The following is a 144179-nucleotide window of genomic DNA, read 5'->3' as shown; positions in this document are numbered from 1 at the left end:
AAGTACATTCTTTTTATGAATTCTGCATGATCACTGATCCATGATCCAAGCTGTAGAAGTCAGCCAAAACTATTACAATATTTTAAATATGTTGTACGAACTTATGTATTATTTGCTTATTAAAGAGAATAAGTGAACTTGTGTAAAAATTATATTTATTCTCAAGAAAACATCTTCTATTCCTTGCGGAGCAGGAATATTTCCATGTCTATGATGAAAATAACTCATACTTGTTAACAAGTGCATAAGAAAAATGAGGTCAGAAACTAGTTTCAACAGAATCTCCAGTAATGGTATGTTGTTGAGGCAGCATATTAGAAATAATCAGGGGCATAGCTGAAGGCTTATGGGCCGTGGTGTGAAAATTCAGTTTGCTCACAGCAACTGGACATAGCCTGACTGTAACTTTGAGCTGCATTACTTGCAATAATAGTAATCTTTATTTATATAGTGTCAACAATTCTGCAACACTTTATAAATCAGAGGGTACACGTACAGACAATATGAGATATGACATACCGTAGTAAACATATAAACAATTTGAGCAATATGGATGAGGGCCCTGCTTGTAAGAGTCTACAATCTATGAAGAAATAGGGTAGACACAAGAAGTAAAAGAGCTTGTTCAGTGATCTTTTACTCAATATGGTAGTATACAAAAAGTTGCATGAGTCAGTCATTGGCCATTATTTGTGCACATGAGCAATAGTAGTTGTACTCTAGCACCAGAGGAAAATTACGAACAATCATTTTTTAGTAGTGCATGTTTAAAAACATGATGTGAACATCTCAAAAAGCTTGTGTGCATTTTGAATCCACAGTAGATCCTTAGTACTAGCATCTTACTACATAGGTCACCAAAAAATAAATAAGAAAGCACAGTAAAGTGAATGCACTCCTCCACATCACAGAATTAGCATATGTTATTGCTTCTCTTTAAAGTCTCATGTCAGTGAAAAGCATTCACAATATTGACGATAATGGAGGAATTTCTCAAGGCATTCATTTCATACACCAGTATTATTCTTATGTGCACTAGAGTAGCATACGCCCAATTTATTATGACGAGAATGTTTCTTAGTTCTTGATAAACACATACAGGAAATAATATTACCTACAATAAGCATATGCAATATATACAAACAAATAAGTAGCATTAATTTATTACTTCACTAAATACATACTATCAGAAATGGGTTCTTCTTAAATTGTGTCTAGAAAAAAGGAGATTATTAATATTTCATCACATTATAGGAAGTTTCAAACTCATAGTAAACTGTTCCAGAGTTATACTCTGATAAGAAAGAAATGTCAAGAGGGAAATATGAAGTAAAGATGTAAATCTCAAGCTTGAATGGTATTTTGCTATCTTAAAAATGCTGATCCCAAGTGACATCAAACTCACTTTTCAGAGGATAATCTATGTTCCCCGATACATAGTTGCTTCTATTTGTCCAGATATAACGTGTCATACAGAAGAAACATCATATATTTAGAGTTACAATCTTTATTTGCATACAATATTTGTGGTAAATACATATTTCCATAGATAGGATTACAAAAAAAATTATATATTTTCTCCTGTATTATTCAATGTTCAAAACAGTTTTGACCTTAATAAAAAAAAGCAAAACAAAACAAAAAATGCAAATATAAATGATTTTGTCTTCCCTTTGTGTTTTTCTGTTCAGCAGTTTTCATAAACAGTGTCATTAAAGAGTATTTTGTTTGCTCTATGTTTGCAGCATCGTCATGTCAACAACCTGAATTAACACAAAATTTAGTCTTTGTATTATGATTTCTCAAGAGCAGACAGCCGCTAACAAAGAGAATCTCTCTCTCTCTAGACCAGACCAGCTATTACATTTTTGAGATATTATATTGTTTAGTAAACATGTAAAACATAGTATTACAGCAGGGCAAGGAATATTTCCCTTATAAAAGACAGTCAGTGCTTTATTGCTTTTAATAGGCTACTACTTTTAACCCCTTAGTGACTGGCTTTTTTGTGCATTGAAGACCAAGTGATTTTCATATAGTTTTTTTGTGGGACAAGTTGAATTTTTTTAATGGCACCACTTTATAGTACATATAATTTATTGTATAACATGTACTAATATTTGCATTGTTTACATAGTAACATAGTAACATAGTATGTAAGGCCGAATGAAGACATTGTCCATCTAGTCCAGCCTGTCTATCCTACTGTGTTGATCCAGAGGAAGGCAAAAAACCCCAAGGCCAGAAGTCAATTAGCCCTTTTGGGGGAAAAATTCCTTCCCGACTCCCTAATGGCAATCAGACTGTTCCCTGGATCAACCCCTAATAGTTCCTACCTGCCTATATACCAGGATTGACACTTAACCTAATATTTATATCCTGTAATATCCTTCTCCAGAAAGACATCAAGTCCCCTTTTAAACTCCTCTATGGATTTTGCCATCACCACTTCCTCCGGTAGAGAGTTCCACAGTCTAACTGCTCTTACAGTAAAGAACCCCTTTCTGTGTTGGTGATGAAACCTACTTTCCTCTAATCGTAGCGGATGTCCTCTTGTTACCGTCGTGGTCCTGGGTGTAAACAGATCGCAGGAGAGATCCATGTGTTGTCCCCTCATGTACTTATACATGGTTATTTGGTCGCCTCTTAACCTTCTTTTTTCTAGAGTAAATAGTCCCAATTTGGATAGCCTCTCTGGGTATTCCAGTCCTGTCATTCCATGTATTAGTTTAGTCGCTCTTCTTTGAACCCCCTCAAGCACTGTGACATCTTTCCTGAGCACCGGTGTCCAGAATTGTACGCAGTATTCCATGTGAGGTCTGACAAGTGCCTTATATAATGGAAGGATAATGTTCTCGTCCTTCGCCCTTATACCTCTTTTGATGCACCCCAAGACTTTATTTGCCTTTGCAGCGGCTGACTGGCATTGGTTACTCCAGTTTAGTCTATTATCCACTAATACCCCCAGATCCTTTTCCATATCACTTTTCCCCAGCGGTACCCCATTAAGTGAGTATTTGTGACATCCGTTCCTCTTGCCCATGTGCATAGTCTTACATTTTTCAACATTGAACTTCATTTGCCATTTTTCTGCCCAAGCCCCCAGCTTATCCAGGTCCGTTTGTAGCCGCACATTGTCTTCCGTTGCATTAATTATATTGTATAATTTTGTGTCATCTGCAAATATTGATATTTTGCTGTGCAGCCCCTCTATCAGGTCATTGATAAATATGTTGAACAGAGTGGGGCCTAATACTGAACCCTGTGGCACCCCGCTAGCGACTGTGGTCCAATCAGAGTACGAACCATTTATTACCACCCTCTGCTTTCTATCGTTGAGCCAATTTTTTACCCACTTACACACGTTTTCGCCCAGTCCGAGCTGCCTCATTTTGTATATTAGCCTATTATGTGGCACGGTGTCAAAGGCTTTAGAGAAGTCCAGATATACAAGATCAATAGATTCTCCCTGGTCCAACTTAGAGCTTACTTCATCGTAGAAACTGATCAGATTTGTCTGACATGAGCGACCCTTCATGAATCCATGCTGGTGAGGAGTTATTCCCTTAATCTCCTTGAGGTACTCATCGATGGCGTCTCTCAGAATCCCCTCAAAAATTTTTCCCGTTACTGAGGTGAGACTTACTGGCCTGTAGTTACCAGGCTCACTTTTGCTCCCTTTTTTGTAAATTGGAACCACGTTGGCAATGCGCCAGTCCAATGGTACTACTCCGGTCTTGATAGTGTCTAGAAATATTAGGTATAGTGGCCTAGCTATCTCGTCACTTAGTTCCTTTAGTATCCTTGGGTGTAATCCATCTGGGTCCGGTGATTTATCAATTTTAGTTTTCTTTAGATGCTTCCGCACCTCCTCCTGCGTTAGGTATGAGATATTTTGTGAGGGGTTCGTTTTATTCCCCTGCATCTCGTGTGGCATTTCCTTTTCTTTGGTGAACACACTTGAGAAGAAACTGTTTAGTAGATTTGCTTTCCCTTCGTCATCATCAATGATTTCTCCTGCATTGTTTTTTAAAGGGCCAGCGCTCTCCCTGCAAATCCTTTTGCTGTTTACGTAGTTGAAAAATAGCTTCGGGTTGTTTCTGCTCTCTTTTGCGATCCGTCTTTCCGCTTCCTCCTTGGCAGTTTTAATCGTATCTTTGCATATTTTGTTTTTTTCCCTGTATGATTTTAGCGCTTCTTCGCTGCCTTGTTGCTTTAGTAGTTTGAACTCTTTCTTCTTTTCGTTTATTGCCCCTCGTACCGTTTTGTCGAGCCACATTGGTTTCCTTTTAGCTGAGTTTCTTTTATTTTTAAAGGGAATGAACTGCTCACATGAGGCGATTAGGATCCTTTTGAACTTTTCCCATTTTTCCTCCGTACTGATATTTTTGAGGATGTTGTCCCAATTAATGTTACCGATAGTAGTTCTAAGCTCATCAAATTTTGCTTTACTAAAGTTTAGTTTCTTTGTCACTCCCTGATAAGGCTTCCTATTGATTGACAGCTGGAAGTTGATTATATTGTGGTCGCTGTTCCCCAAGTGCCCCTCAACCTGCACCCCCTTTATACGTTCCGGTTTGTTAGTTAGCACTAGGTCCAGAATGGCTCTCCCTCTTGTTGGTTCCTGCACAAGTTGGTTCAGGTAATTGTCTTTAATTACTCTCAAGAACTTATCACCCCTGTGAGATTTGCAGGTTTCGTTCTCCCATGTTATATCTGGGTAATTAAAGTCCCCCATGATAATTACTTCGTATCGTTTTGACACCTCTTCTATCTGCCTTAGTAGTAAGTCTTCAGTTTCTTCTGTTGCTTTTGGTGGTCGATAGAAGACCCCTATCAGGATTTTGTTATTTTTTCCTCCCTGTATTTCTACCCACAGAGATTCCACCTGTTCGTTTCCTACCCCTATATCCTCCCGTAGCCTCGGCTTCAAGTTCGATTTGACGTACAGACATACCCCTCCCCCTTTCTGGTTCCTTCGGTCTCTTCTGAAGAGATTGTACCCCTGCAAATTCACCGCCCAATCGCACTTATCATCAAGCCATGTTTCAGTAATTCCGACTATATCATAACTTTCATCAGTCATTCTTGCTTCAAGCTCGCCCACTTTACAGATCAGACTTCGTGCATTCGTGATCATACAATTTATTTCATTTTTTTTGTTTTTTTTAATTTGTTTTGTTGCTATTCGTACTTATGGATGATCTATCAGTTCTAACTGTACTAACCCCACCCCCTGCTCGTCCCCCATTCCCTTTGCTTGGACCCAGATCGCTAATTACACTGGCTACCCCACTATTTCTCATTTTACCCTCCCCCCCAGTCCCTAGTTTAAACACTCCTCCAGCCTTCTAGCCATCTTTTCCCCCAGCACAGCTGCACCCTCCCCATTTAGATGCAGCCCGTCCCTACGGTAGAGCCTGTAGCCGACCGCAAAGTCAGCCCAGTTCTCCAGGAACCCAAATCCCTCCTTCTTGCACCAACTCCGGAGCCACTTGTTTACCTCCCTAAGGTCCTGCTGCCTTTCTAGTGTGCCTTTTTAGGCATTACATGGGCATCTACATTTTTAAGTTAGCCTGCTGGCGATGTAAAAACTTGTTAATGGGCACACAAATCTAATGTTTGCATGACTGTTCAGACAGCCCTGGTCTGGCGCATATATGCCGAGGCCACAATGCCATCAGGTGGGGCAGACAGTTCAGCTCTGCTAAACTGTCTCCCCCTTCCCACCTCTCGCCATCTCTCGGCAAGAGGAGAAGGTGGGACAGAGAGGGAGCCAGTGTGCTAAGCTCCCGTACCCTCCCCCCCTTGTTGCAGCCAACAATGGCAGGGGGTGGGGCGGGGTGAAGCTTCCACCCCCTTCCCTGCTCCTCTCCACCACTCAATTGCAAACAGCTGGCAAGGGGTGGAGAGGAGCAGGGAGGGGGGTGGAAGTTTAGCAGTCATGCTGTTAAACTCCCTCCCACCTCCCTTCCCTGGCAGCTGTCATAGGCTCCCATAGAAGTCTATGCAGCCACCACCGGTGTAAAAGCACCCGGACGAAATGCACTATCTTGGCTAGCAGGGTGCTTTTACGCTGTGGAAATATGCCCATGTGCACAGATGCATTGTAAACCAATGCATCAGAGAGGCAGCGTATATCAGCCGGGCGTGAGAACCCAGGCAATATACGCACGTGTGAATCCAGCCTCATACTGTAGATCTCTATAATGCTTTCATCTTGGCTTAGTAGAACCACAATCAGGCTGGGACACTCGTTCATATTACTGGCGAACGACTGAACAAGTAATACACTCCTTTGAAAGTGACCTTATGCAACATATTGCCAAATGTTAGTGCATATCCCTTCTAATTAGTGAGTTTAGGTGTTTCAGCTACACCATTTAAAAGAAGCGAATAAAAACAAGCAATCTACAAAGACAAACAGTGGTAATAATATGAATGAATACTAAAAACAGTGTTTTTAAACTTGGAACTTGCACAGTAACTAAGCAGAAGTCAGTTTGTGAACTTTCTGATTTGTAAGATCTGCCCCAGTAAGTCCTGTAAGAATATTTTCACACATATAAGGTTTCTTCAAATCTACCGCTAAATCCTCTACAAAATTGTGCAAAATCAGGATGTCGTTCATTGCTGCGGATTTCACACAGATTTCACGCTACCTTTTGGAAAGAATGAAATCTACACTGCATGTAAATTTCCATATGAATTTTGTACTGTATCAGGTGGATGAGATTTGTAAAAGGGCTCATTCAGATAAGCATATGCAGCGTACTGACAAAAAATATGCTGCTGCTTAGAAATCCCTCAGTTGGCAGAAATCATCGGAGTGATTTCTAATTATTAAATACAGCCAGCTGTGTTCTTTTCCTAGCACTGGATGCAGCTAAACTCCCTCTCCTTTCCTTTTTTTCAGCTCCCACGGTCACCACTGTTCTGTTTTTGACAGCGCAATTTTTTTACACGCCTGAAAATCGCTCACATGAATGAATGCATTGGAATCAATAAAGTTTATCATTTTAGGAATTGTCTGTGAATAGGGCTTAAATATGTACTGAATCTTCTGTCTCAGTGATTTGCAATTTTCTATGTGAATCTGATGTGATTTGTGAGAAAACCAGATTACGTCATTAAACATGCGAAAATCGGGAAAACAGGTAAAATTAAAAATTGATTTTTATCTCACCCATTGGAAATAATAGGTTGGATTTCTGTAGACTCGCAGAAAAATATATCACGCAGCGATTTTTTAATCTTGCAATATCACTGCGAGAGAGAAAAAAAATCACGTGTAAGTTGCCCCATAGAAAACAATGGAGTCTATTTCTGTGCAAGTTTAGTGCGTATCGCACCGCAGAAAACTTGTACAGGAATCTTGCCATATAAATATACCCTTAGGCCTTGTTCAGATGAGCTTTTATTTTTGCGCACAAATAGCTGCGCAAATAGATTGCCACTCGCATGTGAAAAATCACGTGAGCAAAGCAGAAAGCGTGATCTACATTCACGCATAATTTGCTCATTTACGCGATCCATGGTGCATGCTGTGTTTTAATCCAGCTCCCATAGGAGCGCCAAAGAGAGGTCAGGTCCTATCTTTTCTTGCAGCAAGCACCTTAGATGCGTGCATTGTAGCCACACATATCCTATCTTTTGCAGGTGCAAGTATTTTGCATGTCTAAAAATCGGTCATGTGAACGCTTCACTAGGAAACCATTGGTTCTAATAGACGCGATCTTTTTGCATGGCTATTACACTCGTCTGAACGAAGCCTTAAAGAACTTACTTTGTATACTCTGCAAGAAAGAAAGGGAAATGGGAGACATGATTGAAACATTTATATATATTGAATGTATAAGTAAGATTAAGGATAGAGATGAGCGAGCACCAAAATGCTTGAGTGCTCGTTACTCGAGTCGAACTTTCAGTGATGCTCGAGAGTTTGTTTCGAGTAACGAACCCTATTGAAGTCAATGGGCGACTCGAGCATTTTTGTATATGACTGGTGCTCCGCTAAGGTTTTCATTTGTGAAAATCTTAGCAAATCTCCAAAGTCATGTAAAAAACACAGAAATGGATAGGGCAGGCGAGGAGCAACATGCAGGGCTGCATTTCGGGCTCCGAGGTCTCACTACCAAGCCACAATAGTGGCAAGAGTGAGACCCCCCCCCCCCCGCACTGTCAGCATAATGATTGTTCTCCTCTGCCACAGCTTTACAGATGTGGCAGAGAAGAACGATGTTAGCCCATTGAATTCAATGGAGCCGGCAATACAGCCGGCTCCATTGAAAGCAATGGGCTGCCGGCGAGCGCGGGATGAATTTTCGGGAAGGGCTTAAAAATATAAGCCCTTCCCTGAAAATCATCCAAAACTGTGTAAAAATAAAAAAAATATATATACTCACCTACTCAGACGGAGTTCAGCCGCGGCCGGCCGGCAGTTCTCCTGAACTGCTGTGAGTAGTATTCAGCAGCCGAGGATTTAAAATCCCCGCCTGCTGAATGAGCTGCCTCTGATTGGTCACAGCCTCACCAATCAGAGGCAGCTCTCACTCACACCCATTCATGAGTGAGTGAGTGCTGCCTCTGATTGGCTCAGCGCAGGGACCAATCAGGGGCAGCTCTCAGCTGTCATTCAGCTGAGAGCTGCCCCTGATTGGTCCCTGCCCTTCCCGAAAATTCATTGTGCGATCGCCGGCAGCCCATTGCTTTCAATGGAGCCGGCTGTATTGACGGCTCCATTGAATTCAATGGGCTAACATCGTTGCCGGGACAAGGAGAGTACATATTTTTTTTTTTACTTTTTACACATTTTAGGATGATTTTCAGGTAAGGGCTTATATTTTTAAGCCCTTCCCGAAAATTCATCCCGCGCTAGCCGGCAGCCCATTGCTTTCAATGGAGCCGGCTGTATTGCCGGCTCAATTGAATTCAATGGTCAGTGCTCGTTTAATCGAGACGAGCACCGCGTGGTGCTCATCTCGAGTAACGAGCATCTCGAGCACCCTAATACTCAAACGAGCATCAAACTCGGACGAGTATGCTCGTTCATCTCTATTAAGGATGTTTCAGTGAAGCTGAACACTAGAATAAAGAGGCACAATCTGAGATTAGTGTGGAGGAAGATCAGAAGAAATGTCAGAAAATATTATTTTGTTGAAATAACTTCCAGGTCTCGTTCCCACAAAATAGTAAATATTGCAGTATTCCCTTCACTTGCCAGTGGTTAAAGTTATGGCTTTGATATATATATATATGTATGAAACATGGAACCATAGAAATTGACAAAGGAAAAGAAAAAGACCCCATGTGTCATCTAGCCTGCCCATTTATTATTTCATTTTCATGTTTAAATAATTATAAACTTCCAGCTTTTTGGCTACAGTTTGGGGAAGACCCTGTTCCATCTTAGCATGTCTGTACAACGGTTTGATGATGAGGAACTCAAATGACAGTCACATAGCAGCGCCCTGACCTCAACCCCAGCTTACATGTTTTAGATGAATAGGAATGATGATTGTGAGCCAGATCTTCTTGCCTAACATCATCCGATGACCTAAAAAAATGCTGTTTTGGCAACATAGATAACAACCAGTCGGAGGTAAGCTTTTATTTTTTCAGTGCAGTTGGGAAAATGAAAACAAACTGATCCGTTGCTCCTAGTAACAAAACTACTTTAGCACTAAGCTGATGAGTTTTGCAGCCCATACATATTATTATGCTAATGGGTTTTAAAGTAGAAAATATTCAGAAGCATTGAAGGAAATCAGTATCAGTCCATAGATCACTTATTAAATTCAGGAAATAAAAATAATTTTGCAGTTCACTTAGCACATGTTCTTCTAAGCAATAAAAAACACTTTGAGAGCATTTTTGAATCCTAATTTAGTAAAGTATGTTTGTATACACACACAAATGGAATTTTGTGAATGCAGCTTTCATCAGATTTTTAAAAGGCCTGTGGTTGCAGTTGAAGATATTCTTTACTGGCCACTCTATAACAGTAAGATTTCATCAGTAGACAAACTACATTAAAGAATATGGGCATGACATTGTGCATTTTTACACAGATCTCAGTATTGACATCTTAAATAAGCTGTTTGTATGTCATCACTTCCATCAGACATTTACAAGAGAAGTATGAATTGCAAATCATATCTTTAATTCCTTGTGGCTAGTTTTACACGTCAAATTTCTGATACATAGACAATATATCAGTTATTACTGTAGGACTTATTGCATAAGTATACATGCAGCTGTTTCACTATTGTCACCTGTGATTGTTCTCAGCAAAAGAAACCACGTAATCTTGTAGATATGATACTTTTTAATGGCTAACAAAAATAGATGATGTTATAGCGAGCTTGCAAACCTCTCGGTTTCTTCTTCAGGCTAAAATGGAATAAATGCAAAGAAGCATGAATATTTATACACACTTATGACAAGGCACGTACATGGATGTGATTGGCTTGCACTTAAAAGGAATACTGCAACAGGGACATAAACATTTTTAACTAGGCACTGATAAGGGAGTAAAAGTTTTATGGTTTCTGAATTACTGTTGGGGGGTCGTTAGGCCAGGAATGCTGCAACAGGTACTCAAACATTTTAAGCTAGACACTGACAAGGGAGTGAAAGTATTGTCACCTACATTACGGCATGATATACATTAAATGGTCACTTTTACATACCCATCTATTATCGCCTCCTTTGGTTTTCAGAATTGTCACAGTTTATTTTGGCATCCTTCCACAGATATCAGAGGACTCAGGGTGTAACAAGAAAACATTTCCTACACTGTTACTCCACTTTCACTAACCTGAATTGTTGACACCTAACAGGAAGGGTTCATCAATTCATGCTGTTTGCACCAGATTCTGACCCTCTCCTGTCAGCATGGTGCAACTGAAATCTGAATTCTTCTGACCAGAAAATTTTTCTCTATTGCTTATTAACCCATTTTTTGCACTCTTTTGCCTAGAGTCCTGCCTTTCTGTTTCTTTTGAAATCAATGGCAATGCTAAAGACTGATGAGTTGTTCATCCAGACATATTAGAGCACCAGCATTGTATTTTGCTGCAGTTTGCTTGACTCTGCACCACCTGTTCATCACTATAATCCCTGACACCCTGCTCTGACCCTTTTCAATGACTAGACATCCAAAGGAACCCCTTTCTCCTGTTTTTCCTTGAATGGGTTTTCCGGAGAAATACTATTGATGATCTATCAACAGGATAGGTCATCAAAAGTTGATTGGTTTGAGTCTATCACTCAGGACCCCGACCGATCAGCTGAGCACGTCAACAGTAGTTTGTGGCTGGTTTGGGGGGGAGGAGAGAGAAAGAGAGAAAAAAAAAGCTCGGAAGCTGGCGGGTCCCATACAAAAATGCTCGAGTCTCCCATTGAAGTCAATGGGGTTCGTTACTCGAATAGAGCTCTCGAATTTTACGAAACGCTCGACTCGGATAACGAGGACCCGAGCATTTGCATACTCACTCATCTCTACTCTTGACATCATTGCAAAAGAAAACCCCACAAGGATGGCAGTTTTTGAAATACTGGGTCCTGCTTAATCTAGAATCAATGCCCACATCTCGTTCAAGGTTCAGATCACTCAATTTTTCCATTCTAATGTCAATTCTTGCTGAAACTGATACAGTGAGAAACCTAGTAAATTGATTTAATGCTATACTTTGGGTTTATATGTCTAATTACCCAACAGGGAAGCTCCAGTCGTGAAGAGGCTGGTGTCTCTAATAAAGTGTGTATAAACATTACTGATTACCTTGACAGGTTATTTCCCAAGAGCTGTTGTATAGAGCCATTCAGAATTGCATTTACCTATTTGCACAGTAAGCTGGTTTGTTATTTTCACTCGCAGGGCTTATTCACTTTGCCTGCATGAACTTACATATGGTGTCCCAACTGAACATAAATGAACAAAACTTGGATATACAAAATACATGATAACTTTTTTAGACAAGTATGAAATACAAATACTTTGGCAAACCAACAACATGGAAACATCTGTCCCTGGTCTACACCAAGAGGGAAAAATTACCTATGAGCAGAGTAATCATCCCCACATCAGGAACCGAGGGCCAAACTCACTCTCCCTAAAAACGTAGCAGGAAGCAGTGGTACAGATGAGACATCATACAAACTCCAGCAAATAGAAGAACATGAACAATGATGATTATCCATTCAGTTGCATCCGACCTCCAGTCACTTTATGGATTAATGTTCTCCATGCATTCCTAGACGCATTTGGTTTTAATCCATAAAGTATTTTGGCAGTGGTAGTGGAGTAGTTTGTCATTGTTTTCCCCACCACTCTCCATTTATCCAGGCTTGGAATCGGCGTGCAGGTGTTGTCAACAATAAAGCTGGGTTCAAACAACATGGCTGGGTTCAACATGAACAAGAAACACAGGACACCCTCACCCCCCCAGGACCAGGCAACAGCTCCAAGGTCAGATAGCTTAGACATGGGTGTCCGCATACCAATAAACGGAAGAGAATTCAGGTGGCTGCACATCTATGGATGGAGGAGTATCCAGGCATCCTCACACCTAAGGACAGAGGGAATTCAAACATAAACCAAATAGGACATATTTCAAACCAGGCAGCTGCACTCCTGCAGACAGAGGATAATTTAGGCGTCCTCACACCTAAGGATGGAGGGGATTCGGGCATCTCCTCACCTACGAATGGAAAAAGAATACAAACAGACCACATACATGTAGAACGCAAACCAGGTAAACAGAGCTTGACACCAATGAGCACACAGAGATCTGTACAGCATGCATCCTATCACCAGTGTTCAGTTAGGAGATGATGAGGTATAATGACCAGCACCCTCTAGCAAGAGGCGTGGGTATTTATATGTACAAACCCCAGTGATTGGTTGGCAGGAGTAATCCACCCAACAGCCAGTGAAATCAGCCCACAACTGCATTTATGCAAGAATAGACTATACATTGTTTTTTTATCTGTAAACTATATGTAAGAATATGTTAATTAGCTACTCAAGGTGTTTTCAGAGGGAGGGAAAGAGGAAAGCACTAGAGATAGGAAGCACAAGGTTCTGCTTTACTTTGTTTCCTGTTTAGTAAAATTAAATAATTATCTTTATTGCTCAAAAATAAAAATTGTGTTACCCACATTCTAGAAACATAGTTTATCATGAGAATACTATTGTACTGAGATAATTTAGAAAAGTATTTTAAATAAAGTTTTATATTTAAAGGGGCATTCACTTTTCAGACAAATTATGCTCATCTACTAGCTTGTTTTAGTCTCATGATTTCTTTAATATGCATGCAATAAAAATGTTATTGCTTTACAACTGTAAATCACATTTTAAATGGCTGTCTCTCTTGCTATCACATCACATGGGAGTGTGTCTGTGTGCACACATTACACACACATGCACAAACAAACACACATTATAGTGGCTTTACTAACTATTTGTAAATAATGTATTTAAATACCTGATTACCCTGAGACAACAGAGAGGTGGGTATTCAGATACTGCTTTCCTGCTGATTGGACCAGGGACAGTGCAATTCAGTAATGGGAATAAGGGGAAGTAAGTCAGGACAGTGAACTGCTGTCAGAATGCTAGGCTCGCTACATGTCCCTCCTCTGAAAATGCATTTCAAACAGCAGAAAAATGTGAAAGAACACCTGAAAATCAGAACTTACATTCTTGAAACAGGGTGCAAAAGCAGCAAATGAAAGAGTATTTTAGAGAACTTGTTGAAAACTTCCTTTTACTGCTGTACAGATGGCAGGAGATTCACATAGCTTTGAATATAAATGTACTTGAACTGCTGTAGTGCTTTTACAAGTATGAGGCACATAATAGAATATATTTTTTTATTCTCCCCACTTTTGAGTCAATAGTGGTGAATTATAAATACAAATATTAGTTTCTTTTAAAGCAAAACATGTATTAGCATGTGATGTGTGGCATTCTACATTGCTGAGAAAAATGCACTATAAAAATGTAAAAGTTTAATTGTGCAATAATTCCTCATAAACATCTGTTGGCTAAACCTGTGTTTAAAAAAAAATGACATTGCAACATGAGTTGGATCTCTTTTAACACATTTAGAACCAAATGCTAGTTGTTCCTTGGCTTTAAGACCATCCAATAGTAAAAATATGGTGTGGATTTATTGCCCTCATGCGTGAACGAACATGCACATGCATTCCCATGGAACTGTGCCCGAGCTATCAAAGATTTCTGATACCGCAGAGGTTTGGGAACCATCAGGACCAAACAGCCTCTGATCTTCTGACAGGATGGCAGCACTTGGGTGTGGTGGTTGCCTGGACAGCAGTTTCTATGTGACTGCATTGTCTCAACAGTGAAGATTGAAGGGAGGTTCTGTTATGATGTGGGGGTGTTACTGGTGGGAATGAATGGGGCCATTGGTTATAGAGAAGTCCACCCTCAATGCCAATGGATGCAGAGACATTCTGGACAATGTGGCATTACCTACCCTGTGGGAATACTTTCATAAAGCCCAGAGTCTTCACAAACATAACCAAACACCATTTCATAGAGTACACACTATAGAACTTTGGTTTGAGGAGCATTAAATCTGCAAACTTCATTACTAGAGATGAGCGAACGTACTCGTCCGAGCTTGATACTCGTTCGAGTATTAGCGTGTTCGAGATGCTCGTTACTCGAGACGAGTACCACGCGATGTTCGAGTTACTTTCACTTTCATCTCTGAGACGTTAGCGCGCTTTTCTGGCCAATAGAAAGACAGGGAAGGCATTACAACTTCCCCCTGCGACGTTCAAGCCCTATACCACCCCCCTGCAGTGAGTGGCTGGCGAGATCAGGTGTCACCCGAGTATATAAATCGGCCCCTCCTGCGGCTCGCCACAGATGCATTCTGACAGAGATCAGGGACAGTGCTGCTGGTGCCGGAGCTGCTATAGGGAGAGCGTTAGGAGTTATTTTAGGCTTCAAGAACCCCAACGGTCCTTCTTAGGGCCACATCTAACCGTGTGCAGTAGTGTGGAGGCTGCTTTTTGCAGTGTTGCGCTTTTTTTTTTTTTGTATATCGGCCGTGCAGAGCATTGCGTCCTGCAGTAATTTTACATTGTCCAGGGCCAGTAGTGGTGAGGCAGGGACAGAAGACATATTTAGTGTATATAGGCAGTGGGCCTTTCCAAAAACATTTGGGAAAAAAAATCTATTTGGGCTGCCTGTGACCGTCCTCAGTGTACTGGGTCTCTGTTGGGGGTAGTTGTCCTAATTCATACGCAGCCAGCTAAGTGTTACAGCAGCCTTGCGCAAAATTCTTTTCTGCCTCTGTGTTGCCTCTTACATCACCGCTGTATTCCTGTCCACAAGTGTACTGGGTCTCTGCTGGGGGTAGTTGTCCTAATTCATACGCAGCTAGCTAAGTGTTACAGCAGGCTTGCGCAAAATTCTTTTCTGCCTCTGTGTTGCCTCTTACATCACCGCTGTATTCCTGTCCACAAGTGTACTGGGTCTCTGCTGGGGGTAGTTGTCCTAATTCATACGCAGCTAGCTAAGTGTTACAGCAGGCTTGCGCAAAATTCTTTTCTGCCTCTGTGTTGCCTCTTACATCACCGCTGTATTCCTGTCCACAAGTGTACTGGGTCTCTGCTGGGGGTAGTTGTCCTAATTCATACGCAGCTAGCTAAGTGTTACAGCAGGCTTGCGCAAAATTCTTTTCTGCCTCTGTGTTGCCTCTTACATCACCGCTGTATTCCTGTCCACAAGTGTACTGGGTCTCTGCTGGGGGTAGTTGTCCTAATTCATATGCAGCCAGCTAAGTGTTACAGCAGGCTTGCACAAAATTATTTTCTGCCTCTGTGTTGCCCCTTACATCACCGCTGTATTCCTGTCCACAAGTGTACTGGGTCTCTGCTGGGGGTAGTTGTCCTAATTCATACGCAGCCAGCTAAGTGTTACAGCAGGCTTGCGCAAAATTCTTTTCTGCCTCTGTGTTGCCTCTTACATCACCGCTGTATTCCTGTCCACAAGTGTACTGGGTCTCTGCTGGGGGTAGTTGTCCTAATTCATACGCAGCCAGCTAAGTGTTACAGCAGGCTTGCGCAAAACTCTTTCCTGCCTCTGCTGTGCGTTCCGTAAGCGAAGTCAGCCTCCAACCACAGGCCAATAAGCAGCACATTTAATTACAGCGTTGTGTCTCTGCACTACTGGTAATACAGCATGCTTAGGGGTAGGAGTAGGCCTAGAGGACGTGGACGCGGGCGAGGACGCGGAGGCCCAAGTCAGGGTGTGGGAAGAGGCCGAGCCAGTGCGGTGGCCAGGGGTAGAGGCAGGGCCAGACCGAATAATCCACCAACTGTTTCCCAAAGTGCCCCTTTGCGCCATGCCACCCTGCAGAGGCCAAGGTGCTCTAAGGTGTGGCAGTTTTTCACAGAGACGCCTGACGACCGACGAACAGTGGTGTGCAACTTTTGTCACGCCAAGATCAGCTGGGGAGCCACCACCACCAGCATGCGCAGGCATATGATGGCCAAGCACCCCACAAGGTGGGACGATGGCCGTTCACCGCCTCCGGTTTGCACCACTGCCTCTCCCCCTGTGCCCCAACCTGCCACTGAGATCCAACCCCCCTCTGAGGGCACAGGCATGAGTGCCTACCGGCCTGCACCCACACCCTCACCTCCGCTATCCTCCGCCCCATCCAGCAATGTCTCTCAGCGCAGCGTCCAGACGTCGCTAGCGCAACTGTTTGAGCGCAAGCGCAAGTACGCCGCCACGCACCCGCACGCTCAAGCGTTAAACATGCACATAGCCAAATTGATCAGCCTGGAGATGCTGCCGTATAGGCTTGTGGAAACGGAGGCTTTCAAAAGAATGATGGCGGCGGCAGCCCCGCGCTACTCGGTTCCCAGTCGCCACTACTTTTCCCAATGCACGACCACGTCTCCCGCAACATTGTACGCGCCCTCACCAACGCGGTTACTGCCAAGGTCCACTTAACAACGGACACGTGGACAAGCACAGGCGGGCAGGGCCACTATATCTCCCTGACGGCACATTGGGTGAATTTAGTGGAGGCTGGGACAGAGTCAGAGCCTGGGACCGCTCACATCCTAGATAGATAGATAGATAGATAGATAGATAGATAGATAGATAGATAGATAGATAGATAGATAGATAGATAGATAGATAGATAGATAGATAGATAGATAGATATAAATGAATGAATAGATAGGTAGATAGATAGATGCATAGATAGAAATATGCATAGACAGGTAGATGCATAGATAGATAAATAGAGATAGATAGCTGCATGCCTAGATAGACAGAAACATAGACAGATAGGTAGATATAGATGCGTGCATAGATAGATAGATGCATAGATAGAACAATGCATAGGCAGGTAGATGCATAGATAGATAGATAGCTGCATAGATGCATAGATAGATAGACCAACTGATGCATAGATAGACAGATGCATAGATAGATAGATAGATAGATAGATAGATAGATAGATAGATAGATAGATAGATAGATAGATAGATAGATGCATAGATAGATAGATAGATACATAGATGCATAGATAGATAGATAGATAGATAGATAGATAGATAGATAGATAGATAGATAGATAGATAGATAGATAGAACCATGCATAGATACACATATACATTCATGGATAGATGCATAGATAGACAGATGCATGGATAGATAGATAGACAGATAGATAGATAGATAGATAGATAGATAGATGCATAGATAGATAGATAGATACATAGATGCATAGATAGATAGATAGATAGATAGATAGATAGATAGATAGATAGATAGATAGATAGATAGATAGAACCATGCATAGATACACATATACATTCATGGATAGATGCATAGATAGACAGATGCATGGATAGATAGATAGACAGATAGATAGATAGATAGATAGATAGATAGATAGATAGATATGACATAAATAGAGAGATAAATAGATAGATAGATGCATCGCTAGATAGATGCATAGATAGATAGACACCTAGATGTGGGATAGATAGATAGATAGATAGATAGATAGACATAGATAGATAGACAGTTACATACATATGTAAACAAAGCAGAGCAGCTGTGTGCTTGTTTTGTGGGCGGTACCGCCCACTCCCGACACTATAAGTAGGTCATGAGATCATGGCCCTTATAAATCACTGCCCACTCAGTCAGCCCCTCTCCTCCATGTTAGCCCTGCCCCCCAGCTGTTCGATAAGCTTCTGGAGGAGTTGCGATCCAGAATTACATACATTGAAAGCAACATGCGGCAATGTATTACTCCATAGGAAAGATTTCTGGTCACCCTGAGGTAAGTTCATTGGCTGTCCTGTGTTCTAATCTATCTGTCTAGAAACGTCTTCAACATTATTCTTCGCTATTGCATTGTGTTTTATTTTTAATTAACATTTGAGCTCAAAACTTTTTGATTTGTTTTTTTTTGTGGGGGTTTCTGGCCACTGGGAATTCATATGCTGAGATGCATTTTCAGTTTCTGTTGGGCAAATCAGCAATTTATAGAATCATTAGGAAGTCCTGTGATGTGCTTTGGCACCGTTTAGTGTCTTTGGTCTCCACCCTCTCGTCAAGACTGGATGAACATTCCGGAGGGAATCCAGACTGCTGCACATTTTCCAAACTGCATTGGGGTGCTGGACAGCAAACACATCAATGTTAAAAAGCCACTGCACTCAGGGTCCTGACATTTCAATTATATGCAGTACTTCTCAGTAGTGCTGTTGGCTCTTGCTGATAGTAACTATCTATACGCATAAAGGTGAAAGCCCTCACTCACTGTCTGACTCACTGACTAACTGACTCGCTGACTGACTCACCACTAATTCTCTAACTTCCCAATGTCGTACAAACATAAAATTTGGCAGGAGCATTCTTTAGATCCTAAATGGGAAAAGTAAAGGGGTAACAACTCGAAAATTCAATGCTAAGCACAAAAGTATTGGCGCCCCTGCGTAATGTACGAAATCTGATTTTCTAGCTTCCCAATGTCGTACAAACATAATATTTGGGGTGATCATTCTTTAGGTCCTAAATAGGAAAAGTAAAGGGGTCACAACTCAAAAATGTAATGCTAAGTGCAAAAGTATTGGCGCCCCTGTGTAATGTACGAAATCTTAATCTCTAACTTCCATGATGTCGTACAAACATGAAATTTGTCATACAAACATGCAAGCTATGATGTGATTGGCTGTTATATATTATACTGCTATGGTTACATGAAAGCTGCTCTGTGAATGGTTGTTATATATTATACCGCTGAGGTAATATGAAAGCTGTGCTGTGATTGGTTGTTATATATTATACCGCTAAGGTAATATGAAAGCTGTGCTGTGATTGGTTGTTATAGATTATACCGCTGAGGTAACATGAAAGCTATACTGTGATTGGTTGTTATATATCATACTGCTGAGGTAACATGAAGGCTGTGCTGTGATTGGTTTATGTATATTAAAACGCTGAGGTTACATGAAAGCTGCTCTGTGAATGGTTGTTATATATTATACCGCTGAGGTAACATGAAGGCTGTGCTGTGATTGGTTGATATATATTATACCGTTGAGATAACATGAAAGCTGTGCTGTGATTGGTTGTTATATATTACAATGCTGAGGTAATATGACAGCTGTGCTGTGATTGGTTGATATTTATTATACCGCTGAGGTAACATGAGGGCTGCGCTGTGATTAGTTGCTATATATTACAAGGCTGAGGTAACATAAAAGCTGTGCTGTGATTGGTTGTTATATATTATTCTGCTGAGGTAACATGAAAGCTGTGCTGTGATTGGTTGTTATATATTATACCGCTGAAGTCAAAGTAACCTTGACTTCATAAAATTTTCCATGCAAACAATACATAGACACCTGTATCAAATTATTTGGACAAGGCCAGGTTGATCAGCTAGTCAATTTATAATTTTGGGCAAAATATCGTGGCCTGGACAGCGCCTCTATATGTCTTGACCTGATGGACCTATAATGCTTCACAGATGGTGATAGTTGAAGCAGTCAGAGTGGTGTAGAAAGAGGAAACCTCATCCCTTTGCAGGGACACTAGATAAGAACATGTATGGAATAAAGGCTGGGTAGCTAGGTGAGCCCCCAGAACAATTGGCAGGGAAAATGGAAAGAAAGAAAAAATCCCTGCACTCAGGGTAACCTTAAGAGAAAACACCTTGTCAAAAGGCCATACGTCGGTATGGTCAAGTGCAATAACTTAAGAAATGAGGTGAAGCGACTTGTCGGTGATGACTTGAAAAAAGTGGCGTTTTATTAAACAGGACAAAGTAGTGCAAAGTGTTTTGAAGCTCCCACGGTTCCTTTCTCAAGCACAATATGACCTGTCGGACGCTGCTCCTGTGTCAATTTATAATTGTGGATATCAGGGCCTATGGAAGTGATGGGGATGCTTGAAGTTTCATGGTTTCCAGAATGGTTCAGTAACCTATGGCAGACAGGCTGTCCCTGCCAAAATCACAGAACCCTCTTGGCTCTTTAGGTCCGCCTGCCCCATTCATCATTGTGGCATATGAGGATTTCGCCTGATGACTCATGTTCTGCGTCCCTTCACTCACGGAGACATGGACACCAGGAGGAGGGTCTTTGATTACCTACTTACACATGTCCCACAATGTTGTGGAGTGTGCCTTTGCATTCTTACCAACAAATGGAGAGTTTTTCAGAGCACACTTCAGCTGAAACTTGAGAATGTGTGTGTAGTAATTAGAGCATGTGAGGTTCTGCATACTTTTTGCCAGGACAACGATGCAGGTTGGAATGCAGAAGAGGCTGACCCTGCAACTCTCCCTTCGGAAGTTGTGGATCACCCCAGGCTGCATGGCAGCTCAGTAGCATCTGGTCACCGAGTCAGGGACATCTTCATGGACTACTTTCTGAGTCCTCAGGAAGCAGTTCTGTGGCTGCTGGACTGTGTTCAAAGAATGCGATGAACTGATGTCTCCAAACAGCATCATTTTTTTAGCTGGCTGTGCTTCCATTTTTTTGCTTTGCTAGCTACTTTTTGGCACATGTTAAGTGGCACCGTTTTTTTGGCACATGTTTAACAAGACAACAAGGACCCAAGATGTGGGTTTGCAAGTTTAAAATCATTTGGCAAAATTAATACACGTTATATTTATACTTCACAACATTTTCATTTTAGGTTGTTTTACACTGTACAGAAGCTTGCCAAATTATAAACCAATATCTCGTTATGGTTTTGTCCACCTCCCAAAAAACTGTCAATAAAAAAATTTGAAACAAGTCTATTTGTCATTTCTTTTAGAGACTACCATGTGCTTTGTGCCAAAACTTATTTCAGTAAAAATGCATCGGACAGTTGTGACAGAGACGTCAACAGCTGTGAGGCACAGTAGTGCAATACTGCAGCCCTATTGTTTGCATGTGCACTCTTACTTTTATTAATTGTGGGAAACTAAATGGTAGCACACTGTATAAAAGCAACATAATAGCATGCATCAACCATGTGTTGGTGTGTCTATATTGTGAGTAAACATACAGTGGCTTATAATGCTGCCAATGTATGATAACTGATACAAATGTTGACATTTGACAATAGCTAAACTGTAGACAGGCACCTGTTTACCATGTCACATCTAATATAAATAAGTCTACATGCTTTTTCTTGCACCGCACTCTGACCCTTTTGCTTTAACTTTGGTGTATAATGTTGGTGTCATTAGATGACACACACGCTCACTGGTGCCGTAAAATCATAAAATGTGAGTTTAATACATTCAGGGACCTGTCAGGCAGGTTGAAAGTTACAATGTTAAGTCTATGGGCATGCACTGCTGTGCTTCAGGCATGCACTGGAATGAGTGAACCGTTGCTAGGCAATGCAGCATATACTGCTAAGCTGCACCATGCACTGCCCAACCAAGAGTGATAGAGAGAGGGAGAAAGTGATAGAGAGACAGAGAGAGAGCAACAGAGAGACAGAGTGAGAGAGCGATAGAGACAGAGAGAGCGATAGAGATAGATAGAGAGACAGTGAGACAAAGAGCGATAGAGAGAGAGAGCAATAGAGAGACAGAGTGAGAGTGATAGAGACAGAGAGAGTGATAGAGAGAGACAGTGAGAGAAAGAGCAATAGAAACACAGACAGAAAGCAAAAGAGAGACAGAAAGAGAGATAGTGAGACAGACAGAGAGCAATAGAGAGACACACAGAGTGATAAAGAGACAGACAGATAGAGAGAGCAATAGAGAGACACAGAAAGAGAGCAATAGAGAAACAGACAGAAAGAGAGCAATAGAGAAACAGAGGGAGGAAGAGTGACAGAGAAACAGAGAGAGAGCAATAGAGAGACAGACAGACAGAAAGAGAGACAGAGAAACAGACAGAGAGAAAGCATAGAGACAGACATAGCAATAGACAGAGCGCGATAGAGAGATAAATAGAAAGAGATAGCAAAAGAGAGACAGACAAAGAGCAATAGAAAGACAGAGAGAGCAATAGACAGACAGAATGAGAGTGATAGACAGACAGAATGAGAGCAATAGACAGACAGAACAAGAGTGATAGAGAGACCCAGAGAAAGTGATAGAGAAATATAGAGATAGCAATAGAGAGACAGAGAGCGATAGAGACAGAAAGAGAGAGCGAGAGACAGACATAGAGTGACAGACAAAAAGAGAACGAAAGAGACAGGGTGATACCGAGTCAGAAAGAAAGAGAGACAGAGAGATAGACAGAGAGAGAGACAAACAGACAGACAATGAGAGAGACAGAAAACAGAGATAAAAGAGGCAAACCCATGGCTAGTTTTATAGGGCATGTAGCAATGGTACTGGGGTTGGGGAGGTGGTAGAGGGAAGAGTGGTTGATGATGATGATGACGTAGCTGCTGTAGAGACTTCCCCTCTGTGTCTGAGGGACTGCTCCACGAGGTGTTCTGTGCAGGAGCAATCCTAACAGCTTGGCTGGAAAGGAAAGCCTTGGTGTTTGAGGGTATGACGCTGTGTTCCAACGGTTGCTCCGTGGAATCCATGTGCTCGGGTGAGCACTCCAAAGGCAGGAGAGCTGATTTGTGAGCTTCCACCTGTGCCATCTTGATCTCATCCCAAGGACTGGGAAAATAACACATTAATGGGTTTGCTTGGAGTAATAGCTGACTACCTCCTCTGAGATATCCTGGTGGTGTAAGCAACAGGTAAGGCCAGTGTAGCTGTGTGTTTAGCCACTGTAATGTTGCTTTTGGGACCAGGTGGTTCAGGTGCTCTGCAGTAGGCAGCTATTTAGTCCAACAGCCCAGCCATGGCCCTAGAATTGTGGGTTTTTTGGCCAACCCTTCTGTAAGAATAAATTGAATAACAATCTATCATGTACCCCAAAATGGTGCCAATAGAAGCCACAGGCTATCAAAAAAAACTAAAGAAAGCAATCCTTCACACAGCTGCATCAAAGGAAAAATAAAATATATATATATGGTGGCCAGAAGATGGCCACAGAAAATATATATATATATATATATTTAAGATATTTTATTTAAAAAATAAAGTAAAAAATTGGTATTACCATAATCATACTGACCCACAGAATAAAGTTATTATGTAATATTTTGTCGCAGTGTGTTCACCGTAAAGACAAGAACCCGCTTAAAAATGTGGTGCAATCACATTTTATCCCACTTAGAGATTTTTAAACGTTTTTTCAGCACATTATGTGGTACATTAAAAAGTACCATTTAAAAATACAACTTGTCTAGCTTAGAAATACATCCTCAGCTACGTTGGTGGAAAAATTAAAAAGTTATGATTTTTTGAAAGTGAAGAGCCTAAAACAACAATGAAAATACAAAAAATGGCTGTGTCCTCAGAAGGGTCAATCCAAAGTGGCCTCACCGGCATTATACATCACTCTACTGCTCACCCCACAGGGCATTAATTGTCCACATTCACGATCCGTGTTATCAGCATTGTCCACGAGTGTGGAGGACAGCAGATTATGATCAATGCATTCAAAACTTCTCATAGCCTCTATCTCTGAGTGCTATATCATATCATTAAGCTGAAAAAACGCTTGCATGAGAGCGGCCTTAGGCTTAAAAAGGAGGTCCCTGATCTCCCACACAAGTAGTGTGTCTATTGGTTCTAGAAATGCATAGGATAACTCCAGAGGCGTAACTTGAAGTTTCTGGGCCCCAATACAAAATCAGTAACAGGGCCCCCAACTATAATGCTTTATTCAAAGTACTGGGCTCCCTATATAGAGAAGAGAGGCCTTATGGGCCCCCTAAGGCACCTGGGCCCGGCTGCAACCACATCCCCTGCATCCCCTATAGTTACGCCCCTGGATACATCTTAAATTCAACCTTCCCCAATATGGATTTTCATCTGCTATCTCATTATTACATTACACCTCAATTAACATGAGAATTTCCCTTTTTATTTTTCTTTCTAAGTGAGTAACAGGAGGTTATGCACAGGTTGCTGATAAATGCTTTATCTGATGTAATCATAGTGTTAGTTGGAAGGTGTCCTTTCTTGACACATATTTATTAATATAGATTTTGATAATGTGCACTGCAAGAATTGATTTATTTTCCACAATACTTACTTAAGTGATTAATTGGCAAGAGCAGCATTTTCTAAAGTAGAGTAAAATCTGAATGAATTGTTTTTAATGCTAAGTGACATTTTTATGTTATGAGATGTTTTCTAAATGTGAGTTATTGTGTGGAATGGTCCACAGTTATTGAGGAGCATGAGGGGTTTATTTGTTAACGATTATAAGCTAATTTTTCATGTTTTTATTATCTTTATTGATTTCAATAAATTAATGCATAGTGTATGTATCCAGTTTCTATTTACTTTTTTGAATTCCGTATCTTAGAAGCCAATTATAAAGGACCATTTTGGGTCATATATTGTTCATAAACTTGTTTTTACTTGCAATGAATACTTAAAGGCTAAGGGCAAATTTGCTGTGAAATATTTGTATTGTTCCTTTGCTCCCTAAATGCAAAATTAAGCCATAGGGGCCATGCATAGGTATATAGAGGGGAGGGAACCCAAAACTACATAGAGGGGGAAAGGGAATCTCACTCCTCAGCATCAGTCTCTACTCTCTATCAATGAGAAGAAATGCCTTGTGGGCTGTTAAAGAGGATATCGGTACAAAGAAGTCAATTAGTGCTCATACATGAGCGCTAATAAAATTAACAGCATCCATACAGAACTCACATCCAGCATGTATTATTGGGAAGTAGATGCCCATATGGGAATAGTCTGAAAGTATGAGCAGGTTACAAGCTGCAGATCAGGAGGTTTGAAACTGAATGAACGAAAACTTTGGGGGCTAAAGGGCCCACTAGGGTTAAATTGTAACCAATCCCACCACAGCCTTTGCCATAAGCTGAAACCCACAGTTGGGGTTTATTGAGATGCAATAAAATATTTAATAGTAGCAAAGAATTAAAAAGATCAGAGTCTCAATGTAGTGTGAGTGAATGTAATACAATAGACCAAAACTTATCTAAGAGAAACAATATCCTGTCTTGCTAATTATACACAAATATCAGTCACAACTAACACCTGCTGCAAATAGTGTGTGCTACCATTCAGCAGTACACTGCTATGTACTAAAGATTTGGCAGGTGATTAGATCCCTGCATGAACTTCCAGCATGTGTGATAAATGCTGCCATATGAACTAAGTCTGAGAAGAGCTTCAGCAGGATAAACTACATGAGGCTCTGTGCTAAAATACTAGCTCTCCCAACATGCTTCACCAAAACTCTGGCGTCATCAGGGGTATTTGGTATAATTTTCTCAATTATGAGTGAAAAGACAATAAAATCTCTAACGTGTCAAGAGACACTATGCTTCGGATAGCTGTTATTTGTGTTTGATCAGTGCTTTACAATGCAGTAGTTTTGACTTTGAGTAGTTTGACCCATGTATTGAAGATGGCATGGGTATTCCAAGAGATATATAATGTAGTCTGTGGTACAGTTTAGAAAAGATTTCATCGTGAAGCACTCAGCAGTACCAACAATGTTGAAGGTGGTCTGTTTGTGGCAAATTAAGTCATGGCACTCACATTTGTTTTTATGACACTTGAAGTACCCTAAAATGTTTTGGAGTGCTAAATTAGATATGGTTTGTTTGCTCACTGTTCAGGCAGCACAGCCTCCGAGAATCTTCCCAGACTGGCAATGTGCACTTTCCCTATCTGCTGGGTGAGATTATTCTCTTATATTTTGAGGTACCCCACTTCTTAAAACCCACCCACCTCATCCTGGACTTTATTGGCTAATGAGTTCTAGGTTCATTTCTACTACAAAGATATTGTAGTTCTTCTCAGTCACTGTATCATACTATCTGATATCTGAGAGGGGAATTAGCTGCATTATAAATCACTAGAATGAGCAGTCTATGTGCTATGAAGCCTAAAAGAGGTCATAAAAGTCTCTAAAATTGCCAACACTTTTCTATGAAAAATTCTTTTGTTGTGTAACTGTATTAAAAAGGAAGACAATTTGAAGATTTGGCATTGCTGTAACCGTACTGACCTATAGAATAATGTTAACATACCATTTATACAACATGGTGACAGGCACACAAAAAGCAAGACAATTACAGAGTTGTGATTTATTGTACAGATATGCTCCTAAAACTCAATAAAAAAAAAATCAAAAAGCTTTCGATACCCTAAAATAGTACTAAAATGAAAATGTCAGCTCATCCCACAAAAAATCCTTATACAGTTCTGTAGATTGAAAAATAAAAATAAAAGTTCTCTGAATATGGCAATGAAAAATACTTTCATAGAGAAAAAGTAGTTAAACGTAATAGACAACTTTATAGACTTGGTGTTGTCATAATCATAGTGACCTGTAGAATAATGGTAAAATGTCATTTATACCACATGATGAGTGCTGTAAAAATGAAACCTGTACAACAATTACCAAATTGCTGTTATTCCTATAACACTCTCCCTCTCAAAAATTAAACTTTGATGTACTTTACACAGCTTACATAGGTCCTCTCATTATATATTGATATACCAACAAAACTCCAAACAAAACTGCTACTTCTTATAATCCTAGATGAATATCCTAAAACATGTAGTTTCCAAAATAGGTGACTTTTTGGGGAATGCTACTGTACTGGATTTCTCAGAGCTTTGCAAATGCAACATGGCATATAAAAATTATTACAGCCTTTTCTTTTGAGGCCTGTCATAAACCCTAAACAACAGTTTACATTCACATATGAGATATTTTTTAATTGTTTAGCAAATTGTGGGGTGAATGTTTTCCTTTTTCCTGCCTCTTCCTCCCCCCACCGCCCCCATCAAAATGATACATTTGGGACTTAACTAGGTATTACTGTAAATATTTGTATTTTTTAATTTCCATGGCTCAGTGTTAACAAACTTCCCCAAACAACTGCAGGGTCAAATTGCTCCCTACACCCCCAGTTAAATTCCTTGAGGAATATAATTTCTAAAATTAAGTTTGTTTATGGAGTTCCCACTGTAATAGTCAGATTTGAAAAATGGGACTTAGTTAGGAAGGCCAAAACTGGCTGAATCAGGAACGGGTTGAACCAGGATTAATTTTTATCACCTATTCATAGGAGAATGGGGACCTATGTCGCCCTCATCTCGTTACTATAGGGAAGCTTCTCCTACTTGCAGTATTGTCAGATTTAAAAAGAGCAATGGCTGAACTTGGACAATTAATGCTCCATTCTTATCGATGGGGCTGATGGAAATAGCAGAGTGCTTGTACTTGGCTATCTTTAGCAGTCCCATTAAAAATTAATGGAGTGGCATTGTGCATGCATGGACATCGCTCTACTTAATCTCCTCACTGTGGGGACATGCAGTAAGCCCACAGGGAGGAGGAGGGGGGACATGAGAGACTTGTTGTCATAATCAGTCTGGGTCTCAGCAGGGAGACACCCACTAATCACACTTTATTGCTTATAATTTAATAGATGATTAAAGTTAATTGTAGTACAACCCCTTTAAATATACAGCCTCCTCAAGAGTAGCATCTATTGAACCTAAGATTATTGTCAGCATCCCAGTATCCATTTCTTCAAATGGGGGTTCAACTATACTTGCCGTGAAACTTTTAAACAATTTTAGAATGACAAACATTGGTTTACCAGAAAAATATCCTGTGAGATTATCAGAAATGTCCATGGTTTACAACTAGAGATGAGCGAGCACCAAAATGCTCGGGTGCTTGTTACTCGAGTCGAACTTTCAGTGATGCTCGAGAGTTCGTTTCGAGTAACGAACCCCATTGAAGTCAATGGGCGACTCGAGCATTTTTGTATATGACTGGTGCTCCGCTAAGGTTTTCATTTGTGCAAATCTTAGCAAATCACCAAAGTCATGTAAAAAACACAGAAATGCATAGGGCAGGCGAGGAGCAACATGCAGGGCTGCATTTCGGGCTCCGAGGTCTCACTATTAAGCCACAATAGTGGCAAGAGTGAGACCCCCCCCCCCCCCCGCACTGTCAGCATAACGATCGTTCTCCTCTGCCACAGCTGTAACAGCTGTGACAGAGAAGAACGATGTTAGCCCATTGAATTCAATGGAGCCCGCAATACAGCCGGCTCCATTGAAAGCAATGGGCTGCCGGCGAGCGCGGGATGAATTTTCGGGAAGGGCTTAAAAATATAAGCCCTTAACTGAAAAAGAAAGATTTTAGTGTAAAAAACAATAAAAATGCAGGCATTCTCTTCAATGGAGCCGCTGCTGCTGCCGGCGACTACATTGAAGACAATGGTCCGCTGGCACACCTGAATTCTTTTTCAGGGAAGGACTTTACATATAAGCCATTCCCTGGAAATGAATTAAAAGTGATTTAAAAAACAAAAAAATACATACTCACCTCCCTTCAGCTGCCGGGGCACAGCCGCGTGTTTTCCTGCTGTCCCCTGCACTGTGGTGCTGAACTGCTGTCATTCAGCTGAGAGCTGCGCTGAGCCAATCAGAGGCAACACTCACTCACCCATTCATGAATTCATGAATGGGTGTGAGTGAGATCTGCCTCTGATTGGCTCAGCGCTGAACCAATCAGGGGCATGCCTGACTCACACCCCCTTCACACCCACTGCAGGCCAGCCGTGCTGAACTATGTCTGCTGGGACAAGGTGAGTATATATATATTTTTTATTTGTACACATTTCTGGATGAATTGCAGGGAAGGGCTTATATATTTAAGCCCTTCCCGACAATTCATCCCGCGATCGCCAGCAGCCCATTGCTTTCAATGGAGCCGGCTGTATTGCCGGCTTCATTGAATTCAATGGGCTAACATCGTTCTGCCGGGACAAGGTGAGTATATTTTTTTTTTATCTTTACACATTTCTGGATGAATTGCAGGGAAGGGCTTATATATTTAAGCCCTTCCCGACAATTCATCCCGCGATCGCCGGCAGCCCATTGCTTTCAATGGAGCCGGCTGTATTGCTGGCTCCATTGAATTCAATGGTCAGTGCTCGTTTAATCGATACGAGTACCGCCTGGTGCTCGTCTCGAGTAACGAGCATCTCGAGCGCCCTAATACTCGAACGAGCATCAAGCTCGGACGAGTATGCTCGCTCATCTCTATTTGCAACACAATCATTTACAAAAAATAGATATTTAATGTATCTTTTCATTTTTATGTATGCATTTAATTACTTGGTTAGTTTTTAGAAAACTGGCAGTGTTAAACCCCTGTGTAAATTACTTTCTTGTCCTCTGTACCTAATGAAGTCATGACTGTATAATGGATCCTAGGGTATCCTGACTAATCCATTTACTTGTAATATTCCATTTGGGTTAGCCCCTGTATTGTTTTTCTTACTGTCAAAAACCTGAAAAGAGAATGTCAGCTAATTTGAACCTTATAGAGTAAGGTTATGGACTCATAGGAACTGAGATGTGGAATCCAGGGATGTGACTATTACTTACCTTCCTTAGCATTACCCTACTGTCTTCTTGCTAAGTCGTGGCTGCATGTAGATCAAAGATTACATAGATTCATATGTGTGAGCATAGAATAAGGGAACTAGTCCTTTCTTTCTGTGTACACATCTATGTTGTCTGTAGCCATGGCTTTGAAAGCAGACAGCGGGGGAACCCAGAAAGGTAAGCATAACAGTCACATCCCTGGATTCAGTGTTTCAGTTCCTGCGAGCCCATAACTTTAGTTTATGGGGCTCATAGGAGCTGGCAAATTCCCTTTAAACACAGAAAGGTTGGAAAATAAAATACCAGAATTCACAAAGCCTACATATTTACAGATTTTAAAATGCAAAACAATGCATGTAGTAATCATTACATCATGCTTCTAAAAGGAAAATTTGAGTCACAAAATACCATGTTAAGTTTACAAAGTGTACAAGACATGTTAACTAAAGAAGGTTAGTAAAAGGAAACTGTATTCTCATATATTTTTTTGTTTTATTGCATAGCCTTGAGTTGTACTTTTACAAGTTTTGTTACATGATTTACTTTATTCTCCTGTAATGACTACAATAACAACAAACAAGGGCAATATATTTCTTTATGACATATGAGCATTTACATGTTTCAGCACAGTTACTTTCTTTGTGGCAGATTAGCCTTTTAGGAAAACAGTTGCCTATTGAAATCAGTTGGATTTATTTCCTGGAGATGACAGCAAGTTAATTGAGGTCACGTTTTTAAATGTTGCTTATAAAATATGTACCGTGATTTGCAAAGAGATAAATCTATAGAGATAAATAACAGTAGCTGAGGGTTGAGGTTTAAAACAACTAAAAAATAATGGTTGTTTGGTATTATCTTTATTTATTTTTAAAGTGCCAAAAAGTGGGTTGAAGTATATAACAAAGAAAAAACAACAATAAACACAATAAGATAAATCATAGTGGTACAAGGAGGAACTAAGACGCTGCCTGTGAGGGTTTACAATCTACAATTAAAGGGGAAGTAGCCAATAGGTGATAGTAGAAGATGCTTTTATGGTAATGTAATGACAGTGGGGTTATTGTAGGTTGTAGGCTTTTCTAAAGAGGTGGGTTTTCAGGTTAGTTTTGAAGGTCTCAAAGATGGAGCAGAGCCTGATCATTTGTGGTAGTAAATTCCAGAGTATTAGGAATGCACAGGAGAAATCTTGAAGACAGTTATGTGAAACACTGACAAGAGAAGGAGGTCTTGCGAGGTCCAGAGATTACATGTGGGAAGATATCTGGAGATTAGGTCAGAGATGTATGGGAGAACATATTGTGGACAGCCTTGTATGTCATTGCTAATATTTTGAATTGAATTAGATGACAGTGGGTAGTCAGTGAAGGGATTGGCAGAAGGGAGTCACAAGAGAGTAAGAAGGGGGAAGCTGGATTAACTGGGCAGCAGGATTGAGTGTGGATTGGAGGGGCACAAGGCAAAAAGCTGCAATAGAGGATGTTTCATTAGTCTAGGTAGAAGGTTATGAGCGCATGCATTAGCATTTTTGTTGACTTGAAGTTGAGGAAGCAGCATATTTGAGAGATGATTTTGAGGTGGATGTGGAAGGAGTTGGTAATGAATTAGATGTGTGGTTTGAAACATAGAGTGCAATTAAAGCTTACCTCAAGGCAGTGGACTTGTGAGACTGAGAAAAGTTTGCTGCAGATAAGTAACATATGGACTAGAGAAGTAGATTTGAGTGTCATCAGCGTACAAGTAGTACTGAAAGTCATGTGATTCTTTGAACTTTCTTAGGCCAAAAGTATAGATGAAGAAGGCTAGAAGTCTTATATAGTAAATATTAATAACATGTATAAGTTTAGTCTACAATCAGCACCTATAGCTATGCCAAATCTAATTTAAAATAGATACATGGGAAACCTTATAGATGTCATTAACTACTTTGTGGTCTGTCAGAGTTACAGAGCTTTTGTAAGGCAAGGAAAACAGTATAAACTGCACTATTCTTGCTGTGCCTCTGCATCTATTGATCCCGTCGATCACTGGGGCAACTATCAAATGACAAAGCTGCTGGGTCTAACTTGATCCAGACAGCTCTGAGTGTAGCAGCTGTCACATTATCAGAGATGATTTCCCCAATGACTAGGGATGCCAAGAGAATGTCAGTTAGTGCATGTTCACACAGCACTTTTGTGGCAGATCCATGTTGGATTTTTCTGACATATATCTGCAGCATAATTTCTGAGAGAAATCTGAGGCTGAGCTTTGGGATTCTGCTGCAGATCTACATATGTATTTAGCTCCCTTCAATGAAGAAAATCTGTGTGTGGCCACCACATGCAGTTTCCACATGGGTAACATGTCAAGAAATGACATGTCAAATATTGTTTCTGTGATAAAAATTTCAAAATCAGCACCATATGTAGTACGGCATGAATTCCCCATTTCAATGGTATACTATCTGGGTGTATATTATGGCACTGAACCCATGATGGAATCTTTGTCCAAAAAGCATCTTATGGGTGAAATATATTGTGTAAAAATAAATAAATAAATTTCTGACCTTTTAGTGTCAAGTAATAAAATGTATTAAAGTAATAAACTGTTACTTATGCCTTATCAGCAAGTCTAACGCCTTGAGGCCTTAGTCAGACGGGCGTTTTTTCGCGCGATTTGCGCATCGCATGTCGCATGCGCATGCGCAAATCACGTGACCGGAGGCGAAAAATCGCGGAAAAAATCTGCACCTAGCCGCGTTAATTGTCGCAGCAAAACGCCCGTCTGACCGGAGAAAAATCGCCGTGCGCATCAAAATGCGCATGAAACTTCGACTGACCGGCGGAAAAAATGATTTTGGTGCGCACATAAAACGCAGAACGCAGATAGGCGCGATCTGCGATTCGTCTTGTCCTATAATTTTTCGCATATCCGCATAAAAAGCGAACATGTGACCGATACCATAGCAAACCATTGGTTCTATAAATGCGCGAATCGCATGCGCAAATCACGCGAAAAAACGCCCGTCTGACTAAGGCCTAATGCTGATGTAATTCAATTATAGATAAATGTTATCTTGACATCCCTCTATCAGATAAAATAATTGTTTAAACTTAAAAATGCATTCTTTTTACTCTTTGTCACAGTAAGAAATGTAATAATTATTATTTGTTTAATATTGTGTACAAATGATTATAAAATAGAGCCATATCTGTGCTGAAAAATAGAAATATGTGTGTAAAAACCTTGAGCCTGGGCTTCACATATAGGCGTTTTGTAGTACTTTCGCGTTTGAGAGAAAATCGCAAGATTTTGTTGCCCATGTGAAAGTGGCCTAATATGTGTTTATTTAAGTTTGTTTTATTGCAATTTACTTTTTTAAAGCTTGATGTAGATTTAAATGTAACCTAAAAAAAGTTAAAAAGGAAACTTAAAGAAAAAAAAACTATAAGTATGCTGCAAATTCAGGAAACATAGTCACTTTGAAACAGTGAAAATATAGTTGCTGTCAGGGGAAACTGAGATTTGATTCCTCCTGTAAAAAGTCAGTCTACATAAGTCCACACCAACACTGGCATTATTCTTCACTCCTGATAAAAAACATTCCATATTTATATTCAGGTGCTTGTGATGTGATATTGAGGTCTAGCATTTTAATGTCTTTATATTTAATTTTTGACAATCAATTTAATGGAACCATGGATGACTTATGCTAAGCAATATGACACCCTTCCTTAGATTTATGATATTAACCCACGACCCTCTATAGCTATTTTTATTTTGTTCAGAACATTAGCAAAGAGATGCCAGATATCCTATGCTATATATCATATCTACCTAAGGCTCATCTTACAGCAATAATCCCTTGCATCAAATTTAAAATCTTTTGCAGCAGCTTTGCAAAATGAGGCTAACAAAATATTTAAAATTACTCAATGCATTTATTTATCCACCATTGTGTTTTTTGTGAGCTTAACAATATTCTGATATAAAGTCTTGTGTTTAAATTATTAACATTCATTAAAAATATACATTTAAAATAAATGCCTTTTTGTACATTTATTTTCAGAACAAGATCCCCATCTCCACAAGTAGTTGATAGGTGATAATTTGATAAGTGTATTTGTAATAGGACAAGGCAGCTTAATTTAGTAAAGGAAAATGACAGTCCATCATTACTCTACTCTCATAGAAATAAAGGTCAGTTCATTCAGAAAATGTCAAAAGTTTATTCAGAGTCATATAGTGCCTCTTATGAGGATCACCACAGATAGGCAGATCAAGAGTTATCTATCCTGTACAGAATAAATTTATGAGAATCCTTCAAATCTGAATTTGGCTATTAAAAGCACGTAAAATTACAGACCAAAGCAGTACTCCTATAAATTCAAATAACACAAAGAATTGGTGTGTAAAAAAGTGGTTGGGATGAACTACCTACAACTATGAACCAGGTCCCCTTAGCAGTATTTCCTTTAAGCTGTGCAGTACGGAAAGGAAATAGTTAGCAATTTAGTTTTGCGGATCAATAAACCTGATAATGACTCTACTAGCTGCAGATTTTGGAACTTTTAACCCAACAACCTCAGAGCGCACAACATAGAGAACACAGTGCCCCTTACCAAGCACCTGATGTTATATTTTACATTGTTTGCCATTGTGTGCTATAACTACTTTTCTTTTCAGGTGATGTGATTATTTAACCCCTTTAAAGACACAGACTTTTTTTATTCCATATTTGCTTTTTTCTTACCTCTTTTAAAAAAGCTTTTATTTATCCGTTAACATAGATACCTGAGGGCTTGTTCTTCTGGGACGAGTTGTATTTTTTAATGATACTATTAAGTGTACCATATAATGTACTGAAACAAGCCATCTTCTGACAGCCATAACATTTTCTAATTTTCCGTTGACATAGTTGTGTGAGGGCTCATTTTTTGTGGAATGTCCTGTAGTTTCTATTGGTACCATTTTAGGGTACATATGACTTTTTGATAGTTTTCATTCCATTTTTTCTTTCAATCTCATCGTGGGTGGCAGTGCAGGACCCCTGAACATTGATTGGGGCATTTAAATGCTGCTGTCAGAATTGTTAATGGCTTTTAAGGGGCTAACCACTCCAATCAGTGGCAATGCTGATCAGAGCTGTCATTGGCAGGTGTTGATTGTAAGAAACAGCTGGCACCTGCATTGTATGGAGCAGGATTGATCTCTGATCCCACTCCATACAAACCTTAAACATTCAGGATGTAAATGTATGCTCTAGAGGATTAAGGGGTTCACAGTTTACTGCAAGTAATGTTACTGGTGCATGGTTATAGGTGGGCAGTGGGATCCCATGGTTCTATGGTTGTGGGTCCAGAAACTTAAGCCTGGCCTGGCACAGACTCCATTTAGGGGTAGGAAGCAATTATATATGGAGTTGATTCTCAAACCTCATCTGAGGTGAGATCCACTTAGCAGTGGAGAGTACTGCAAGTCAGGTGTGTCTGTGACAGCTCAACAAGAAAGACTGGAGTTCACACAGATCAAACAACCTAGTCTGTGAGAATGCTGTTGGGTCTGACTAATTAACATACTAGAGCTGTTGGTCCCATTAAATGGTGACCTGTAACTATGTTGTCTTGACCCCTGGTGGGTGAGAGCATGCTTGGGATTGCTGAACCTGAGGAGGACCCTTTGTGGATGTGTCCCGAGAGTATTGTGGCAATGCTGCACTGCTATCTGGAGTTAGAGTGTACCCTGGGCTAAGCAAAAGCCCTAGGGAATACTGCTGTTGTGATCAGATAGACTAGACTACCAATCCTCAATACCCTGGTAAGTTTAGTTAAAGTAAGTTGCTCTGTGAGTTTAACAGAGATTTAAGTTACATACTACATTTCCACTAGGAGATACTATAACCAATATGCTGTATGCCCTCTTGGAATCATTGCCATTAGTAACCACCAAGCTTTGTGCCTATTAAGCCTTCTGCTCCTGCTGGAGTAAAATTAACTCAAGTTTATTTTTGTGTGTCTAAGGAAGTAGCCAAAGACAGGGAAGCATGGTGTATGCTGATCCACAAGGAAACCAAAAGTCGTCAACGACTGAACAGATAAATCATCATCAGTTGTATGAAAGTTTATTTTTTTCTGTATATCCTGTAGTTTCTACTGGTAGCATTTTGGAGTATATTCGACTTTTGGTTCGTTTTTTATTTAATCTTTTCTTGGAGATGTGGTGACCAAAAAAGCACAATTCTGATGTGTATTTATCTTTTTATGTTCATTGTGTTGGATAAATAAGAGAGATGAGAGAGCATACTCGGCCACACCCGTTTTTCGCCCGAACGCTGCGATTTTCGAGTACTTCCGTACTCGGGCGAAAAGATTCGGGGGGCGCCGTGGGTGAGTGGGGGGTTGCAGCGGGGAGTGGGGGGAGAGGGAGAGAGAAAGGGCTCCCCCCTGTTCCCCGCTGCTATCCCCCGCTCCGCCACGCCTCTCCCTGCCCCCTGGCGCCCCCCGAATCTTTTCACCCGAGTACGGAAGTACTCGAAAATCGCGGTGCTCGATCGAGTAATTACTCGAAACGAGTAGGTTCGCTCATCTCTAATAAATAATTAATTACATTGATTGATAAGACTTTTACAAACACAGCCATACTAAATGTTTTTTTTATTTGGAAAGTGTATTGTGAAGAAAAAAAAGAGAGATGAACATCAGATTACGAGTGATGCTAGGCCAGTAACTGTACAACCTTTAAGATTGACCAGTGTGAACATGAAAAAAGATAGTAAAAAAAGACTGGTGAAATGTCGTGATCCTTTAGATAAGTGTGCACATGGTACAATAGATAGCGAAGTTTATTCAATAAAAAACAGCTAAAAGGCTATGTGTTTCGAGGCAGCAAATGTCTCTTCCTTAGTTGTGGAGGAGACACACTGAGCATAATGTACATACAAAATAGTACAATTATAATAGAAAATAACGTGGGTGTATATGGTTAAAAGGCAAAGGGAATAAAGTGAAATGTTTTAGTTTTGGGAAAAGGGTTTTAATTTTAACTTTTAGTACCTTTTATTTTTTCCAATAATTAATAAAACTTTTTAAAACTAATTTTAACTTTTTCTATAGTCCCCATAGGGGGCTTGAACTTGTGATCATTTGATTGCTCATAAAGTATAATGCGATACCATGGAATTGCATTATACCACGTTCTAACAGGCAATCTATCAAACCACACCACAGGCATGGCTTGATAAGCAATCAACCATGGCAGCCCTGGGACCTTCAGAAGACTCCATGCTGCCATGGCAACTGAACAGCATCTCATGATTTCATAACGATGTCTCCACTGTGTAAGAACCTGTGGATCAAAAATAGGTCTCTATAGTCAACTACGGATCCACCTCAAAGACTTCATACTAAGTGCCGTAACACTTAGTCAAGCAATTATGCTTGACCACAAGTTTTAGCCTATGATGTATGATTATCATTGTGCATCTAAGTGCTATTTAGGCAATACCAGGGAACTTCAACTTCTGTTCATTCTACTGTTTGTACAATACACACAGTACACACAGTACTTTTAACTTGGTGCTACTAAACCCTGCCACAGTCCCCAGGGCTCTTGGGATATTGAAAGTGGCTTACTGTTACCATGCAGGGCGGCGCAGGGTCCCGCGGTCGGTGCGCACCGCTCCGGCATCGGCTCCGGCGTCCTGGAGCTCTGGGGTCGGGGCTCTCCCGGTGACGTGGGGCGGCCGGTGTGCGGCGGCGTGGACGTGTCCGCCCGTAGGGTGCTGCCCGCACTCCTCCACCCTTCTTATGCAGCAGTGGGGGAGTTGGCTCCTCCCACTCTCTGCCTCCGGGCGGAGTCTTGTAGTTATAAGGCTGGCAGTGACCTGAGCTCACTGCCAGTTATTGGTTCTGTCTGCTGCTAGTCTGTCCTGTCTGTTGGTTCTCCTCAGTCAGCTCGCTAGGTTGCTAGTCAGTTTCCTTCCCAAGCTTTGTCTTAGCTCACAGTTTCTGTTTGGTAACTCCATCTGCCTCCTTTGTCGGCACTCTGTCCCCTGTTAGGTAGTTTCATCTTTGGTAGTCGCCAGGTTCCTAGCCAGTGGAGGGACCGCCATCCAGTTGTCCGCCTGGGGTTAGCCAGGGTCGTGGCAAGTAGGCAGGGACAGTGGGGTGCGGTAAGTTCAGGGCATCCCACCTGGCGCTCAGGGGGTCAAAGTGCCGTAACATTTACATGCAGCATTGACCATAGCATCTAAGTAATTAAATGGACGTGTTCAGAGCTAGCTCCCATCCCCGCTGCTGCCATAAACAGCATAATGCAGCTGACTGCTATAGAGTGGGCTTAGCTCCCAAGCCTGCTCATAATCACCCTAGTGATCAAGATGTACATATGTGTTGTTAATAATTAGAGATGAGCGAACGTACTCGTCCGAGCTTGATATTCGTGCGAATATTAGGGTGTTCGGGATGCTCGTTAATCTTAACGAGTACCACGCGATGTTCCGGTTACTTTCAGTTTCCTCTCTGAGACGTTAGCGCGCTTTTCTGGCCAATTGAAAGACAGGGAAGGCATTACAACTTCCCCCTGTGACGTTCAAGCCCTATACCACCCCCCTGCTGTGAGTGGCTGGGGCGATCAGATGTCACCCGAGTATAAAAGTCGGCCCCTCCCGCGGCTCGCCTCAGATGCCTTGTGAGTTAGCTGAGGGACAGTGGTATCGTGTTGGAGCTGCTGTAGGGAGAGTGTTAGGAGTGAGTGTAGGCTTCAAGAACCCCAACGGTCCTTCTCAGGGCCACATCTATCCGTGTGCAGTATTGTGGAGGGTGCTGTTAGCAGTGTTGCACAAATTTTTTTTTTTTCAAAATCGGCAGTCTGCAGAGCATTGCGCCTTGCAGTAATACTACAGGGACAGAAGTGGTGCTTAGGTAGGGAGAGTGTTAGGAGTGAGTGTGGGCTTCAAGAACCCCAACGGTCCTTCTTAGGGCCACATCTATCCGTGTGCAGTACTGTGCAGGCTGCTGTTAGCAGTGTTGCATATTTTTTTCTTTTCAAAATCGGCTGTCTGCAGAGCATTGCGCCTTGCAGTAATACTACAGGGAGAGAATTGTGTAGGCAGGGCCAGAAGACATATATTATTGATTGAATATAGTCAGTGGGCCCTCCGTTTCCAAAAAAGGGAAAAATTGTATTTGTCCTGCAGTCTTGCGCCAATTTATTTCCTGCCTGGGAAAAGTAACCGCTGTGCTGCACTTCATATAACTGCATTTCTGTGCAACACATATCTTATCTGATTGAATATAGTCAGTGGGCCCTCCGTTTCCCAAAAAGGGAAACATTCTATTTGTCCTGCAGGCTTGCGCCAATTTATTTGCTGCCTGTGAAAAGTCTCCGCTGTGCTGCACTTCATATAACTGCATTTCTGTGCAACACATATCTTATCTGATTGAATATAGTCAGTGGGCCATCCGTTTCCCAAAAAGGGAAAAATTGTATTTGTCCTGCAGTCTTGCGCCAATTTATTTCCTGCCTGGGAAAAGTAACCGCTGTGCTGCACTTCATATAACTGCATTTCTGTGCAACACATATCTTATCTGATTGAATATAGTCAGTGGGCCCTCCGTTTCCCAAAAAGGGAAACATTCTATTTGTCCTGCAGGCTTGCGCCAATTTATTTGCTGCCTGTGAAAAGTCTCCGCTGTGCTGCACTTCATATAACTGCATTTCTGTGCAACACATATCTTATCTGATTGAATATAGTCAGTGGGCCCTCCGTTTCCCAAAAAGGGAAACATTCTATTTGTCCTGCAGGCTTGCGCCAATTTATTTGCTGCCTGTGAAAAGTCTCCGCTCTGCTGCACTTCATATAACTGCATTTCTGTGCAACACATATCTTATCTGATTGAATATAGTCAGTGGGCCCTCCGTTTCCCAAAAAGGGAAACATTCTATTTGTCCTGCAGGCTTGCGCCAATTTATTTCCTGCCTGGGAAATCACTGGTAATACAGCATGCTGAGGGGTAGGGGTAAGCCTAGAGGACGTGGACGTGGCCGAGGACGCGTAGGCCCAAGTGAGGGTGTGGGCACAGGGCGAGCTCCTGATCAAGGTGTATCGCAGCCGACTGCTGCGCGATTAGGAGAGAGGCACGTTTCTGGCGTCCCCACATTCATCGCCCAATTAATGGGTCCACGCGGGAGACCTTTATTAGAAAATGAGCAGTGTGAGCAGGTCCTGTCGTGGATGGCAGAAAGTGCTTCCAGCAAGCTATCATCCACCCACAGTTCTGCGCCGTCCAGTGCTGCAAATCCAAATCCTCTGGCTGCTACTCCTCCTTCCTCCCAGCCTCCTCACTCCACTACAATGACACATGCTCAGGAGCGGGCAGACTCCCAGGAACTGTTCTCTGGCCCCTGCTCAGATTGGGCAGCAGTGGTTCCTCTCCAAGCAGAGGAGTATATCGTCACTGATGCCCAACCATTCAAAAGTTCCCGGGGTCCGGGGGATGAGGCTGGGGACTTCCGGCAACTGTCTCAAGACCTTTCAGTGGGTGAGGAGGACGATGACGATGAGACACAGTTGTCTTGCAGTGAGGTAGTAGTAAGGGCAGTAAGTCTGAGGGAGGAGCGCACAGAGGATTCGGAGGAAGAGCAGCAGGACGATGAGGTGACTGACCCCACCTGGTGTGCAACGCCTACACAGGACAGGTCTTCAGAGGGGGAGGCACGGGCAGCAGCAGGGCAGGTTGCAAGAGGCAATGCGGTGTCCAGGGGTAGAGGCAGGGCCAGACCAAATAATCCACCAACTGTTTCCCAAAGCACACCCTCGCGCCATGCCACCCTGCAGAGGCCGAGGTGCTCTAAGGTCAAGCACCCCACAAGGTGGGACGAAGGCCGTTCACCGCCTCCGGTTTGCACCGCTGCCTCTCCCCCTGTGCCCCAACCTGCCACTGAGATCCAACCCCGCTCTGAGGACACAGGCACTACCGTCTCCTGGCCTGCACCCACACCCTCACCTCCGCTGTCCTCGGCCCCATCCACCAATGTCTCACACCGCACCGTCCAGCCGTCGCTAGCGCAAGTGTTTGAGCGCAAGCGCAAGTACGCCACCACGCACCCGCACGCTCAAGCGTTAACCGTCCACATAGTCAAATTTATCAGCCTTGAGATGCTGCCGTATAGGGTTGTGGAAACGGAGTCCTTCAAAAGTATGATGGAGGCGGCGGCCCTGCGCTACTCAGTTCCCAGTCGCCACTACTTTTCCCGATGTGCCGTGCCAGCCCTGCACGACCACGTCTCCCGCAACATTGTACGCGCCCTCACCAACGCGGTTACTGCCAAGGTCCAATTAACAACGGACACGTGGACAAGCACAGGCGGCCAGGGCCACTACATCTCCCTGACGGCACATTGGGTGAATTTAGTGGAGGCTGGGACAGAGTCAGAGCCTGGGACCGCTCACGTCCTACCCACCCCCAGAATTGCGGGCTCCAGCTCGGTGCTGGTATCTGCGGCGGTGTATGCTTCCTCCACTAAAGCACCCTCCTCCTCCTCCTCCTCCACAACCTCTGTCTCGCAATCAAGATGTGTCAGCAGCAGCAGCACGTCGCCAGCAGTCGGTGTCGCGCGGCGTGGCAGCACAGCGGTGGGCAAGCGTCAGCAGGCCGTGCTGAAACTACTCAGCTTAGGAGATAATAGGCACACGGCCCACGAACTGCTGCAGGGTCTGACAGAGCAGACCGACCGCTGGCTTGCGCCGCTGAGCCTCCAACCGGGCATGGTCGTGTGTGACAACGGCCGTAACCTGGTGGCGGCTCTGCAGCTCGGCAGCCTCACGCACGTGCCATGCCTGGCCCACGTCTTTAATTTGGTGGTTCAGCGCTTTCTGAAAAGCTACCCACGCTTGTCAGACCTGCTCGTAAAGGTGCGCCGGCTCTGCGCACATTTCCGCAAGTCCCACACGGACGCTGCCACCCTGCGGACACTGCAACATCGGTTTAATCTGCCAGTGCACCGACTGCTGTGCGACGTGCCCACACGGTGGAACTCTACGCTCCACATGTTGGCCAGGCTCTATGAGCAGCGTAGAGCTATAGTGGAATACCAACTCCAACATGGGCGGCGCAGTGGGAGTCAGCCTCCTCAATTATTTTCAGAAGAGTGGGCCTGGTTGGCAGACATCTGCCAGGTCCTTCGAAACGTTGAGCAGTCTACCCAGGTGGTGAGCAGCGATGCTGCAATCATTAGCGTCACCATTCCTCTGCTATGCATCTTGAGAAGTTCCCTGCAAACCATAAAGGCAGCCGCTTTGCGCTCGGAAACAGAGCCGGGGGAAGACAGTATGTCGCTGGATAGTCAGAGCACCCTCCTGTCTATATCTCAGCGCGTTCAGGAGGAGGAGGAGGAGAATGAGGAGGATGAGGAGGAGGGGGAAGAGACAGCTTGGCCCACTGCTGACGGTACCCATGCTGCTTGCCTGTCATCATTTCAGCGTGTATGGCCGGAGGAGGAGGAGGAGGAGGAGGAGGAGAATCCTGAAAGTGATCTTCCTAGTGCGGACAGCCATGTGTTGCGTACAGGTACCCTGGCACACATGGCTGACTTCATGTTAGGATGCCTTTCTCGTGACCCTCGCGTTACACGCATTCTGGCCACTACGGATTACTGGGTGTACACACTGCTCGACCCACGCTATAAGGAGAACCTTCCCACTCTCATTCCCGAAGAGGAAAGGGGTTCGAGAGTGTTGCTATACCACAGGACCCTGGCGGACAAGCTGATGGTAAAATTCCCATCCGACAGCGCTAGTGGCAGAAGGCGCAGTTCCGAGGGCCAGGTAGCAGGGGAGGTGCGGAGATCGAGCAGCATGTACAGCCCAGGCAGTACAACAGTCTTTAAGGGCCTGGACAGCTTTATGGCTCCCCAGCAAGACTGTGTCACCGCTCCCCAGTCAAGGCTGAGTCGGCGGGAGCACTGTAAAAGGATGGTGAGGGAGTACGTAGCCGATCGCACGACCGTCCACCGTGACGCCTCTGCCACCTACAACTACTGGGTGTCGAAGCAGGACACGTGGCCTGAACTAGCGCTGTATGCCCTGGAGGTGCTTGCTTGTCCTGCGGCTAGCGTCTTGTCGGAGAGGGTGTTTAGTGCGGCTGGGGGAATCATCACAGATAAGCGTACCCGCCTGTCAACCGACAGTGCCGACAGGCTAACACTCATCAAGATGAACAAAGCCTGGATTTCCCCAGACTTCTCTTCTCCACCAGCGGACAGCAGCGATACCTAAGCAATACGTAGGCAGCACCCGCGGATGGAAGCATCGTTCTCTCTCACCATCCAAAACGGGGACATTTCTGCTTCATCAATCTGTGTATAATATTCCTCCTCCTCCTCCTGCTCCTCCTCCTGAAACCTCACGTAATCACGCTGAACGGGCAATTTTTCTTAGGGCCACAAGGCTCACTCATATAATTTTTCTAAAATTTTTTTATACGTATCAATGCTCTTAAAAGCGTTGGAACTTTAACTTGAAACAATTTTTCGTTAAACTGGGCTGCCTCCAGGCCTAGTTACCACTTAAGCCACATTAACCAAAGCGATTAATGGGTTTCACCTGCCATCTTGGTTGGGCATGGCCAATTTTTACTGAGGTACATTAGTACTGTTGGTACACCAATTTTTTTGGGCCCTCACCTACAGTGTAATCATAGCAATTTCTATGTTCTTCGCCTGCACTCATGGTACAGAAAGGTCTGTGGGGTTGGCCTACACTTTAGCTACATAAATGTAACTTGGGCCTTGGCTATACTGCAGCTACTGAAATGGAACTAAGACTGCGCTCCCACTATACTGCTGCTTCGGAATTGTTCCTGGGGCCTGTGTAGGCTGCTACTATTACTTAAATGGAACTTAGACTATGCTCCTCCTATACTGCTGCTTCGGAATTGTTACTGGGGCCTGTCTTGAGTGCTACTATTACTGAAATGGAACGAAGACTGCGCTCCCACTATACTGCTGCTTCGGAATTGTTACTGGGGCCTGTCTTGAGTGCTACTATTACTGAAATGGAACTAATACTGTGCTCCCCCTATACTGCTGCTAGTGATATGTTAGTGGGGCCTGTCCTAATGCTACGGCTGAAATGTTACGAATTCTGGGCTCTGCCTATACCGCTGCTAATGGTATGTCTCTGGGGTGTGGAAACAGAGGCTTCCCAAAGACATGATGGCGGCGAGGCCATTTCCCACCAACGCGGTTACTGTTAAGGTGCATATAACCACGGACACGTGGAGAGGACACGTAGTGCCTCAAAAACATCCCCCTCCTCCTCCAACAATGAAAACATTCTTGGCAAATGCTTTGCATTGGTTCGTCTGGTGGCAGTCCAAGAATTTCACCTTTACCGACACAACAAGAGAGCCCCCCCACCATCCCCCCGCCACGGCCCACTTAATCCTGGCCACATTCCGAAAACCAACAAAATAAAACCGCGCTACTAGGTCCGCAGTCACCACCACATTACCACCAACGCGGTTACTGTTAAGGTGCATATAACCACGGACACGTGGAGAGGACACGTAGTGCCTCAAAAACATCCCCCGCCACGGCCAACTTAATCCTGGCCACATTCCGAAAACCAACAAAATACAACCGCGCTACTAGGTCCGCAGTCACCACCACATTACCACCAACGCGGTTACTGTTAAGGTACATATTACCAGTCTGACTGGGGCATGCAGACACCTTGACAGAATGAATAGTGTGTGGCACATAGGTTCCCCATTGCTATGCCCACGTGTGTAGCTCCTGATGGCGGTGGCACAGGATTATATTTCTCATTGCTTCTGTACAGCATTGTGGGCTATCGCCCCACCACTTTTAAGAGGGTCGCTGCCTAGCCGTGCCAACCCTCTGCAGTGTGTACCTGCAGTTCCTCCTCATGGCAGACGCACTTATAAATAGACATGAGGGTGGTGTGGCATGAGGGCAGCTGAAGGCTGCGCAGGGACAGTTTGGTGTGCGCTGTGGACACTGCGTCGTGCAGGGGGGAGGGGGGTTGGGCAGCATGTAACCCAGGAGAAGTGGCAGCAGAGTGTCATGCAGGCAGTGATTGTGCTTTGTTGTAGGTAGTGTGGTGCTTAGCTAAGGTATGCCATGCTAATGAGGGCTTTTCAGAAGTAAAAGTTGTTGGGAGGGGGGGGGCACTTTTGCCGGTATTGTGGCTTAATAGTGGGACCTGTGAACTTGAGATGCAGCCCAACATGTAGCCCCTCGCCTGCCCTATCCGTTGCTGTGTCGTTCCCATCACTTTCTTGAATTGCCCAGATTTTCACACATGGAAACCTTAGCGAGCATCGGCGAAATACAAAAATGCTCGGGTCGCCCATTGACTTCAATGGGGTTCGTTACTCGAAACGAACCATCGAGCATTGCAAAAATTTCGTCCCGAGTAACGAGCACCCGAGCATTTTGGTGCTCGCTCATCTCTATTAATAATAATAATAATAATAATAATAATAATAATAATAGTACAATAATATTCTTCATATCCTGTGACTTCTGAAAAAAATTAGCTGGAATAATATTGTACCTGTATATAGCCTTTTCTATTCCTATACAAGACAATGCTGAAGTGTTATACTTTGCTGACGGCAGTACACTGTATTTTTTTTACTATCAGGCCTTAGTCACACGGGCGTTTTTTCGCGCGATTTGCGGATCGCATGACGGATGCGCATCCGCAAATCGCGTGACCGGGGCCAAAAAATCGCCCGAAAAATCTGCTCCTAGTCGCGTTTCATTAGAAACGAGCCGGAGCTGTCCAGCGCATTGAATTCAATGGAGCCGGCAATACAGCCGGCTCCATTGAAAGCAATGCGCTGAGGGCGAGCGAGGGATGAATTGTCGGGAAGGGCTTAAATATATAAGCCCTTCCCTGCAATTCATCCAGAAATGTGTAAAAATAAAAAAAAAATGTATACTCACCTTTCCGCTGCAGCCGGGGTTCAGCGGCTGCCGCTGGCAGTTCTCCTGAACTGCTTCTCTATAGTATTCAGCAGCCGGGGCTTTAAAATCCCCGCCTGCTGAATGAGCTGCCTCTAATTGGTCACAGCCTGACCAATCAGAGGCAGCTTTCACTCACACACCCATTCATGAATTTATGAATGGGTGAGCGACTGCTGCCTCTCATTGGCTCAGCAGGACCAATCAGATTCAATGGGCAAACATCGTTCTTCTCTGCCACAGCTGTTACAGCTGTGGCAGAGAAGAATGATTTGTCTTCTTTATGTTCTCAATGGGGTCGGCGCTGCTGCCGCCGGCCCCATTGAGCGCATATAGAGAAGAGAACAGGAATCGCAGATCGCAGATATCTGCGATCTGCGATTTCTGTTCTATAATTTATCGGACGAGCGCATAAAAAGCGCTCATGTGTCCGATACCATTGCAAAGCAATGGTTTTAAAAAATCGCCGGACGCATGCGCAAATTGCGCGAAAAAACGCCCGTCTGAATAGGGCCTCAGTAAAAAGTAGCAATAGTAATTTCACAGCATAATCAGAAGCGATGTTCAATGCTCTAGTCTATAATATAATTCCATCATCATTTATCTCTTAATTTCTAACCTGTTTCTTGTAATCTCTTTTAATTATTTCCTTTGTATTCAATTTGTTTAACTGTATGCTTTCATGGAAAGCTAAAAGTGAAGTGTTCAAGGTGCTTCCAGGTAATCACACTAAAACAATAGAACAGAAGTAATACAGTAAACTGAAGCAATAACTGATATTCTAATTCAAAATATGTTTTTTGCATGTCAACATTGCAAAAATGTTTACTTCATTTAGAAAAATACTTAAACTAATATAAACTTAAATATAAATAATTCATATAAAATAAGTATTGAATATAAAATAGTAATATCAATAGAAGCCAAGATTCAAGACAAGATAATGGCAAAAGCATCTGTAGATGTGATAGCACACTGCTCCTGACTGTATTGGTTCTCTCTCACCTCCATTTTCACCGTGTCGGGTCTATTCATAAGGTCGAGTGCAATATCAGTCCAAGAAATGTGATCCTTAAAACTGCAATTTCTGCTGCAAGTGTGATGCATTTTGTGAGGAAAACCCTTTGCATCACATCACTGCAACATGCAATTTTCAAGCACATAAGAAAGAAATACATCTATATTGAGTGAGATGCAATTTTTTTTGCTGCCATAGGAAATAAAGGGCGATTCCTGAAACAGAGTTGTCTAAATTACTTAGACATCGCCGAGAGATTCCAGGCTGCTGTGCAGTTTCTGAACTGCATTGGGGTGCTGGATGGCAAACACATACCTGTCAAAAAGACGCTGCATTCATGGTCCTAGCTTTTTAATAATAAGCAGTACTTTTCTGTAGTGCTGTTGGCTGTTGCTATTGTTTTCTGCTCTATCCCCAGAATGGGGCAGCATCATAATAAAATCTACTTAATAACTCTACAATCGGTGTCTGCATACATACTATCTCTCAAGCAATAAAAGGGTTGCACTGGGTCCTAGTTTGTTTTTACTACCCTACTACATTACTTTATTAAAGACACCCATTTTATTAGAGGTACTCATCTAGTAGTGCATTAGGCCTTGAGAAGCGTGGCAATTCAGCATTGTATCTATCCACAAGTACAAGAGGATCCAACGTGCAAGAATAAGGCATTCCTCACAGCATTATGATACTTTCACCAGCATGAACTGTTGATGCCTGACAAAAAGCAATGGCACTCAAATTGCTTTTGTAGCCCATCTATGTTAAGGAATGATGAGCTCTGTGTTTAGAGTTGACAGTTGAAGCACCAACATTTTATTTGGCTGCTACTTGCATGACTGTACAACGCCAGTTCATCAGAACGATTCTTGACATCAGCCTCTGATCCCTTTTACAGATGAGTTGTTCACATTCAAAGGATCCCCTTTTACTAGATATTTTTTCTTGATAACACCATTTTCAATATATTTTTGACACCATTGCACAAGAGATTCCCACAAGCATGTCAAATACCAAAAGATTGGCCCTGGCTACTCTAAGACCAATGAGCAAGCCTAATTTGAAGACATTCAGAATACTCGATTTTCTCATTCTAATGTGGATTAGTATTGAGAATAACCATCAGAAAACTTGCTTACTTTGTTTTATGCTGCAGTTTGGGACAATGTGTTTCCAAGTTTTTGTGTTTTGAGGTTCTGATATGCTTTTGAAGAAGGACAAGGAGTTAAATCTAGTGCAATTTTATTAATTAAATGAGCTGTAATACCGTTGCATATATTGATATTATCTATACTTTTGTTAATATAAATAAAGGTTAAATACTTACATCTTTTTGGGCTTCAGTCTGGGAAGCGCCAACATGACAGAGAACCCCATGGGAAACAAAGATCTCAACACCGCAATGGATGTCTCTACTCATGGGTACAAAAAGCTTCTGTCTCAATCAGGACCTTTCCAACTTTTTATGCACAGTAACAAATATGTTACACAACCTCGTGTTATGTAAACAACGCAGGCGCACTGTGAAGGTCAGTGCTGATGTGTTATCAATCTGAAACACAAATAATCTGGAGCCGCCAACCCCCAAATACATGTGAGTTAGAGTAATAAGACTTATTCCCATACCATGATAGCAGTACGCCTAGAAATTTACATGGTCCCAGCGAGTCTACAAAACAAGTTGTATAGACTACACAATTCAGTAAGCAAGCATACATGGCTGAAACAATACAAAATACAGTGATACCTTGGGTTAAGAGTGCCTCAGCTTATAAGCTTTTTGACTTGACAGTAGGCTCTCTCCAGAATTTTTGCTCTGATTTAAGAGCAAAAACTTGGGTTACTAGCTTTGCTCTCAATGGGGCTGCCACTGCGGCCGGTGGCCCCATTGAAAGCAATTGCCTGCCAGAAACCCCTGCAGTGATTTTTAGGGAAGGGCTTTAAATATAAGCCCTTCCCTGAAAATCATCCCTAGCTGTAGTAAAAAATATATACTCATCTGTCTGCCGCTGCCGGGGCTCTGGTGTGTCTAGCCGCCGCTTGTTCTCCCTGCATTTTTAATACCTGCCTGCTGAAAAGCTTCAGATCAGTGCAGGGAGAAATGCACTGAGACAAGCCTGAGCCCCAGCAAAGAGGTGAGTATATATTTTTTACATTTTTTTACTACAGCTAGGGATAATTTCAGGGAAGGGTTTATATTTAAAGCCTGTCCCCGAAAATCACCTCGGGGATGCCAGCATCCTATTGCTTTCAATTGGCCAACGCCATCCCCATTGAAATCAGTGGGAAAGCTTCGCGTTCCGGAACAGATTAATGGCTTTTCCATGCATTTCAATGGGGAAAATTGATTTGGCTTACGAATGTTTTGGGTTAAGAGCTCCGTCACAGAACAAATTAAACTCTTAACCCAAGGCACCACTCTAGAGGCCGCAAATAGCCATCTAAGCATACTTTCCTTATAGCCACATGTCTAATTTCTGAAGCTCCAATTGTGAATGGGCAATAAAGTAACTATTCAATGTATAATGTATTGATTAACTTTTATTATTTTGGGGGTGAAGGAAGAAAACAGCAATTTGTTGTTCTCTGTATGAAATAAGTAATATTTTAATTTTATTCCATGGGTCCTTGGGTTAATGGGAACACAAAATTTTTTATTATTGTGGTTTAAATAAAATGTTACCTTTATTAGGTGCATCATTGTGAATACGTAGATCCTAAATATTTGGGATTATTTTTTGTACTTTCTGTGAATCTTTAATGGAAAATATGTTTTTTTTCAACTAACATTTACAGTTTTCAGCCCATCCCACAGAATATTGCCTAAAACATTACACTGCTGCTTCTTATAGTACATCTTGGTGCCATAGGTTCCCCAGCTAAGCAATACACAAACATCTAGTCATCCACATGATACAAGCTTAAATGTAGAGATGAGCGAGCACCAAAATGATCGGGTGCTCGTTGCTCGAGTCGAACTTTCCGCGATGCTCGAGAGCTCGTTTCGAGTAACGAAGTCAATGGGCGACTCCAGCGTTTTTGTATATGACCGATGCTCCGCATAGGTGTTCACTTGTGAAACTCAGGAAAACATCCGAAAGTCATGGAAACACCACAGAAACGGATAGGGAAGGGCATGGGCAGCATGCAGGGCTGCATCTCAGGCTCCCAGGTCCCACTATTAAGCCACAATATGGGCAAGAGCCTGCCCCCCCCCCTAACAATTTTTACTTCAGACAAACTTTAGCCCATCATTAGCAAGGCACACCTTAGCTAAGCACCACACTACCTGCAACCAAGGACAATCACTGCCTGCGGGTGACACCGCTGCCTCTTCTCCTGGGTTACATGCTGTCCAACCCCCCGCACGACCCTGCGTCCACAGCGCGCACAAAAGTTTTCCTGTGCAGCCTTCAGCTGCCCTCATGCCACACGCTGGCTTCATAGCCACACCACCCTCATGTCTATTTCTAAGTGCGTCTGTGATGAGGAGGAACCGGAGGCAAACACTGCAGAGGGTTGGCAGGGCCAGGCAGCGACCCTCTATGAAAGGGGGGGGGAGCGATAGCCCACAATGCTGTTGAGAATCTATGATAAATTGACGTATGATCATCATTCCAATCCCGTGCCACCTCCGTCGCAAAATTGTCAGGAGCCGCAAACATGGGCATAAAGGGGACTCAGGTGCCAGCCCAGCACTTCTACACATCTCCACAATGCAGCAATACTCTGTGTGGGAAGTATGTGAGCCGACCCTGGGTCAGGCTCGATCCCAGCAAACACCTTGTGTGGCCCAAGGTGCTGCGAGTGACCTAGCAATGGGGAATCCATGTGTCCACACACTACTCATTCTGTTTGGGTGTCCGATACCTCATCGACAACGCAAGGGGAAAGCCATCTGCACTCTGTACCCTACCCAAGTCAGTCAGTGTCTTGTGCCAGATAGGTAAAGCACCACTATGGGAAGTCTGTGTGCACCCACAGCATAGGTGAGTTCAAGGAACCCCAAGACATGAACCATGCTAGTGCAGCTGTGAACGTCTCATTTGTGCAGTATCGCTCCTCTTGTTTGGCCCAAACCAGTGCCGCGGATAACTGTGGTAACGCAAGAGAAAATACATGTTGCCCAGTGCTGATCCCATAACCCCAAGCTGGAGGAAGAGGTGGCATTACAAGGCCAAGAAACCATGACCAGGACCCGCTATAGTCTGTGTGGGAAGTATGTGAGCGGGCCCTGGGTCAGGCTCAGTCCCAGCAAACACCTTGTGTGGCCCAAGGTGCGGCGAGTGACCTAGCTATGTGGAATCCATGTTTCCACACACTACTCATTCTGTTTGAGTGTCGGATACCTCATCGACAATGCAAGGGGAAAGCCATCTGCACTCTGCACCCTACCCAAGTCAGTCAGTGTCTTTGTGCCAGATAGGTAAAACACCGCGATGGGAAGTCTGTGTGCACCCACAGCACAGGGGAGTCCAAGGAACCCCAAGACATGAACCATGAGGAAATCAGAGTGCCCAAACATGGCAGACTTTCACTGCGCCGAGGACATAGGCCTCTGCACAAACCCTCAACAATCCCGGGCATAGAGCGGACTCCGATGCTAGTGCAGCTGTGAACGTCTCATTTGTGCAGTATCGCTCCTCTTGTTTGGCCCAAACCAGTGCTGTGGATAACTGTGGTAACGCAAGAGAAAATACATGTTGGCCTTGGCCCACAATTCATGCCCTAATCAGTCTGTGTATTTGGGCCAGATAGGTAAAACACCGCGATGGGAAATCTGTGTGCACACACAGCATAGGTGGGTCCTAGGAAACCCAAGACATAAACCATGAAGAAATCAGAGTGCCCAAACATGGCAGACTTTCACTGCGCTGAGGACATAGGCCTCTGCACAAACCCTCAGCAATCGCGGGTATAGAGCGGACTCTGATGCTAGTGCAGCTATGAAGTCTCATTTGTGCAGTATCGCTTCTCTTGTTTGGCCCAAACCAGTGCCGCGGATAACTGTGGTAATGCGAGAGAAAATACATGTTGGCCTCAGCCCACAATTCATGCCCTAATCAGTCAGTGTTTTTGGGCCTGATAGGTAAACACAGCGATGGGAAGACTTTGTGCACCCATAGTATAGACAGACCCCTGTAACATTCCAGTAGCAAAGGTATAAGAAGACCCCAGTAACATTTCCGTAGCAGACGTATAGGCAGACCCCTGTAACATTTCTGTAGCAGCAGTATAGGCAGACCCCAGTACTATTTCTGTAGTAGAAGTATAGGCAGACCCAAGTAACATTTCTGTAGTAACAGTATAGGCAGACCCTAGTAACATTTCTGTAGCAGAAGTATAGGCAGACCCCTGTAACATTTCTGTAGCAGCAGTATAGGCAGACCCCAGTAACATTTCTGTAGCAGCAGTATAGGCAGACCCCTGTAACATTTCTGTAGTAACAGTAAAGGCAGACCCCAGTAACATTTCTGTAGCAGCAGTATAGACAGACCCATGTAACATTTCTGTAGCAGCATTATAGGCAGGCCCCAGTACCATTTCTGTAGTAGAAGTATAGGCAGACCCCAGTAACATTTCTGTTGTAAAAGTACAGGCAGACCACAGTACCATTTCTGTAGTAGAAGTATAGGCAGACCCCCAGTAACATTTCTGTTGTAAAAGTAAAGGCAGACCACTGTAACATTTCTGTAGCAGCAGTGTAGGCAGACCCCAGTACCATTTCTGTAGTAGAAGTATACGCAGACCGCAGTAACATTTCTGTAGCAGACGTATAGGCAGACCCCTGTAACATTTCTGTAGCAGCAGTATAGGCAGACCCCAGTACTATTTCTGTAGTAGAAGTATAGGCAGACCCAAGTAACATTTCTGCAGTAACAGTATAGGCAGACCCTAGTAACATTTCTGTAGCAGAAGTATAGGCAGACCCCTGTAACATTTCTGTAGCAGCAGTATAGGCTGACCCCTGTAACATTTCTGTAGCAGCAGTATAGGCAGACCACAGTAACATGTCTGTAGTAACAGTATAGGCAGACCCCTGTAACATTTCTGTAGCACAAGTATAGGCAGACCCCTGTAACATTTCTGTAGCAAGATTATAGGCGAACCCCTGAAACATTGGTGTACCATTAGTGTAGGCGAAGTCTGGAAAAATTAGTTAGATAACAGTATATGCGAGGGCCAAAAAAGTTAGTGTACCAAGAATACAAGTGTACCTCTGAAAATTTTATCAACCGAGAGGGCAGGTGAAACCCAGAAATATTTTTTAAAGATACAGCTCGCTGTTGCTTAATTTGTAACAGAGACTGGAGGCAGCCCTGTGAAAAAAATTGGTTTCTGGTAAAGGATCAATACTTTTGAAACTTTGAAAAATTGTAAAAAGATTGTAAGCAGAGCCTTTTGGGCTGCAGAAAAATTGGCAGTTCAGCGTGATGACATGTTGCTTAAGGAGGAGTAGTAGTAGGAGGAGGACAAATATCAGAGAGTGATTGACAAAGCTAATTCCCCCTTTTTTTCCGGCGATAGAGAATGCTTATTTATCTGCGGTTGCAGAGAAAAGAATCTTTAGGTACCGTTGCTTTCCGCCGATGGAGAAGAGAAGTCTGGGGAAATCCAGGCTTTGTTCAATTTTATGAGTGTAAGCATGTCTGCACTGGCAGTTGACAGGCGGGTACGCTTATCTGTTATGATTCCCCCATCTGCACAAAACACCCTCTCTGACAAGACGCTAGCAGCAGGGCAAGCCAGCACCTCCAGGGCGTACAGCGCAAGTTCGTGCCACGTGTCCAGCTTTGACACTCAATAGTTGTATAGAGCAGAGGCATCATGTAGGACTGTGGTACGATTGGCTACGTACTCCCTCACCATCTTTTTACAGTGCTCCCTCCGACTTAGCCTTGACTGGGGAGTGGTGACACAGTCTTGCTGGGGAGCCATAAAGCAGGCAAAGGCCTTGGAGAGTGTTCCCCTGCCTGCGCTGAACATGCTGCCTGATCTCCGTGCCTCCCCTTCTACTTGGCCCTCGGAACTGCGCCTTCTGCCACTAGCGCTGTCAGATGGAAAGTTTAGCATTACTTTTTCCACCAGGGTCCTGTGGTATTGCATCACTCTCGTACCCCTTTCCTCTTTGGGAATGAGAGTGGAAAGGTTCTCCTTGTACCGTGGGTCGAGAAGGGTGTACACCCAGTAATCCGTGTTGGCCAGAAGGTGTCACGAGAAAGGCAGCCTAACATGAAGTCAGCCATGTGTGCCCGGGTACCAGTACGCAAGACATGGCTGTCCTCACTAGGAAGATCACTTTCGGGATCCTCCTCCTCCTCCTCCAAAGCCCATACATGCTGAACAGATGAGAGGCAAGCAGCATGGGTACCCTCTGCACTGTGCCCAGCTGTCTCTTCCCCCTCCTCCTCCTCCTCCACCTGCTTCTCCTCCTCCAAAACGCACTGAGATATAGACATGAAGGTCGTCTGGCTATCAAGCGACATACTGTCATCCCCCGTCTCCTGTTCCAACTGCAAAGCAAACTTCTCAGCAGGCATAGCAGCGGGATTGTAACGCTAATGATTGCAGCATCGCCGCTCACCATCTGGGTAGACTCCTCAAAGTTTCCGAGGACCTAGCAGATGTCTGCCATCCAGGCCCACTCCTCGGTAAAGAATTGGGGAGGCTGACTACCACTACGCCGCCCATGTTGGAGTTGGTATTCCACTATTGCTCTATGCTGCTCATAGAGCCTGGCCAACATGTGCAGCATAGAATTCCACCATGTGGGCACGTCGCACAGCAGCCGGTGCTTTGGCAGATTAAACCGATGTTGCAGGGTCCTCAGGGTGGCAACGTCCGTGGTGGACATGTGGTGGCGGAAATGTGCGCAGACGCGGCGCACCTTGCCGAGGAGGTCAGACAAGTGAGGGTAGTTTTTAAGAAACCGCTGAACCACCAGATTGAAGACGTGGGCCAGGCATGGCACATGTGTGAGGCTGCCGAGCTGCAGAGCCACCACCGGGTTACGGCCGTTGTCACACACGACCATACACGATTGGAGGCTCAGCCGCGAAAGCCAGAGGTCAGTCTGCGCTGTCAGACCCTGCAACAGTTCGGGGGCCGTGTGCCTCTTGTCACCTAAGCTGAGTAGTTTCAGCACGGCCTGCTGATGCTTGTCCACCGCTGTGCTGCCGCGCCACACCGACTGCTGGCGACGTGCTGCTCACACTTCTTAATTAAGAGGTAGACGTTGCGTAGGAGGAGGAGGAGGGGGAGGGTTTAGAACAGGTGGCATAAACCGTCGCAGATACCAGCACCGAGGTAGAACCCGCTATTTTGGGTGTGGGTAGGAGGTGAGCGGTCCCAGGCTCTGACTCGGTCCCAGCCTCCACCAAATTCACCCAATGTGCCGTCAGGGAGATATATATAAAGACGAAAGCCCTCTCTGACTCACTGACTGACTCACTGACTCACTGACTGACTGACTCGCCAAAAGTTCTCCAACTTCCCGATGTCGTAGAAACATGAATTTTGGCGCAAGCATAGATTATCTCCAAAATAGGAAAAGTAATTGGGTCCCATCTCGATTATTCAATTCTAGCGCAAAAGAATTGGCGTCGAAATTTTACGTACGGAATGTAATTTTCTCACTTTCCGGAGTCATAGAAACGTGAAATTTGGCACGAGCATTGATTATGTCATAAATAGGAAAAGCTAATGGGTTGCAACTCGATTATTCAATTCTATGCGCAAAAGAATTAACGTCCAAATTTTACGTGCGGAATGTAATTTCTTCACTTTCCGGTGTCATAGAAACGGGAAATTTGCCACGAGCATTGATTATGTCATAAATAGGAAAAGCTAATGGGTCCCAACTCCATTATTCAATTCTATGCGCAAAAGAATTAGCGTCCAAATTTTACGTGCGGAATGTAATTTTCTCACTTTCCGGTGTCATAGAAACGGGAAATTTGGCACGAGCATTGATTATGTCATAAATATGAAAAGTTAATGGGTCCCAACTCCATTATTCAATTCTATGCGCAAAAGAATTAGCGTCCAAATTTTACGTACATCATCTAAATCTCTCACTTCCCAATGTGATAGAAACATGAAATTTGGCACAAGCATTGATTGTGTCATAAATATGAAAAGTTAATGGGTCCCAACTCGATTATTCAATTCTAAGCGCAAAAGAATTAGTGTCCAAATTTTATGTATGTAATCTAATTCTCTCACTTCCTGATGTCATTTTATATAAAGGAAGCGTCGCATGGTTACCTCCACGTGGTGTTTTCTGGGTAACGCAGAGAACTATGCAAAATGGTGAACATATCTTTTTCCTCAGTATCTCTAAAGTAACCACGACTTCATAAGATTTTCCATGTGAACACCACATAAACACCAGTACCAAATTAACTCGGGCGAAGCCGGGTATATCAACTAGTATATATATATATATGTGTGTGTTTGTAATTTCTCTTACTCTACTTTAGCTTTTTGTCTTGTAAAACAACTACTATATTTTACACTTTTATACATTGATGTGGAGAGTAAAACATGTATCCTTTTGAGATTTTCATTCTGAGCTTTTTTCTTTCCCTTTGAATCATGTATGCATGAATAAGAAAGCAGTACTTCAGCCTCCCCTTCAATTTATCCTGTCAACACTAGCCCATGATATGGACAATATTACTTACAGTACTTTGAAGTGGAGTTAGTGTCTTTAAATTGAACTCACTATGACCTACATATATCTGTTTCCCCTTCACTGGTTGAACTAACAATTATACTATTTTGATGAAGTACTGGAAAAAGGAAGCACATCTTTGTACTTGCTGTCAGGATTCTGTGTCATATTAATTCAGAAGCCTAAAGCAAAATATGTCACATTTAAATATAGTTCTTTAAAACGAACTGCTGATTAGCTATTCTTCATTACTGTGATATAGAAAATCTTTGTAGTTTCTTATTATTTCTTAATTCCTAATCACTATGAAGTGATATATCCTATAATAGAAATGGTATAGGATAGTGCTAGTTCCACATGATCTGCAATTGCATTGTTATAGCAACCACTTTTGTAATCATGCCTTACTAGTGCAATGCCAGTGGGAATGTATTCTGGCTCAAAAACGTACCATGATGTAGCTTGGATCCGGTGGCCATTAATGGTAATGCACCTGTCAATTATGGACACACCACTGCTCCAAGCGTTAGATCTATGTTCTAAAATATAAAATAGTCATATGCACAGACTTCATTAGATGATCAAAATACATGTGTGTCCTTCCTTACCTTTCCTTTTGGCTCAGCATATCCAGAAATGAGTGTTGTGAGATTATCAGCTTTGAAAATATACATGATTTTGCATTCTTCTGCTGGGATGTGTGTGCTATATTTTTTACCTATAGCCTTCCAGTGGTTATGATGTGGATTACAACCTGTCAAAGGTTTTGATAGCATGTTCTGCAAATTGACGGAATTTGTATTGAGGAAAATTGCAGTCCTTAATACAAATGAATGAAAGGTAAGGGTACACACCTCTCCATATCACACAATGTGTACATATATATTAGCATACAAATGAGAGACATAGGGAAATACCTGTCTAGCAATCAGCCATGACATAACATTGACTCAGATTATGTAGGGCCCCCTCAAGCTGCTAAATCAGTTCTGATGCATTCAAGCATGGACTCCACAAGATTTCTGCAGGTCCTGTAACTCATATAAATTTTAAAGCAGTACCTCTGTGGATTAGACTTGTGTTTCCAGTAAATCCCACAAAGGCTTGATCAGATTGAAAATTTAGGAATTTGAAGGGCAAGCCAACAGTTTGAACCCATTATCGTGTTCCTGAGATCATTCCTGAACAAGTTTTGTAATATGACAGTGCACATTATGCTGATGAAAAAGCCCTTGCCATGAGGCATGACCTAACTACCAGAGCGAGAGGTTGCACAGAAAAGAGCTCTGCTGCTAGTGACACAATTTAGTGTTATGACTGCAGCCCTGAGCACTTAGAAGAGCTCATCAGACCCCTGAGTGTCACCTTTGGCAGATAAAGGGGAGCAGAGGACCCTTTCAGATCTGTCAGAAGCTCTGAGAAAGACACTGCAGCTTGAGGCCTAGCAGGTCGCGAATCGGGGACTATATTTTCAGGCACCCGCAGCTGAGGGGACGAGGGGAAATCCTTCTTCACTGATCCCCATAGGCAGACTCCCCCTGACAGGAGAGCTCGGCTAGAGAAGAAATAGCTGCCATAGCACACAAAGCGCTGACAACACAGAGATCAGCAGTGCAGCCTTAAAGAGACAGCAGCTGTGCACTCAGAGACTGAGATCCTCCTTACCTGGAGGCTGTAGCCCTCCCCAGAGGGATAAGAAAACTGTATTCACAGTGAGTACTAACTCTATTATCCATCATAGAGTAAGGTATTATTATCTGCAATATAATTTAGCCCAATAGAAGGCTGAACGCAGTCCTGCTTATTGGGGGTAGCCTTACTAAACTCATCTAGTGAATCCCCCCTGGAAGGTTGCTGGCCACAAACCTTATCAACCTCCCCAAATTACCCTGTACAAGCAACTTAACCAAAAAATTTCAACCTCACACAGAGTCTAAGCCTTGACATACTGGATATAAAAATTCTTCTTTAGAAGGAATTAAGGTTTCAGAACTATCATGCCCTAAATCTTATTTTCATTGTGTGCCCTATGCAGCTGCAACAATAATACTGAAGCAACACAATGGTCAAGTCGGGAAAGAAGAAAATTAGCCAGGCCTCTGGACAGCAGTCCGCCACTAAGACCCAGGCAGATTTACAATGCTACTTAAAAAAGAGGAACTCACTTCCCTGCAGAGGCTTCCAAAAAGAATTTGACTTACGCAAATGAGGGAGATAACCCTGCAGAATCCAACATAGAGTGTGATAATGAGACTGAGTGAAGCAATACCCAGAGAGCAAACATATCTAAAGAATTTCTGAAGAACGCTTTGGCACAAGCTATACAACCTGTCCTCTCAAAACTTAATGACATAAAAACAGAAATTTAGCATATGGGCAACAGGGTGGAGGAGTTGGTGAATACATATTCGGACATTGTCACTCAAACAAGCAATCTATCAGACCATATGACAAGACAAAGAGACAAAATTGACAGACCCTGGTCCTGATAGAAGATCAAGAGAATATGAGTCATAGGTGAAACATTAGGATCAAAGGACTCCCTGAATCTTATACATCAGATGAGCTCAGAAACATACCATTAAACATATTTGCAGATCTATTGGGAGAGGAGAGAGCTAGCGCAATTCCGTTTGAGAGAATCAACAGAGCTGTGCAGCCAAAGCCAAAAGCAGGCGAACCACCGCGTGACATAATTTGCGGCCTTCTCTCTTTCAATGATACTCAAGCAATTTTACTGGCCTCTAGAGGAAAAGACCACTACCAAGATTCGCCCATCCTGCTTTTTCAGGACTTAGCCCCTTCCACACTAGCTAAAAGGAGACAAATGAGACTTCTGCTAGAAGCTCTCAGAGCCAAAAATCTGCAATATGCGTGGTTATTCCCCTTCGGTCTCCTGGTACACAAAGATAGTAAACGCATCATCATAAACACTCCGTCTGACCTGGAAAGAGAATGGCTGGTCCTGGATTTTGTACTAATTCAGATTCCCTCCTGGATGTCTCTAGGAGAGAAAGAGGCCTTGCCAAAAGCAACAGTACAGGCACCCTGGAAGGAAATTTCTCATTCCAAATCCCAAAGAATAGAAGATCCCATACTAGGCTGAAATTTCCGCACAGTGAACCTGAATTACCTACGACATCTCATGACACCTAACAAGTCCCCATTCTGATGCTATAATAAGAAGCTAGACCTTGCTCACTACTTAAAAGGACTGATCTGATTTTGGGTAGAGTTACCGCCACCAGGACAAAAAAGAGACTAATGCAGTCTTAATTCTCTTTGTGTTCTTGTTTCTCGTTTATTTCTTACAGTGAGAAGATCCTGGTGTGGAGCAAACCCAAGGGCTAACTGGACTTGATCAAGAACTTACATGATTCCATTGGCAGACACAGCATGCAATACAGTCTAACAGGTATTTATCGATAGAATGGTTCTTATTACCAATGTAATTATTTTTTCAAGTGTGAACAAGAACTGTTTTATTTTGCTTGTACTATCCCACAATCTTTTATGACCACATAGGTGGGGTTTGCTTTGGGGTCTGTCCTCGCTCTTCCCATCTTCCTCCCCGTCTTGGGTTCCAGGGTGGCTCTGGTCGCCCCTGGGTCCCTTTGGTCCCCATGGGCTGATCTGACCTTATCTGCTGTGCCGTGGGCAGGGCGATGGCGGGGAAATGGGAGTCCCTGTTGAATGCTCAGGCTCTTAGATTGAGTGGTTCTCAACTCTAGCATTGGGGTGTCTCCCAGGAATTTATATCATTGACCGATGATACAGAACTCTGAGTAAGAGTAAAGTATTTACATTAGAGGGGATGAACCTTGGATTTTGTGAGTAGGAGTGTTTAGTTCACAATGCCCACTTGCACTCTAAGACCTCTGATTGTGAGTAAGGTTCTGTGCGTCAGGAATCAGCTGGACTCCCTCTCATAGGTTCTCAGTTACGTTTAAAATACAGTTGACCTATTCAATTTAATTTACGTTTAACCAACCAGTCGCATAACTGCACTAAGTAGGTGCACACTAAGTTGGACCAAACCTACTTCCAACTATCTGACAATTCTACTGTTGGGTTGTTACAGTTGGGCTGCTTTTCTTTAAGCCTAACTCGAGTGAATTAATACTTGCCCCTAACCCTAGTTTGATTATCAACCCTTCCCCTGGTTCTGTCAAGGAGGCACGTTATTGGTAGACAGCCCCAATTTTACATACACATCTGACTAACATTGCCTATATGAAAATATAACTTTTGAAACTAATATGACTAACAAGCTTATTTTTACATCTCTAAATGCTGAAGGCCTAAATACTCCTCAAAAGAGAAGCAGAGTGCTGTGGTTTTTGAAGAGATTAAAAACATCTTTTGCATTTCTCCAAGAGACCCATTTCAAAGGGATGGCACCTCAGAAGTTTCAAAAAAAACCTTTTGATAGATGATACTTCAGTAGCCATCCCAATAGCGCAGCTAAAGGTGTAGCCATTGTGCTTCACCCTTTGGTCCTATTCATCTTAAATAGCAGTATTTCTGACTCAGTGGGTCGAATGTTGTTTTTAAAGGGCAAAATTCTAACAGAAACTTGTAGTCTTGTAAACTTATATGTACCAAATAAAAAAAAACAGATGTCTTGGCTGATAAAAGCCCTAAATAAACTCTCACTCTTTGTGGAAGGCAAAATAGTAATAGGATCGGACCTCAACCTCACCTTAGACCCTATGTTAGACTCTTCCTCGGGGAGATCCCAGATTTCGCAACAGGCATACAAAAGACTCCATAAAGCACTACAGGATCTAAAAGTCTCTGATGCTTGAAGGAGTCTGGGTAAAAATAGGTGAGTTACGTAATACCTGCTCATAAGGATGGGGATTCCATCTCAGTGCACAAAAACGTCCAGAGGCCTCACACCCAACCATGGACTCCAGATCAGAAAGAACTTATCATGTGAATTTGTGCTCCAGCTAGATAATTCCTCCAAGTTATAGATCATATCTACCCTCTCCTTCCATAGGGAGAGAGAAGGCGGAGTGTTCTGTTGCCATAGAAAAGGAATTAATGCCTTAGCCGCATCCAGGAGAAAGACTATCAGCTTATTCTTGAGTGGATGGAACATCGCCGACGGTTTCCAAAGAAAAATAATCTTGAGTGAGAGAGAGAAATTTGGCGAAATCTTCCCCAGTACCGCCTCCACTCCTCTCCAAAAGGGTGTCAAACTCGGACATTTCCACCACATCTGGAGATAGGAGCCTTCCTCTCCATTGCATCTCCAACATCTCCCATGAGGAGCTAACTTGTATGCGTGGAGCCATTGTGGAGTTTTGTACCATCTTACCAGGAGTTTGTAATGGGACTCCTGTGATAGAATGCACGGGGAGAGACCAAAAGACGTAAGAAGAATTATTTTCGTATCACTCTGTGAAAGAGAAATACCCAGTTCCTTCTGCCAAGAAATAATGAAAGCGGGTTTAAATGATATCTTAGGGGAGATAAATTGCTTTTGCAGAGAAGAAATTTTCCTGAAGTTAGAGTTGCTTTCCCTCAAGAATTTTTCAAATGGCGTCAGTGGTCTAGTTGATTTGTACATCTTGAGGAAGTCCCCGAACACCCCATGCACAAGAGCATCGTGTAAGAAGGAAAGGCTCAGGGTGGGAAGCATTGAATGAAGGAAAACTGGCGGAGACAAGTGCCCCAGATCCTGCAGGTTACTTACATGTAAATTTCTGAATTTCCTCCAAACCGAGGCGGACCCCGTGTCAGGATGGGGTCTAAGCAACCTATGTAAGCTACATAATGGTAACATCAGCGAGGGCAATGGGGCTAAATCACCCCTTAAACTGTCCCAAACCTCACAGGGTCCCCTTAGTAGTGGGTTGAAACCTTTCAATCCATATTGGGACCTGTTAGGGAGCCAGAGATCGTCCATGTGGGTGTAACTGCTATATCCTATGACAAGGGAGGAGAGTAGTTTATCCTTTATCGGTTGGACCAAGTCCATCCAGTAGCCCAACTGAGAGGCTCGGTAGAAGTCGGATACATTGGGGAGATCAATGCCGCCCTCTAATCTTCTCCTAATCATCAGGCTACAGGCCAATCTAGGTCTCCTCTGCCTCCACACAAAGCTCGAAAAAGCGGAGCCTAGGGTCTTGAAAAAGCCCACCGGCAAATGAATAGGAATCAACCGAATCTTGTAAATTATAATGGGAATTATGATTTCAGAATATTTTTCCTGCTGAACCATGAAATGAATGGCATATCATATGATCTCAACAGATTCTTAACTTGACCAAGCAAGGGTGCGGAGTTAGCTGCATATAGACCCTCTGCCCTCTTAATTAGCTTAACTCCTAGATAGTCCAAAGAAGTCTCTGACCACATATGGGGTGATGAGGCTTTAAGGGCATTGCATCTATTAGCAGGAATGGAAAAGTTTAACCCCTTAGTGACTGAGCTTTTTTGCTTTTTTCAATTTTCATTTTTTCCTCCTCCCTTTTAAAAAATTGTTGCTCCTTTATTTATCCATCGACATCGCTGTATGAGACCTTTTTTTTGTGGGATGAGTTGTATTTTTCAATGGTACTATTTATTGTACCATATAATGTACTGAAAAACTTTTAAAAAATTCTAAGCGGAGAGAAATGGGAAAAAAAAAATGACATTCCACCATCTTTCTATGTGTCCTGTTTCTACGGCGCACAAACTGCAACAAAAATGACCCGATAACTTTATTCTATGGGTCAGTACGATTACTATGATACCAAACTTATATAGTTTTCTTTTTTTTGCTGTAATACTTGTATTTTTTTTTTAGATATTTAATTTTTTAAAATTATTTTCTGTGTCCATCTTCTGCGCACAATAACTTTTTTATTTTTCTCTTGGCATAGTTATGTGAGGGCTCATTTTGTGTGGTATGTCCTGTCGTTTCCGTTGGTACCATTTTTGCATACAATTGACTTTTCGATTGATTTTTATTACATTTTTTGTCAGAGATAGGGTGACCAAAAAAGTGCATTTGGGGCGTTCTTTATTTTTTTTTTTGGACAACGTTAACCATGCCGGGTAAATAATACATTACTTTGATAGATCGGACTTTTACGGATGCAGCAATATCAAACACATATTTTTGGTTTATTATTTTGATTTTTTTATTGCAAATATGGCAAAAGGATTTTTTAAAACTTTTATTACTTTTTTTTTAATAATTACTAAAACTTTATTGATATTATTTTTACACTTTCTTTTAGTCCTCCTAGAGGACTACAACCAGCGATGCTTTGATCGCTCCTGCAGTATGACGTAATGCTATAGCATTACATCATACTGTTTTTTGACAGGCAGTCTATCAAGTCACCCCACTAGGATGGCTTGATAGGCAGTCTGCTAAGACAGCCCTGGGGCCTTTCAGAAGGCCCCTCGGCTGCCATGACACCTATACGGCTCCCCCGATCTCACCGCGCGGGGGGGTACGAGACCCGAACATCATTTGGGGAATTTTAAGGGTTAATAGCCGCAATCAGCTGAACGGCCAATTGCGGCTATTGCCCGTGGGTGTTAGCTGTAATAAACAGCTGACGCCCGCGCTGTGTGGAGCAGGATGTAAAAACACTATAGGGCCGTCACTAAGGGGTTAAAATTGTCGATTTTGAGAGATTAATTTTGAAATTAAAGATTAATCCAAAATCCTCCAGCAGCTCAACGAGTCTAGGTAGCCCCCTTTTAGGGTCTGTTATTAAGAACACTATATCATCAGCAAAGGCTGCCGAAGATAGCGAGTCATTATAGAAATTTAGACCCTTGATCGTTGGGTCCTGTCTGACCCTTGAAAAGAGTGGCTCCAACACCAGGATGAAAAGAAAGGGGGAGAGAGGGCAGCCCTGACGGGTGCCATTCCTAATATCAAAGGGTGGGGATAAGATATTGTTGATTTTCAATCTCGCATAGGGACAGGCGTACAGGGAGAAGATGGCCGAGACAAATCCCCCCGGTAAATTATAATGGAGTAACACTTTTTCCATGTAGCGCCAATCAACTCTGTCAAACGCCTTTTTAGCATCAGTACCCACAAAGGCTAATGGTATGTTGTTATGTTGTGCATAACGTGTAGCATGCAGTAACCTACGACAATTGTCCATGCACTCTCTCCCCCTGACAAAGCCAGCCTGTTCCCCATTGATCAAAGAAGGAATAAAATCCTCAAGTTTCTTGGCTAGACGTTTAGCCCAGAGTTTGATATCAAGATTAATTAGGGAGATTGGCCTGTAACTACCACAGAGTTCAGGATCTTTATTCTCTTTATAAATAAGAGTGATGTGGGCCTCCTGTGCCTGTTTAGGCAAGGTGGCCCCCGACAAATGAGCATTAAAAAGCTCGGTCAATAGAGGAACTAAAATTGGAGTAAAGGATTTATAATAAGGTAAAGTCAGGCCGTCCAGGCCAGGGCTTTTGTTAGGCAGGCAGGATGCCATCAAATTTTCGACCTCACTCTGTGAGACCGGTGACATTAATGAGGATGCTTCAAAATCACTCAGTTTGGGTAGGTGGGAGTGATGCAGAAAGTGTCCTCAGACGTTAATTGACCTTTGAGGTTATATAAGTTGAAGTAGAATTGTTAAAATTCATAAGCTATGTCTTTGGAGGCAGTGACCCTAGTGCCGGAATGGGATTTAATAGAATTAATTGTGTTCTTTGCCCGGGCTTTTTTAATTAGCGAGGACATAAATTTGCTGCCTTTATTACCCTGCGCATAGACTATGTCAACTTCACAGAGGGGGCAGTATAGAGTCAACCAAGAAATATAAGCCCAATTCACAGACGTGACTACCACTAAAAACGTATTTTATTAAATGTATTAAAAAACATAAACTGGGCACTACAAAGACAACACACAGCAACCAAGTACCTCCAGACACAGATTCGTTATAGGAGGATAAGGACCTGGAATTATTTAATACTTGATAAGCGATAAAGAGATGTTTTATGATAACAAACAAAAACACTCTACCCGAGATGGATTCAAGAAAGCAAAGGATAATTCGATATAGGAGCCAAAAGAGCTGGTTTGTTCTATGTATAAACAAGGCAGGGTTACCATTGGGACTCTCACTTGTGGTAGAACACTATCACTATCAGTGATCAGGACTCAGGCTCCAGCAATTGAGCGTTCTGGCTTGTTATAGGTGTCGGCAAGACAGGATCACCATCTAGGTATTCACTTATGATGATAAGTACTTGAGTAAGCCAGTGCAAATACTCAGATTAGTACTAGAGTTGGTCAGTACTTATACTCTACGCGTTTCACCATTAGTTTGTTGGATCATCAGGAGATACAGTACTTGAGTCATAGGTTCAGAGGTAGAGGGAATGAGAAATCCCCGAGAGAACATCAAACTGATATATAGAAAGCTGTATCTAAGATGAATACAGCAAAACTTGTGTAGTGATCAGGATAAATATCCTTATTATAAGAGAGTTCTATACTCTCAATTGGGGCATTAAGGTAACTCTTAGGGTTGTGGGCCTGCCAGAAGGTACCTCTAAGCAAGAAAGCTTATCTTGTATGCTAGCGGTTAATAGCTAGATGATATATGTAGGTACATAACGAGAGGTGTTTATTTCAAAGTATGCCCGTCAATACACGCACAGAGGTAGAGTAGAGCGTCCCCGAAAATATGGGGGGGGGGGGCACTGCTCTCAAGTATCTGAGCGCTAGAGAGATGGTATAATGCTTGTCATGCACAAATAGGATACTCAAAATAGTTAGCGTATCGAGTTAGAATTTAGGTCATCGATATGGGGATAAGGCATAAAATTATGTCCTGATCTCCTGACCCAATTAATTGCATTTAAGCAGACAAGAATAGCTAAAGTGCTAGGTTCCAACCAAAAGTGCTCGCATTAGAGGTCATTGGTGTGGAGGTATGACATTAATATACAGTAAGTCAAACTCTCCTGACCTAATTGTAGAAGCACTTTTAGATGTCCAAATTGCTAGCATAGAGGTCATTCGTATGGAGGTATGACATTAGTATGAGTCAAACTCTCCTGACCTAATTGTAGAAGCACTTTTAGACGCTGTGCATGTTCTCAAGATAGACAAGCCATAAAGCTAGTTTCCTAGTAGTTAGATTTCAGGCAAGCAACCCCAGGAAACCCCCCCCCCCCCAGATATAGGGCTCAAGAGAGAGCAGAGAAAAGAAAAGGGTATGACCCATCGCCTTGATGGTAGGCTAGGGAATCATTCGAATGACCTCTATGCTAGCAATTTGGACATCTAAAAGTGCTTCTACAATTAGGTCAGGAGAGTTTGACTTACTGTATATTAATGTCATACCTCCACACCAATGACCTCTAATGCGAGCACTTTTGGTTGGAACCTAGCACTTTAGCTATTCTTGTCTGCTTAAATGCAATTAATTGGGTCAGGAGATCAGGACATAATTTTATGCCTTATCCCCATATCGATGACCTAAATTCTAACTCGATACGCTAACTATTTTGAGTATCCTATTTGTGCATGACAAGCATTATACCATCTCTCTAGCGCTCAGATACTTGAGAGCAGTGCCCCCCCCCCCCATATTTTCGGGGACGCTCTACTCTACCTCTGTGCGTGTATTGACGGGCATACTTTGAAATAAACACCTCTCGTTATGTACCTACATATATCATCTAGCTATTAACCGCTAGCATACAAGATAAGCTTTCTTGCTTAGAGGTACCTTCTGGCAGGCCCCCAACCCTAAGAGTTACCTTAATGCCCCAATTGAGAGTATAGAACTCTCTTATAATAAGGATATTTATCCTGATCACTACACAAGTTTTGCTGTATTCATCTTAGATACAGCTTTCTATATATCAGTTTGATGTTCTCTCGGGGATTTCTCATTCCCTCTACCTCTGAACCTATGACTCAAGTACTGTATCTCCTGATGATCCAACAAACTAATGGTGAAACGCGTAGAGTATAAGTACTGACCAACTCTAGTACTGATCTGAGTATTTGCACTGGCTTACTCAAGTACTGATCATCATAAGTGAATACCTAGATGGTGATCCTGTCTTGCCGACACCTATAACAAGCCAGGACGCTCAATTGCTGGAGCCTGAGTCCTGATCACTGATAGTGATAGTGTTCTACCACAAGTGAGAGTCCCAATGGTAACCCTGCCTTGTTTATACATAGAACAAACCAGCTCTTTTGGCTCCTATATCGAATTATCCTTTGCTTTCTTGAATCCATCTCGGGTAGAGTGTTTTTGTTTGTTATCATAAAACATCTCTTTATCGCTTATCAAGTATTAAATAACTCCAGGTCCTTATCCTCCTATAACGAATCTGTGTCTGGAGGTACTTGGTTGCTGTGTGTTGTCTTTGTAGTGCCCAGTTTATGTTTTTTAATACATTTAATAAAATACGTTTTTAGTGGTAGTCACGTCTGTGAATTGCGCATAGACTATGTGCCTCAGATGTAAGTGTTTCTTCTTCAAGGCAATTCAAGGCAATGCCGTAAGTCTCTCCTCATCTCTGCCAATTTGAGTAAGTTTAACCGCTTGTTCTAGTTTAGCTATCTGACAAAGTTTCTTGTTGATCTCTTTTTGCATTAGTTTTTTAACCCTAGAGCCTAGGGCAATGAGTAGCCCTCTAACAACGGTTTTATGAGCCTCCCAGACAATCGGCGTCGCAGAGTCTCCACCCGAATAAAGCTGAAAACATTCCTAGATAGATCTGGATAGAGAATCTCTCTCTTCTTTGGAATCTAAAAGGGAAGCATTAAAGGGGTTGTCCGGCCATAAACATTAGATCTCATTCCTTCTGTTTGCCCAATACAGTGCACTTTGTAATATACATTGTGCATTGTAAATTAGGCAAACAAAAGTTATTCACTTACCTTTTGGGGTGCCCCCCCCCCCCCCTGTGTTGCTCCTCGGTTGCCATTGGTTCCGACAAGTCTTCTCCTCTTCTTGTCGGGACGACGGGGATGCGCTTCTCCAGCACAGCTCCGCGCATGTGCAGAAGAACTTCAGCCGTTGGGAAGCTCAGTTCTGCCTGCAGGGGAGGCGTGGCTGCTTCCTCTTCATCTCCAAGGTAAGAATGAGTGGAGGGGCAGGCTCTCGCGGGGGAGGTGGGGGAAGAGGAGGGGGGAGGATGGATGGATGGATGTGTGCAAGTGGTGTGCGGGGACCCAGCTTACAGAAGTGGTGGGGGGGGGGGGGTGCTAGTGGTGTGTGTGTTAGTGGTGTGCATACAGGGACCCAGCTGACAGAAGTCACAGGGTGGGGTGGGGTGCTAGTGGTGTGTGCGTGTGTGTGTGTTAGTGGTGTGCATACAGGGACCCAGCTGACAGAAGTCGCGGGGGGGGGGGATAGGGGGGTGCTAGTGGTGTGTGTGTGTGTTAGTGGTGTGCATGCAGGGATCCAGCTGACAGAAGTCGCGCGGGGGGGTGGGCGGTCATATAGACTTGTAGCGGTGGAGTGTGCAATCACATAGACTTGTCGCGGTGGAGTGTGTGGTCACATAGACTTGTAGCGGTGGAGTGTGCGGTCACATAGACTTGTAGCGGTGGAGTGTGCAGTCACATAGACTTGTCGCGGTAGAGTGTGCGGTCACAGTAATTTGTCACGTGGGGTTGGAGGGGGGCTGTGACAGTAATTTGCCACGCTGGGGGGGGGTTAGCGTGGGGCTGTCACAGTAATTTTTCACACGGTATAATCCTGCCTGCGCATGGAGGGGAGGAGGTGAGCTGTGTCTGTTGTGAATGGTGGATCCTGTGTTATCTATATATAGGTATCACTGTACTTGTAGGGGGGGGGCAGGGAGTGCTGTTAGTGTACTTGTGTGTGGGCACTGTAAAGGGGGACTCTGTGGGGGAGGTCACAGGGGGGGCACTGTATAGGGACGCTGTGGATGGGGGGACTGTGGGGGGCATGTGGAGTGCACTGGGGGGACTCTGGGGGGGTGGCATGTGTAGGGGGGGTACTGTGGAGGGCACTGTGGGGGGGAATACTGGGGGGGCACTGTTGAGGGGGGACTGTGGAGAATGCTGTTGTTGGGGGGGAATGAGGGGGGCTACTTTGGAGGGCACTGTAGGGGTGACACTGGGGGGCACTGTGGGGGTGTGTGTGTAGGGCGTACTGTAGTGGGGGATCATTAGGGGGGGCACTGTGGGAGAGTGCACTGTGGGGGGGGTCATTGTGGGTGGGGTCACTGTGGGAGGGGCACTATGGGGGCATGCGTGTGTGGGGAAATGTTTTGTTTTACCTTAGCAGGGGGGGGGGCAGTAGGTAGCCTTGCAGTGGGGGGCTGCAGGAGAGTTCTCTCTTGGCTCTCCCCCGCCCTTCCCCATTCACTATACACAGTGCTGCTGTTTACACTCATGGTAGGATTTTATCCTGAACCATGAGTGTATAATGCAGTCTCCCCTGGCCACAACCCCTCTGATTATAGTATGCAGCAGGGGGCGGGGCCTGGGCAGGGAGAGACTGTAGAGCAGTTCAATAGAGGTGGGCGTGTCATGGGCGGGGCTAGGATGTGAGCTGAGGGAGGCCATGAAATCCTGCCTTTTCATGCCTCTTATTGCCATAGGGAGCGCGCACCCAGAAGAGGGAGAGCGCAGAGCATTGTGGTAAGGCAGCACAGAGGCGCCATCTTTGAAAACTGCAGTGAAGATCAGATTCCAAGGTAAGAAACTGACATTCCAGCTGATCTGCCTGCCGGTTTGAGCCCCAGTATGCTGTGTGTTACTATCCTTACTGAAAGGAAAGCAGTAGCATTATAAAAATGTTTTACCCTGTGTAGCCAGACAACCCCTTTAAGTCTCCATCTCCATTCTCTTGGGGTCGACAGAAGAGGGTGGAGAGTGACGTGGACTAGGGCATGGTCAGAGACAGTCACTAGGTCAATCCAGGCTTTATCTAGCTGTGTGAGAAGGTTTGAGGAGATAAATATATAGTCCAACCTCTGGAAGGAGGAGTGGACTTGGGAGAAAAAGGAATAGTACTTTAATGTAGGGTGGAGAGACCCCAAACGTCAATTACCCCCAACTCCTGCAGGCAGCGATTACGTTTCCTCAGCCTGACTTGAGAAATCTGGGTGCATCCCACAGAGGAGTCAAGTAGAGGATTGAGAACAACATTAAGATTTTCCCCAAGAATAATCTGTCCCACAGCAAAATGTTTCAGGACCTCTAATTGTTTAAGTATCCTTGTTACCTGATCTGCATTTGGGGAATATAAATTAGCGATGGTCATTTTTGTATTGTTCTGTACCCCTTTAAGAAAAAGTGCCCTTCCCTCCTCATCCCTATATTGGGCCTCACAGATAGAATTGACAGTTTTATGTAGAAAATTGACACCCTCTTGGAGGCCGAGGTGGAGTGAGTGCTGTGAAAACTCAGTGGAAAGCATTTGCCTGGCAACGAAAAGCATCTATCCCTTTTGAAATGTGTTTCCTGCAGGAGAAGAATTTTGGTTTCATCTTTTCAGGAGCAGGGATATATTATGTCATTTTAATGGTGAGTTGAGGCCTCTGGCGTTGAAGGACGTGAGATTCAAGGACCCCATACCTCTCTGCAAATATGCTACAAAGGAAAATTCGATACGTTAACAGAAAAACAGTGCACTTGGATAATTCAGAAACAAATCCCTGCGCAACCCGCCTGGGACAGGGAGGGGGGAGGGGAAGATTGGGAAGGGGAAAATAACAAGAGGGATAAAAAAAAAATAGAAAAGATAAGCTGTAGTAAACACTGGAGTAAACCAGTGAAACTTAATTAGCACTCAGAAAATTGGATTCAAATCTGCCTAAACTGGGGATCCTTTCCAAGAAAGGTGGGCGTGCCACAACGAAATACTGCAATGGCAGTACCAAAAAAGAAAAAACAGTAATGAATATTTAACACAGCCTGACCTGACAGGCACAGTCTAAGACCCTATCTTTTTAAGAGAGAAAGCATGCATACGTAATATCTACTATAAGATATCTAATATCTTTAAGGAAGAAAAATCCTATCTATGAGAAGTAGACTGACTGAAAGCATCCAGAACAATAATATGAGGGGAAACCCAGGGAATCAAGGGACAAGGGTCCGGGCACCGCTGACGTACAGGGCCCCCCCGAAAGGAGAGTAGGGCTCCGTGCGGCAGACAGACCCCCCCCCCCCCCCCGACCCCATCCCTCTCCGAAAAAACCACAGTATATGTCCATTATAGAACCTCAAACGAGAAGAACACCGCATCTGGGAAAAGTCCAGAGTCAAGTAGCCGGATCCATTGATTCCTCTCTAGCCTTCTTCTTCTTCTTGCTTTTTGGTGACTTGAAAGGGCCCGCTCTCTGCCGGTCCTCAGGAGTTTCAAGCCTTGCAAACATTGGTAGATCTGGAAGAGGAAGCCAGCTTGGTAAATCAATTGGATCAATGTCCAGAAACTGCCACCATTTATGGAAATCCTCAGCGGAGCGTATGTTGATCCTTCGACCTTTGTGGTTAATTCCTAGGCCAAATGGAAACAACCAGGCATACTTTATATCCTTGTCCCTTAGGGCATCCAAGAGAGGACATAGCATGCGGCGCTTCACCAACGTGGATGGAACAAGGTCTTGGAATATTTGTATTGGTGCATCCATATAGCGGAGATCTTTGTGGTTTCTGGATGCTCTCAGAATAGTTGCTGCATTCGGAAAGAGCAGTAGTTTGCACACAACATCCCTAGGGGGTTCAGATGCTGCGGGAAGGGGTCTGAGGGCTCTATGTATATGTTTAATAACAATGGGCGAGGCCACATCAGAACCCAGTCGTAGTACAAAAAATTATTTGGCAATTTTAGCTAGGCAGTCCCCTGCCCATGACTCCAGGAGCCCCTTAATGCACACATTACTGCGTCTGTTCCTATTTTCTAAGCCCTCTTGCATAATGAGGGTTTTGTTAATCTGTGAATGCTGCTCTTTAAGAACCTGCTCCAGTTCAATGGAGTGGGCAGTGATATTAATGGAGGTGGCCTCCAGGTCTCCCACCCTGCGGCCCAAGTGTTTGATTTCCTCCTTTATCTCAGCCAAGTCAGACCTCACCGCGCACTGGGCTTGAGAGATCAGGTCTCTCATAAAGCTTCTGGAGATGTGTTCTCCATCTTCTCCATCGGTGGATGCCTCTTCCTCCCCCTCCTTACTTTGTGAAGCAGCCATCATATGTGCCGGCACCATCTTTGATATGCAGCGATCCTTAAGGTACCGCTGCATATCTGTCTGTCCCCTACTCGATCGGGGAGTGCCCTGGAGCTCTCCCCCTCTCTCCTTGCTGATCTTCCCCATGCTTTCCTTTATCTAGCCGCCATTTAGGGTCCCAAAAGGTGCCACTGAGAAGGAGCTCCGCTCTCAGACCTCCATCTCGCTTAGCAGTCAGGCTCCACCCACCCTCGAACAATTTAACATAATTTATCCCCCTCCTGCCCATATTCTGAGCTGGAGCGCATTATGCTAGCATGTAGCAGTTCTAGTAGGAAACCATTCTGTTTAAAAAGAAATTCATTGCGCCTCAGATAGAAGGCAGACCAGCTCTTATAATCTCATGGGAAAAAGTTAATTTTTTCCCATGAGATTATATAAATATAATATTTAAAACTAACTTAATACAAAACTAACTGACAAAGAGCTGAGGAGTGTGTTGGGTAGCTCGCATGGGCATTCTAAATGCGTCAGGCTGCAGGAAAACACTATAAGTTGTTAAGTAGATAGTATAAATCTCCAGAATGTCTTTTTGCCTACAAACTAGCTGACTCAATGCACTGCTGGCATTGTAGCGATCATGTGGGTTCTCTACTACACATCTTGTGGTCTTGTCCAGTATTAAAACCTTTTTGGGACCAAGTGGAACTAAAAATACTACAGGGTATTGATAGCAACTTTAGGCTCTTTTCTGACCATTTAATCCTGTCTAGACCTTCCTCCGACTATAAGCCCCCCAGGACTAGCCTAATTACCCATTTCATAATGGCGGCTAAATCCTTGATCCCCATACAATGGCTACATCCCGATCCATTCACTACAAGTAAGTGGATAGCTAAAGTTAACAAAATCTGTAGACTTGAAGAACTGACAAGCTGGGCCTCCAGAACGCACAATAAATTTATGGCAACATAGAAGCTGTGGCAGTCCAGAATTTGCCTCAGTACTAGTACATAATGGGTGTCTTGGATAATCTCATTATATAGTTACAAAACTCTGATTTATGAAACCAGTCTACTTTTTCCATTGCTTCATGGTCCAGTTCTGATTCTAACATGCCTATTATACGTTCTGTCAAAGACAGGGGTTAGTATGGGCACTCTGACCGGTCTGCGGCAATACAGCTTCATATGCAGGAAGCTACATTGCACTATGACACTTTTGTATCATAGTCTATAGTAATCTTTACAGCACTTTATGGTACAGAAGCACTGTGATTTTGGACTAGACAAGATAGCCATTTTCTCCATATGCAATAAAAAGCTTTACGTACTCAAGACCATGTCACTAATTCAGTTCTCTATTCATAGACCACTTTTGGGAGGGAATAGCCAGTGCATTCTGGGAATATCTCATGAGACCTGCTGTTTTGGCAATGCTCTGAGCATCACACTTTGGCCCTTGTTAGAGCTACTCAGATCTCTAAATTTGCCAGTTATTCCTTCTTCAAACATATTAACTTCAAAAACAGAATGCTCACTTCCCCACCCCATAACAGGTGTCATTATTATGTTATTAATTTCACCTGTTAATGGTTTACAGATGTGTCTTTTCTTAACTTGTCTTCTGTTTCAAAGTATAATATAAAATAATTGAAAGATTTTTTGTTTATTTTTTTAAGTGTTATTTTATTGAGTGTTCTGAGGAACATAAGACTTTTTTTCCGAATCTGGTCAACTTGTGCCATTTATCTCAGGATGTCTTGAAACAGGAGAAAAGGTATGGAAGTACACATCTGGATGATTGGTTAAGATATATAATAATGAAAGAACTTATTTAGTGCATATGTCCCATCTTTTAAATTAATAATAAATCAAAAATAAAATGGTACCTGGATGCAAAAAAAAACCAAAAAAACAAGAACTCATATAGTATAATTGACAGGAAAAAAAAATGTTATAAAACAGTTTGAAAGAAGACTGAAAAAAATACTTTTAGGGCAAAAATAAGCTTGGTGGCCAATTGGGTGTCTTCGTAAATTTCTACCCCGTCTATAAGTAATGTGCAATTATCCGTCAAGTTGGCTCTGATCACCTTGTCCTCATATAACACATCTCAGTAACGTTCAATAATAAAACGTCCCTTTTGGGCTCCAGTATCAAAGGTGCCTATTAAACATGTTTTACCATCTGTTTTACCTCCGTGGTATTAACAATTGTTCTTTTTTAGTCCTTGATGCATGATGGTATGCATTCTGGAAAATATTCAATGGGTACATTTGTGAGACAGACTAGTATGGAGCCATTTGAAGCCTCAGATCAATCTGGACATGTGACTGAGTAGAAACAACTACAAGAGTACATATTGTTTCTCTAGTTGTAAAGCATGAAACTATATCCGTAAAAGTCAACATTTTAAGGCTGGGTTCACACAGGGCGGATTTGCTGCGGTTTTGCCGCAGCAGATCCGCCCGCGGCAAAACCACCCGCGGCCGCTAATCTCGGGATTAGCCAGCCATGTGGATGAGATTTCTCAGAAATCTCGTCCACACGAGACGGCTAATCCGCTGCGGTAAATACGGTTGAAACCGCGGCTGCAGCCGCCGCAGCCGCGGTTTCCAAAGATTGAGCAGGCCTGTTTACCTTTCCTTTTTTGTTTATTTACGTCGCGGCCCCGCTCTCCTCTATGGGAGCGCCGGCCGCAACGGAAAAGCATGCAGCCGAGCCGCTTCAAAGCCGCTGCGGCTTAAACCGCGGCGGTTCTTCCGGGCGGAAATCTCACGGTTTTTGCTGCGGCCAAACCGCGAGATTTCCGACGGGAATCCACCCTGTGTGAACCCTGCCTAAGAGCGCATCAACAGGTAAAATATACCACATTAGGGAATATATTAAAGGGGTTTTCCAGGGAGACTACTATTGAGGATCTATCTGTAGAATAGGACATTAACAGTTGATCGTCTGGGGTCTGTTGCTTGAGCCACCAAATGATCAGCTGAGTGGGCTCATGCTGTCTGCACCGCAAATACAAAGAGGTTGGAGTGGAAGCAGCAGAAGTCTCCGCTCCGATCCCTCCGCGTAGTGGCCAGCACTTGTAACTGCAGGCACCGCTCTCATTGAAATCCACAGGAGCCATGCCTGCAGTTAGAAGTGCCAGCCACTGCTCAGTGGTCGGAGCAACGACTTCCGCTCTAACCTCTGTGTATTTGCGGCACTGACAGCATATGCCTGCTCAGCTGATTGGTCGGGGTCCCAAGCGACGGACCCCAGCTGATCAACTATTGATTACCTGTCCTAAGGATCCATCATCAATAGTACTCTCCCTGGCAATCTGGCAAAATGCTCATGCCCTCTAGACTATATAGGGAAAGCCACCCAACTATTGCAGAGGAGAGTTTTGGCTCATGTAGGCAATATTAAACAAAGGGAGGATATCCCATTGGCCACCCATATTTGCAAACATCACAATTGTGATTTGGCTACATTTCCAGTGCATTGAGGTAATCCACCTAGATCAGGGGTGTCAAACTCATTTTCACCGGGGGCCACATCAGGTTTTTGGTGAACTTCAAAGGGCCGATTGTAAGACAGTACAGTAAGGGCTCGTTCACACCAGCGTATTTGCGTACATAATATGCAGAGAACAGAAGCCATTCATGTCAATGATTTCATTCACATGATGTATATTCTCACACAGCATGACCTATATTGTTTCAAACTACGCACCCCGATAGGCCATTGAAGTGAATGGGCCGCGCAAATACGTGGTGAATGCGCAGGAAGCCTATGTATTCAATGCATATTTGCGCACCATCTCAGGGGCCCATCTGCGTTCTTTTCTGCGTGCCCAAATACGCAGGCATAAGCGATTTTCGATTGCGCAAATACGTAGCGTATTTGTGCGACCGAAATGCAATTACGCCCGTGTGAACGAGCCCTAATAGTGACCCCCATAGTGGTCGCAGTAGTAATAGTGACTCTGATAGTGGCCTCAGTAAAAATAGTGACCCCTATAGTGGTCGCAGTAATAATAGTGACTCTCATAGTTGCTCTAGTAAAAATATTGACCCCCACAGTAGACCAGTTAGTAATAGCGATCCCCACAGTGGCCCCAGTAGTAATAGCGACCCCTACAGTAATATTACCCCCTCCCAGCAGCAATATTACCCACTCCCAGCAACAATATTAACCCCCCCACACAGCAACATTAACCCCCACCAGCAATATTAACCCCTCCCCCCTGCACCAATATTAACCCCCTCCCAGCAACAGTATTAACCCCCACCCACCCAGCAGCAATATTAACACCCCCCTCCTCCCCTTCCCAACCCGGCAGCAATATTAACCCCCTGCCAGCAACAATATTAATCCCCTCCCAGCAGCAATATTAACCCCCCCCCCCAGCAATATTACCACCCCACCCGACCCCCGCAGCAATATTAACCCCCTGCCAGCAACAATATTAACCCCCTCCCAGCAGCAATATTAACCCCCACCAGCAATATTACCACCCCACCCGACCCCCGCAGCAATATTAACCCCCTGCCAGCAACAATTTAAACCCCTCCCCCCCAACACACCAGCAATATTAACTCCCTCAGCCCCGGCAGCAATCAGCATTATTAACCTTCTCCCAGCAACAACATTAACCCTCACCCCCCAGCAGCAATATTAACTTCCCCCTTCCCCAGCCATATGCTTACCTCCTCCTTGCTGTCAGCACCGTTCCTCCTTGGATGGTGCTGAGCCCGGGTGGCATATGAACTTTTCCCACAAGACTTCTGCACTATTGAGCAATTCCAGCAACCTGATTGGTTGTTTGGTTCTCTGGGTTGGCTGATTCCCCAATCAGATTGCTGGAATTGCTGACAAGTGCAGAAGTCTTGTGGAAAAAGTTCATATGCGTCCGGGTGTGCACTGACATCAGTGAGCAGCACGGCACGCTTCCTCCCTGAGTCCTCTCCTGCGGAACTGAAGAGCAGGGGACTCAGGGGAGAAGGGATCAGCGCTGTCAGTGTGATTACCAGCGGGGAGCTGCGGCACCCCAGCTGGTAATCACTACAGTGGTGAGCGGCCGTCGGCACGCCGCGGGCCACATAACACAAGGCAGCGGGCCGGATTCGGCCCGCGGGCCTTGTGTTTGACACATGTGACCTAGATAGTAGGAGATGAGACTACAATAAAATGCAACTTTGCAAAGAGGCTAACTGGAATTTCAGAATGAATACACTTACTGAGGTCTGAATGAGCCTTTATTGTTAAATTGTTTCATGTAAACAATGAGACTGCTGTCCCTCTGGGAATAATTTTTGAGTGTTGACCCTATTAGCTTTTTACTATTTATGTAGCATTGATCGTGATAGACTTAAATTATATGTCCATTTTATACCTAATATTAGAACATGTATGTTCTAACAAAGTCTGTTAGTATGTCTCAGATCCTTGTACTTATTGGTCATCTTAACTCCAGTACTTATTGTACTAAATAATCATACACATCTGATAGCATCTACTTCAAGTGTGTGGTATGTGTAATGTATTCCTTTTTAGAGGTAGACTCCTTATCATGTCCACACTGCAGGCTGATGGGCAGCTCTGAGACTATTGTCCTTCCTGCTTCTGGATGGCTGGAGCTGTGTGTGCAGAGCTTGCATCCTGCTGGGGTTGTGTGCATTTCATCCAGAGTCCTGGTTACCAGGGCAATGGTCACATGTCTCCTCCAGATGGATAGAACCACCCCATGATGATGAATAGGTTGTGCTGTCATGCCCCCTTAGCGGACGTCACACAGGAGGGCTTTAAAACTAATTGGGTGAGTGCCAGACTGAAGACTCTGAATCTACACCTTCAGTCCACCATCAGGGCTGACAGTTTGTTTATTGTTTTTGACCTTATTTAAAGCTAATTATTTTAATTAAGTTATCTTTGATCATTCAGTGTCTATTATCCAACCACCATCACAATGGTTTATCCAGCGCTGCATTGATTAGCTGAGCAGTGGTTGAAGAATCAATCACAGCCATTGCTTCCTGGAGGTGGGATTTATGGATCCTGTAACCAGGAAGTGATGTTGCACGAGTGGCTGAGGACTGCAGGAGTCGCACCAAACCTCTAGAGAGCAGTGGAGGGGACCTGGATCAAGCCAGCTAGGTAATGTATTCTTTTTTTTAATGTAATGTAACTAGTAGAGATGAGCGAACGTACTCGTCCGAGCTTGATGCTCGGGCGAATATTAGGGTGTTCGGGATGTTCGTTATTCGTAACGAACACCACACGATGTTCGGATGTTCGGGTTACTTTAACTTTCTTCCCTGAGAAATCTTTTCTATATGCGCTCAATGGGGCCGGCGGCAGCAGCGCCAACCCCATTGAGAACATATAGAAGACAAATCCTTCTTCTCTGCCACAGCTGTAACAGCTGTGACAGAGAAGAACGATGTTAGCACATTGAATTCAATGGAGCCGTCAATACAGCCGACTCCACTGAATGCAATGGGCTGCCAGCGATCGCGGGATGAATTGTCGGAAAGGGGTTAAATATATAAGCCCTTTCCTGCAATTCATCCAGAAATGTGTAAAAATAAAAAATATATATATACTCACCTGGTGCCGGCAGACGGAGTTCAGCGCGGCAGGCTGCAGTTCTCCTGAACTGCTCTGAACAGCTGTGAGTAGTATTCAGCAGCCGGGGATTTAAAATCCCCGCCTGCTGAATAAGATGCCTCTGAATGGTCACAGCCTGACCAATCAGAGGCCAGCCCTCACTCACACCCATTCATGAATTCATGAATAGGTGAGTGAGGGCTGCCTCTGATTGGCTCAGGGGCAGGAGAGCCTGTGGCAGCTGTGGCAGAGGAGAACTTGCTGTGTCGTTCCCATCATTTTCTTGAATTTCCAAGATTTTCACACATGAAAACCTTAGCGAGCATCGGCGAAATACAAAAATGTTCCGGTCGCCCATTGACTTCAATGGGGTTCGTTATTCGAAACGAACACCCGAACATCGCGGGAAGTTCGTTTCGAATAACGCGAACCCGAACATTTTGGTGTTCGCTCATCTTTAGTAACTAGGGTTTATTTTTTGGTAGGGCTTATATTTTAAGGGGAAACAGGGTATTGGATCATCAAGTTGTAATGATTCTATTTCTTAACTCCTGGAAAACAGTTTTAGAGCTATGCATAAATTCATACCTTATCATTGATTTCCTTTTCCTTTTCGGGGAATGTTTGATTTCATCACTAATTATTTGTTTTCAACATTCTAGTTCTGTTGCTATTTCTGTTGTGTGACATACAGTTGCTATATTTTCTCCCATTTTCAATAATGTGAATTGAATGCCTTGCTATCTGCTTGTAGTAATACTTGGCACACAGCAATGATGTGGAAAGTTATTGAACTTAAATTGTGCTCATATATTGTATAGCTGACATTCCTTCTAAGCATATCTGTCAGTTTATTTGTAGTACCCTGTTTTCCAGCAAGAAAAAACTACAGCAACGTACTTCATAATAACATGGATTTCAGAAAGAAATAGTCAGAAATGTGAAAATATTTTAGAGTAATGTCTTCATGTATTCTAAAAATGTATTCAAAAAGCCACATAATTGTTTTTGACTATTTGTGCTCAGTTTGCATTTTAATGAGGAAAGGTTTTTTTAACAGGAAAGAAACGGCAAATAAATAAATGACTTGATTGTGACGATGATAATACATTTCTCATGCCTATGAAATATTGATAAATGTAATTCAATTTAGAATTGTGTTAGGGCAGCAGAAGAATGGCATTCATTAATTGTATTTTCATATATTTAATATTTATCAATTAATTTGGAACAGGCTGCTGCAAATAAAAAAGCTAACAACTCTTAACAAACAGACACTGAAAACTGTGTTATGTACCAAGTTTATCAAACATCTGATAGTTTTTGTATAGTTTTGGATAATTTCAAAAGTTCGATCATCACTGGTCATTGTTTTTATTTTCTACTGGGAAAAATATTTGTATTTTTGTCCAATAGAAAATATTACCAAAATGAATGTAAATATGGAGGCTCATACAGATCAAATACTGTTGACAGTATTGATGGCAAAAGATTGCATCTGTATTTTAATCAGTTTCCATAAACTACAATGGGGTATTTTCATGATATATGAACAAAAGCAGTGCATGCTGCATTTTTAAAACAATAGCATGAAAAATTAACCCTGTAAATAGATGTATATATATTACACTAGCTCCACATTATGGTCCACAAAAGATGGACCAAATACAGACTAAAAATACACTCATTTTAAAGCTGCCTTAACAGAGGTGATTAGCCTCATGTTTGATATAACTTATTCAACATTGCCTACTCGTACCACTTAATGCTAATGCAGTAAATTAACCATACTTATTCAAAAACACATCAGAGAATGTAAAATGCTAGAAAAAATTTCTCAACAGCGGGTAACAGTAATAAGTCAAAATATAACAAAATATACTGGATAGCAATAATAAGTATTGATAATATATAATACAAATCCTAAGATTTCTACAAAGAACCAAAAGGTGGCTAACTGGGCCATTATTATTGCTTGTGTTACTATTTTTTATTTTGTGTAGCTGGTACTGTCTTCAGGGGCACTATAGTCAAGGCTGGAAGAAGTTATGGTATGGGCCAGATAGGGAAGAAAAGGAAGCATTAATTAGTTCAATCACAAAAGGCCTAACCTGTAAGTACAAATGTTTCCCAATAATATTTCTAAAAATTGCCTTAAAACAGATAGAATTGTTTTTATGATAATTACGTGTGTAGACATTGTAAAACAATAATAATCAAGGGGAGAGGTCCACTCATGAAACTTTTGAATTGGGCCCACTATTGTGTTAAAATGGCCCTGTTCTTACCAGCTGCTTGTCTCCACTATAAGCCACAACTCATACCCCAAACTCACCAAAACCTCTTACTATATCCCTACCTTTCCAACTTCACTGCAATCATACCCCTCCCTAACTTAATTCTCTCTTCAAATTTGCTTAGGCTTCTCATACCATTTTCTATCATGCAAATGTATATATGCCAGATATTAATGCAGTTGATGTGCTTAAAGGGGTTGTCCCAAGAAAGCAAGTGGGGGTAAGCACTTCTGTATGGCCATATTAATGCACTTTGTAATATACATTGTGCATTAAATATGAGCCATACAGAAGTTATTCACTCACTTGTCTCCGTCCTCGCGCTGTCTCTGCGTCCCCGTCGCCATGGTGCCGTCTAATTTCTTCCTCAGCAGTCTGTTTTAGACGCGCTTGCGCAGACTGTCCTCTCCCCGCTGTGAACGAGCCGCTCCAGCGTGCCCGCGCGATACAGCTCGTCTGCGCATGCGCAGACGAGCTATCACTGCACGGGAGCGGCGTTTCATTCAGTACAAGTGCAAGCCTCCACCAATGACATCAGTCACCTGCTCACGTGACCGGCGTCTGGGGAGCGCGCATGAAAGCCTCCTGGAAGCGCGGTGCACCGTGGAACGCACCCTGGGACATCACAGGCGCCATCTTGGAAGAAGAACTTTATAAGTTATTCTTTCTTCAAAATGGTAAGTAGGAAAGCGGTTTATAACCGCTTTAAAGGGCTGCTTTATGCCAGGGGGTGACAGGGGGAATGGGCTAATAGTACATTTTGAGGTTTTGGCTCGGGACAACCCCTTTAATTCTTTGAGACTTGGTTGGATTTATCATCATTACAATATACTTGTTTGATAAATATATATTGCTAATATTTTTGTAGCTTTTTTCTCAATTGTGGGCCTAAACAATATATTACAAACATTGTTATAAATAGAAAGCCATGTGCTGTATATCTTGTGGATGTAGGAAGATTAGAGATAATCCATCTACCAAGAAGAATCCCTCCAAAAGATTGTTAAACAAAGCCTGGTTTTAGTGTACAGTAGTAAAAGCTCATGCTTATTGTTACACACATGTACATCTTTGACTTGTGAAGGCATAAACTTCACAAGACCTTTGAAGGTATCTTGTAGTATTTGACACCAAACCATTAGCAGTAGATTCTCTAGCCCCCTTTAGTGGCACGCTCGGAAAATCTCTGGGGTTGCTGCACTGACCATGCAGTTAAACCCTGGAAGATTTCCATGGACAGCTCTAGTGATGAAATGCTGGCCAGGACACACAATTATTGTGCCACTGTACACATTTGGCATTTCAAATTACCTCAAGAAAATCCCTGGGTCTTGCTGCGCTAAGATGGTAACAATAAACCTGTAACTGAACGCGTTAGAGGGGATATTTTAATACTAATAAAACTCAGAAAAGCGCTTTCCATTTTTTAATCTGCTTTTATTTTCCGATTGAGAATTTTCTTATCCTGTTGTTTATGCATGACTGTGCAAGCTGCCATCTTGCCGGAGCTACATTTAGAGTATTTAGATATATGCTTTACAGCAACGCCATGGTTTATTCACACAATGGAGAGGAACTGACCCATTGATTTGTATTGGAGACAGTTCTAGACATGTTCAGTAATCTGTGAAGTGGTAATTTTGCACGGAGGGGGAGTAGATAGTCACAGATTATCACCTATTGTGAATTGTGAATCCTGTGTTATCTACTAGAGATGAGCGAGCATACTCGTCCGAGCTTGATGCTCGTTCGAGTATTAGGGTGCTCGAGATGCTCGTTACTCGAGACGAGCACCACGCGGTACTCGTCTCGATTAAACGAGCACAGACCATTGAATTCAATGGGCTGCCGGCGATCGCGGGATGAATTGTCGGGAAGGGCTTAAATATATAAGCCCTTCCCTGCAATTCATCCAGAAATATGTAAAAATAAAAAATATATATATACTCACCTTGTCCCGGCAGACGGAGTTCAGCGCGGCCGGCCTGCAGTGGGTGTGAAGGGGGTGTGAGTCAGACATGCCCCTGATTGGCTCAGCGCTGAGCCAATCAGAGGCAGATCTCACTCACACCCATTCATGAATTCATGAATGGGTGAGTGAGTGTTGCCTCTGATTGGCTCAGTGCAGCTCTCAGCTGAATGACAGCAGTTCAGCACCACAGTGCAGGGGACAGCAGGAGAACACGCGGCTGTGCCCCGGAAGCTGAAGGGAGGTGAGTATCTATTTTTTTTTGTTTTTTAAATCACTTTTAATTCATTTCCAGGGAATGGCTTATATGTAAAGTCCTTCCCTGAAAAAGAATTCAGGTGTGCCAGCAGACCATTGTCTTCAATGGAGTTGCCGGCAGCAACAGCGGCTCCATTGAAGAGAATGCCTGCATTTTTATTCTTTTTTACATTAAAATCTTTCTTTTTCAGGTAAGGGCTTATATTTTTAAGCCCTTCCCGAAAATTCATCCTGCGCTCGCCGGCAGCCCATTGCTTTCAATGGAGCCGGCTGTATTGCCGGCTCCATTGAATTCAATGGGCTAACATCGTTCTTCTCTGCCACAGCTGTTACAGCTGTGGCAGAGGAGAACGATCGTTATGCTGACAGTGGGGGGGGGGTCTCACTCTTGCCACTATTGTGGCTTAATAGTGAGACCTGGGAGCCCGAAATGCAGCCCTGCATGTTGCTCCTCGCCTGCCCTATCCATTTCTGTGTTTTTTACATGACTTTGGTGATTTGCTAAGATTTTCACAAATGAAAACCTTAGCGGAGCACCAGTCATATACAAAAATGCTCGAGTCGCCCATTGACTTCAATGGGGTTCGTTACTCGAAACGAACTCTCGAGCATCACTGAAAGTTCGACTCGAGTAACGAGCACCCGAGCATTTTGGTGCTCGCTCATCTCTATTATCTACATATAGCTGTTTACCTTTCAGTGTAATCATGCCTGTGATGCTAGAAAGATGCAGAGCAGGAAGTGACAGAATATTATTAGTCATAGTGGTCTATGCAAACTAAGATGACCCAGGGTTTCACACCTATGTATCACGTTGACTCTGCCAGCTTGCCATTTTCCTATAGTTTATCCTAGTGATATATCTTTCCTAAGTTAGCAATGCACACATGATGTTCAAGAAAAAATGATTCGACCTGGCTACCATCTTCAATTGTGTATGGCCCAGTTTTGATGCTCACATGCCATTTTAAGTGTTTTTGGTGGTGCACAGGGGTCAGTGTAGGCAATCTGATTGGTTCATGGCTGTGCAACTCCATATGGAGCAAGGTGATATGCACTGTGTGTTCTGAAAACTTTCTGCCATAGCCAGCCTAAACTTTTTAGCAGTTTGTGCTACAGTAGAAGTAGATCTTCTGTAGGATTAGACCAAAGAGGATAGCCTTCACTCCACACACACACATCAGTTAGAATTCAGTGTCCATGACAATGCTGCCAGTTCACCAGTAATTCTAACTTGGACTATTTTTTTTAGGTATTAAACACTGCATACTGGGAACTCCCTACAAGACATGCCCTTTTGGAGATGTTCTGACTGAGCTGTTTAGCCATCATAATTTGATTTATGTCAAAGTTGCTTGGATCCTTATGTCTGTTCATTTTTCCTACTTACAACAAATCATGGTTATCTTTTAGAAGCAAATGTCCATTCGCCACCTAATTTGTCCAAGCTCTTAACAAGTGTAATTTCCACAAAATAATAAATGTTGCAGTATTCCCTTCACCTGCCAGTGGTTAATGTTAGAGTGATTGTACTGATGTTCTATGGTGATACTGTAGCATGCTGGCAATTAAAGGTAATGGCAATAAGTGTGCAATGTGAATAGATTAAAGGCTGTGGCTTTGCTATGCTATTTGTGTAGCATACCAGCAACCAGGCTCGCAAGTGCTACATCTGTGCGTGTCTCCTTGGCCACGTGCTAGCAAATGCTTATTTGACTGTCTCACAATAAAGCTTAATGAAAACAAAGTTTTGGTACCGTGTTAGCCAGTAGAGTCAAATGTGATTGTTCCCAGCAAGAGAAACCATGTAATCTTGTAGATATGAAAGCTTTTAATGGCTGACAAAAATATATGATGTTATAGCGAGCTTGCAAACCTCTTAGGTTCTTCTTCAGGCTAAAATAGAATAGCTCCGAAGAGGCGTGAATATTTATACACACTTATGACACACATACTTATGACGAGTCACAGACAAGGATGTAATTGGTTTCTACTTAAAAGGAATACTGTAACAGACATTCACATTTTTAACTAGACACTGATAAGGAAGTGAAATCAACCAATCCGATACACAAAGAAGGTAATAAACAATTGTGTACTTCAAGTAGTGACCTACAATCCGCAACAAGAGATACTAAGGAAAACCACAAAGAAACTCCACCATACCCTACACAAGGATGGCCATCTGAAATCCATATTCCTGGACCCTCCGCTTTTGTGTTACAGGCAACCTCCAAATTTAAGGAACCTTATAATCAGGAGTGCATTGCCCTCTGACACTCAAAAAGAAACTTATCCCTGTAAGGAGCTGTAAGACTGGCTCACATGTACGAACTGTGCACAGGATACTGATCCTCAAACCACAGCAGGACTATAAGATCCCGGGGACATTCATATGTTCCACATCTGATGTTGTGTACCTGATCCTTTGCAGTAAATGTCCTGTTGGGGGCCTCTATGTTGGAGAAACATGGCAAAAACTGAAAGCGAGGATGAGATCTCATCGTCACTCAACCATTGACATGACATAGAACATATGAGAGTTTGATATTGAAGGGTGGTGTGAAGTCACAAAGCCATAGAAGAATTTAGGAATATAAATTTATAACAACGTTTGACACGTTCAATGGAAGATTCAATTATTGCCAAGGTTTTATGGGTGAATTGGAGGTATAAGACAGCTATAACACAGATAAGACTTACACAACATATAAAAGACAGGAAACACTCTCTCTTCCTGCGGGACTTGACAGATTTCTGAGAAAACAGAGCATACTTAGGCACTAACACACAGTCAGAAACTGAACCAAGTTCATCTGAGGTTGAACAATCTGCCAATGAGGGTCCGAGATTAGAACGCAGACTACTGCCCCCACGACGTAATCGGGGTCATGGAAGATTCCATGGGCAAGGACGGACCAGATTCAATCAGCAAACTGTTCCGGATCAACCAATCTCGCAATTTTTTTAAGGGGACGCAGGGACCCCCCCACAAACTACTAACCCAGTCAAACATGCCCGGGGATCCCCAATCATCAGATAACACCAACCCATTGCCAGATGACAGAATGCAGATTATCACTCTGTCTACACATGTACTTACCAGTCATGAGGTGAAGGTCCTGGAGAGGGGGCTGTTCTTTGTTCCGACGACCCGCTATCAGCCGTTCATCTGGGCAAAGGACATCTCCCTCTTCGTGAGAAAACTACGATGGAAGAAATTCTTTGCCATCCGAGATAGAAATTTAGCCAGTGACCTAGGCCTGGCTGCTACAGATATCCTGGTGTTAAGGGATTTACAGAGTCTGGAAGATGAATCAATGGGGACCGGTGCATGTACTGACTGTAAACATGTTAATAAATTGAATCTGCCAACAATGAATTGTCCGGAATTAGATATCTTGGAGAAGCTTATCCTGAGAGATCTCAAAAAACTTCAACCTAGACACACAATAAGCTCGAATAAGACACAACAGGAGCTGTCATCCCTTGAAGCACTTGAAGGGAATGAGAACCTAGTCATTAAACCGTCCGACAAGGGGGGGAACGTGGTATTATTGGACAAAAATCAATACATAGAAATGTGTATGAATCATTTGAATGACAAAAAATATACTCTGTCCTAAAAGAAGATCCAACAACAGTCTTTCAAGTAGCATTAAATCGAATTCTCAATGCAGCAAAAGAATCAGAGTGCATCAGTAATTAAGAGTACAAATTCATGGTTTCAACCAATCCTAGGGTAGCAACGTTCTATGCCCTACCAAAAGTCCACAAGGGGACTTGTCCCCTTAAAGGGCGCCCTATTGTATCAGGCATCGGGAACCTGACTCAGAACTCTAGTATCTATTTGGACAAAGTCTTGAGACCTTTTGTTATGGCACTTCCATTATTTGCCCAAGACACGATGGATGTCTTTCGACAATTGGAGGGCATCTCCGTGGGTCCAGATACATGGATAGCAAGTCTCGATGTCAAGGCTTTATATAGCCCGATTCCACACCATATCGGACTACATGCAGTAGCTCATTACCTATCTCAGAGAGGGGCACAATAGCACATGCATAAAGAATTCATTTTGGAATTACTCAGCTTCATATTGTCACACAACTACTTCATGTTTGACAATAAGTACTTCCACTAGCTCAGGGGCACAGCGATGGGGACATCATGCGTCCCCACTTACGAAAATTTGCTCCTGGGCTGGTGGGAAGAAAAACACGTGTTCTCTTTGGAAAACACGGAATGGTCAGAAAACATTCTTTCCTGGATTCGCTACATAGACGATACACTAATTCTTTGGACTGTTTCTAAGCCGCTATTCCACGAATTTGTGAGATGGCTGAATAATAAGGATCTGGATTTAAAATTTACAGCAGAGATTAATAACACGTCTATGGCGTTTCTTGATATCTCCATCACAATACAACCAAATGGTAATATTGCAACTAATCTCTACCGCAAGGCCACAGCTACTAATGGCCTACTCTCATGGAATAGTTACCACCCATATCCCCTAGGGATAGGTATGCCCAAGGGGCAATACCTGAGAGTACGGCGCAATTGCTCTGACCTTAGGGAGAGATTCAAGAAACGGAATTATCCAACACGAATTCTTGACCAAGCAGAGGAGTATGCACAAACTTGTGATAGAGCTACATTATTGGTCCCGAAGAAACAAGAGTTAACGTCAGAGATGAGAATAATAGGGACGTTTGACACTGGGCAAAGCGAAATTCGAGAAATCTTCCAAAACTACTGGGACATCCTTAAAAACGATAGAAATATACAAATTTTTATTCCATCAACTCCAAGAATCATGTAGCGGCGTGGCCGCAACATCCGCGATCATTTAGTAAAAAGTCACATGAAATCCACAGTGACATGAGACGATTGGCTTTCTCCTTCAAAACCGAAGGGCACTTTTGTATGACAGCTGAGAGCTGCCCCTGATTGGTCCCTGCGCTGAGCCAATCAGAGGCAGCACTCACTCACCCATTCATGAATTCATGACTGGGTAAGTGAGAGCTGCCTCTGATTGGTGAGGCTGTGACCAATTAGAGGCAGCTCATTTAGCAGGAGGGGATTTTAAATCCCCAGCTGCTGAATACTACTCAGAGCAGTTCAGGAGAACTGCCGGACGGCCGCGGCTGAACTCCGTCTGCCGGGACCAGGTGAGTATATATATTTTTTTTGTTTTTACACATTTCTGGATGAATTTCAGCGAAGGGCTTATATTTTTAAGCCCTTCCCGAAAATTAATCGTGTGATCGCCTGCAGCTCATTGCTTTCAATGGAGCTGGCTGTATTGCCGGCTCCATTAAATTCAATGGGCAAACATCATTCTTCTCTGCCACAGCTGTTACAGCTGTGGCAGAGGAGAATGATTTGTCTACTATATGTTCTCAATGGGGTCGGTGCTGCTGCCGCCGGCCCCATTGAGCGCATATAGAGAAGAGAACAGGAATTGCAGATCGCAGATAGGTGCGATCTGCGATTTCTGTTCTATAATTTATCGGACGAGCGCATAAAAAGTGCTCATGTGTCCGATACAATTGCAAAGCAATGGTTCTCTAAGATCGCAGATCGCATGCGCAGGTGCAGGTCGCACGGAAAATCGCCCGTGTGACCGAGGCCTTAATGTTCGTCCCACTTTTTTGGCGTGAGGAGGTGTTCACGATTTTCCTTTTTGTCACGACACACCTCACGCATTATCGTTACACCCTTCACGTCAAAATTTGTGCCCTATGTGTCACATTTTAGGAATAAATATTGAATAAAGATTAAATATTTTATATAAAGTCTTCTCTGTGAAAGGGCTCAGTCACACAACATAGATTTTAACTGCCACCCCTGTGAATTACCCTTACCAGGTAGTTAAAAATGTTTGTGTACCTGTTGCAGCATTCCTGGCCTGACAACACTCCAACAGTAATTCAGGGACCATATAACTTTCCCTACCTTATCAGTGCCTAGTTAAAAATGTTTATGTCTGTTGAAGTATTCCTTTTAAGTGCAAACCAATCACATCCATGTGTGTGTGTCATAAGGTATCATATCTACTTTGTGATTTTTCTTCCTGGGAACAATCACATTTGACAATAAATATTCACATGGCATTTGCATTGTGTTTGATCAGTTGAAGAAAGTGGTGATACATTTTTTTTATTGTAGTCAAGACATCTTTAACCCATTCCCGCTGCAGGGCGTAAGTTTACGTCCTGGGAGCGGGGTACTTCCCGCAACAGGGCATAAACTTACGTCCTGGAGATAGCGCTGGATCACATATGATCCAGCGCTATCCCGCAGCGGGAGCCGGCTGTCAGTCACAGCCGGCGTCTCGCTGCAGCAACGGGGGGACATCAGAGATGCGCCCGCCACTTTTAACCCCTTCCCTGCCGCGATCTAAGTAGATCGCGGCAGGGGAAGAGTTCACAGCGGGAGCGCGGCTCCCTCTGTGTCTCCGGCCGGAACTCGCGATGTCATCGCAAGAGCCCGGCCTGTCACCATGGCAACAGGACGCCAGACACTGGCGTCCTGTATTGCCTATGCCTGAGATCGCTGTATGAGCGATAAGGCATGGGAGAGTAGTAGCTCTGCCATGCCTTATGACAGCGATCATCAGGGCAGTGATTAAAGTCCCTCAGAGGGACACAAACAGTGTAAAAAAAAGAAAGATTTAAAAAATGAATTAAAAAAATGTAAAAAAAAAGAGTAAAAAAACCATTTTTTATGCTTTTTCTCAGATTAGCAAAAAAAAAGGTAAAAAAAAAAATAAAAGCCCGCATATTTGGTATTGTCGCGTCCGTAACGATGCGTACAATAAGTTGCACATGCTTTTGACTGTGCACCGAAAAAAACGCTAAAAAAAAAGCTAAAAAACTGAGGCAAAATGCTCATTTTTAGCATTTTGCCTCACTAAAAACGCAATAAAAGTGATCAAAAAAGTCGTATGTATGCCAAAATGGTACCAGTAAAATCTACAGCTCGTCTCGCAAAAAATAAGCCCTCATAGAGCTCTGTACATCAAAAAATAAAAAAGTTACGTGACTTTGAATGCAGCAATTTAGAATAGAAAAAAGATTTCCAAAAAAAAGGGTTTTTATTGCAGAAAAGTGGGAAAACCTAAAAAAAATGTTAGAATTTTGGTATCGTTGTAACCGTACCAGTCTGCAGAAAAAATGGAATGTCTCATTTATGCTGCATGATTAACGGTGTAAAAAAAAAATAAAAAAATCTATGGCAGAATTGATGCGTTTTCTCTCTCTGCTATCATTAAAAAAAAATAAAAAATTTTACAATATAGTCTATGTACCCAAAATTGGCATTGATAAAAACTACAGTTCGCCACGCAAAAAACAAGCCCTTATACGGCCGCGTCCACGGAAAAATAAAAAAGTTATGGCTTTTGAAAAATGGAGATGGAAAAATACCAAAAAATCGCTTGGTCCTCAACGCCAAAATAGGCCATGTCATGAAGGGGTTAAACAGTCCTACCAACTTACAGTACAACTTTTTCAAAAGTGTAGAGCAATGTTAATATACTTATGGTTTTGAGCTGTGCTATTTGTGAACAAACGTACTTTAGATTTTAGCATTATGTATGTAAATAATCTTTTATACCTAATTGTGGTTCTGAATGTTTAACCCCTTAACGCTGCAGAGGGTACAATTATGTCCTGCAATGTTGGAGTATGTATGAAGAGAAATCATGGGGCAATCTCTCTTCATACAAAGCGGGTGCCAGCTGTTTCTTACAGCCAACACTTGGCAGTGAAGGCTTTAATAAGCTGTGTGGCTCATCGGAGCTGTTAACCTTTTAAATGCCGCTGTCAATTCTGACAGCAGCATTTAAATCCCCGCTAGCGATGTTCGAGGGTCCCATAGGCCCCCAGCGATGAGATTGCAGGGAGCCGTGTAGGTGTCATGGCAGCCGGGGGTCTTCTGAAAGGCCCCAGGACTGTCTTAGCAGAATGCTTGATAGAATGCGTGCCAGGTCGCAGTATGATGTAATCCTATGGCATTACATAATACTGCAGGAGATATCAAAGCATTGGAAGTTGCTGTCCCCTCTGGGGACTAAAAAAATAGTAAAAATAAGTGCAATAAAGCTTCACTAATTATTAAAAAAAGGAATAAAAGTAAAAAAAAACTGTTGTCATATTTATAATAAAATAATCTAAATAATAAAACAAAAAAACATATTTGGTATTAATGTGTCAGTAAAAGTCCGATCTATCAAAGTAAAACACTATTTACCCTGCATGGTGAGCGTCGTCAGAAAAAAAATAAAGAACGCCAGAAATGCACTTTTTTTTTTTCACCCTGTCTTTTTAGAAAAAATGCAATAAAAAGTGATCAAAAAGTTGTACATATTCCAAAATGGTACCAACACAAACTACAGGATGTCCAGCAAAAAATGAGCCCTCATACAATTAAGTTGATGAAAAATAAAAAAGTTATTGTGCTCAAAAATAACAGCAGCAGAAAATGATTTTTAAAAATTAAATATCTTTGAAAAAAATAAAAGTAGTGCAGCAAAAATAAATATCTATAAGTTTGGTATCATAGTAATCATACTGACCCATAGAATAAAATTATTATGTCATTTTTGTTGCACTTTGTGCGCCGTAGAAACAACACTCACAGAAAGATGGCGGAATTTCATGTTTTTTTTTTTCATTTTACTCCACTTAAAATGATTTTTTTTTAAATTCAGTACATTATATTGTACATTGCATAGTACCATTGAAAAATTAAACTCGTCCTGCAAAAAACAAGCCCTCGTACAGCGATGTCAATGGATAAATAAAGGAGTTACAATCTTTTAAAAGGGGGGAGGAAAAACAGAAAATGGAGAAAAAAAGGGCCATGTCCTTAAAGCATTAAACTGCTGAGGCTAAGTTCACACTAGTACACACTGTTTATAGGGGAAGTCATAACTAATAGACTCCACAAACTTGGATGTCCATTGCTGTTAATCCAAGGGTTTTTTGCAGTTCTAAAACTAAGAATCGTACAGTATTCCTAGCTATTGTTGTCATCAAAAGTTACAGACAATCTAGTGAAATGCCTGACAATAATGTGAACAGAGCTTAATTTATTCCTGTAGTCCCGAACTAGCTGTAGATGCATTTCAATATATTGTTTGAATCAATACATTATTCTAGAAGAAAATGTGAACATTTATGACTCTAAAGTTCAAATAAAAAGTTATAAAATTATGTACTAGAAATGTAGCAACATCATGATTCATATTCGTAGAGCACAGTTTCACTGCAAATAAAAATAACAATTTTTGTATTGTGAAAACTCTTTGGTTGCCGGACATATAACAATAGAAGGCTATAGATACACAGCATGGATTAAGACAGATAAAATGGAATGAATCCATTTAAAATTATATATTCCTTATATATTCATGCTAAATTATAATAAATCATATTTACACATATGTCTTACAAATTTCTTACATAAAGTGATTAAACTAGGAAATAAATCTTAAATCTATTTAAGGCTCAGCTAGGCTTTTTTCCTCCTGTGAGGGTAATTGGTCACTGTTTAGCTTAGAGTACAGTAGTCTTCTTCAGGACAAAAACAGGAATTAAAAAAGGTTGAACTCACTTGATGTGTGTCTTGTTCAAATGTCATGTTACATCAAATTATGTTACTATGGGCCTGCAAACATATAAACATTAATCATTTAAATTACAGTATATAGTAATGATTATTAATTCACTAATTCAATGTTATCATTGATATCACAATAGTGATCTAATTATGGCGTGTAACTAGGTTTTCTAGGAGTGAAGTCTACTGTGGAATCATCAGCAAACAGCCTTTGGATGAAAAACAAATACAAGAGATGAAGTATAACTATTATATGCTTGAACGTATATAGTCAAGAAGCGAATGCATAGGTAGGCTCTCCTTTAAGCCATATTTACATGAATGAGTTTTACACAAGAGTTCCATCTGATAGCGATTAATTTCAATATTTGTATTTGCCTGAGCTATTTTTCTCTTAGACCAATGAATGTTCAGAGATAGAAAAATTGTAGTCCTATTTTTGGTCAATTCTGTTCCGGAATCGTCCATTTGTTCCTATGGGAGAAAAAAAGATCACATAGAACTTGCATGTAAATGAGAGTTTCATAGCAATGTGATGAAATTTTTCTCGTTTTTACTATTGAAACAACATAAAATTTTCACATATGTGAAAAATGTGCATGAAAATTGCATGTGCATAGATAAAATCTGATGTGTCTCTTTCACAATATGCATTGTAATCGCAATGAAAAATTACTGGTATACAATTGCAATATTGGTCTGAGTTTCTGGGAGCAATAACGCAACTGATTGTGTAAATAGAACCTTAGGACATTTTGACATATAACATTTTTAGAAAAGACTGATGCCTGGACTGACTTCAAACTAAAAAGTGGTTCTATTTATAATACAACCCATTTAACCCCTTCATGACATGGCCTATTTTGGCGTTGAGGACCAAGCGATTTTTTGGTATTTTTCCATCTCCATTTTTCAAAAGCCATAACTTTTTTATTTTTCCGTGGACGCGGCCGTATAAGGGCTTGTTTTTTGCGTGGCGAACTGTAGTTTTTATCGATGCCAATTTTGGGTACATAGACTATATTGTAAAATTTTTTTTTTTTTGTTAATGATAGCAGAGAGAGAAAACGCATCAATTCTGCCATAGATTTTTTTTTTTTTTTTTTACACCGTATATCATGCAGCATAAATGAGACTTTCCATTTTTTCTGCAGACCGGTACGGTTACAACGATACCAAAATTCTAACATTTTTTTTAGGTTTTCCCACTTTTCTGCAATAAAAACCCTTTTTTTTGGAAATCTTTTTTCTATTCTAAATTGCTGCATTCAAAGTCACGTAACTTTTTTATTTTTTGATGTACAGAGCTCTATGAGGGCTTATTTTTTGTGAGACAAGCTGTAGATTTTATTGGTACCATTTTGGCATACATACGACTTTTTTGATCACTTTTATTGCGTTTTTAGTGAGGCAAAATGCTAAAAATGAGCATTGTGCCTCAGTTTTTTAGCTTTTTTTTTAGCGTTTTTTTCGGTGCACAGTCAAAAGCATGTGCAACTTATTGTACGCATCGTTACGGACGCGACAATACCAAATATGTGGGGTTTTATTTTTCTTTTACCTTTTTTTATGCTAAACTGAGAAAAAGCATAAAAAATGGTTTTTTTACTCTTTTTTTTACATTTTTTTTTACATTTTTTAAATCTTTCTTTTTTTTACACTGTTTGTGTCCCTCTGAGGGACTTTAATCACTGCCCTGATGATCGCTGTCATAAGGCATGGCAGAGCTACTGCTCTCCCATGCCTTATCGCTCATACAGCGATCTCAGGCATAGGCAATACAGGACGCCAGTGTCTGGCGTCCTGTTGCCATGGTGACAGGCCGGGCTCTCGCGATGACATCGCGAGTTCCGGCCGGAGACACAGAGGGAGCCGCGCTCCCGCTGTGAACTCTTTCCCTGCCGCGATCTACTTAGATCGCGCTGCCGCGATCTACTTAGATCGCGGCAGGGAAGGGGTTAAAAGTGGCGGGCGCATCTCTGATGTCCCCCCGCTGCTGCAGCGAGACGCCGGCTGTGACTGACAGCCGGCTCCCGCTGCGGGATAGCGCTGGATCACATATGATCCAGCGCTATCTCCAGGACGTAAGTTTACGCCCTGTTGCGGGAAGTACCCCGCTCCCAGGACGTAAACTTACGCCCTGCAGCGGGAATGGGTTAATGGTGTTAATGGGGTGTTTTAGGTTGTTTATGATTTTCCGATGTATCATAGGACTAATACAACTAACCTATGGTAATAAAAAAGTAAAAAAATGTGTTGCATAACGAATAACTATTTAGAGGCAAGTAATATAAAGAATTTGTGTATCCTTTAATATTATAAAATTCAAAACTCAATATGCTAATATATAATCTTTCACTAGAATGGTAGATATCAAATCATTTCTACTTTTGTGTAAGCTCTCTTTGATTGACTGTAATTTAGTAATTATGCCTAATCTATATCTTAAACACATTGCACTGAATATATAATGAATTAATATATTACATTTAACTGCATTATTTGTGCTGCAATGTAATATGTTACTTTCTTATGCAAATGTTCTGAGTCAGAGTTGCTTATAGGCATCCTAGTTGGTCCTTTTGTGATTCAATTAATTGTACAGTATACAATGTCCTTGGAGAACTTGTAAATGAAGAACTTCAAAGAGTTTTATTGCCAGTAACTGTTAAAGGTAATGAAAATTATTTACTTAAAGAGAAAAGAGAATGTTTTCCCATGTGCAATTACTGTGAGTGGATTCATTAGCCACAACAAAAGTTCCATCAGTTTAATATGTCTTGAGTTATAATTTACAATTTGTTAAACAATGTGTTATCCCATGGGTCAGGACTTCATTTCAAAGATAGATATGAAATACAATAATAATTGTATCCAGTACAAAGTAAACATGAAGTTATTGCTCTATTATTATTTAAAATAACTCATTATGCTTTTTGAAAGCAAACATAAGGTTATCTAACATTGTTAAAAGAAATTCTTTTTACAAAGGTGTCTGATCGAATATGTAAATTTAACATTTTTCACAACATACATGTTATTATAAGTAATAGGCAAAAGTCACTGTTAGGCCTTAGTCAGACGGGTGTTTTTTGCCGCGATTTGCGCATGCGCATGCGTCCGGCGATTTTATAAAACCATTGCTTTGCAATGGTATCGGACACATGAGCGCTTTTTATGCGCTCGTCCGATAAATTATAGAACAGAAATCGCAGATCGCACCTATCTGCGATCTGCGATTCCTGTTCTCTTCTCTATATGCGCTCAATGGGGCCGGCGGCAGCAGCGCCGACCCCATTGAGAACATATAGAAGACAAATCATTCTCCTCTGCCACAGCTGTAACAGCTGTGGCAGAGAAGAACGATGTTTGCCCATTGAATTCAATGGAGCCGGCAATACAGCCGACTCCATTGAAAGCAATGGGCTGCCGGCGTGCGCGGGATGAATTGTCAGGAAGGGCTTAAATATATAAGCGATCCGCAAATCGCGCGAAAAAACGCCCGTCTGACTAAGGCCTTACTGAGCCATGAGGCTTTTTTCCTGTAAGAGAGAACATTCTTGCTTTTAACCCCTTGAGTGGCACGCCCTAAGAGTTGCGGGCCATGTATTACTATGGGATCTGCAGAGCACAATGCCATAATCTGTGGCATTGTGCTCTGCCTGCACAGACCCACACAGAGTAGTTCAGGTATTTGAAATAAGAAGCAGGGAGATACTGCCGATCTGCTGGCAATCTCCCGTTTTTAATTTCAAACCCCTGCACTAGTCTGTTTACAGGTTGCCATAGAGACCATCGGCTTGTCAGAAGCAAGCCGGTGGTCTCTGTGGCAGGGAGAGCTGGTGCTTGGGCTGTCAGAGGACAGCCAGGCACCAGCTCTTACAGCAGAGATCAGAGAAAACCTCCGATCTCTGCTGTGTTAACCCTTTACATGCTGCAGTCTATGTGACTGCAGCATGTAAAGGGCTGTCACCATTGGACTCCCTGAAGTGATCAGGGGGTCCTGATGGGTCTCTGTGGAAGTCCCCTAAAGGGACAAAAAAAAAAGTTAAAAAATTATTTAAAAAATAAAAAACAAAAACACTTGTCTTCCTTTACTTTGTAAAAAATTAAAAATAAAATTTCACATGTGGTATCCCTGCGTCGTAATGACGCAGAGGAGGAAGTTAGTACATTATTTAACCCCTTAATGACACAGCCCCTTTTTTTTCTTTTTTCCCCATTTTTTTTTTCCTCCCCGTTTTTAAAAAATCATAACTCCTTTATTTATCCACCGACGTCGCTGTATGCGGGCTTGTTTTTTGCGGGATAAGTTGTATTTTTCAATGGTGCTATTTACAGTACCATATAATGTACTGAAAAAGTTTTACAAAATTCTAAGTGGAGTAAAATGAAAATGATATTCTGCCATCTTTCAGTGCGTTTTGTTTCTACGGCACACAAACTACAACAAAAATGACATGATAATTTTATTCTATGGGTCGGTACGATTACTACGACACCAAACTTGTATAGTGTTTTTTTTGCTGTAGTACTTGTATTTCTTTTTCTAAGACATTAAATTTCTTAAAATTATTTTCTGCTGCATCTTCTGCGTGCAATAACTTTTTTATTTTTCCGTCGACGTAGTTGTGCAAGGGCTCATTTTTTTGCATGATGTCCTGTAGTTTTTGATACTAATTTAGAATACAAATGCTTTTTATTGCATTTTTTCTGGAAGACAGGGTGACTGAAAAAGTGCATTTGTGGCATTCTTTTTTTTTTTCAGTCTACGTTCACCGTATGGGGTAAATAATGCACTACTTTGATAGATCGGACATTTACAGACGCGGCAATACCAAATATGTATTTTTCTTTTATGATTTAGATTTTTTTACTATAGATATGGCAAAAGGAGGATGATTTAAACTTTTATTACATTTTTTTTTTTTTTTTTAAAGTATAAAAAAGTCGTGAAAAAGAAAAAAAAATTCTTACAATTTGGTATTGGCACAATCGTACTGGCCTGTAGAATTACTTTAATATATTATTTATACTGCTCAGAGAATGCAGTGAAAAATAAAAATAAAAAACATGCAGAATTACTGATTTTGTTAATCTTGCCACTAGAAAAAATGGAATAAAAAGCGATCCAAATTTTACATGTTCCTGAAATTAGATAAATGAAAACTAGAGTTCATCCCGCAAAAAACAAGGCCTTTCAGAGTGCTGGCAATGGGGAATAACATCAATACGGCTCTTGGAATGTGGCGACACAAAAGCAAATCTTTAAGAAAAAAAAATGTTTTAAATGTACAAAAATAGCAAAACATAAAAAAAAGTATAAACTTGGTATTGCCGGGATCATGCTGACTCAGAGAATAATGTTATCACATTATTTATTCTGCACGCTGAACGCCGTAAAAATGAAATCCAAAAAACAAATGGCAGAATTTCTTTTTTTTTTCCCAATCTCTCTACAAATTTTTTACAAAGTTATGCAATACATTATATATACCCCAAAATGATGCCATCAAAAAGCAAAACTTGTCCTGCAAAAAAGAAGACCTCATATGGCCGTGTCAATGGAAAAATGAAAAAGTTATGGCTCTTGGAACGCGACCGCAAAATTAGTTGAAATTAAATGATTAGACCATTTAAAGAACCTGCCCTGGTGGGTCTGACAGGGTGGTAAGAAACCCGCCACTCAAGGGGTTAACTGGTCAGTGGTTCACAATAATCATTGTACAAATCAATTTATAAAAACAATGAAAATTAAAATTTCTGTAAATAGACTTCATTGCCTTTATTGAAAAGCATTCAAATTAATGTGACATGATTTGGGTTAGTGCTAGTGCTATGGCTCTAGGATCTGACGACAGTAAATTTTGCAATGTGCATAACTATAGTAATATCTTTAGATTTTATATTTATTGATTTCTAATGCAAAATTGTAGTGAAGCAACTAGAATTTTATAACATTTCATGTATAGCATTATATTGTCATATATCTCAAGTCTAGTGTCTGTCATATGCATCTATTTTCACCATATAGTGGAGGATAAGGAAAATATATGGATCTGGCAAATATTTTTCAAACGTAACAAAGTGATCACTGGGTCTTTTCCATTGCTGATAATTGGTAAAATACATTTAATTAGGACAGTATGAATCAAACGTTTTTTTATATGTCCAACATAATTATTAAAAAAAAGGTTAGAATTTTATATAAACACATCAAAATATGCCTTTGGTTATAATGTTTACATAACAATTAATATTAGCATAATGCTACATTTCTAACATTTACCTCCATCATGTGCCACTAGAGATGAGCGAACGTACTCGTCCGAGCTTGATACTCGTTCGAGTATTAGCGTGTTCGGGATGCTCGTTACTCGTAACGAGTACCACGCGATGTTCGGGTTAGTTTCACTTTCATCTCTGAGACGTTAGCGCGCTTTTCTGGCCAATTGAAAGACAGGGAAGGCATTACAACTTCCCCCTGCGACGTTCAAGCCCTATACCACACCCCTGCAGTGAGTGGCTGGCGAGATCAGGTGTCACCCGAGTATATAAATCGGCCCCTCCCGCGGCTCGCCTCAGATGCGTTGTGACATAGCTGAGGGACAGTGGTATCGTGTTGGAGCTGCTGTAGGGAGAGTGTTAGGAGTTAGTGTAGGCTTCAAGAACCCCAACGGTCCTTCTAAGGGCCACATCTAACCGTGTGCAGTAGTGTGGAGGCTGCTTTTAGCAGTGTTGCACATTTTTTTTTTTGGTATATCGGCCGTGCAGAGCATTGCGCCCTGCAGTAATAGTCCAGGGACAGAAGTGTGGAGGCAGGGAGAGCATTAGGAGTTATTGTAGGCTTCAAGAACCCCAACGGTCCTTCTTAGGGCCACATCTAACCGTGTGCAGTAGTGTGGAGGCTGCTTTTAGCAGTGTTGCACATTTTTTTTTTGCTATATCGGCCGTGCAGAGCATTGCACCCTGCAGTAATACTCCAGGGACAGAAGTGTGTAGGTAGGGCCAGAAGACATATATAATAGATGGAATATACGCAGTGGTCCTTTTCAAAAAAATATTGGAAAAAAATCTATTTGGCCTGCCTGTCACTGTGCTCAGTGTTCTGGGTCCGTGTCTGCTGGGGGTATTAGTTCTCCAAATAAATACGCAGCCAGCTAAGTGTTACAGCAGGCTTGCGCCAAATTATTTCCTGGCTCTGAAATCACCGGTCTGTTGCAGTTAATAACAGTGCAACACTGCAGTTCCGTGACACACTCCAGGGACAGAATTGTGTAGGCAGGGCCAGAAGACATATATTATAGATTGAATATACGCAGTGGTCCTTTTCAAAAAAATATTGGAAAAAAATCTATTTGGCCTGCCTGTCACTGTGCTCAGTGTTCTGGGTCCGTGCCTGCTGGGGGTATAAGTTCTCCAAATAAATACGCAGCCAGCTAAGTGTTACAGCAGGCTTGCGCCAAATTATTTCCTGGCTCTGAAATCACCGGTCTGTTGCAGTTAATAACAGTGCAACACTGCAGTTCCGTGACACACTCCAGGGACAGAATTGTGTAGGCAGGGCCAGAAGACATATATTATAGATTGAATATACGCAGTGGTCCTTTTCAAAAAAATATTGGAAAAAAATCTATTTGGCCTGCCTGTCACTGTGCTCAGTGTTCTGGGTCTGTGTCTGCTGGGGGTATTAGTTCTCCAAATAAATACGCAGCCAGCTAAGTGTTACAGCAGGCTTGCGCCAAATTATTTCCTGGCTCTGAAATCACCGGTCTGTTGCAGTTAATAACAGTGCAACACTGCAGTTCCGTGACACACTCCAGGGACAGAATTGTGTAGGCAGGGCCAGAAGACATATATTATAGATTGAATATACGCAGTGGTCCTTTTCAAAAAAATATTGGAAAAAAATCTATTTGGCCTGCCTGTCACCGTGCTCAGTGTTCTGGGTCCGTGTGTGCTGGGGGTATTAGTTCTCCAAAAAAATACGCAGCCAGCCTAGTGTTACAGCAGGCTTGCGCCAAATTATTTCCTGGCTCTGAAGTCACCGGTCTGTTGCAGTTAATAACAGTGCAACACTGCGGTTCCGTGACACACTCCAGGGACAGAATTGTGTAGGCAGGGCCAGAAGACATATATTATAGATAGAATATACGCAGTGGTCCTTTTCAAAAAAATATTGGAAAAAAATCTATTTGGCCTGCCTGTCACTGTGCTCAGTGTTCTGGGTCCGTGTCTGCTGGGGGTATTAGTTCCCCAAATAAATACACAGCCAGCTAAGTGTTACAGCAGGCTTGCGCCAAATTATTTCCTGGCTCTGAAATCACCGGTCTGTTGCAGTTAATAACAGTGCAACACTGCAGTTCCGTGACACACTCCAGGGACAGAATTGTGTAGGCAGGGCCAGAAGACATATATTATAGATTGAATATACGCAGTGGTCCTTTTCAAAAAAATATTGGAAAAAAATCTATTTGGCCTGCCTGTCACCGTGCTCAGTGTTCTGGGTCTGTGTCTGCTGGGGGTATTAGTTCTCCAAATAAATACGCAGCCAGCCTAGTGTTACAGCAGGCTTGCGCCAAATTATTTCCTGGCTCTGAAGTCACCGGTCTGTTGCAGTTAATAACAGTGCAACACTGCGGTTCCGTGACACACTCCAGGGACAGAATTGTGTAGGCAGGGCCAGAAGACATATATTATAGATTGAATATACGCAGTGGTCCTTTTCAAAAAAATATTGGAAAAAAATCTATTTGGCCTGCCTGTCACCGTGCTCAGTGTTCTGGGTCCGTGTGTGCTGGGGGTATTAGTTCCCCAAATAAATACACAGCCAGCTAAGTGTTACAGCAGGCTTGCGCCAAATTATTTCCTGGTTCTGAAATCACCGGTCTGTTGCAGTTAATAACAGTGCAACACTGCAGTTCCGTGACACACTCCAGGGACAGAATTGTGTAGGCAGGGCCAGAAGACATATATTATAGATTGAATATACACAGTGGTCCTTTAAAAAAAAAAAATGGAAAAAATCATATTTGGCCTGCCTGTCACTGTGCTCAGTGTTCTGGGTCCGTGTCTGCTGGGGGTATTAGTTCTCTAAATAAATACACAGCCAGCTAAGTGTTACAGCAGGCTTGCGCCAAATTATTTCCTGGCTCTGAAATCACCAGTCTGTTGCAGTTAATAACAGTGCAACACTGCAGTTCCGTGACACACTCCAGGGACAGAATTGTGTAGGCAGGGCCAGAAGACATATATTATAGATTGAATATACGCAGTGGTCCTTTTCAAAAAAATATTGGAAAAAAATCTATTTGGCCTGCCTGGCACTGTGCTCAGTGTTCTGGGTCCGTGTCTGCTGGGGGTATTAGTTCTCCAAATAAATATGCAGCCAGCTAAGTGTTACAGCAGGCTTGCGCCAAATTATTTCCTGGCTCTGAAATCACCGGTTTGTTGCAGTTAATAACAGTGCAACACTGCAGTTCCGTGACACACTCCAGGGACAGAATTGTGTAGGCAGGGCCAGAAGACATATATTATAGATTGAATATACGCAGTGGTCCTTTTCAAAAAAATATTGCAAAAAAATCTATTTGGCCTGCCTGTCACTGTGCTCAGTGTTCTGGGTCCGTGTCTGCTGGGGGTAGTAGTTCTCCAAATAAATACGCAGCCAGCTAAGTGTTACAGCAGGCTTGCACCAAATTATTTCCTGGCTCTGAAATCACCGGTCTGTTGCAGTTAATAACAGTGCAACACTGCAGTTCCGTGACATACTCCAGGGACAGAATTGTGTAGGCAGGGCCAGAAGACATATATTATAGATTGAATATACGCAGTGGTCCTTTTCAAAAAAATATTGGAAAAAAGTCTATTTGGCCTGCCGGTCACTGTGCTCAGTGTTCTGGGTCCGTGACTGCTGGGGGTATTAGTTCTCCAAATAAATACGCAGCCAGCTAAGTGTTACAGCAGGCTTGCACCAAATTATTTCCTGGCTCTGAAATCACCGGTCTGTTGCAGTTAATAACAGTGCAACACTGCAGTTCCGTGACACACTCCAGGGAGAGAATTGTGTAGGCAGGGCCAGAAGACATATATTATAGATTGAATATACGCAGTGGTCCTTTTCAAAAAAATATTGGAAAAAAATCTATTTGGCCTGCCTGTCACCGTGCTCAGTGTTCTGGGTCCGTGTCTGCTGGGGGTATTAGTTCTCCAAATAAATACGCAGCCAGCCTAGTGTTACAGCAGGCTTGCGCCAAATTATATCCTGGCTCTGAAGTCACCGGTCTGTTGCAGTTAATAACAGTGCAACACTGCGGTTCCGTGACACACTCCAGGGACAGAATTGTGTAGGCAGGGCCAGAAGACATATATTATAGATTGAATATACGCAGTGGTCCTTTTCAAAAAAATATTGGAAAAAAATCTATTTGGCCTGCCTGTCACTGTGCTCAGTGTTCTGGGTCCGTGTCTGCTGGGGGTATTAGTTCCCCAAATAAATACGCAGCCAGCTAAGTGTTACAGCAGGCTTGCGCCAAATTATTTCCTGGCTCTGAAATCACCGGTCTGTTGCAGTTAATAACAGTGCAACACTGCAGTTCCGTGACACACTCCAGGGACAGAATTGTGTAGGCAGGGCCAGAAGACATATATTATAGATTGAATATACGCAGTGGTCCTTTTCAAAAAAATATTGGAAAAAAATCTATTTGGCCTGCCTGTCACTGTGCTCAGTGTTCTGGGTCCGTGTCTGCTGGGGGTATTAGTTCTCCAAATAAATACGCAGCAAGCTAAGTGTTACAGCAGGCTTGCGCCAAATTATTTCCTGGCTCTGAAATCACCGGTCTGTTGCAGTTAATAACAGTGCAACACTGCAGTTCCGTGACACACTCCAGGGACAGAATTGTGTAGGCAGGGCCAGAAGACATATATTATAGATTGAATATACGCAGTGGTCCTTTTCAAAAAAATATTGGAAAAAAATCTATTTGGCCTGCCTGTCACTGTGCTCAGTGTTCTGGGTCCGTGTCTGCTGGGGGTATTAGTTCTCCAAATAAATACGCAGCCAGCTAAGTGTTACAGCAGGCTTGCGCCAAATTATTTCCTGGCTCTGAAATCACCGGTCTGTTGCAGTTAATAACAGTGCAACACTGCAGTTCCGTGACATACTCCAGGGACAGAATTGTGTAGGCAGGGCCAGAAGACATATATTATAGATTGAATATACGCAGTGGTCCTTTTCAAAAAAATATTGGAAAAAAGTCTATTTGGCCTGCCTGTCACTGTGCTCTGTGTTCTGCGTCCGTGTCTGCTGGGGGTATTAGTTCTCCAAATAAATACGCAGCCAGCTAAGTGTTACAGCAGGCTTGCGCCAAATTATTTCCTGGCTCTGAAATCACCGGTCTGTTGCAGTTAATAACAGTGCAACACTGCAGTTCCGTGACACACTCCAGGGACAGAATTGTGTAGGCAGGGCCAGAAGACATATATTATAGATTGAATATACGCAGTGGTCCTTTTCAAAAAAATATTGGAAAAAAATCTATTTGGCCTGCCTGTCACTGTGCTCAGTGTTCTGGGTCCGTGTCTGCTGGGGGTATTAGTTCTCCAAATAAATACGCAGCCAGCTAAGTGTTACAGCAGGCTTGCGCCAAATTATTTCCTGGTTCTGAAATCACCGGTCTGTTGCAGTTAATAACAGTGCAACACTGCAGTTCCGTGACACACTCCAGGGACAGAATTGTGTAGGCAGGGCCAGAAGACATATATTATAGATTGAATATACACAGTGGTCCTTTTCAAAAAAAAAATGGAAAAAATCCTATTTGGCCTGCCTGTCACTGTGCTCAGTGTTCTGGGTCCGTGTCTGCTGGGGGTATTAGCTCTCTAAATAAATACACAGCCAGCTAAGTGTTACAGCAGGCTTGCGCCAAATTATTTCCTGGCTCTGAAATCACCAGTCTGTTGCAGTTAATAACAGTGCAACACTGCAGTTCCGTGACACACTCCAGGGACAGAATTGTGTAGGCAGGGCCAGAAGACATATATTATAGATTGAATATACGCAGTGGTCCTTTTCAAAAAAATATTGGAAAAAAATCTATTTGGCCTGCCTGGCACTGTGCTCAGTGTTCTGGGTCCGTGTCTGCTGGGGGTATTAGTTCTCCAAATAAATATGCAGCCAGCTAAGTGTTACAGCAGGCTTGCGCCAAATTATTTCCTGGCTCTGAAATCACCGGTTTGTTGCAGTTAATAACAGTGCAACACTGCAGTTCCGTGACACACTCCAGGGACAGAATTGTGTAGGCAGGCCCAGAAGACATATATTATAGATTGAATATACGCAGTGGTCCTTTTCAAAAAAATATTGCAAAAAAATCTATTTGGCCTGCCTGTCACTGTGCTCAGTGTTCTGGGTCCGTGTCTGCTGGGGGTAGTAGTTCTCCAAATAAATACGCAGCCAGCTAAGTGTTACAGCAGGCTTGCGCCAAATTATTTCCTGGCTCTGAAATCACCAGTCTGTTGCAGTTAATAACAGTGCAACACTGCAGTTCCGTGACACACTCCAGGGACAGAATTGTGTAGGCAGGCCCAGAAGACATATATTATAGATTGAATATACGCAGTGGTCCTTTTCAAAAAAATATTGCAAAAAAATCTATTTGGCCTGCCTGTCACTGTGCTCAGTGTTCTGGGTCCGTGTCTGCTGGGGGTAGTAGTTCTCCAAATAAATACGCAGCCAGCTAAGTGTTACAGCAGGCTTGCGCCAAATTATTTCCTGGCTCTGAAATCACCAGTCTGTTGCAGTTAATAACAGTGCAACACTGCAGTTCCGTGACACACTCCAGGGACAGAATTGTGTAGGCAGGGCCAGAAGACATATATTATAGATTGAATATACGCAGTGGTCCTTTTCAAAAAAATATTGGAAAAAAATCTATTTAGCCTGCCTGTCACTGTGCTCAGTGTTCTGGGTCCGTGTCTGCTGGGGGTAGTAGTTCTCCAAATAAATACGCAGGCAGCTAAGTGTTACAGCAGGCGTGCGCCAAATTATTTCCTGGGGTTCCGTAAACGAAGTCAGCCTTCAACCACAGGCCAATAAGCGGCACATTTAATTACAGCGTTCTGTTTCTGCACTACTGCTAATACACCATGCTGAGGGGTAGGGGTAGGCCTATAGGACGTGGACGCGGGTGAGGACGCGGAGGCCCAAGTCAGGGTGTGGGCACAGGCCAAGCCAGTGTGGTGGCCAGGGGTAGAGTAAGGGCCAGACCGAATAATCCATCAACTGGTTCCCAAAGCGCCCCCTCGCGCCATGCCACCCTGCAGAGTTCAAGGTGCTCTACGCTGTGGCAGTTTTTCACAGAGACGCCTGACGACCGACGAACAGTGGTGTGCAACCTTTGTCGCGCCAAGATCAGCTGGGGAGGCACCACCACCAGCATGCGCAGGCATATGATGGCCAAGCACCCCACAAGGTGGGATGATGGCCGTTCACCGCCTCCGGTTTGCACCACTGCCTCTCCCCCTGTGCCCCAACCTGCCACTGAGATCCAACCCCCCTCTGAGGACACAGGCACTACCGTCTCCTGGCCTGCACCCACACCCTCACCTCCGCTGTCCTCGGCCCCATCCAGCAATGTCTCTCAGCGTAGCGTCCAGAGGTCGCTAGCGCCACTGTTTGAGCGCAAGTACGACGCCACGCACCAGCACGCTCAAGCGTTAAACGTGCACATTGCAAAATTGATCAGCCTAGAGATGCTGCCGTATAGGCTTGTGGAAACGGAGGCTTTCAAAAGCATGATGGCGGCGGCTCCGCGCTACTCGGTTCCCAGTCGCCACTACTTTTCCCGATGTGCCGTCCCAGGCCTGCACGACCACGTCTCCCGCAACATTGTACGCGCCCTCACCAACGCGGTTACTGCCAAGGTCCACTTAACAACAGACACGTGGACAAGCACAGGCGGGCAGGGCCACTATATCTCCCTGACGGCACATTGGGTGAATTTAGTGGAGGCTGGGGCAGAGTCAGAGCCTGGGACCGCTCACGTCCTACCCACCCCCCGAATTGCGTGCCCCAGCTCGGTGGTGGTATCTGCGGGGGTGTATGCTTCCTCCACTAAACCACCCTCCTCCTCCTCCTACGCAACCTCTGTCTCGCAATCAAGATGTGTCAGCAGCAGCACGTCGCCAGCAGTCGGTGTCACGCGGCGTGGCAGCACAGCGGTGGGCAAGCGTCAGCAGGCCGTGCTGAAACTACTCAGCTTAGGAGAGAAGAGCCACACGGCCCATGAACTGCTGCAGGGTCTGACAGAGCAGACCGACCGCTGGCTTGCGCCGCTGAGCCTCCAACCGGGCATGGTCGTGTGTGACAACGGCCGTAACCTGGTGGCGGCTCTGCAGCTCGGCAGCCTCACGCACGTGCCATGCCTGGCCCATGTCTTTAATTTGGTGGTTCAGCGCTTTCTGAAAAGCTACCCCCACTTGTCATACCTGCTCGGAAAGGTGCGCCAGCTCTGCGCACATTTCCGCAAATCCCACACGCACGCTGCCACCCTGCGGACACTGCAACATCGGTTTAATCTGCCAGTGCACCGACTGCTGTGCGACGTGCCCACACAGTGGAACTCTACGCTCCACATGTTGGCCAGACTCTATGAGCAGCGTAGAGCTATAGTGGAATACCAACTCCAACTTGCGCGGCGCAGTGGGAGTCAGCCTCCTCAATTCTTTACAGAAGAGTGGGCCTGGTTGGCAGCCATCTGCCAGGTCCTTGGAAAATTTGAGGAGTCTACCCAGATGGTGAGCGGGGATGCTGCAATCATTAGCGTCACCATTCCTCTGCTATGCCTCTTGAGAAGTTCCCTGCAAAGCATAAAGGCAGACGCTTTGGAATCAGAAACGGATAGTCAGAGCAACCTCATGTCTATATCTCAGCGCGTTGAGGAGGAGGGGGAGGAGCATGAGGAGGAGGGGGAAGAGACAGCTTGGCCCACTGCTGAGGGTACAGATGCAGCTTGCCTGTCATCCTTTCAGCGTGTATGGCCAGAGGAGGAGGAGGAGGAGGATCCTGAAAGTGATCTTCCGAGTGAGGACAGCCATGTGTTGCGTACAGGTACCCTGGCACACATGGCTGACTTCATGTTAGGATGCCTTTCTCGTGACCCTCGCGTTACACACATTCTGGCCACTACGGATTACTGGGTGTACACACTGCTCGACCCACGCTATAAGGAGAACCTGCCCACTTTCAGAAGGCGCAGTTCCGCGGCCCAGGTAGCATGGGAGGCGCAGAGATCAGGCAGCATGTACAGCGCAGGCAGGGGAACATTCTCCAAGGCCTTTGCCAGCTTTATGGCTCCCCAGCAAGACTGTGTCATCGCTCCCCAGTCAAGGCTGAGTTGGCGGGAGCACTGTAAAAGGATGGTGAGGGAGTACGTAGCCGATTGCACGACCGTCCTCATTGACGCCTCTGCCCCCTACAACTATTGGGTGTTGAAGCTGGACACATAGCCTGAACCAGGGAGCCACCCATGCTGTGGGTCCACAGGGAGTTGTAAATGCATCTGTGTCCACTTCTAAAGAACCCCAGTCTGACTGGGGCATGCAGTGTGGGCCGAAGCCCACCTGCATTAAACATGACATTATTACCTCAGCTGTGATGGGCAATGCAATGGGATATTTTTATGTACCGCCGGTGGGTTCCAGGGAGCCACCCATGCTGTGGGTCCACAGGGAGTTGTAAATGCATCTGTGTCCACTTCTAAAGAACCCCAGTCTGACTGGGGCATGCAGTGTGGGCCGAAGCCCACCTGCATTAAACATGACATTATTACCTCAGCTGTGATGGGCAATGCAATGGGATATTTTTATGTACCGCCGGTGGGTTCCAGGGAGCCACCCATGCTGTGGGTCCACAGGGAGTTGTAAATGCATCTGTGTCCACTTCTAAAGAACCCCAGTCGGACTGGGGCATGCAGTGTGGCCGAAGCCCACCTGCATTTCATCTGACGTTAGCTCTGCTGTCCTGGGCACTGCAATGGGATACATTTATGTACAGCGGGTGGGTTCCAGGGAGCCACCCATGCTGTGGGTGCACACGGAATTCCCATTGCGGAGTTGTACCTGCCTGTGACTATTTATAAAAAAACGCGGTCTGACTGGGGCATGCAGACACCTTGACAGAATGAATAGTGTGTGGCACATCGGTTCCCCATTGCTATGCCTACGTGTGCAGCTCCAGATGGAGGTGGCACAGGATTGGATTTCTCATTGCTTCTGTACAGCATTGTGGACTATCGCCCCGCCCCTTTTAAAGAGGGTCGCTGCCTAGCCGTGCCAATCCTCTGCAGTGTGTGCCTGCGGTTCCTCTGGCAGACGCACTTATAAATAGACATGAGTGTGGCGTGGCATGAGGGCAGCTGAAGGCTGCGCAGGGACAATTTGGTGTGCGCTGTGGACACTGGGTCGTGCAGGGGGGGTTGGGCAGCATGTAACCCAGGAGAAGTGGCAGCAGAGTGTCATGCAGGCAGTGATTGTGCTTTGTTGGAGGTAGTGTGGTGCTTAGCTAAGGTATCCATTGCTAATGAGGGCTTTTCAGAAGTAAAAGTTGTTGGGGGGGGGGGCACTCTTGCCGCTATTGTGGCTTAATAGTGGGACCTGTGAACTTGAGATGCAGTCCAACATGTAGCCCCTCGCCTGCCCTATCCGTTGCTGTCTCGTTCCCATCACTTTCTTGAATTGCCCCGATTTTCACAAATGAAAACCTTAGCGAGCATCGGCGATATACAAAAATGCTCGGGTCACCCATTGACTTCAATGGGGTTCGTTACTCGAAACGAACCCTCGAGCATCGCGAAAAGTTCGTCTCGAGTAATGAGCACCCCAGCATTTTGGTGCTCGCTCATCTCTATGTGCCACCAATATTGTAGTCTATGCCACAAACATTGCACTATGTTTATCCTGAATAGTAATTTCTTCTGTGCAATGCAACACACTATATTATCTTTAATAGCTCTAAATGCATTTTTTTCACAAAATTGGTTGTCATTATGTATCCTCCCTGTTACATTTAAGCAACTATGATGCCCTCCCTGAACGTCTCCATCACATCCCGCCATTACACTATAATGTCCATAATGGAGCAACATACACAAGTATAACATCACCAAAACAAAGGATACACCAAATTACAGGAAAGGGAATGCTATCTCTGACCAACATTGGTTTACAGGACTCTGCCTAAAAGCAGGGTGGTTGTCCCAACAGGTATGGCCCCATGTCTCATACCTAGGGGACCTAGCCCTTCCCTGGATAGAGAATAGGCAAATATAGCAGATGGTAATGCCAACAGGGCTAGGAAAAGGCACATAATAGTCTAGATTCTACAGCCATACAAGATGTAACAAACAGGGTAAGGTACAGACAGCTACACACCAACAGGTAGAAGGGGTTCAAGCATCTGCACACCAGTGGATAGAGGGGATCAATGTGTCTGCATATCAATGGACACAGAAGACACAGGTATACCATGCACAACAAACAGGAGCTATACCTAAGACATCCAGCCACCATAAAATGGAGGACACAGACAGAACTAGACTTAGGCAGGTAACCACAATTGGACAGGTGGAATAAACAGGATAGGACTTACATCAAATATAGATAATATTAGACAAACAGGCAAAGTCCATACAGTATGCATGCACACAACAGAATAACCAGCAGCCATGTAAGGGCGAGGCTGGAATAAAGAAACACCAGTTATGGTTGATTGGCCAACTAGAGGAAATGTCAGCCAATCAGTCCATATGCCACAGGAGATATTGAAGCTGGGAATTCTCAGCATACACCAAAGGGAAATACTGCGATGACAGGAAGCACAGAGGGACTTTGGACAAGCAACAGCTAAAATACCTTCTGAAATGACAGGCAAAAAGGCATTCTACAGCACCCAAATGAGATCACGTAGGCTGATGTAGAGATGCCACCCCAGTTCCACTCCCTGATTGCATTACACAACACTCCCACAATTGTTGGCCTGACAAACTAATGAAAGAAAAAAAAACCTCACATAATAAGCAATAGATACTAACCACAAGTAATAAAAATGAATGAAGGTATCATAAATCAGTAGCTCACAAACAAAAGGCATACTTTTTGATAGATAAATTAAAATGTATTCTTTGTTTCATATAAAATATATAAAAGTGAAGAAACAAAGGGATATGGGGCTGCCTTGAAATGCAGTGCTGTCCGGCTCTTCTCCCCGTCCCCGTTAATCTTCATTTGTATTCTGTTGGCCAAGGATTGAAGAATCCCCGTTTCCAGAAAGCGCTACTTCTGATTGGCTGAGCACTGTGACCAATCAGAGACAGCACTCAGCCAGTCAGTGACTTATCTCCAGCTATATATTCCTGCTTAACTGAACAACAAGAATCGATGAATGCCAGCTAACTGAAATTGAGCCCAGACAAAACAGAAGTTCTCTTGTTCACAGATCAGCACCTAAAAGCAAAATGCAACTTGTACATCCATTACCTTTATCTCTAGAAAAACGATGTATGTATTTATGCAATTTAGGTGGAGTTACTGATGGGGGTTTGTCTCTCAGCATCTAGATATATGGTATTAATAAGTCTTCATAGTACCTCTTGAGGAAAATTAAATATATTTTTCCACCAGAAAATCTATCAACTACTGTAATGCCCTATTTGTAGGCTGCCCAGACATTGCAATACGTCACCTTCAGTTAATTTAGGATACTGCAGATAGGTCAATAATTAGTGATTAGTGGAATAATCAGTTTATTTTATATCAGTCCAATTTCAGAAAAATCATTATGAATTGGCACAGTCTATTCCAACTCCCATTAAAGTCAACGGGAGTAAAAAAAGGGGGGTTCACTAATTTGCCCTCCAGAAGGTCCCTAATGCACCTAAAGTTTCCCAAATTGAATGGTAATATAGCCACTGATCTGGGAAATATTGTACTCCTCCCAAAATTGACCAAAATAGTGTACAGTGGTATAGTGGATCAATTATTGCACATGGGTGTCTCTGAAAACAATAAAAAAGGCTGATATAAGGTCACCTAAATCAAAAATTGCTACATGAAAGACAGCAGGTGTGCTACTTGTTTAAAGTAATGTCATATACCTTGGAATTTATATCTCTAGAGATCATACTCTCAGCTTTAACCTGAACATTGCCCCCCTATTAATGGCACTCTAGCATAAACTCAAAACTTGGAGTGTGTTGCCACTATCTATGTCTAGCAGAATAAATCTTATTAAAATGATTGTCCTCCCCAAGTATTTATACTGTCTAGAACATGCAAACACAATTGTGCCGCAGAAATTCTTCAGTAAGACAAATTCAGCGGTAGTGTCCTTTATTTGGGAGAAGGCTAGGGCCAAACTTCGCATGGAAACATTACAGCGTCCAAAACATAGAGCAACAATGGCATTGCCAGATTTCAAGCTGTATTATTTGGCTGGACAATTAAGATATATTCGCCACTGGCTATCGGGTTCTCCCCTTCCAAACTCTGAAAATCATCTAGTGGTTTGTCTGTCGGAAATATCTCTGCGGGTAGTTTTGGAAAGATCGGAGTTACTGGCCAAGCACTGATTAAGTATTCAGACATCCCCTTAGAAGCCCCTTTGTGGGATAATAGATCGCTCCCGCACATTGTGAATTTACCAAATAAGCAGTTTTGGGTGAACTTGGAAATCACCACATTAGAACCCCTATATATCAATGGAATACTAGCCTCTATTGAACACTTACAGCAACTCTACCAGGTCCAGAGGATTGGCTTCTATAGAGATCTACAGTTCCAACATGACCTCATGACACAATTTCCAGAGCCCAGACAACTCTTTTCACTATATCCATTGATAGGGGTATTGCACACCCAAGGCCCTAAAGGCCTGATATTGGTTATATATACTCATCTACTGCACTACAAAATCTCCTGCATACCAATAAAGGCGATCGATAGATGGAAAGAGCTCATTCCCTCCCTTACTAACGGGAAATGGCAATGTCCTCATATACCATGGTATCGCGTACTGCATACACAGTTGTATATACTTAATCAATGCTATCTGACACTGACTAGGCTTTATAAAATAAATAGAGTACCCACCAATCAGTGTTATCGGTGTCTGGCAGATTTTAGTCATTTATTATGGAGCTGCCTTAATGTCTACACGTATTGGAGGGAGGTCACAGAATTTCTAAGCCAGCTAATGGAAATGCCAGTCCCACTCGACCCAGGCACGTGCCTGCTGGGAATTTTTGATGAGGAGCACTGGCAGTTTCAAGACCGAATATTTCTTATTAGGCCTTAGTCAGACGGGCGTTTTTTCGCGCGATTTGCGGATCGCATGACGGATGCGCATCCGCAAATCGCGTGACGGGTGCGCACAAGTCGCCCGCAAATCGCCCGAAAATCTGCTCCTAGCCGCGTTTCATTAGAAACGGGCCGGAGCTGTCCAGCGCATTGCATTCAATGGAGACGGCAATAGAGCCGCCTCCATTTAAAGCAATGCGCTGCGGGCGAGCCCGGGATGAATTGTCGGTAAGGGCTTAAATATATAAGCCCTTCCCTGCAATTCATCCTAAAATGTGTTAAAATAAAAAAAAATTGTATACTCACCTTCTCCCGGCAGCCGGAGCTCCGTGCGGCCGTCCTGCAGTGGGTGTGAAGGGGGTGTGAGTCAGACCTGCCCCCTGATTGGCTCAGCGCTGAGCCAATCAGAGGCATGCCTCACTCACACCCATTCATGAATTCATGAATGGATGTGAGTCAGACCTGCCCCTGATTGGCTCAGCGCTGAGAGGCAGCAGTCACTCACCCATTCATGAATTCATGAATGGGTGTGTGAGTGAAACCGGCCTCTGACTGGTCAGGGCTGTGACCAATCAGAGGCAGATCATTCAGCAGGCGGGGATTTTAAAGCCCCGCCGGCTGAATAGTGCCGAGAAGCAGTTCAGGAGAACTGACAGCGGCCGCATAAAAAGCGCTCATGTGTCCGATACCATTGCAAAGCAATGGTTTTATAAAATCGCCGGACGCATGCGCATGCGCAAATCGCGGCTAAAAACGCCCGTCTGACTAAGGCCTAAAGGTGCTATTTCTGGTTCATAAAGTGATAGCTCTGAGGTTGATAGAAAGACGCCCCCCCAAGATTCACAAAGTGGCAGAATATTGTTAATTCCACCTTGACATATGAAAAGATAGTTTATAAAAATAGAAAATGTCTGGGGAAGTTCGACAAGGTGCGGGGAAGGTGGTGTGGCATGACAGATACAACTCCGCTGCAGGATCTTCTTCAGGGTCCATTGAATAGAGTTGCACCTGGATTTGCCCAGTAAAATGAGTGCCAAATGCCAGACCCTACTGATATAGGAGCTTAACCTACTAGTGTACTGTACTTATGTATCAAATGTGGATATGGTGCATATGTAATTTTTCCCTAAAGTGAAGAATTTATGGTGTATGCAAAAGTTTTTATTCATTTATATACTGTATAGTATATTTGTTGTTCAATAAAACAAGTTTAAAAAAGTAATGTCATAAATTTTACATGGAGAAATTCTGCTAGGTGAACAGAACAGCCAAGCATGGGACTTATCCAAGGAAAAGCTGTAGAGTAATAGCTGTTTCTTGTGCTTTACATAATTTTTGCTTTGGGAGAAGGTGGAGGAGGAGGGGAAAACAAGGCAGAAGCAGGAAAAGGAGAGCAACAGCAGTTCCACTACCAGCAGCAGAAAGAGTACCTTGAGCGCAGAGCTGTAGCTCTGTATTTGCATATTGGACATATTGGCCTAAGAACGGCCTCTGGCTGGTACTGCCATCCACGTAGAATACCTAGGATAAGTGATGAATGGAAGGAACGTTGCGTAGCTTCCTCACCTGCCTCTAGATCTTAATTACCCCCCCCCCCCTCTTCCTCCTATATGCGTATCACATGAGTAGAGAACTGTGTTGTAGAAGATGCCAATTTTTCTTTCCCAAAGCCACTCTCCCGGTGGTGTAGAGTAATGGCGGACTGGCCAGACATTTGGAAGATTCCTCCTGTGACAACAAATCATTGCCTCTGAGGCACTATAGTTTCTGTTCCAGCAGACAGACATGAGGGATGGGCATATTGATCTTTATTTTGCAGCCACTCCACAGGTGTCAAGAGACCAACCTACATACAGTGCCTGCTAACAACATACACCATCTTCTACTATGTAATTGCTCTCTACTGCTGGCTTAGCCTCTACAACATATGCAACGTGGAATTCCACTGTGAACACATGTGATAGATGAGATGATTGGGTGGTAGTAGCATGAACTGTCAAGGCACATCCATTAGATGGAAGGCGGGTGGGTGTGAACCCCTAAAATGCTTGCAGTTTCCTGGCTTTTTCAGCACTGAATGTAACCCTGGATAATTATTTAGGAAGCACTGCACTACCAGGTTCACTACATGGGCAGGGCAAGGTATGTGCCTGAGATTGCCAAGGTGAAGGACAACAAATGGGTTGGGCCCATTGTCACACATGACCTTGCCTAGTTTCAGATTGTGTGGGGTCAGTCATGTATGAGCTTGGGCCTTAAAAAACTGTACCTCCCAATGCAGGCCAGGCTGCAAGCCACATAATGTCTGATTTTGACTCACAATAAAAGTGTAAAAATCTTAAAGTTGACTTTCTGCTTGTTGACATTTTTTCTCTATTTCTCAAAAAATTATTTCTATTTTAAATGGCAGTGGAAATTACATTTTCAAACTATTTAAATATTTATTGGAAAACCTTAATTACTCAGTTATAATTGCCAAATCTTTTGATTTCCTCAAATATTTCTCTTTATTGAGAAATATGGAGAAAAGCTATGATATGCTTTTAAACTGTAACTTGTGAAATTAAATGATTGAGCTTTGTTTATCTAAAACATGTGACATAAAACTATAACTACATTCTAACCTACACACAAAGATAGATGTGCAATGTCGTTTAACCCCTTGAGTGGCACGCCCCGAAATTTTCCGGAGGAGCTCCACTGCTCATAGCAACATAGCCCGGAAGATTTCCGGGCTATGTATCACTATGGGAGCTGCAGAGCACAATGCCACAAGCTGTGACAGTGTGCTCTGCCTGCACAGACCCACAGAGAGCAGTGCAAGGGCTTTGAAAAACTAGCAGAAGATATTGCCGACATGTCGGCAATGTCCTGCTTTGTTTACAAGTTGCCATAGAGACCATCGGCTTGTCAGAAGCAAGCCAATGGTCTCTGTGGCAGGGAGGGCTGGTTGTTAGCTGTCAGAGGACAGCTAGGTACTAGCTCTTACAGCAGAGATCAGAGAAAACCTCCAATCTCTGCTGTGTTAACCCTTTACATGCTGCAGTCTATGTGACTGCAGCATGTAAAGGGTTGTCACTGCAACATGTAAAGGGCTGTCACCATCGGACCCCCGGAATGTGATCAGGGGTCCTGATGGGTCCCTGTGGAAGTCCCCTAAAGGGACAAAAAAAAAAAATTAAAAAAAGAAAAAAGTAAAAAAATTATTAAAAAAATAAAAAAAACACTTGTCTCCCTTTACTTTGTAAAAAATCAAAAATACAATCACACATGTGGTATCCGTGTGCGTCGTAATGACCCAGAGAAAGAAGTTAATACATTATTTAACCCCTTAATGACATGGCCCCTTTTTTTCTTTTTTCCCCATTTCTTTTTTTCCTCCCCCCTGTTTAAAAAATCACAACTTGTCCCGCAAAAAACAAGGCCTTATATGGCCATGTCAATGGAAAAATGAAAAAGTTATGGCTCTTGAGACGCAACTGCAAAACTAGTTGAAATTCAATGATTAGACCATTTTAAAAAACCTGCCCTGGTGGGCACGACAGGGTGGTAGGAAACCTGCCACTCAAGGGGTTAAATGTAGCAGGTTTCTGTGTAATATTCATAGCACATTTTATTTAATAATTATATTTCTTTCACAGCTTTTACCTTCAACTGGTTTGATTTTTTTAATCACTATTCTGTGTTGTAGTCGATGAACAAAAGGTCAGAGTTTGACATTAACATTTAGACGACCAGAAAAAGCAGAAGGTAACTCTTGAATATTTTCAAAGAATATAGGTAGAATAATAAAATATGTTAACTTTAACTGGTCCTTCCAACCATATTTAGTTGTAATACTCAGTTACAAACATATATAGTTTTACATTATTTAACATTTATATCTTATGTGTGAGAATTCCTGAAATCCAAATGACAAATGTATTTAAAACTACAATATAGTATGCTGTCCAAAAAGTAAAAATTTAGAGCAAGAATAAGATTGATTGTACTTGTATTATAGCCATGCTCTCAAAGCCCAAAGAAAACTCAAAATAGTTTGAGTGCAACTAGAACAAGTGGGAAGGAAACCTAGCTGGGCCCTAATCCTTATGTGCAATTTACTGTGGGTTGCCTAGATGTGCTTGATGGTTTTGTGGGTATAGTATGTTTATACAGCTGAACACTAACATATGATCCACTTATTTTGTGACAGATATCCATTATATTATATAATTTTATGTCTTTAAAACTTTTGCTTGCAACCCTGTTTCACCATGTGTATTTTCTGTCCAAAGAAAGAACTGGCAAATAGAGATGAGCGAACACGTTCGGCTCCGCCCCTTTTTCGCCCGAACACCGAACTTTGCGAACACTTCAGTGTTCGGGCGAAAAAGTTTGGGGGCCGCCGTGGCAGCGCGGGGGGGTGCGGCGGGGAGTGGGGGGGAGAGGGAGAGAGAGAGGGCTCCCCCCTGTTCCCCGCTACTGCCGCCCGCGCCGCCGCGCATCTCCCCGCCCCCCGGCGGCACCCGGACACTTACGCGCGAACACTGCAGTGTTCGGCAAAGCCGGTGTCCGGGTGCGGATGTGTCCGTAACGGACACGTTCGCTCATCCCTACTGGCAAACACACTGGCAGTATTTTGGTGTTGCTGCTGGGACAACGGACAACATATATAAAGTGGATAATCATGAAGAGTGTGAACAGTCAGGATTGTGTATAACAATCAAAAGGCTCCAACAGCAAAAGTCAGAAATGCTGCCTACCCTACAAAATGCAGCCACATTGTACTAAAATGCAGCCACCTGTTGACATGAATTTTCCGTTTAAATGCTGCATATTGTAAGATTAAAATTGAATTACTGTAGGTGAAAGCTAAGGCAAAAGAGTTGCAGCCATAATTTTGACATAAAGTATGTCATTTACACTCTCCATTCAAACATTCAAAAAGGGTTTCGTGTAACTTTCTGTTGTTAACAAATATAGTATGGCTCATTAAAGCTTACTTAAGCAATGTAAATTATCATATCTTTTGGACATTTGCAACCAGAGGAATCACTCGCAGGGTCTACTGCAGCTAACAGAAGAAAAACAGCTTTAGGGCGAAGTCAGATGAGCGTTTTTTGTGCGGATCTATGTGCGCAAAAATGGGTGTCCGATAGAACCATTGGTTTCCTATGTGGTGTTCACATGTCCGTTTTTTACAGACGCAAAATCTTTGCAGCTGTAAAAGATAGGACATACGTGCACTAGCAAGGTCCATGCTGCGTGTATTGAATTCCCGTGGGGAGTTCCCTCATCACTGAACATTGTGACAGCACTGTGCACAGCTGTGGCAGAGGATCATGATGTTCTCCCATTGTTTTCAATGGCGCCGGCATTACAGCCACCCCATTGAAAGCAGTAGGATGTAGGCCCTTCCCTGAAAATCATCCCTAGGTGTAGAAAAAAAAAAAAAAATCACCTAGCAGTGCTTTCTGGGCTCCGTCCCATCTTCTCTCTTGCATGCTGGCACTGATCTAAAGCACTTTCTTCTGGCCAGGGATTCAATAATCCCCACCTCTTGAAAGTGCTTGTCTGATTAGCTGAGCGCTCAGCCAATCACAGGCAGTGCTCGGCCATTTACTGAATGACAGCTGAGTGCTGCTTGTGATTGGTCACAATGCTCAGCCAGAGGCAGCGCTCAGCCAAAAAAATGAAAATCATAAATTTTTCCTTCTGTTGTGCTTACACACGTAGTAACATAGCATGTTAGGCTGAATGAAGACAATGTCCATCTAGTTTAGCCTGCTTCAACCCCTTCCATGTTGGTCCAGAGGAAGGTAATTCCTTCTTAGCTCCATAATGGCAGACAGAGTAATCCCTGGGTCAACATTTGAGATCATCAACCCCACTGGTCACCTAATGTCTATATCCTGTAATATTACAGCACTCTAAAAAGACATCCAGTCCCCTCTTAAACTCCTCTATGGATTTTGCCATCATCACGTCCTCAGGCAGAGAGTTCCATAGTCTCACCGCTCTAATACTAAAGAACCCCTTTCTATGTAGGTGATGAAACCTGCTTTCTTCTAGATGTAGAGGATGCTCTCTTGTTACAGCCGCAGTCCTCAGTATAAACAGATCTTGGAAGAGATCCTTGTATTGTTCCATAATGTATTTATACATAGTTATCTGATCACCCCATAACCATCTTTTTTCCAGGGCAAATAATCCCAACTTTGATAGCCTCTCCGGGTATCCTAGTCCTCTCATTCCATTTATTAACTTAGTCGCCCTTCTTTGAACCACCTCAAGCACTGCAACATCTTTCCGGAGCACCAGAACTGTACACAGTATTCCATGTGGGGCCTGACAAGTGCCTTATATAGTGGAATAATGTTCTCGGCTCTCGCCCCTATACTTTTTTAAATGCACCCCGTCTTTTTTCGCTTTTGCAGCAGCTAACTGGCATTGATTGCTCCAGTTAAATCTACACTCCACTAGTACCCCTAGGTCTTTTTCCATATCACTTTTTTCCGTAGCAGTACCCCATTTAGTGTATATTAGTGGCATCTGTTTTTCCTGCCCATGTGCATAACCTTACATTTATCAACAATGAACTTCAGTTGCCATTTTTCTACCCAAGCCCCCAGCTTATCTAGGTCCTTTTGTAGCTGCACATTGCCTCCATTGTATTAATTGTCTTGCATAATTTTGTATCTGTAAATATTGATATTTTACTGTACAGTCCCTCTATCAGGTCATTAATAAATATATTGAACAGAATGGGGCCTAATACTGAACCTTTTGGCACCCCACTAGCAACGATGGCCTAATCTGAGTACGAACCATTTATTACCACCCTCTGCTTTCTATCTCAGAGACAGTTCTTAACCCAGATACACACAATTTCACCCAAACCGAGCTGCCTCATTTTATATATCAGCCTATTATGTGGCACAGTGTCAAATGCTTTAGAGAAATCCAGACATACGAGATAAATTGACTTTCCCAGGTCCAGACTAGAACTTACTTCATTGTAGAAGCTAATCAAATTGGTCTGACATGACCCCTCATGAACCCATGCTGATGAGGGATTATCCTGTTGTTTTCCTTGAGGTATTCTCGGATGGCATCTCTCATAAACCCCTCAAATATTTTTCCAATTATTAAAGTGAGACTTACCGGCCTGTAGCTACCTGGCTCTCTTTTGGACCCCTTTTTGTATATTGGAACCACATTGGCAATGCGCCAATCTAGTGGTACAACACCTGTCTCTATAGTGTCCATAAATATAAGAAATAGCGGTCTAGCTATCCTGCCACTTAGTTCCCTTAGAATCCTTGGGTGTATTTCATCTGGGCCTGGCGATTTATGGATTGTAATTCTCTTTGCCTCTTTGACCAGTTTGCACTTCCTCCTGTGTTAGCCATGCAATATTTAGCTGGGGGTTGATTTTATTCCCCTGCATCTCGTGTGACATTTCTTTTTCATTCGTGAATACACTTGAAAAGAAACTATTTAATAGATTTGCCTTCCCTCATCGTCTTCTATGGTTTATCCTTCATTATTTGTTAAAGGGCCAGTACTTTCAGTGCAAATCCTTTTATTGTTTATATAATTGAAGAATAGTTTAGGGTTATTTTTGCTCTCTTTGGCAATCAAACATTTTGCATCCTCCTTAGCTATTTTGATCTTTTCCTTACATATTTAGTTTTTTTCCCTGTATGATTCTAATGCTTCTTCGTTGCCCTCTTGTTTTAGTAGTTTAAACACTTTCTTTTTTTTCATTTATTGCCCCCCTTACATTATTGTCAAGCCACATTGGTTTCCTTCTACTTGTAGTTCTTTTATTTTCAAAGGGTATGAACTGCTAACATGAGGTAATTAGGATGTTTTTAAACTTTTGCCATTTATTTTTGAGAACGCTTTCCCAATTAATGTTACCACTAGTAATTCTAAGCTGATCAAATTTTGCTTTACTAAAGTTTAGTTTTTTTTGTCGCTCCCTGATAGGTTTCTTATTCTTATGCTTAGATTCATTGAAAAACTGTGGGGTCAAAATACGCAGTACACCCTTAGATAAATTTGTTAAGGGGTTTAGATTTTAAAATGGGGTCATTTGTGGGGATTCTCCATCATTTTGGCTGCTCTTAAAAGTTTGCTGTGGGGCCTGAAACACCTTCAAGAAAAATATATTTTCAGCGCTGTGTACTCGGGGAAGGAGAAGACAGAAAAGATTAAAAACCCCTCCTGCCTTCTCCTCCGGGTTATTAGCTGTCATTAACAGCTGACAACTTGTCCTGCCTCTCATTGATTGCAGAGGAGGAGGCTTAAATCCCTGCCATCATTTTACATATTGCTGAGATTTAAGCCCCGGACTAGGCGCTGTAAATTTACAGTGTCTGCTCCTAAACAGGTTCTTCTCAAGGAAGCTCTGCTAATTAACCATCTCACCCTCCTGCATCTTTGCTGGAAAGCACAGTGTAGATGGGAGGACCCAAACCTGCTAGACATATACGTTCAATTTCTAATACTCAAATGGTAACTGCACATGTTGTATCCGATCAGCAACACATTATTCAGCAGAACATGCCTTTTGTATTATCACCCTCTGCTCTTTTCCCTCAAACCAATATTTGAGGAATCACTTAAAGCTATATTGCTCGAGTTGAGAGCATCACTCAAGAAATACACTAATGTTTGTTTTCAAAACATACAAGCAGAGTTTACAGCACTGGGAGACCATATGTCTCACATTGAATCTAAAATGATGGAATTCTCAACAGTTCACAATAAGTTAGTGGATATAAATAATGTCCTAGTGGAGGACGTAGGAGCATTGTAACTGAAAGTGGCAGATTTGAAAGATCGGTCTTGCCAAAACAACGTGCAAATCAGCAGCATACCTGAAACAGTTAAAGCAGAGCAGCTTGCAGAATATTTTACAGATTTTTTTTTTTTTGCAGTCCTCTCAGGTATAACTCAAATTAATCAGTTAATAAACAAAGTGCACCAACTATGAAAGCTAAATCTCTGCCTGTATCAATTCAAAGAGATGTTATCATTTCTTTATATTTCTACCATTTTAAAGATAAACTGATGCCAGCAGCCTGGTATGCACAAAACTTTCTAGACAGATTTAAAGACATTTCCATGTTTTTTTGATTTACCTGCAGCCATTCTGGCAAGACCTCATGAATGCAATATTGCCATGAAAATTCTGCATGCCAACAATAACCCCAACAAATGGTAGTTGCCTGTGAAATTAGTTGTAACAAGATAAGGGAAGAATCTAATTTGTGACTCTCCAGGACTGGGGGCTTACTACTGTTCCAAAATCATCTAGACCAAAGCAAGCTACAAGACTGGAAGATGAATGAGTAACAACATCAACCCCTTAAACATGTAAATTATATCAGTTATTGATACATCTTTCCCCATTTATGTGGGTTGAAATGGATTATCTTGGTTTGTACAATAAGTAATACAAATTATACTGTTGAATTCACTTATACCAAAAACAAAAAATCAAACAAAATTTTATTGTGCTTTTTTCAAAAACATCAACCATTATTAAAATGGGTCTTTCTTGACTGCAAGAGCTTTTAATAGGGTTATGTGCCCAGCTCTAGACTTGTATGCTTTTAGCTTGAAAGATAAGCCCACCTAGATTTATATCAATTGACGCAAAAAATATTTTCTTCACGTATAGAGGTTGCAACACCTTACTGAAAAAAGACTATCCCTTTTTTCACACATGCACAAGACCTACAGTCGCATAGATATGTTCTTCACTGATAATTTGCTAGTAACGTCTAAAAATGGCATAATTACTTGGTTTGATCACGCGCCAATCTCTCTAATTATTTCTGAAACATATACTAAGCCCTTTAAAATTCCTTGGAAATTAAATAATTACATTTTTGCACATGCCTATAAATACTAGACAAAAACATTTTCATAACAACTACACCACTGAAATATAGCCATCCACAATTCAGTGTGCTCAGGAAGTTTATATTGGGGGACATTTTATAAGCTTTTTTTCTGCAGATAAAAGAGAGAATAATGAGTGATTACATCTCTTGAATAATATTATTCACATAAGTCAAATAAACAAAGCAAAATACTGCACTTGCAGATCAGACATAATATGTAACGTCCAAAATTAGTTACATATACATATGAATAGGAACTGCAGAAAATTAAAGTCAGGTATTATTGTAAAAATAATAAAGCTAGCACTTTATTAGCATTGTGTCTAAAATCTAGAACTGCTAATTCTAAAATATATTATATATTTAATGCACAAAAGCAAAAAATATATTCAACCCTCAGACTATAGCAAATGCTATAGCTGATTACTTTGCTTCACTTTATAATCTCCAATATGACCCATCAACTCTCCAACTCACTACTGTGAAAATATCTAACTTTTTAAATTCTGCTTTGCTCCCTAAGGTGTCAGCACAGCAGTTAGAAACATTATCTGTCCCTATATCTCTAGTAGAAATCAATAGTCCTATCAAGTCCCTTAAACGACATAAAACTCTTAGTCCTGGTGGTTTAACCCCTTAACGACCGGGCCATAGCCTTTTTACGTCCTCCCGAAGTGGGCTTTATTCTCTGAGGATGTAAAAACATGTGTCCTGCAGAGAATAAAGCCACGTGGGCTGTGGACGTGACAGCTCCATGCTGTCGGTATCCGCAGGTAGCCAACAGCATGGAGCTGTCATCCCGGGCTGTTTGTACCCCCCTCCCCCCCCCCCGGCATTGCGATCGGCGCTATGCAATGGATAGCGCCGATCGCAAAAAAGTAAATAAAACTGCAAAAAAGTGACATATTCAGCTGCTCTGATGGATCGGATCCATCGGAGCAGCTGAAATTACTCACCGAGGTCCGCCGCACGACTCCCCGCTGTTCCGATGCTCCAGGCGCCGTAGCCGTCCTTCTGCACATGCGCGCCAGGCGACATTACGTCAGCCGCATGCGCAGGAGGCCCGGCGGCGCGGGAGACTAAAATCTCCTGGCTCCCGGCTCCTGCAGGCAGCCGGGAGGCAGGAGATGTCAGCGGGGACCACGGTGAGCGGTCCCCGGTACCGCGATCGCCGTTATACAATGGATAACGGCGATCGCGGAAAAGTGTAAAAAAAGAAAAGTTTCACCTCCCCTCATGAATCGGATCCATGAGGGGAGGTAAAAATACTCACCTCAGGTCCGCCGATGTCCTCCAGCCAGTGTCGGGACCCCCCGCTGGCTTCTGCGATGTGTCAATGTGGCGCACATGCGCAGAAGCCGGCGAGCCCAGCAAATTCAAACTCTCCCTGCACCCGGCTGTCACAGATAGCCGAGTGCAGGGAGATATGACTGGGGACCGCTGTATGCGGTTTCCAGTCATATGATCACCGTTATCCATCGGAAAACGGTGATCATATAAAGATAAAAAGTCAAAAAAAAAAAAGTTAAAAGTTAAAAAAAAGTTTAAAAAGTTAAAGTTTCATCTTCCCTTACGGATCGTATCCGTAAGGGGGGATGAAATTACGTACCCAAGGTCCTGAATTTGTTCCCTGGTGGGATGTTGATCCGTGCACCTTACCCCAGCTTCGGCGCATGCGTCCGTCAGCATGATGGCGGACGCATGCAAAAAGTGAAAGATTGCCCAAGAAATTTAAAATCTCCCTGCTCCTGGCTACCATAGGTAGCCAAGAGCCTGTAGATGTCACGGGGAGCCGCGGTATGAGGTTACTGGTCACATGATCGCCGTTATCCAATGGATAAAGGCGATCACGTAAAAGTTCTTTAAAAAGTGACAGTTTCATCTCCCCTCACCGATGCGATCGGTGAGGGGAGATGAAACATCTTCTCGGAGGCTTCCGCATTTGAATCCAGATGCGATTATCCTCCATGGACCCTTCCGGCTTCTGCGCATGCGCCCGCCGGCAAAATGCCAGACACATTCGCAGGAGCTGGGGAGCCCAGGAAATTTTAAATCTCCTTGCTCCCAGTGACCAACGGTCGCTGAGTGCTTGGAGCAGTGACCGGTGGCCTCGCTAAGCGGTCCCCGGTCATGTGATAAAGTAGCGATATAACATTAGACCGTTTACGCATGACCGGAGAGGAATTATGGGTTCTGCATGCGCTTGATCAGCGGTAATCCACGGATCAATCACATGCATTGGATCACATAATTCCCCCCAATTAGCGGGTCGGAATTACGGAATCCACTCGCAGAAACAGAACACAGCATGCTATATTTTACCCCAGATATCCGCGACCTAGAGCCCATTGTGCTCTATGACGGCGGATATACTCGCAGCCCATGTGCAAATACATTGTGTATGAGCTGCGGGTACCCGGGTCATCGCTAAGCGACGGCGCGGGAAATGCAAACAAAAAAAAAAGTACAGCGCATGACCGCCTGTGTGAGTAGGCAGTTATGCACAGTACATTACACGGCCGTACGCAGGGTCACAGCCGAGCTCACAGCTAGGATCCGCTGCGGACCTCCGCAAGCAGATTCCACATATGGCAGTGTGAGCCCGGCGTTATTCAGACCGCTACCTGTAATCCGTAATTTACAAGAATCCCCGGGAACGCTCGCCTTCCTGCAGTTCCAGGAGCACCTTGTTGAGCGCCTTCTGTGTGAGACCGCCACACCGCAGCAAGATTACAAAGCCTCACAGAGGGCCACTTTTTACACCCCATCCCCACCGCTGAGGTCACGAAATACCCCCCAAAATACATGAGAGGAGGGGGGATACCTGGTTTTCTTGCCCCATGTGCCCAACCCAACCAGCCTCCATAATTACCCCTGTCTTCAGACATAAAATGCAGTTTATATTATTACCTTTATCTAATATTTAGGGAATGCCAAAAAATGGGGATGGCGGGGGGGTGGGTGGGGGATTATTTTTAGGAAGTCAAATTTTTTTCCGTATAAGTGGGCAATGGGGCCTGGAATTTATTCAGTTCTGCCCTGAAATCCAGCGGGCATTCCCTCCATTATGGGCCTAGCCATGTGTCCTGTAAGTAGATTAGGGCCACAAGGGGTATGTTTCTGAACACGGGACAAATGGGGGTATCCATTTTGGGGTGAACGTCTTCATTCCTATGTACACTGTACAAAAAAAAAACAGTTTTTAAATTGACAAAATTGCCAAAAAAATGAAAATCGTAATTTTTTCCTTTTGCTTTGCTTAGATTTATTCAAATACTGTGGGGTCAAAATATGCAGTACACGCCTAGATGAATTTGTTAAGGGGTCTAATTTTCAAAATGGGGTCACTTGTGGGCGTTCTCCATCGTTTTGGCCACTCAATGGCTCTACAAGTGGGCAATGGGGACTAAATCTCCTTCAAGCAAAATTTCTGTTCCGAAAGCCACCGGTTGCTCCTTTCATTTTGGGCCCCATTGTGCATACAGACGTAATACTAGGGCCACAATGGGTATGTTTCTGAGCACGGGACAAACAGGGGTATCCATTTAGGGGTGCAAGTCTTCATTCATATATGTGCGGTACAAAAAAAATTGCTTTTGAAATGACAGAATTACCCAAAAAATGAAAATCGTAATTTTTTTCCTTTGGCTTGGCTTAGATTAATTCAAAAACTGTGAAGTCAAAAAAGTCATCATACCCCTAGATAAATTCGTTAGGAGGTCTACTTTTCAAAATGGGGTCACTTGTGGGCGTTCTCCATCGTTTTGGTCACTCAACGGCTCTACAAGTGTGCAAAAGGGCCTAAATCTCCTTCAAGCAAAATTTCTGTTCCGAAAGCCACCAGTTGCTCCTTTCATTTTGGGGCCCATTGTGCATCCAGACGTAAGATCAGGGCCACAATGGCTATGTTTCTGCGCACGGGACAAACAGGGGTATCCATTCTGGGGTGTAAATCCTAATTTTCATGTGTACTATAGAAAAAAGTCCTGTCTTTAAAATGACATATTTGCAAAAATATGAAATTTTAGTTTTTCTCTTCTAAATTGCATTGACTCCTAAAAAAAACTGTGGGGTTAAAATACTCATGACACCCCTCAGTGAATACCTTAAAGGGTGTAGTTTTTAAAATGGGGTCACTTGTGGGGGTATCTATCATTTTGACTCCTATGAGCGTTTCCAATCTTGGTTTGGTGTAGAAAAACAAAGTGTTCCTCAAAATGCTGAAAAGTAATGTTAAATTTGTACGTCTCCTAAATGGTTAAAAAAAAATGAGTTTTTGGCGCACATTGGAAAAAGTTTTTCCAATGTGCGCCAAAAATAAAGTAAACGGATGGAAATATATATCTTAACAAAAATTTCTATATTATGTTTGCACATATTTGAGATATTGCAGTTGGAAATGTGAAAAAATGATGATTTTTTCAAAATTTTCCAATTTTGGCGCTTTTAATAAATAAACACAAATTCTATCGGTCTTTTTTTTCTGCCTAGATGAAGTACAACATGTGGCAAAAAAACTATGTCAGAATTGCTTGGATATGCAAAACCTTTCTGGTGTTTTTCCATGCTAAAGTGACACGTGTCAGATTTGCAAAATTTGGCCTGGTCATTAAGGCGCAAACAGGCTTGGTCACTAAGGGGTTAACAAATGATTATTATAAGGTTTTCACTCTGCCTCATCCCATTATATTTTTTCTCTTTTTAACATTATTCAAACAATGGGTACAATCCCCTAAGAGATACATAGTAACATAGTATGTTACATACTATGTAAGGCTGAATGAAGACAATGTCCATCTAGTCCAGCCTGTTTATCCTCCTATGTTGTTGATCCAGAGGAAGGCAAAAACCCCCAGAGGCAGGAGCCAATTAGCCCTTTTGGGGGAGGATTCCTTCCCAACTCCCTAATGGCAATCAGACTAATCCCTGGATCAACCCCTAATAGTTCCTACCTGCCTGTATACCCGGATTAACAATTAACCTAAGATTTATATCCTGTAATATCCTTCCGCTCTAGAAAGACATCAAGTCCCCGTTTAAACTCCTCTATGGATTTTGCCATCACCACATCCTCAGGCAAAGAGTTCCACAGTCTCACTGCTCGTACAGTAAAGAACCCTTTTCTGTGTTGATGATGAAACCTGCTTTCTTCTAGACATAGCGGATACCCTCTTGTTACTGTCGCAGTCCTGGGTATAAACAGATCATGGGAGAGATCCTTGTATTGTCCCCTCATGTATTTATACATAGTTATTTGATCACCCCTTAGTCGTCCTTTTTCCAGGGTAAATAATCCCAATTTGGATAGCGTCTCTGGGTATTCCAGTTCCCTCATCCCATGTATTAGTTTAGTTGCCCTTCTTTGAACTCCCTCCAGCACTGTAACATCTTTCCTGAGCACCCTTTGACCAAAACGGTGCACAATATTCCATGTGAGGCCTGACAAGTGCCTTATATAGTGGCAGGATAATGTTCTCATCTCTCGCCCCTATACCTCTTTTAATGCACCCCAAGACTTTATTAGCTTTTGCAGCAGCTGACTGGCATTGGTTACTCCAGTTTAGTCTACAACCCACTAGTACCCCCAGCTCTTTTTCCATCTCACTTTTCCCTAGCAGTACCTCATTTAGTGTTTATTGGTGACATCAGTTTCTCCTGCCCATGTGCATAACCTTACATTTTTCAACATTGAACTTCATTTGCCTTTTGTCAGTATTCAGGAAAAAGCCAGAAGTCAGCAACAGGTGGTCTCGGTATGCAGTACCCAAAAATGGGGTGGTAGCATTGTTGAGAGGGAAGCCAGGTCTCATTATCAGGAAGTCTTCAAGTCACTTGTAGTGGAGAAGGAAGAGAGTGGGTAGATCAAGGGCTGTGGAGCATAATAACCTCACACTGAGGGTGTGGCAGGGCCAGGCTTTATTGGAAGTGCTAATTAGCACCAGGGTGGGCCAGGACAGAGAGGCAGGAACTAGATCAGGAGCCAGGACAATGCTATAATCAGCAGAGAAGCTTGTCCAGCAAGCTGGATAGCTCACTGGGGAGATAAACCATTCACAGCACAGGAGGTCACAGGTTTGATGTCTGACAGTGGGCTCCTCCTTCAAGGATGGCCTCTGGACATCCCAGGGCTTGGTTTACCAGGGTACTTTTATTAAATTCCCTCATGAGCTTGCAGGCATGCACATGTTGGTCCGGCTGTGCAGAAGTGTCTCCATAACTTTGAGGTGAACTGAATCCCTCTGTCTGAGATGATATCATCTGGAATTCCATGGGATTTTTTTCTATGGGGACAAAGTGAGGCATTTTTGTAAATAAGTCTACAACAACAAAGATGGTAGTCATCCCTTTCAAGGGGGGCAGGTCCACTATAAAGTCCAGCAATATAAATCCCCATGGCCTGGGTGGGATTGGCAAAGATTGCTGGAAACCCAGAGTGTGAGCTCATGGTCTCTTGTTCCTGGGCACATACCTCGCTACAGGTGACATATCTCTTCACATCCTTCCTGCAATCAGGCCACCAGAAGGAACAAAGCAGGTTTTCCAAAGTTTTTGTGACCCAAGGAGACCGGCCAGCTTGTAACCATGAACCAGTTTGAGGACTTTGAATTGAACAGCCCCTGAAACATAGAGTTGATGTTCTCATATCCAAAGTCCATTCTTAAAAGACCATGAAAAAAGGCAATTCTGGTCTTGAGTGGATCAGTACTAGTGCTGAAGTAAACAGAGTCTTTAGTTTCTCCAAGCAACTTGTGCCTCTGGGGACCATGAACACGTGTGTGCATTCTTTGGAGGGAGATGATGACAGAGATGACTTTGGAGAAGTCCTTGATAAATCTTCTGTAGTAGCTCACAAAATCCAGCGCTGTACTTCCTTCAAATTTCTTGGAATTGGCCAATCCTGGATGGCTTTAACCTTGCTGGGATCCATACTTAAGCCATCTGGGGAGATAATGTATCCCAGGAATGGCATTTGGGTCTGTTCAAACTCACACTAATCTAACTTGATGTAGAGTTTAATGTTTTGAAGTCATTCCAAGACCACCCAAACGTGCCTGCGATGTTCCACTAAATTGTCAGAGAAAATGAGGATGTGGTTGAGATATGACCCTGTGAATGAATCCAACAGGTCTTTAAATACATAGTAACATAGTGTGTTATGCTGTCCATCTAGTTCAGCCTGCAATAGTTCCTACTTGTCTGTGAGACCCGGATCAACAACCCGCTGGTCACATAAGATTTATATCCTGTAATATCCTTCCACTCTAGAAAGACATCTAGTCTCCTCTTAAATTCCTCTATGGGTTTTGCTATCACCACGTCCTCAGGCAGAGAGTTCCACAATCTCACTGCTCTTACAGTAAAGAACCCTTTTCTGTGTTGGTGTTGAAACCTGCTTTCTTCTAGACGTAGAGGATGCCCCATTGTTACTGTCACAGTCCTGGGTGTAAACAGATCATGGGAGAGATCCTTGTATTGTCCCCTAATGTATTTATACATAGTTATTTGGTCGCCCCGTAACTGTCTTTTTCCAGGGTAAATAATCCCAATTTGGATAGCTTCTCTGGGTATTCCAGTTCCCTCATCCCATGTATTAGTTTAGTTGCCCTTCTTTGAACTCCCTCCAGCACTGTAACATCTTTCCTGAGCACCCTTTGACCAAAACGGTGCACAATATTCCATGTGAGACCTGACAAGTGCCTTATATAGTGGCAGGATAATGTTCTCATCTCTCGCCCCTATACCTCTTTTAATGCACCCCAAGACTTTATTAGCTTTTGCAGCAGCTGACTGGCATTGGTTACTCCAGTTTAGTTTACAATCCACTAGTACCCCCAGCTCTTTTTCCATCTCACTTTTCCCTAGCAGTACCTCATTTAGTGTATATTGGTGACATCAGTTTCTCCTGCCCATGTGCATAACCTTACATTTTTCAACATTGAACTTCATTTGCCTTTTGTCAGTATTCAGGAAAAAGCCAGAAGTCAGCAACAGGTGGTCTCGGTATGCAGTACCCAAAAATGGGGTGGTAGCATTGTTGAGAGGGAAGCCAGGTCTCATTATCAGGAAGTCTTCAAGTCACTTGTAGTGGAGAAGGAAGAGAGTGGGTAGATCAAGGGCTGTGGAGCATAATAACCTCACACTGAGGGTGTGGCAGGGCCAGGCTTTATTGGAAGTGCTAATTAGCACCAGGGTGGGCCAGGACAGAGAGGCAGGAACTAGATCAGGAGCCAGGACAATGCTATAATCAGCAGAGAAGCTTGTCCAGCAAGCTGGATAGCTCACTGGGGAGATAAACCATTCACAGCACAGGAGGTCACAGGTTTGATGTCTGACAGTGGGCTCCTCCTTCAAGGATGGCCTCTGGACATCCCAGGGCTTGGTTTACCAGGGTACTTTTATTAAATTCCCTCATGAGCTTGCAGGCATGCACATGTTGGTCCGGCTGTGCAGAAGTGTCTCCATAACTTTGAGGTGAACTGAATCCCTCTGTCTGAGATGATATCATCTGGAATTCCGTGGGATTTTTTTCTATGGGGACAAAGTGAGGCATTTTTGTAAATAATCTACAACAACAAAGATGGTAGTCATCCCTTTCAAGGGGGGCAGGTCCACTATAAAGTCCAGCAATATAAATCCCCATGGCCTGGGTGGGATTGGCAAAGATTGCTGGAAACCCAGAGTGTGAGCTCATGGTCTCTTGTTCCTGGGCACATACCTCGCTACAGGTGACATATCTCTTCACATCCTTCCTGCAATCAGGCCACCAGAAGGAACAAAGCAGGTTTTCCAAAGTTTTTGTGACCCAAGGAGACCGGCCAGCTTGTAACCATGAACCAGTTTGAGGACTTTGAATTGAACAGCCCCTGAAACATAGAGTTGATGTTCTCATATCCAAAGTCCATTCTTAAAAGACCATGAAAAAAGGCAATTCTGGTCTTGAGTGGATCAGTACTAGTGCTGAAGTAAACAGAGTCTTTAGTTTCTCCAAGCAACTTGTGCCTCTGGGGACCATGAACACGTGTGTGCATTCTTTGGAGGGAGATGATGACAGAGATGACTTTGGAGAAGTCCTTGATAAATCTTCTGTAGTAGCTCACAAAATCCAGCGCTGTACTTCCTTCAAATTTCTTGGAATTGGCCAATCCTGGATGGCTTTAACCTTGCTGGGATCCATACTTAAGCCATCTGGGGAGATAATGTATCCCAGGAATGGCATTTGGGTCTGTTCAAACTCACACTAATCTAACTTGATGTAGAGTTTAATGTTTTGAAGTCATTCCAAGACCACCCAAACGTGCCTGCGATGTTCCACTAAATTGTCAGAGAAAATGAGGATGTGGTTGAGATATGACCCTGTGAATGAATCCAACAGGTCTTTAAATACATAGTAACATAGTGTGTTATGCTGTCCATCTAGTTCAGCCTGCAATAGTTCCTACTTGTCTGTGAGACCCGGATCAACAACCCGCTGGTCACATAAGATTTATATCCTGTAATATCCTTCCACTCTAGAAAGACATCTAGTCTCCTCTTAAATTCCTCTATGGGTTTTGCTATCACCACGTCCTCAGGCAGAGAGTTCCACAATCTCACTGCTCTTACAGTAAAGAACCCTTTTCTGTGTTGGTGTTGAAACCTGCTTTCTTCTAGACGTAGAGGATGCCCCATTGTTACTGTCACAGTCCTGGGTGTAAACAGATCATGGGAGAGATCCTTGTATTGTCCCCTAATGTATTTATACATAGTTATTTGGTCGCCCCGTAACTGTCTTTTTCCAGGGTAAATAATCCCAATTTGGATAGCTTCTCTGGGTATTCCAGTTCCCTCATCCCATGTATTAGTTTAGTTGCCCTTCTTTGAACTCCCTCCAGCACTGTAACATCTTTCCTGAGCACCCTTTGACCAAAACGGTGCACAATATTCCATGTGAGGCCTGACAAGTGCCTTATATAGTGGCAGGATAATGTTCTCATCTCTCGCCCCTATACCTCTTTTAATGCACCCCAAGACTTTATTAGCTTTTGCAGCAGCTGACTGGCATTGGTTACTCCAGTTTAGTTTACAATCCACTAGTACCCCCAGCTCTTTTTCCATCTCACTTTTCCCTAGCAGTACCTCATTTAGTGTATATTGGTGACATCAGTTTCTCCTGCCCATGTGCATAACCTTACATTTTTCAACATTGAACTTCATTTGCCTTTTGTCAGTATTCAGGAAAAAGCCAGAAGTCAGCAACAGGTGGTCTCGGTATGCAGTACCCAAAAATGGGGTGGTAGCATTGTTGAGAGGGAAGCCAGGTCTCATTATCAGGAAGTCTTCAAGTCACTTGTAGTGGAGAAGGAAGAGAGTGGGTAGATCAAGGGCTGTGGAGCATAATAACCTCACACTGAGGGTGTGGCAGGGCCAGGCTTTATTGGAAGTGCTAATTAGCACCAGGGTGGGCCAGGACAGAGAGGCAGGAACTAGATCAGGAGCCAGGACAATGCTATAATCAGCAGAGAAGCTTGTCCAGCAAGCTGGATAGCTCACTGGGGAGATAAACCATTCACAGCACAGGAGGTCACAGGTTTGATGTCTGACAGTGGGCTCCTCCTTCAAGGATGGCCTCTGGACATCCCAGGGCTTGGTTTACCAGGGTACTTTTATTAAATTCCCTCATGAGCTTGCAGGCATGCACATGTTGGTCCGGCTGTGCAGAAGTGTCTCCATAACTTTGAGGTGAACTGAATCCCTCTGTCTGAGATGATATCATCTGGAATTCCGTGGGATTTTTTTCTATGGGGACAAAGTGAGGCATTTTTGTAAATAAGTCTACAACAACAAAGATGGTAGTCATCCCTTTCAAGGGGGGCAGGTCCACTATAAAGTCCAGCAATATAAATCCCCATGGCCTGGGTGGGATTGGCAAAGATTGCTGGAAACCCAGAGTGTGAGCTCATGGTCTCTTGTTCCTGGGCACATACCTCGCTACAGGTCTACAGGTGACATATCTCTTCACATCCTTCCTGCAATCAGGCCACCAGAAGGAACAAAGCAGGTTTTCCAAAGTTTTTGTGACCCAAGGAGACCGGCCAGCTTGTAACCATGAACCAGTTTGAGGACTTTGAATTGAACAGCCCCTGAAACATAGAGTTGATGTTCTCATATCCAAAGTCCATTCTTAAAAGACCATGAAAAAAGGCAATTCTGGTCTTGAGTGGATCAGTACTAGTGCTGAAGTAAACAGAGTCTTTAGTTTCTCCAAGCAACTTGTGCCTCTGGGGACCATGAACACGTGTGTGCATTCTTTGGAGGGAGATGATGACAGAGATGACTTTGGAGAAGTCCTTGATAAATCTTCTGTAGTAGCTCACAAAATCCAGCGCTGTACTTCCTTCAAATTTCTTGGAATTGGCCAATCCTGGATGGCTTTAACCTTGCTGGGATCCATACTTAAGCCATCTGGGGAGATAATGTATCCCAGGAATGGCATTTGGGTCTGTTCAAACTCACACTAATCTAACTTGATGTAGAGTTTAATGTTTTGAAGTCATTCCAAGACCACCCAAACGTGCCTGCGATGTTCCACTAAATTGTCAGAGAAAATGAGGATGTGGTTGAGATATGACCCTGTGAATGAATCCAACAGGTCTTTAAATACATAGTAACATAGTGTGTTATGCTGTCCATCTAGTTCAGCCTGCAATAGTTCCTACTTGTCTGTGAGACCCGGATCAACAACCCGCTGGTCACATAAGATTTATATCCTATAATATCCTTCCACTCTAGAAAGACATCTAGTCTCCTCTTAAATTCCTCTATGGGTTTTGCTATCACCACGTCCTCAGGCAGAGAGTTCCACAATCTCACTGCTCTTACAGTAAAGAACCCTTTTCTGTGTTGGTGTTGAAACCTGCTTTCTTCTAGACGTAGAGGATGCCCCATTGTTACTGTCACAGTCCTGGGTGTAAACAGATCATGGGAGAGATCCTTGTATTGTCCCCTAATGTATTTATACATAGTTATTTGGTCGCCCCGTAACTGTCTTTTTCCAGGGTAAATAATCCCAATTTGGATAGCTTCTCTGGGTATTCCAGTTCCCTCATCCCATGTATTAGTTTAGTTGCCCTTCTTTGAACTCCCTCCAGCACTGTAACATCTTTCCTGAGCACCCTTTGACCAAAACGGTGCACAATATTCCATGTGAGGCCTGACAAGTGCCTTATATAGTGGCAGGATAATGTTCTCATCTCTCGCCCCTATACCTCTTTTAATGCACCCCAAGACTTTATTAGCTTTTGCAGCAGCTGACTGGCATTGGTTACTCCAGTTTAGTTTACAATCCACTAGTACCCCCAGCTCTTTTTCCATCTCACTTTTCCCTAGCAGTACCTCATTTAGTGTATATTGGTGACATCAGTTTCTCCTGCCCATGTGCATAACCTTACATTTTTCAACATTGAACTTCATTTGCCTTTTTTCAGTATTCAGGAAAAAGCCAGAAGTCAGCAACAGGTGGTCTCGGTATGCAGTACCCAAAAATGGGGTGGTAGCATTGTTGAGAGGGAAGCCAGGTCTCATTATCAGGAAGTCTTCAAGTCACTTGTAGTGGAGAAGGAAGAGAGTGGGTAGATCAAGGGCTGTGGAGCATAATAACCTCACACTGAGGGTGTGGCAGGGCCAGGCTTTATTGGAAGTGCTAATTAGCACCAGGGTGGGCCAGGACAGAGAGGCAGGAACTAGATCAGGAGCCAGGACAATGCTATAATCAGCAGAGAAGCTTGTCCAGCAAGCTGGATAGCTCACTGGGGAGATAAACCATTCACAGCACAGGAGGTCACAGGTTTGATGTCTGACAGTGGGCTCCTCCTTCAAGGATGGCCTCTGGACATCCCAGGGCTTGGTTTACCAGGGTACTTTTATTAAATTCCCTCATGAGCTTGCAGGCATGCACATGTTGGTCCGGCTGTGCAGAAGTGTCTCCATAACTTTGAGGTGAACTGAATCCCTCTGTCTGAGATGATATCATCTGGAATTCCATGGGATTTTTTTCTATGGGGACAAAGTGAGGCATTTTTGTAAATAAGTCTACAACAACAAAGATGGTAGTCATCCCTTTCAAGGGGGGCAGGTCCACTATAAAGTCCAGCAATATAAATCCCCATGGCCTGGGTGGGATTGGCAAAGATTGCTGGAAACCCAGAGTGTGAGCTCATGGTCTCTTGTTCCTGGGCACATACCTCGCTACAGGTGACATATCTCTTCACATCCTTCCTGCAATCAGGCCACCAGAAGGAACAAAGCAGGTTTTCCAAAGTTTTTGTGACCCAAGGAGACCGGCCAGCTTGTAACCATGAACCAGTTTGAGGACTTTGAATTGAACAGCCCCTGAAACATAGAGTTGATGTTCTCATATCCAAAGTCCATTCTTAAAAGACCATGAAAAAAGGCAATTCTGGTCTTGAGTGGATCAGTACTAGTGCTGAAGTAAACAGAGTCTTTAGTTTCTCCAAGCAACTTGTGCCTCTGGGGACCATGAACACGTGTGTGCATTCTTTGGAGGGAGATGATGACAGAGATGACTTTGGAGAAGTCCTTGATAAATCTTCTGTAGTAGCTCACAAAATCCAGCGCTGTACTTCCTTCAAATTTCTTGGAATTGGCCAATCCTGGATGGCTTTAACCTTGCTGGGATCCATACTTAAGCCATCTGGGGAGATAATGTATCCCAGGAATGGCATTTGGGTCTGTTCAAACTCACACTAATCTAACTTGATGTAGAGTTTAATGTTTTGAAGTCATTCCAAGACCACCCAAACGTGCCTGCGATGTTCCACTAAATTGTCAGAGAAAATGAGGATGTGGTTGAGATATGACCCTGTGAATGAATCCAACAGGTCTTTAAATACATAGTAACATAGTGTGTTATGCTGTCCATCTAGTTCAGCCTGCAATAGTTCCTACTTGTCTGTGAGACCCGGATCAACAACCCGCTGGTCACATAAGATTTATATCCTGTAATATCCTTCCACTCTAGAAAGACATCTAGTCTCCTCTTAAATTCCTCTATGGGTTTTGCTATCACCACGTCCTCAGGCAGAGAGTTCCACAATCTCACTGCTCTTACAGTAAAGAACCCTTTTCTGTGTTGGTGTTGAAACCTGCTTTCTTCTAGACGTAGAGGATGCCCCATTGTTACTGTCACAGTCCTGGGTGTAAACAGATCATGGGAGAGATCCTTGTATTGTCCCCTAATGTATTTATACATAGTTATTTGGTCGCCCCGTAACTGTCTTTTTCCAGGGTAAATAATCCCAATTTGGATAGCTTCTCTGGGTATTCCAGTTCCCTCATCCCATGTATTAGTTTAGTTGCCCTTCTTTGAACTCCCTCCAGCACTGTAACATCTTTCCTGAGCACCCTTTGACCAAAACGGTGCACAATATTCCATGTGAGGCCTGACAAGTGCCTTATATAGTGGCAGGATAATGTTCTCATCTCTCGCCCCTATACCTCTTTTAATGCACCCCAAGACTTTATTAGCTTTTGCAGCAGCTGACTGGCATTGGTTACTCCAGTTTAGTTTACAATCCACTAGTACCCCCAGCTCTTTTTCCATCTCACTTTTCCCTAGCAGTACCTCATTTAGTGTATATTGGTGACATCAGTTTCTCCTGCCCATGTGCATAACCTTACATTTTTCAACATTGAACTTCATTTGCCTTTTTTCAGTATTCAGGAAAAAGCCAGAAGTCAGCAACAGGTGGTCTCGGTATGCAGTACCCAAAAATGGGGTGGTAGCATTGTTGAGAGGGAAGCCAGGTCTCATTATCAGGAAGTCTTCAAGTCACTTGTAGTGGAGAAGGAAGAGAGTGGGTAGATCAAGGGCTGTGGAGCATAATAACCTCACACTGAGGGTGTGGCAGGGCCAGGCTTTATTGGAAGTGCTAATTAGCACCAGGGTGGGCCAGGACAGAGAGGCAGGAACTAGATCAGGAGCCAGGACAATGCTATAATCAGCAGAGAAGCTTGTCCAGCAAGCTGGATAGCTCACTGGGGAGATAAACCATTCACAGCACAGGAGGTCACAGGTTTGATGTCTGACAGTGGGCTCCTCCTTCAAGGATGGCCTCTGGACATCCCAGGGCTTGGTTTACCAGGGTACTTTTATTAAATTCCCTCATGAGCTTGCAGGCATGCACATGTTGGTCCGGCTGTGCAGAAGTGTCTCCATAACTTTGAGGTGAACTGAATCCCTCTGTCTGAGATGATATCATCTGGAATTCCATGGGATTTTTTTCTATGGGGACAAAGTGAGGCATTTTTGTAAATAAGTCTACAACAACAAAGATGGTAGTCATCCCTTTCAAGGGGGGCAGGTCCACTATAAAGTCCAGCAATATAAATCCCCATGGCCTGGGTGGGATTGGCAAAGATTGCTGGAAACCCAGAGTGTGAGCTCATGGTCTCTTGTTCCTGGGCACATACCTCGCTACAGGTGACATATCTCTTCACATCCTTCCTGCAATCAGGCCACCAGAAGGAACAAAGCAGGTTTTCCAAAGTTTTTGTGACCCAAGGAGACCGGCCAGCTTGTAACCATGAACCAGTTTGAGGACTTTGAATTGAACAGCCCCTGAAACATAGAGTTGATGTTCTCATATCCAAAGTCCATTCTTAAAAGACCATGAAAAAAGGCAATTCTGGTCTTGAGTGGATCAGTACTAGTGCTGAAGTAAACAGAGTCTTTAGTTTCTCCAAGCAACTTGTGCCTCTGGGGACCATGAACACGTGTGTGCATTCTTTGGAGGGAGATGATGACAGAGATGACTTTGGAGAAGTCCTTGATAAATCTTCTGTAGTAGCTCACAAAATCCAGCGCTGTACTTCCTTCAAATTTCTTGGAATTGGCCAATCCTGGATGGCTTTAACCTTGCTGGGATCCATACTTAAGCCATCTGGGGAGATAATGTATCCCAGGAATGGCATTTGGGTCTGTTCAAACTCACACTAATCTAACTTGATGTAGAGTTTAATGTTTTGAAGTCATTCCAAGACCACCCAAACGTGCCTGCGATGTTCCACTAAATTGTCAGAGAAAATGAGGATGTGGTTGAGATATGACCCTGTGAATGAATCCAACAGGTCTTTAAATACATAGTAACATAGTGTGTTATGCTGTCCATCTAGTTCAGCCTGCAATAGTTCCTACTTGTCTGTGAGACCCGGATCAACAACCCGCTGGTCACATAAGATTTATATCCTGTAATATCCTTCCACTCTAGAAAGACATCTAGTCTCCTCTTAAATTCCTCTATGGGTTTTGCTATCACCACGTCCTCAGGCAGAGAGTTCCACAATCTCACTGCTCTTACAGTAAAGAACCCTTTTCTGTGTTGGTGTTGAAACCTGCTTTCTTCTAGACGTAGAGGATGCCCCATTGTTACTGTCACAGTCCTGGGTGTAAACAGATCATGGGAGAGATCCTTGTATTGTCCCCTAATGTATTTATACATAGTTATTTGGTCGCCCCGTAACTGTCTTTTTCCAGGGTAAATAATCCCAATTTGGATAGCTTCTCTGGGTATTCCAGTTCCCTCATCCCATGTATTAGTTTAGTTGCCCTTCTTTGAACTCCCTCCAGCACTGTAACATCTTTCCTGAGCACCCTTTGACCAAAACGGTGCACAATATTCCATGTGAGGCCTGACAAGTGCCTTATATAGTGGCAGGATAATGTTCTCATCTCTCGCCCCTATACCTCTTTTAATGCACCCCAAGACTTTATTAGCTTTTGCAGCAGCTGACTGGCATTGGTTACTCCAGTTTAGTTTACAATCCACTAGTACCCCCAGCTCTTTTTCCATCTCACTTTTCCCTAGCAGTACCTCATTTAGTGTATATTGGTGACATCAGTTTCTCCTGCCCATGTGCATAACCTTACATTTTTCAACATTGAACTTCATTTGCCTTTTGTCAGTATTCAGGAAAAAGCCAGAAGTCAGCAACAGGTGGTCTCGGTATGCAGTACCCAAAAATGGGGTGGTAGCATTGTTGAGAGGGAAGCCAGGTCTCATTATCAGGAAGTCTTCAAGTCACTTGTAGTGGAGAAGGAAGAGAGTGGGTAGATCAAGGGCTGTGGAGCATAATAACCTCACACTGAGGGTGTGGCAGGGCCAGGCTTTATTGGAAGTGCTAATTAGCACCAGGGTGGGCCAGGACAGAGAGGCAGGAACTAGATCAGGAGCCAGGACAATGCTATAATCAGCAGAGAAGCTTGTCCAGCAAGCTGGATAGCTCACTGGGGAGATAAACCATTCACAGCACAGGAGGTCACAGGTTTGATGTCTGACAGTGGGCTCCTCCTTCAAGGATGGCCTCTGGACATCCCAGGGCTTGGTTTACCAGGGTACTTTTATTAAATTCCCTCATGAGCTTGCAGGCATGCACATGTTGGTCCGGCTGTGCAGAAGTGTCTCCATAACTTTGAGGTGAACTGAATCCCTCTGTCTGAGATGATATCATCTGGAATTCCATGGGATTTTTTTCTATGGGGACAAAGTGAGGCATTTTTGTAAATAAGTCTACAACAACAAAGATGGTAGTCATCCCTTTCAAGGGGGGCAGGTCCACTATAAAGTCCAGCAATATAAATCCCCATGGCCTGGGTGGGATTGGCAAAGATTGCTGGAAACCAAGAGTGTGAGCTCATGGTCTCTTGTTCCTGGGCACATACCTCGCTACAGGTGACATATCTCTTCACATCCTTCCTGCAATCGGGCCACCAGAAGGAAGAAAGCAGGTTTTCCAAAGTTTTTGTGACCCCAAGGAGACCGGCCAGCTTGTAATCATGAACCAGTTTGAGGACTTTGAATTGAACAGCCCCTGAAACATAGAGTTGATGTTCTCATATCCAAAGTCCATTCTTAAAAGACCATGAAAAAAGGCAATTCTGGTCTTGAGTGGATCAGTACTAGTGCTGAAGTAAACAGAGTCTTTAGTTTCTCCAAGCAACTTGTGCCTCTGGGGACCATGAACACGTGTGTGCATTCTTTGGAGGGAGATGATGACAGAGATGACTTTGGAGAAGTCCTTGATAAATCTTCTGTAGTAGCTCACAAAATCCAGCGCTGTACTTCCTTCAAATTTCTTGGAATTGGCCAATCCTGGATGGCTTTAACCTTGCTGGGATCCATACTTAAGCCATCTGGGGAGATAATGTATCCCAGGAATGGCATTTGGGTCTGTTCAAACTCACACTAATCTAACTTGATGTAGAGTTTAATGTTTTGAAGTCATTCCAAGACCACCCAAACGTGCCTGCGATGTTCCACTAAATTGTCAGAGAAAATGAGGATGTGGTTGAGATATGACCCTGTGAATGAATCCAACAGGTCTTTAAATACATAGTAACATAGTGTGTTATGCTGTCCATCTAGTTCAGCCTGCAATAGTTCCTACTTGTCTGTGAGACCCGGATCAACAACCCGCTGGTCACATAAGATTTATATCCTGTAATATCCTTCCACTCTAGAAAGACATCTAGTCTCCTCTTAAATTCCTCTATGGGTTTTGCTATCACCACGTCCTCAGGCAGAGAGTTCCACAATCTCACTGCTCTTACAGTAAAGAACCCTTTTCTGTGTTGGTGTTGAAACCTGCTTTCTTCTAGACGTAGAGGATGCCCCATTGTTACTGTCACAGTCCTGGGTGTAAACAGATCATGGGAGAGATCCTTGTATTGTCCCCTAATGTATTTATACATAGTTATTTGGTCGCCCCGTAACTGTCTTTTTCCAGGGTAAATAATCCCAATTTGGATAGCTTCTCTGGGTATTCCAGTTCCCTCATCCCATGTATTAGTTTAGTTGCCCTTCTTTGAACTCCCTCCAGCACTGTAACATCTTTCCTGAGCACCCTTTGACCAAAACGGTGCACAATATTCCATGTGAGGCCTGACAAGTGCCTTATATAGTGGCAGGATAATGTTCTCATCTCTCGCCCCTATACCTCTTTTAATGCACCCCAAGACTTTATTAGCTTTTGCAGCAGCTGACTGGCATTGGTTACTCCAGTTTAGTTTACAATCCACTAGTACCCCCAGCTCTTTTTCCATCTCACTTTTCCCTAGCAGTACCTCATTTAGTGTATATTGGTGACATCAGTTTCTCCTGCCCATGTGCATAACCTTACATTTTTCAACATTGAACTTCATTTGCCTTTTTTCAGTATTCAGGAAAAAGCCAGAAGTCAGCAACAGGTGGTCTCGGTATGCAGTACCCAAAAATGGGGTGGTAGCATTGTTGAGAGGGAAGCCAGGTCTCATTATCAGGAAGTCTTCAAGTCACTTGTAGTGGAGAAGGAAGAGAGTGGGTAGATCAAGGGCTGTGGAGCATAATAACCTCACACTGAGGGTGTGGCAGGGCCAGGCTTTATTGGAAGTGCTAATTAGCACCAGGGTGGGCCAGGACAGAGAGGCAGGAACTAGATCAGGAGCCAGGACAATGCTATAATCAGCAGAGAAGCTTGTCCAGCAAGCTGGATAGCTCACTGGGGAGATAAACCATTCACAGCACAGGAGGTCACAGGTTTGATGTCTGACAGTGGGCTCCTCCTTCAAGGATGGCCTCTGGACATCCCAGGGCTTGGTTTACCAGGGTACTTTCATTAAATTCCCTCATGAGCTTGCAGGCATGCACATGTTGGTCCGGCTGTGCAGAAGTGTCTCCATAACTTTGAGGTGAACTGAATCCCTCTGTCTGAGATGATATCATCTGGAATTCCATGGGATTTTTTTCTATGGGGACAAAGTGAGGCATTTTTGTAAATAAGTCTACAACAACAAAGATGGTAGTCATCCCTTTCAAGGGGGGCAGGTCCACTATAAAGTCCAGCAATATAAATCCCCATGGCCTGGGTGGGATTGGCAAAGATTGCTGGAAACCCAGAGTGTGAGCTCATGGTCTCTTGTTCCTGGGCACATACCTCGCTACAGGTGACATATCTCTTCACATCCTTCCTGCAATCAGGCCACCAGAAGGAACAAAGCAGGTTTTCCAAAGTTTTTGTGACCCAAGGAGACCGGCCAGCTTGTAACCATGAACCAGTTTGAGGACTTTGAATTGAACAGCCCCTGAAACATAGAGTTGATGTTCTCATATCCAAAGTCCATTCTTAAAAGACCATGAAAAAAGGCAATTCTGGTCTTGAGTGGATCAGTACTAGTGCTGAAGTAAACAGAGTCTTTAGTTTCTCCAAGCAACTTGTGCCTCTGGGGACCATGAACACGTGTGTGCATTCTTTGGAGGGAGATGATGACAGAGATGACTTTGGAGAAGTCCTTGATAAATCTTCTGTAGTAGCTCACAA

Source organism: Eleutherodactylus coqui, chromosome 7 (assembly GCF_035609145.1).
Source record: "Eleutherodactylus coqui strain aEleCoq1 chromosome 7, aEleCoq1.hap1, whole genome shotgun sequence".
Taxonomy (NCBI): Eukaryota; Metazoa; Chordata; class Amphibia; order Anura; family Eleutherodactylidae; genus Eleutherodactylus; species Eleutherodactylus coqui.
Note: the sequence above shows the minus strand (reverse complement) of the source record.